Genomic DNA, 144,179 nt, shown 5'->3' on the forward strand with positions numbered 1-144,179 from the left:
AACTGACTAAACAATGGCGAGGTATGCTCCAATGTCAAAATTGCACCCACTGTGGTAACGTAATGATTGGCAACAAATTCAATCACCCTACTAAAGGTTACTCTATAGCTTTACATCACACAAGCACCTGCGACACGACTAATTGCATATATGCCATCAAATGCCCCTGTGGAAAAGTATATGTAGGGCAAACTGAGAGGAAAGTAAAAATCCGCATTTCAGAACACAAGAGTAACATCAGAACGAAGAATTTAAAATCATCTGTGGCATCACATTGGATTGAAGCTGGTCATCAGATCCAATGTTCCCTCTAATTTTTTTCCTCTGTGTGCGGCAGTGTAAGGTCTCTGTGCGCTGCAGCCAAGGTTATGTGCGCCAGGAACCAGACCGCGTGTGTGGGTGCAGCGTCTAAAGAAAGGGGCGCGGCCAACATTAAAGTGAAAGTGCCTATGGGGCACTTTTACACAAAGTGTAATAAAAAGAAAGAAAGAAAGCTTTTGTAGCGCAGCCACTAAAGTGAAAGCGGTTGCACTGTAAATTAAATAAATAAATAAGCTCAGCTGTTCAAGTGAAAGCGGACTGCACCGTAAATTAAATAAATAAGCACGGCCATGGTAGTTAAAGCGGACTGCGCTAGAAATGTAAAAATACATGAGTAAATGACATAATATAAAAGGTGGCGGCGTGATGCAACATCCTGGGTGGAATAGGGAAGATCATTAAAGAAAGCAGTGCTCACCCACTAGATAAAGCAGACCGTGTAACAACACAAGTAAAAAGTCCAGTCGTTATGAGAGGATACAAATACAGACAAGGCAGTACCAAGGAGGGACTACTAAGCCTATTCACAAATGAAAAGCAACGATTTAGAAAGGACAGTAATAAGAGCCAATTAAAAAGATGGGTGGGAAATGGGCAGAGCTTCTATGCCATAACTCAACCATGCCTCGCAGAGCAGTCAAAATTCAGGTAAAAGGTAAGTTTTACAGACACATCAGAGGAGGTTGCGCAATAGCATATAAGTAAGTAAAAAGACAACCACTTAAGTACAAGTGAAAGTAAGTTTATATTAGGTTGAGACAATTGTGCACTGTATGGTTTTTCAGTATGCGCGCAGCTTTACGCAAATGTGCAGGTCTTTTTGTGGTAACAAAACTGCCCCCACCTTTCCAGCTCCTAGAGAAAACGCCTGATGCCCGGTCCGGCCAGTCAGGCCTTGCTACCACCCTCCAATGGCGCCCCTCATCTTCACATAGACCCTCTCTCGTGTGTATTTTTAATTTCTTCTATAGTGCTACTCATCCCAAGTATGTGGGGCAGTGTTGGAGTGCGTTGCAACACACACATATTATATAGAGACAATGACTCATATAAATGTGAAAGTCAATGTATAGGAAATGTTGCTTAAGATAATGGGGCTTACAATGTGTAATCATACTTTCATCCATCATTCAGTCTTTCACCATTCATTCTGTCCTTCCATCTGTGTGCCCATCCATGTCCATATTCAACTATTTACAAACCTATCCATCACGTATCCTTCCATCCATCATTTCACTCATACATCCCTCCATCCACCCTTTTACTCATCCATCCATTATCCATCCATCCATCCATTCATCCATCCACCCTTTCACCCTATCCATCCATACACTCATCCATCCACTCTTCCACCCATCCATTCACCTATCCAGCCATCCTTTCACTTACTCATTCATCCACCCAGTCACTCATCCTTCCACCCATTCACACGTTCAGTCATCCATTTACCCATCCTTCCTTTCTCTCTCAATTCCCCTTTCACTTAGCCATCCATCCTTCCATCCGCCCACCCATCCATCTACTCATCCACTCATGAATCCGTCCATTGAACCTCACTCATCCATGCTTTCACTCATCCATCCTTTCTCTCATCCATCCACCCTTTCACTCATCTATCCATCCTTTTGCCCATCTACAAGCCCTTACATCCACCCTTTCACTCATCCGTCCATCCATTCACCCTTTCACTTATCAATTCATCAATCCACCCTTTCACTTATCAATTCATCGATCAATCTATCATTTCACTCATCAATTCACCCATTCTCTCATACACCATCCATCATTTCACTCATCCATCCAGTCATCCATCCACCCATCCCTTCACTTACTCACTCACCTTTTCACATTAATTATGAGCTGATCCTTTGTCTGCAGAGTTGCAGACAGAAGAGTCCCATCGAACTCCACCCTTACTGTAGTTCCTAAAGCAAGGGGTGGGGTGGAGCAGGGTTCACTATGCCCCTGCACATAGGTAATCCGAAAAAGTGGAAGGCATGAGTCATGCATGATGCACAGTGCCTGGACGTGGGGCGACTGTGGCATGGTGGTATTTCCAGAGCTTTAAGTGGGATGAAAAAAGGAGGGGCGTCTCGCCAAAAGGGTGTTCGATGTAATTAAGGGCGTGGATTAAAACACATAAGCTAAAAGTCTGTGCTTAGTATAATGTGCCGCCCGACTGGTATTTTTTGTTGCTTCTGTCATTGCATCCAGATATATAATACAACAAGTAACGTTACACCTAGAACAAGTAACGTTACACCTACAGCAAGCCAGAACTATTGGCTTTGTCAGTGGTTGTTAGTTGCATAAAATAATACAGCAGCAACCATGGCTTCCTTGAATATAATTTTGAAAATGCGTCAGTTCTAAAACGATGAGACTTTGAGAGAACTATAATCCATTCCTTTGAACTTTTCACCGCCTTCCTTTGGTTAACTGGATTCTCACCTAGCAGCAGCAGGGGCGTTTTTGCACTTCTATGGGACAGAATGCCCTGCCCTGGACTGAGGCTGGCGGAGGCCATCACATGCTGTGCCAGCCCAGACCCATTGTCATGCTGTATGTGGCAATCAGCCGCACACAGAATGACAATGGGCGGGTGGGGCTGCTCTGTCTTGTTCTCAGAGGAGTGCGAAGCGGCCACATCAGGGACGGAGGCCTTTCACAAGGGAACAGCTCTGTTCGCTAAAAGGCCAAAAATTACGGGATCCCAACGGACGTGAGGTCCAATTTACGGACGGTCACCCTAGTCTCTGTGCCACCAAATGAGCGCCACGAACAGCCTTTGGGTTTGCATAGTGGTCCATAGACACAATAGAAGTTGTTCCTCCCATCTCTTTACCACCCCTATCAAATCCGCTAGTAAAAACCTACACTGGGTGTAAATAACTACAAATCACCTCTTCGTTTTTCTTTGATTTTATAGTTTCTTATTGAGTAATTCACATTCGACTTTTCATCAATGCTCTTGCTTCTCCTCCATTTCACTTTCCTTTATGTACGAAATGGTTTTCTCACTTCAGTCCTTCTCCCCTGTAACTTTAACCTTTTTTCTTTACATATACACCAGTTGCTATGTAAATATTAATCATTTATCCCAGGGAAGGGCTCCATCTGGGCCATCTGGTCTCCCCCGAACTTCCCCCCCCCTCCCCTCCCGCCACCTCCCCAGTCGTGTGTGTCAGCCCGGGCTGAGAGAGCTTCCTGGTCACCACACAGACAGTTTTTCAACTGCCAGCCGCACCAGAGTACTTCACAGGTCTTTAAAAGACCATTGACTTGTTACTTTTATTCTATGGTCAGCGGAGATTAGGACTTTTGTGCGGGGCAGTCTCCGTTCTGAAAGGTCGCAATGGTGGATGTGCTACGTTTAGGAGATGGGCAGCTGAGTGGGTGGTCTTTGCGTGGATGACTGACGAACGACGTTAAGCCATCATAATAGGCTGCTTAATTGATTGTCACATCGGTGCTAGTGAATTTGAATGTGCCACGCAGAGAGTGTTACGTTTGTTGACAGCCCAGATCGTTTGTTGACAGCCCCTTCGAGCTGAGTGAGTTAGCCCCCTGCTGCAAGCTGCTCCAGGGGTCGGCTATGTGCGCGCTTCATATATGACAGTGCGCGCTCGGCGTGAAAGAGGTGGGCGCGCGCGCAAGCGCGCAGGTTCGAGGGAACACTGATCAGATCTCTCAATTGCGTTTCACAATACTTGAAAAGATCACACAACGCCGAGACATGGATCCTGCAAAACAAAGACTAAGGACAGAATATTTTTGGATTAAAAAGCTAAATTGTTCCCACCCTATTGGGTTGAATGACCGCATAGAATATGCTTGTTTTCTTTAAGTCTGCTGACCATAGTTACATTGGCTATTAGTGATATCCGGTCCCTCTACTTACTGCCATGACTAATTCATGTTATTGTATGATGACTGTTTATTCATGCTTGTAATTCGTTTTAGTTTTTATTTTTATTTTTTCATTCTAACTTTATTGAGTTTCTTGTCTATTCCTTTGTGTTTTCCCAACTTCTCGTTTTAATTTTTTATTATTTTTTCACTCCAACTTTATTTAGTTTTCTTGTCTATTTCCTTGTGTTTTCCCACCTTCTCGTTTTTACACGGTTTAAACTTGTCTGGCCGCTTTATTGGTCTTGCCGCCAGCGTCCTTACCCATAGATTTTTGTCAGCCCGACTCCCATAGGTTCGCGTACTGTTTTTCATTATGTAATTGCGTAACCGATTGGTTCACACTGTTTGTCCCCTCATCACGTGACTCAGTTCACATATACTGACCAATCACAGGGTGATTCTGATTTGTTACCCAGTTCGACGTTGAACTCTCACGCCGACTGCTGAGCCTTAGACATGAGAAAACCGTTTGGTTTCTAGTAAGTTTATTTTAATTACGTCTCCTCGGGTTTTGAAATAGATTACTATTAGATCTTTTGCCACACTCCTTAACCCGTTTGACGCTCGCACGCTTTATTTATACTGGGTTCCGGTCCTGGGTTACCTTCACCTGTATTTTTCCAAGCACACATTTAGTTTCTGGATGCATCGGTAACTTTCATTTGTTCATTTTTTCAATCACAAACTCTTTTCGCATGCTTTGTTAACTTTTTCTCATTCCTCGTTCTCTTGCTCATTTTTTAACTTGGTCGGTCCCAATAATATTTTGTGTATTGTGCACTATATTTGTTGCGTTCTGTATGCAATAATTTAACTGTTTATATAGGTGTTCATTTATCGAGGACAGTGAACTTAATGGTCCTGTTTCATTTCATTTTTAGACCCCTGAAGAAGGGTCAGATATTGACCCGAAATGCATTGGGTGGATGTCTAATGTGCTCATGAAGAACAATCTTCATTATGTATAATTACATTTGGAAATGATATTTCAACCAGAGACTCAATTGGATAAACTTTTTGAAACTCAATCTATGAAGTTAATAAATTGATGAAGAAACTCAACAGTTTCATTGTTTAATGCGCGCCCTTGTTTTGTGAGAAGGTGATTCTCCTCACTACATACGTATTTCTGGAAAGACGCGGGGGGACTCCGCGTGACACAAGGAGCACCAACACAAATTCTTTGAACTTTGTCTAACCGTCAAGAGTGCACAGGGATAACACAGTGGTTTTCATTCGTTCCTTCTGTAGAGTTGTCATACGCTAAATCCCTTCCAGTTCCAGGAGTCGGATACTTTTCTATTAGCGGCGAGCCGTGTGTGACACTTGAGGAGGAAGGAATAACCAGCACTCTCGGCAGGCAGCTTGCCTTCTCAAAATGCTTGTATTTTTAATAAGACAATAATCTAGTCATTCAATACATATCAATAACACATGCCTTCCTAGCTAGAGCATTATTATATTTTTATATAAAAGTGAGTTTAATTTTGGATAAGATTATTAGCATCAAAAAGATGCCTACTCTTCTTGTGAAGCATAGTGATAATGCTTTCTAATTTATAAATTCGGCTCATCCAACGCAGGTTGACGAGGGCCAGACTACACACCCATTCTGGTTCCCATTTTCATTAACGCATGTAAATAAGATTCAGGTGGACATTGTGTAAACCTGACATGGCTCCACCCTCAAAGGCTTTATTGACCAGGTAGGTTTACATGATAACTCCATGTCATTGAGAATGCGATTCACCAGCGCTGGGTTTTTCTTTTACAATGTCCTTCCTTTGAAGCAATCCCACTGCCCTTTCTCCCCGGAGCATTTTCTTTGTCTCCTTCACCTAAAGCACTCTGCTTGCCTAGCCTTTCCCTCCTCTAGGGCACAAGCCTTTGCCCCCTCTCCTAGGCCCACCAAGGCGCTCTGCATCTATCACCAAGGGTGACCAACTGGCATTGGTGTAAATTTAGGACGATGAGCGTAAAAATTCAGGACACTGCTTTGCTACTTCCTAATGAGTTCACGCAGAGATACATCACTTTTTCCGCAGTTGTATGTGCTCACTATCCCTGTCTCCCTGCAATATGCAAGCTCTCACCAGTCCTCTTCGCTTCCACTGTGTCCATTGCATGCACCCCCAGTCTCTGTGCCTTGACAGGTGTTCATCCTCCTCTTCTTACCTTATGCCTGGTTGATACACCGTGCTCCAATGTGTGTCCACCCCCAAATGTACGCCCTTTGGTTTATGTATCGCTGCCTTCATAACCTGTAATTCCTGTGTCTGCTTCAGCTCACATTGTCTCACTGTAGCCCTGCTCATCGTGTCTCTGCTCATCATGTCTCTGCTCCCCATGCCTATGCATCCAGTGCTCCCCAGTCTGACTCCGTGCTCTTCCTATGATTACAACCTCCGGCTATGTTTCATTGGTCTGTGCACAAACCTACTAGTTACAACCTGGAATTTTCTCTTTATTCTGCTCGTTGTGGGCCCCTAGGGATAATCACATCACATTCATAGCAGCCATCCAACGGGGTGTTAAAAACCAGGTAAAATTAGCACCATCATACTGCTTAACGTTATTAAATACCCACAAATAAAATAATCAGGTGACTCTTATTCTCTTGGGTTCAATATGTCCATACCCAGCATTTACATTTATGTAATAAAGCATTCTTGTTGTGTCCTTAAAAACTGCATAGTATTCATTTGCTAAAACAAATCCAGGATTGGTTGATACTGTATCCCAGTAAGCCCTATACACCAGAAACACAATCGATACGCTTGCTTATAAATTAATTGTAAAACAAACAATTGCCATCACATCCATCCACTACTAAACGCATAAGTAAAAAAAATTATATTTACACTAATCGCTCCAACTCTAACAAATGCGAGACCTATTGCGTTGCAAATGCTTGTTCTTTCTTGATGTTGTGCAGCATTGGGAAAGCCTATATGTCTAAAAGTTGAGACTTCTTGACTTTGCCAATGTGTGTTTATTGTGGTTGTAACCCTCCTTTTTCTTGTGTAGCTCTGGTCTGAGCCTCTGATCTCTGGAGTTACACTATGTGAAAGCTGCTCAGATTATTGTCTGGGTCCTATCACGGGCTCTCTGATAGTATAAAGGACTCCCTTGCAGCAATTGATTATATTTCCCGCCATTATTGTGATGCTCTTTGTTGTGTGGTCCCTTCACTGGAAAAGGCTCTTAGACCTGACAGCCTTAGGGTGGTCTTTCCCCAACTTTTTACCTGCCTCCCTCCATTTTCTGTGCTTGTTTTTGCTGGCTTTAGGACTCTGCAACCGTTACCACTGCTAATCAGTGCTAAAGTGTTTGTGCTCTCTCCCCTGAACATAGTAACATGGGCTCATAGCGCTCCTACTCAGTTGGCATATTTAGTTTGCTTTAAGTCCCTAGTAAAGTGCACTACATGTGCCCAGGGCCTGCAAATTATTTGCTACTAGTGGGCTGCAGCACTGACCGTGCCATCCACTTATGCAGCCTGAAACTATGTCTCAGGCCTGCCACTGCAGTGCCTCTGGGTGAAGTTTACTGCCACATCAAGTTGGCATTTAAAGCTACTTGCCAAGCCTAAAACTTCCCTTTTATTACATATAAGTCACCCCTAAGGAAGACCCTTGGTAACCCAAAGGGAAGGACGCTATGGGAGTAAAAGGCAGAACATATACTTTTATGTTTTACATGTCCTGGTAGTGACAAACAGTTCAAATGCTTTTTTACTGCTGTAAGGCCTACTCCTCTCGTTGGTTAGAACCGGGAAATCCGTAGAATACCTTTAAGCTGTAATTCCTGATTGGAAAGGAGTGGCCTTTTCATGTTTCATACCTTTGCAATGGGAATGATAAATCCTCTTTACTGGTAAAGTCGGATTTAACATTACTATTTTTGAAAAACTGCTTTTAGAAAGTGGACTTTTCTCTGCTTGTACTGCTCTTTGTGCCTTACAGCCTGTCTCCAATACACGTCTGGGCTAGGTGACCGACCCCTTTGTGTATTCCTTCTAGAGAGCTACAGACACTACAAGGGTTGGGTGTGATTTAGCACTTATCTGCATCCCGATGGGTCTTTCAGGGCAGATGGGAGGAAGGGGCCCACTCTTACCCCTCACATGGTAGTAGACTGACCCCATTCAAAGCAATGTTAACTCCCTTTGGTAGTCTGGAGTGAGTGCTGGGATTGGAAGAGATACTGGTGCCCTTCAAAACATTTGGAACTAAATGCTGAGTATCTGGCCCCATCAAATCCGACACTTATAGATCTTCACAGAGCCGCTGTCAAAAAACTGTGGTGCTGCTGCACAAAAGACTCAACTGTAGTCTTGGTTACTCCTTGAGTCCACACTCCGCGATTAGGAGGGCATCAAGAAGGATCGTATGCCCTTGATCTGCCTATTGCATCTTTACATTGAAAGTGTAATCTAGAATTTCTTCAGCGCACTTGTCTATGTGGTCAATTAAATGTCTCATTAAATGCCAATAGATTTTTGTGAAGGACCCACCATTTAAGCTTATCCCGTGTTTTTTTAATTTTTTTTCCAACAGGTGCAATAAAAGCAGTAATGAACAAAAAAGATGAATGCATTAATCACTTGTGTAGAAAGTGATGTAAAAACAATGCACCTCAATTTCTTCCCTTGAAGGCTAATGCCTCGCCAAAGTCTTTTTCTACAGCAGAAATCCCAAACTGCCCAATGTGGTCTGAACTTGGCTCTTAGTGATCACCTGATATACATTGATGAAATAACACACTGACTTACGGAAGCAAGTCTGATAAGGTTCTCATTACAAAGGAAGAGCTAACTTGGATCAGAAAGAACACACAGAAGAGAAACCGTATGAATATCTAGAAAGTGACAACACATTTATTAGGGAGAGAAAGGGAGCAAGTGCAACATCAGAAAATCATACTGGAGAAGAACCATATTGATTTACTGACTGTGGAAAAGTTTTCTTTGCAATGAAAGACCTAATGCAGCATCACAGTGTCTACGTAGAGGAGAAACCATATAAATGTACAGAATGTAATTCTGCATTAGCATTAGCAGCAACCTCCTGAGGCGGAAAGCCGGGAGTTTTATCTAGAATCATTTTAAAAATTGTTTGTTTGTTTCGAGCTTGCCTGAACCTCTCTCCCCCTCTGGGCCTACCTGCAGTTCCCGCACAGCGTCTCCATCGCTGCCTCGGGTCTGCATTCGCTCCTGACATCACTTCCTGGAACTCCCCGGGAACTCCCCAGGACACACCCACGAGCGCTGGGCACGCCCTCTCCCTTCCTCCTTCTGCCTATAAACAATGTGCCTCCAGCGGACGCGCAGCGGACGAGCGCAGCGGGCGCGCCGATGGCGCGCCAAAGGCGCGCCTAAGGCAAGCCCGTCTGCGCCCGTCCGCGTCCGACTGGGGCTCGGGGCTAGTCACTCTGCCCTTCCTATCCTTGCAACTCAATATTCCTCTGCGGATATTCTCAAACTGCACGCCGCCTGGCCGCTGGCCCCCGCTACATGTTCACAGCTCAACCTCTTGGGGTTAGCTTGTACTCGTCGCTCCTTTCCCGAGTTAGCTGCTCGTTCACACGCCATCGTCCCTTCTATCTCTCCTCACCCTCCCTCCCGGCGTCCGCTTCGTAATCTGGAACTCAAAGTATGTTACCTCAATACTCGCTCATTAGCAAAGCATCAGATTGAAATTTTCCACCTTCTCGACACCGACAGCCCCGACATTTTATTTCTCACCGAAACCTGGTTGCATGACGGCTCCTCCCCTGACGTTCTGGCCGCCATCCCTCTTGGCTACTATATCATTCAAAGCAATCGGGCCTCCGGCAAACCTGGAGGTGGCGTAGCTGCCATCACTAAACATCCTCTCAGGTTTTCTGTCATTACCACCTCTTGCATCCCCCAGGTTGACTGTCTTGTCGTTAGACTAGATTCTTCTGCACCCCCCCTCATTTGCGTCTTAGTTTACCGTCCCCCACAACCTATGCCAGACTTTCCATCCCTGTTTGGAGATCTTCTCTCCCAGATAACTATTAATAACTCCAAAATTCTTGTCCTCGGGGACTTCAACTATTGGCCCCTGGACGAGAAGGAAAGCGCCTGTTCGGCAGCCTTCTCTGAGCTATTGCACAGCCTTAATTGCTGCCAACATGTTAATGCTGCCACTCATACCAGTGGACATATCCTTGACCAGGTCTGGTCCTCCAATCTTGTGATATCGGCCCTTCTCATCTCGCCATGTGCCTGGTCCGACCATTTCTCTATTGTTTTTTCCCTCAAAATCCTTTCTCCCCCTAGTAATTCCCTTGATTCTAACCACTCAGCCCGTAACTGGAACAAAGCGGACATCGACCACTTCTTTCATTTACTTAGGACCTCCATCCCCTTGGAATCCGACTCTGTGGACACCCATGCTCAGAACCTAAACCTCTGGCTCGAGTCGGCCAGTGACGTGGTCGCTCCCCTCAAACGGATCAAACTTAGACGTCTCCACGACGCACAAAAATGGTTCTCTGAGGACCTAAAAGCCCTAAAACTCGGCCTTAGGCAAGCCGAGCGCCAGTGGCGTAAAAATTACTCCCCCGTAGCAAGGGCAGAGTTCTTGTCCCTTCTTAAAGGCTATAAAGCCGCCATTGCGTCCGCAAAAACTTCACACTTCTCCAATAAAATCATGGAGTCAGCCAATAAAGCTAAAAACATCTTTGCGATCGTCGAGGAACTATCCCATCCTGACAGAGTGTCCATTAAACCCTTCCCTTCCCAGACGCTCTGCGATTCCCTCAACCACTTCTTCATTGAGAAGGTTGCAAAAATTAAAAACGGTATCCAGGCACCGCCCATCCCGTTCCCCTGCCTGTCTCCAGCTCCCCCCTGTGTAGACCCCTCTCTTTCTCCGCACCTTTCACGGATCCCTGTCATCACGGAATTGGAGTTTCCTGCCCTCCTCAGCAAAGTCTCCTCTGGATCCCCCACTGACTGCTGCCCCCCCAAGATCTTATGCAAGGCCTTCTTGGCCTGCCCCGCTCCCCCTTTGGCTCTCCTGAATTCCTCCCTCACCTCTGGCCAAGTTCCCTGCATCTTCAAGACAGCAGAAGTGGTACCTATTTTGAAAAAACCGACTGCGGACCCAACAGTTATGAGTAATTTTCGCCCCATCTCCCTCCTCCCCTATCTTGGAAAGGTTCTCGAGACCCACGTCACTAACATTCTGAGCTCCCATGTCGAGCGTTCCCATTTTCTTGACCCCCAACAAGCCGGATTTAGGCCTGCTCACTCCACCGAGATGGTCATACTCTCCGTTATGGAAGAACTACGAAGAGGAGCCGACTCTAACATCTGCCAGGCCCTGGTTCTCCTGGACTTGTCGGCCGCCTTTGACACGGTCGACCATGCGATCTTGGTCGACCGTGTCAGACAGGCCGGGATCGAGGGTACTGCCCTTGATTGGGTTCGCTCGTTTCTCTCCCGCCGCCAACAAGCGGTTCGTCTGTCACAGTTCTCCGCAGACAAGGTCGATTTGACCTGTGGTGTGCCTCAGGGATCCTCCTTGTCCCCTCTACTTTTCAATCTTTACCTCACTCCCCTGATCAGCTCTCTCCGAGACAAAAATGTATCTGCATTTAATTATGCAGACGACATTCAATTAGTTTTCAATATCGACTCCTCGGACCAGTCAATTACCGATTTTCAAACCACCCTCTGTCACATCAGAAACTGGATGGGGGCTAACCATTTGAAACTGAATCCCGACAAGACCGAACTGGTTCTTGTCGGAGGCCCTTCCAATCCTTGGAACTCTAACTTCTGGCCCATCAGTCTGGGTTCGCCTCCCCGTCCTTCCACCTCGGCAAAAAGTCTGGGAGTCATCATCAGTAATGACCTCTCAATGAAACCTCAGATTAACGCCACTGTCTCTGCCTGTTTTTTTCAGCTGCGTAAAATCCGCAAAATTGCTCGCTTTCTTACTACGGAAGCCCTCACTCTGGCCCTCTTAGCTCTAGTGATTTCCAGAATCGACTACGCCAATTCCCTATATGTAGGCATCCCTGACTATCAGCAAAAGCGCTTGCAACTCGTCCAGAATCAGGCAGCCCGCCTCATTTTCCATCAACCTAGGCACTGTCACACTCGCCCTTTGTTAAAATCCTTGCATTGGCTCCCTGTCTCAGAACGTTGCAAATTCAAGCTGGGGTGCCTCATCTTCAAATCCTTGGCTGGTCTCAGCCCTGTGTTTATTTCTTCTCTCATCCACCCCTATGTTCCTACTCGCAATCTGCGCTCGGCCCATCTGGCCCTCCTCAAAGTTCCCAGAATTAAGCGCAAGAAATGGGGCGGTCTTAGATTTTCGTTTCTCGCCCCGTCTTTTTGGAACATTCTCCCCTTGGATATAAGATTGGCCCCATCTTATCCCCACTTTAGATCTCTTCTCAAGACTCACTTCTTCCGTTTCGCTTATAACTAACTTCTCCCCCTTCTTTTTCTCCCACCCCTTCCTCCCCAGGTAGCTGCTTACCCTAGCGCCAAGAAACCGCATGGTGAACGTCGCGCTTTACAAGTTTCTTTTACATTACAATGTAATAAAGTGTTCCATAGGAAGAAGAATCTAAAGCAGCATCAACAAACCGATACCAGGAAGAAGCTGTATCAATGTACAGAATGTGACAAAGCATTTGTAGCAAATGGACAGCTAAAACTACATCACAAAATTCACACTGGGAAGAAACCATATAAATGTACAGAATGTGACCAAGCATTTGAAAGAAATGGAGCGCTAAAGCGACATCAAAATATCCACTCTGGGGAGAAACCATACCAATGTACAGAATGTGAAAAAGCATGTATAACAAATGTAGACCTAAAGCTACACTATAAAATCCACACTGGGGAGAAACCATATAAATGTACAGAATGTGATAAAACATTTATAAGAAATGGAGCGCTAAAGCGACATCATAAAATCCACACTGGGGAGAAACCATACCAATGTACAGAATGTGACAAGGCATTCATTAGAAAGTCCCATCTAATGCAACATCAGAAAGTCCACACCGGGGAGAAACCCTATGAATGCACTGAATGTGATAAGGCATTTAATAGTAAGTCACATCTAATGCTACATCAAAAAGTCCACACCGGGGAGAGACCATATGAATGCAGTGAATGTGATAAGGCATTTATTAGAAAGTCACATCTAATGCAACATCAGAAAGTACACACCGGGGAGAGACCCTATGAATGCACAGAATGTGACAAAGCATTTATAACAAATAGACGGCTAAAGCAACATCAGAAAGTCCACACTGGGGCGAGACCCTATGAATGCACTGAATGTGATAAAGCATATATAAGAAATGGAGACCTGAAGCTACATCACAAAATCCACACTGGGGAGAAACCATATAAATGTACAGAATGTGACAAAGCGTTTATAAGAAAAGGAAAGTTAAAACAACATCACAAAATCCACACTGGGGAGAAACCATATAAATGTACAGAATGTGATAAGGCATTTATAACACTTGGAGAGCTAAAGCAACACCAGAAAACCCACACTGAGGAGAGATCATATCAATGTACAGAATGTGACCAATCATTTAAAACAAATGGAGACCTAAAGCTACATCATAAATTCCACACTGGGGAGAAACCATATAAATGTACAGAATGTGACAAAGCATTTATAAGAAATGGAGCGCTAAAGCGACATCATAAAATCCACACTGGGGAGAAACCATACCAATGTACAGAATGTGACAAGGCATTCATTAGAAAATCACAGCTAATGGAACATCAGAAAGTCCACACTGGGGAGAAACCATATCAATGTACAGAATGTGACAAAGCATTTATAACAAATGTACAGCTGAAGCGACATCAAAATATCCACTCTGTGGAGAAACCATATCAATGTACAGAATGTGAAAAAGCATTTATAACAAATGGAGAGCTGAAGCAACATCAAAAGGTCCACACTGGGGAGAAACCATATTAATGTACAGAATGTGACAAATCATTTATAACAAATGGAGAGCTAACGCGACATCAGAAAATCCACACTGGGGAGAAATAATATCAATGTACAGAATGTGGCAAAGCATTTATCAAATATAGTCAGCTAAAGGAACATCAGAGTTCACACTGGGGGGGAAACCGTACGAATGCACTGAATGTGACAAAGCATTTATAACCAATGGAGAGCTGAAGCAACATTTAGAAAATCCCCACTGGAGAGAGACCATTCAACTGCACTGAATGTGAGAAGTCATTTATTAGAAAGTCGCATCTTATGTAACATCAGATAGTCCACGTAAGAGAGAAACCCTATGAATGTACATAATGCAACAAGACATTTATTACTAGGCGAAGATAAATACTACATCAGAAATTCCACACTGGTGAGAAACTATATGGCTGTACTGAATGTGTCTTAGCAGTTATTACAAAGCAAAGTTTAAAAATACATCAGAATGTTCACACATGAAAGAAACCATATAATTGTACAAAATGTGACAACACCTTTATTCCAAATGGCGGTTGACCATTCAACTGCACCGCATAACAAGGTATTTATTATAAAGGGAGTGGTAAAGCAATATCAGTGTCTACACTGGGGAGAAACCACATGAATGTATAGAATGTGACCAGGGATTTATTACAAAGCAAAATGTAATACAAGATTAGGAAGTTCACGCAGGGGAGAAAATATATGTATGTACTGAATACCACAAAGCATTCATAATAAATGGAAAACTGAAGCGACGTCCGAAAATCTACATGGCAAGAAATCCAATGTATGTACAGAGTTTAATGAAGTCTTACACAGGAAGAATAAGCTAATGCCGTATAAACAAATCTACACTAGGGAGAAACCCTATTAATTAATGAATAGAATGTGACAAGGGATCGATAACAAAATATATATCCGAATGTTCCCACAGGAGAGAAACTCTATAAATGTATTGAATGTGGCCATGCATTCGTTAATGGAGAGCTAACTCGACATCAAAAGTCAACCCTGAAGACCGCACTGAATTTAGCAAGGCTTTTATTGGCAAGGGAGAGTTAAAACCGCATCATCAATGTCCCCTCTGAGAAAAATCTATATGAATGTACAGAATCAATCAATGGGTATTAAGCGTGGCAAATCATCAGTGAGGTTCTCAAGGCGCTGGGTGAGGAGTTGTTGTCCAGAAGGGCCGATCAGTTGAACAGGGGCACCTGTTTTAGGATCTCTAGGATATTCCTGAGTAGGCCAACCTATTGTAATTTTACATTCTGCCCATAGATCTGCTGGCACAACTATGTCAAATAGACTGTTCAAATCAATCCACAGCACTTTTGATAATTTGAAAAACCTACCTATACCATTCCACTGGCTTCTCGCGAAGACGGGGGAAGTCATTTATAAATGATAAAATGTCCTGTCTGGTCCAGGGAACATGCACGTAGCCTCCTCCTGGGATCTCTCTCATGGGACACTCAGTTACCACTTTCTCTTACTGGGAAAGCTGCAAACGTTTTGTCTGTTGCATCGTCTCGTTTCCGAAACCACCTGCTCTTCCATTTATATACATCGCCCCATTTTCTTAGTAAAACAATTAGCTCTTTCATTTTAGTTAATCTTCCTGCGGTATTCAAATTCTCAATGTCCTTTTCAGCAAAGTCTACTCTGTATGGTTTCTGTAATGACTTTATTTTCTCAAAATCAATACCCATTTCACTTGCCACTTCTTCCAATTCTTCATGCAAATTTCTTGCTCTCCATGTTATACTTTAACATAGAAACATAAGTTCTCCATCCTGATATGCTTTTAACTTTTCTGTTGGGATAGTTCCTACTATTAATTCTTCCAAAGTTATTTTTAATTTTGCCACATCTAAAGGTCTAGGTTTGGTATCTTTTTGCTGTAAACTTCTTAACCATTCGCTTAGTTCATCAGAAGTGGGACCTACAGGAATTGTTTAATTCCTCACTCATTCTAGACTCTTTGGTGATCCTGTTACTGATTCTGTCGTCATTAGTGTTTTATTCTTTGGACTCTGATTTACTGTCAAATTTTTCGGAGTACTTAATCCAGAAGTTCCTACCAATTGTCCCCATGGATTTTCTCCTGAATTCCTTTTTCCTGCTTCAGCTTGTTTATTATTGTTATAAGGGATCGTTAGACAATGCTCACTATCCTTTTGCTTATCAAAAACAAGCATCACTGGTCCTATTGTTACAGGAACAGTTACAGCTTCCATGTTTTTGGTCAATTCCCTAATCTTTTCAGTTAACTCCAGGGTAGTTCTGGCTAATTCATCTGAGTTTTCATTTGTCATTCTACCGGGCTGTGTATTTTCTGATTCTCCAAAGGGATTATTTTTCCCTACCTCAGGTGGCGTTGGCTCAAATTTTATGTTTTGTGGTGCCTCTTTTACTGGCGCATTTGGTGTCAACAGCGTAGAATTTTGTTGGTACGGGGGGGGATTTTTATAAAACATGTCCTCGAGTACATCATCCTCCGACTCATTCACACCATACTTGTAGCCTTCTGATCCTGTATTGGTTCTTTTTTCTGTTCACTTTCTACTACTAGTCTCCTCAGCATTTCTCATAGGGAACATCCCATCAGCCACATTCGTACTCCGCCATCTCCTCATTCTGTCATCATGATTTTCCTGTCCACACGGTCTACCAAACATGTATTTATACCTTCCGCCACTCCGCTGTCGCTCTCTTTCATACATCTCATCTTCCCATTCTATCAATGCGTCAAACTGAGAAGGTCTAGGTCTTGGTTCTAATCTCATCAGTTCTTTAATACCGCTAAATTAAATGAACCATGTTCTGGAAACACTAAAACTCCATCATCTTTTGCCCAATTATCTAGCCAAATACATGCATGATACCCATATTTCGCAACCATGAAGGATGCGGATGATTTCGGTGGAGGAAGCAACTGACCCTCTCTAGTCACAATCGGCTTATCCTTTTTAAATAAATTCTTAATCTTCCCAAACCAGGACTTTTTCTCGTTCTCTGGTGGATCGTAATACATCATTTTCTTTATTTTGTATCGTTAGATTTCCTCTATGACTATTCTGTGGTCTTATCCAATCGTAGCGCGACTCACACTAATGCACCAATCAGGGGTGTTTGTCACTTTTGCAACTCTCCAATCTCAGCGCGATAAATACTAACGCACCAATCCGGAGCATCTACGTCACTCTGTAACTCTCCAATCCCAGCGCAGTCTTTCTGACGTCAGCTTGTCTCGCTACTCCTGCTGACCCCTCCTTTACAACATTTATCGGAAACATTTCTCTTACGTTCTCTTTCACTCAAAATCTGTTAGTAACAACATAAAAACACCAGCATTGTCCGCTTGGCTAACCATCCATTCGCCGATAAAGTAGCACTTCCCTCTACCTTACCCTTCTAACAAGCATTAGCTAACTGTTTCTCTGGAAAGAAGACATGTGGAGACTACACTGCTCCTGAGAATTAAGGCCAGAGTTTTACGATAAAACCGAATGCTATTTCACTTACACACATTCATACGGAAAAAATGTAGTTCTGTATTTCTCGAGAGCAGCTCTTATCTCTGCCCTTCCACAGAATTATTTTGTTTGTTGATAAAGTAGCACTTCCCTCTACTTTACCCTTCTTGCAAGATAAGGGGAGACCTATTACCTTTCCACTGATAAGCGTAATCAGAGCTCACAATTGACTCCTGTTCTTAAGACTGAAATTTCACAGGTGGCCTTCGCTACCCATACACCACTTTCACACAGAAATGTCCCTAACGATAACACACGACGATGTTACTAATTCGAATCCAGACAATGCGTCGTGCGACTCCAATCGTCGCACGTTTTCCCCGTGTACCTACCAGGGATGATGGGTGGGGGTTGGGGTTTGTTTGTTTGTATCACAGGGCAGGGAAATATTTATTGTGGTGTTAATATGGTTGTGCTCTCGGGGAGGGGGAGATTTTGTGATGGGGGGATGGGGGGTAGGGGGCTGAGACTCCTTTCATGGAATGTGAATGGACTGGGGGAATAGGATAAAGCGGGGCGTGGTACTGCAGTTCTTGAAACGTATCTCGCCGGACATTGTGTTTCTGCAGGAGACGCACCTAATAGGAAACTCTTTCCATGCCATGAACAGGCGTGGATATCGCCTTCTGGCCCATTCTGGTTTCACCTCTGGTTCGAGAGGGGTGGGCATTTTGGTTAGGACCTCTCTTCCGTTCGCGGTGGAGGAGGTGCTTCACGACGACAGAGGGCGCTACACTGCGCTGGTGGGGAGATGGGAGGGTAAGCTGATTTTGCTAGTCACTGTCTATGTGCCTCCGGGATTGCAGACGACCACCTTTGCTGATTTGGGGCGCCTGATCCTTGGGCTTCCGGGGGGGGTTTTGGTGTTGGGGGGGGGGGATTTTAACGCAGTGGTTTCCGGAGTTGAAGATCGACACCCCCCTAGGGACCTCCCTCGGGCCCAGAACTGGCTGGGGGGGGTTTCTGGATGCCCTGGGATTGATAGATTGTTGGCGGCTGAAACACCCTGGACAGGCACAATATACCTTCCACTCCAGGGCCCATGGTAGTCTTTCGAGGCTTGACTACATGTTAGTGCCTGCGGCTCAAGCTGGGATGATTGGGGAGGTGCGGCATTTGGCCCGCGGTATATCTGATCACTCCCCTCTCTTGCTCCACTTAGATATCGCCTTGGGTGCGGAGGGGAGGGTGGCGCCGATCAACCCCTGGTATCTACGGAACCCCACGATCCGTGCAGATCTGGTTAAGTCCCTTGAACACTACTTTAACGATAACGTGGGGTCGGTGACGTCTGCTGTCTCCCTTTGGGAGGCTTTTAAGACGGTGCTCCGGGGCCAGGCCCTGTCTCTCATCTCCCATACCAAAAAATGCGAGGCGAAAGAGGTTGTTCGACTCAAAAATGAGATCATCGATTTAGAGAGGGATTTGGAGCGAGGTGTTACTGATGACAGACTGCACTTGCTTGGGCTTAAACAGGCCGACTACAAGGCACTGGTTACGGAATCGGCCAGGAGTATGAACAGGGAGCAACAGGGGCGACTGTATGATATGGGTGATAAGGCGGGGAAGTTGATTGCCTGGTTGGATAAGAAGGAGAGAGCGAGTCGAGTTGTGCCGGTGCTTGAGAGGGGTGATGGTGTGTGTGTGACTGACCCCGGTGACATCGTTGATTGCTTTGCGGAGTATTTCCATAAGGTTTACTCTCTGGTCTCTGCGCGCTCGGAGGAAGACTCTCGCTTGATGCTTAGAGACATTGCTTTGCCGTCTCTATCTGACGAAGATAACTTATTGATGGACGCGCCCCCATCGCCGGACGAGATTGCGTTGGCCATTCGCTCTATCGCTTCTGGTAAGGCCATGGGTCCTAATGGCCTTCCCATCGAATTATATAAGTTGCGCCCAGACAAGATTGCACCGTATCTTCGAGATATGTTCCTCGAGGCACAGGCGGTGGGCTCCCTCCCCCCTGACCAACGTCTTGCTACTATTGTTGTTATCCATAAGGAAGGGAAGCCGCAGGACCGGTGTACTTCTTACAGGCCTATCTCTTTGTTGAACGCGGAGCCCAAAATCCTTGCCAAGGTACTGGCCAATCGCCTGGTCCGGGTCGTGGGCGACCTGATCCATCAGGATCAATCCGGTTTTATACCCCATCGCAATACCGCTCTTAACCTGAGGCGACTGCATGGCGTACTCGCTAGAGCGCCGTTCATACGTGAGCCGGCCAGGTGATGCCTGCTTGGGCAGAGTCAGCACTTTTTGTTCTCTGGAGTGGCAAAGAGATCTATGGGCGGAGTGCCCCAGAGACTGAAAATCTCCTCCAGAGTGTCGTGGTCTAATTCCCACTTGTGGCTCACTGATTTCAGGTGACTGAGCATGTCCGCTGTTTTGTTAAGGGCACCTGGAAGGTGTTCCGCTGAGAGCGATATCTCGTGCTGTATTGCCCATTCCCAAATTTCCTGAGCCTCTTTGGATAGTCGACGAGACCTTGTACCTTCCTGCTCGTTTACGTAATGCATGGCTGTCACGTTGTCCGTACGGACCAGGACAGAGGATCGTTGAATCCGCAGAAGGAAGGCCTGTAAGGCTAGATGAATCGCCCTGAGCTCCAACAGGTTCATGTGGAGTAGGCGATGCTGGGGCAGCCAGCGGCTGCTTACCTGAAGGTCTTGTAAGACTGCTCCCCAGCCTTCTAGTGAGGCATCCGTTGTTATTTAGGAGACAATAGGAAGCGCCTCATCCACCTCACGGACCTCATCCAGCGATCGCAGAGAGAACCCATTCTCTTCTCCTTCGAGGCTGAAAAGGCGGTCAACAGGGTCCATTGGCCGTATCTGTGTCCTACGCTCTGTCCGTTTCAGTTTGGGGATAGGTTAATCTCCTGGATGCTCTGCATCTACAGCCCTCCCAGGGTGACAGCTAGGGTCTGCGTCTTTCCCCATAGCATGTGGGACTCACCAGGGCTGCCCCCTTTACCTGCTCCTCTTCCCGCTTTAAATAGAGCCCATGACGCAAAAGGTACGGGACAACCTGTTTGTCTCAGGGATACAGCTTGGAGCAGACACGCACACAATTAGCATGTATGCAGACACTGTTGTTCTGTCCCTGACAAACCCAATGACCTCCCTTTCATCTCTCATGGAGGAATTTGTGAAATTCAGTGTCATCTCCGGGTTCAAGGTGACCCTCCCCAAATCTCAGATCATGAACGTCTCAGTTACTCCAGCCCTAATTGCTGCACTGCGATCAGAGTTCCCCTTTAAGTGGGCAACAGATACGATCCCATATCTGGATATCCTTTTGGCCTCCACGCCAGCGAGGACAATGGTGGCTCTACTATAGCCCCCTCTTAGATCAGACCACCAAGACGCTAGCTACCTGGAAACGCGCCAGCCTGTCATGGGCTGGCCGTATCGCAGCCATCAAAATTATGGTTCTGCCGCGTAGCCTCTACATTTTTCAGACCATACCTCTGACATTGCTTCCATCGATCCTACGTAACATACAACTTGCCATTAATCGGTTCGTCTGAAGCGGCAAACAACCGCACCTTAGTCAACAGCTCATCACTTAACCTAAAGCGGAGGGTGGTATGGGGCTACCCCTGATCTCAAGGTATTTTCAGGGCACGCACTTATGCTTTATTGTGGAATTAAACCACCCGTTATCAGAAAAGCATTGGTCCTTTATAGATCACACTATTGTGGGAATCAATGTCTGGCGGAAGATATGGCTACTTTGCAAGCATAGGGGGTAGGAGCTCTACTCCTCACAGGTGACTGCCAGGACTCTGAAGATCTAGGATGCTGTAGCTCTTCGGCACAACTTCACAACACTTCCCTCGCCGATGACACCAATAGTTGACAATCTGGACTTCCCCTTGGGGTGTAGATCAGAGGTCTTTCAACGCTGGCGTGAAATAGGCTGCATACGGGTGGGCTCGCTATTCGACCCCAAAGGGATCATTCCCTTCGATCAGCTGCGACCATACTACTCGCTACTAGCAACGGACTTGTTCCCATACACGCAGGTGAGACACTGGGTGTCCTCCCCTGGCATTGGACCCGGGACAACTTGCCCAATGATCCATTTTGAAAAATGGGTCATATCCAAGGAGGGGGACAAACGTATTATCTCTGAGCTTTATGCCTTCACATCAGCAGACTCCAAATCCTCCAGGTTCAAGGGTCAGTTTAGGTGGCAGGAGGAACTGGAGTGTTCACTTTCCAGCAAAGAATGGCAGGACGTCCATTTCAGACCCCAACACACAGCACACAATATGGCGGGCGAGGAGTTGGCTTATTAAGTTGCCTTTTATTGGTACCTAATACCTGCTTGAGTCCATAGTTGGAACAGGAATCGCTCAGCACTTTGCTAGCAGGGATGTGGGCAAACGGGCTCACTTCTTCATCTTCTCTGGAAGTGTCCCAAGCTAGTCTGTTATTGGGAGCAGATCCTGAATAATAACGATCAAGCTTTTAACATGGCCATCCCCCTCTTTCCTGCATACACAATCTTGGGTCTCTCCAACCCCCTAACCTTCCCCGTGTGATTAGTTAGGGGCAGACAAATAGCTCTTGCTCTAAACACCTCATGAAGGGTCAGTCCAGCATGCTGGGGCGCAGAGGTGATGCCTGATCATTCCGCATGGTTAAGAAAACTGTGGGTGGTGCTGGCGATGGAGTGCATGTCAATGATGATAGATAATACGACAGATGAATATCCAGAATTATGGGCCCTCTTTATTACGATCTTATCGAAGGAATTCAGAGAAGTGACCTGCCCATAATACCTGCAAATCCTGCGATTGGAGTCACAAAAGGTAAGGGAGTCCACTTAGGCCGCTGTCTGAACGAACAATATCCTTATTTTTGATACAAGCCCATATGTCCCGGCAAACACTGGGATGAAGCCACTGAGGTGCAGAGGAGATTGGGGTGGGTGTTCATCCCTTTGTTGTGACTTTCCACTTACTGACATATTTGGCCTCTCTGTGCCATTGGTTCACTTCCTAGTTGTTATCTCAGATATATAAAACGCATAACTGGGAGACACGCCGCCTGCCCCAGGGTTGTAGGCATAAGACTTTGCACTACTTCACTCATGTCAGACGCTGCCAGACAACGGTTGTAGGCGTGAGCTGTGTCGAAGCTTAACAGATCTAACTAAAGATAATTTTTCCATAAAATGTGTTCCATAGCTGTTTTAATGGTCCCTGGCTGATAAAGTAAACAAATGAAGCAAAGCATTGTTAAAAAAGAATATAGATTATCTTGTATGAACTCCACGTTATCATGTGCGGGTCTTTGAAACATTTTACAACCTAATTTACTTGGAAATGTGGCGAGGTTTCTAGCCTATCCCACTCCACCTTGACCCATTCACAGCACAACTCACCAGGGACAAGTGCTGCCCAATGATTTACTGCCAGGATGGGAGCCAGGGGCTCTTCATTGGGGCGGACAGGGCTGATTGGACAGGCGGTGCTCTGCAGTGATGATTGCAGCGAGCATTACCTACCTTGCTTCGGCCAGTTGGGCGATCCATCGCTGCTGCAGGTTCTGAGGCCTTGGGCTGGCAGCACTTTTAAATGCCTCTTTTCATACAGCCAGCATGGACGTTCAAGGACATTGGTGCAGGAATGGAGAGAGGACAGATGATGGGGCTTTCAAATTGCTCAGCAAGCACACAACATGCAACGTTCTAATCATGCCCAATAAACTGCAGCCCTGCCAGTCAACACCTATGGGTCCGAGAATGCTTACGTTCATGTGGCTGCAGCCTGCACGTAACAGAGTAAGGTGGAAAGGGCCTTTCATGCATATGTAAAGTAAACGTAGCTTGCTACAGACAGCAGCAAAGTGTTATAGACCCTACCATTTCTGAGGCAGTTATTGAGTTGAGAAGCACACCCGGAGAACAGGGTAGGGGGTCTCAAGTTCTGGGCACCAGTATCCAAGCGCATTGTGGCTCAGAAAAGGGCATCTTCTGCACCACTGCAGCTAAGTGCAGAGGGGCGCTGGTTCCTCCTTATCGCAGGAAATTCAGAGAAGCAACACGACAAGCAGCAGCTTCTCTCTTTCAAAGTCAGAGAATACTGGGATACTTGGCCTCAGCTTCTGATCTCAGCAGCCCAATCGACACAGTGACACTCACTCGAGACTCAGCAAGCGCTGCCCGTTGCGTCCGGTCCGCCGGTCTGAGCAGCGACAGCAGTCGCACTCCGACTGCATTCATGGCTGAACCACTGATTCTCCCTTATGGGGGCCGCACAGTGGGACCGATTCACAGAACTAACTTAAGACAAAATCCTAAACTTATTACCATTTTGGTATTCACAGAAGGCACTTACTCATTTTGGTATTCACAGAAGGCACTTACTTACTCATTTTGAGTAACTTACTCATTTTGGTATTCATAGAAGGCACTTACTCATTGATGAGTAAGTACCTTCTGAAAATACCAAAATGAGTAACTTACTCATTTTGGTATTCACAGAAGGCACTTACTCATCAATGAGTCACATGGTGCTGATCTGAGCTGCCGCCGGAGGCAGGATCGAACCGTGAATCCTGTGCTCCGAAGTTAGCTGGCCTTGCCGCTGCACCACACCTCTTAATACCAAAATGAGTAAGTAAGTGCCTTCTGTGAATACCAAAATGAGTAAGTGTCATCTGTGAATACCAAAATGGTAGTAAGTTTAGGATTTTGTCTTAAGTTAGTTCTGTGAATCGGGCCCTGTGAGCTCAGCTCAGTAGCACCTGCAAGCTCCTGGCTTTGCAAACTGAATCTGCGCACGGCTCGGGCCTCGGCTGTTGATTGGCCAAATTAAGTCACAAGACTTGATGTCAAGTCACTGACTTTAGCCGCAGAGTGACTGACGCACATTGTAGCCAACCCTGACTGGACAGAGCGAGTTGCCTGAACCAAACCCCCAAGCCACAAAGCCTGCCGCAGCAATGCGCTGTCAGCTAAAACCAAATTACCAGTCAGTAGTACTTAGGCAGCTCTCTGGCTGGGAATCTGAGTAGGCGCTATCAGGCGTGACAATGCATATCAGTACGGTGATGCGGACCACCACACTGGAATGCATTAGTTTAACGCCTGATGAGTGGAACTTCACAGGCCTGTTGAACAAAACAGTTTTGAGGTAGTTCTGGTAGAGTATAGTGAAGGTTGGGAGTGGAGGTACAGTTTTTCCTGAGGTAGTAGGTAGTCAAGTTCAGATTTATTTAGAGGGTCCGGTGGCTTGGCGGGGGGGGCGAGGTTTAGGAACTTGTTGAGAAGTAAAAGTTTAAGATTCTTCTTGAAGTGTTGGAATGTTTGAATGTCACATAGATCCTGTGGCAGCGAGTTCCATAGTCTTGGAGCGTCTCCGGGAGAAGAAGCCGGTGCAAGATTTTTCTTTGTTCAGTTTGGGTGGAATCAAGAGTAGGCTGCTTGAGCTATGAAGAGGTCTCTTTAGGCCGGCTTTGGAAAGTTTGCTTGTGTGATAGAGCGTTTGTTCCCTGTAGAGAGTTTTGTGTGTTATGCAGACAGTTTTGAGTATACATCTTGACTCTATTGGTAGCCAGTTGAGTTTCTTGAGTGTAAGTGATGTAGTCAAAGCGACTCTCCCCCGAAAGTAGCCTGGCTGCTCAGTTGAGTGTACCTGTCATAGAGGTGAAGTGTGTTTTTGTGGTGCCCGTGACTGTTGCGTTACCGTAGTCCGGCCTGGAGAGGAATAAGGACTGCACCACTGTCTTTAGGTCCTTGATTGGGACGAAGGGTTTGCCTTTTTTAAGGTGTGTCAGCATGTAGAACACACTTTAGCCTGAGGCATTAATATGCTCTTTCATGTTCAAGTTTGTGTCAAGTGTTATCCCCAACGATTTGATTGAGTTAGAGACTGATAGTTTGCAGTTTAATGCAGTGAGGTTGTCGAGCTAAATAGCTGCGGGAAAGGACTTGTCTTTCCATTGGATGAGGAGGAGTTTTGTTTTGTTGGGGTTGAGCTTGAGATGGTACTGGTTAGTCAGGATTGAACCATTGAGAGAGTACAGTTTAAGCAATGGATATCTTTAATTGAGGAGATTGTAATGTAGAGTTGGGCGTCATTTGCATACAGATGATACCCAATTCTGGCTTATTTGAGGACCATAATGAGGGGTTCCATGTAGAGATTGAATAGTGCAGAAGACAGAACTGATCCTTGGGGGAGTTCATGTGAGAGTGGTGTTGTTTGGAGGTGTAACTGTTTAGCTTGATTAGCTGTGAACACTGGTCCAGGAAAGAAGCAAACCACCGAAGGACAGTTCCAGTGATGCCTGCACGCTGAGAGGGTGTTCAGGAGGATACCATGGTTGACAGTATTAAAGGCCACCGTGAGATCCAGGAGGACTAGGAGGCACGCCTGTCCATCATCCAGAGATCTGTGAAGGCCATCTGTGATGTTCAGTATTGCAGTCTCTGTACTTCAACCTCTCCTGAATCTGGATTGGAAAGTTGTATTTTTTCAATGTGGTTGTTTAGTTGTGCAAACCCAAATTTTTCGATGGCTTTGCCAAGCAGAGGGAGGTTAGTTATCTGTCTGTAAATATTAAGGTCTTTCAGGTTGACATCTGGTTTTTTGATGATGGGGTGATTTGTCCAGGTTTAAGGTGAGGCGGACATTGAGAAACTCAATAGGGTGGAGTTGATGATTTTGGTCCATACGGGGGAGATGATGTAGCTAAGACTTTTGACAAGTGCAGTAGGGAGGTGGTTTGAGATGTGCAATGTTAGCTTCATGCAGGAGAGTCGTTTTCTGAATTCTTCTTCAGGGAAACAGTCTAATTCAGTCCAAATTGCATAATTTTTCAGTTGTAAAAGGTTGTGGTTGGCGTTCTGGATTGCTGATACGCAGAGATTGGGGAGACAGCGGATGTTTAGATGTAGGGCCTTAGGTGGATCCTCAGTGTTCTGGGGGGTAATCATGGTGCAGGGCAGGGGGGTCGGTGGCAGAAGAGTGAGTTCAATGTTTGATATTTTTTAAGAGAAGAATGTTGCAGATTGTTCGCAGCACTTGGTAGAATCATTGCATGAGTGTTGACGGAGAGAGGAGACTTGCTGCTTCATGACGTTGAAGAGGTCTTTGGTATTGATGATTTTATTCCTGAAGAGCGGCCTTGTTTCACGTATCGCCTTCTGGGTGATAAAAAGCAGCTTGAATGTGGATCCAACCAATTTAGGGCCCTCAAGGCAGGGGAGTTGTGGGCTTGTGGCTTTACATGCAGGCGGAGTCTAGCAGCAGAGTTCTGAATCCGTTGTAATCTTTTCATCGTTGTTAATAATGATCCGTGTTAGAGGCTATTGGAGTAATCCTGTTTAGACAGTACAAGAGAGATAGTAGCCTGGACCCTGTGTGGAAATCACAACTGGGGAAAGATGTGTTACAGAGTTTTATAGTAATGAAGCTTGATATTGCTAGTTTGTCCACTTGGGTATTCATTGATAACTTGGAGTAAATGGTCATTTTGAGGTTTCTTACTTCCTTAGATACTTAAAGCTGTGTTCCCAAATCGTCAGGCCAGGAGGAGAGTAGGTCATCATATTTTTTATTGCCGCATGTATTTCTGTTTTGGAAGCATTCAATTTGAGATGGTGCCATTTCATGAAATTGATCAATGGCTCTGAAGCAGCTGAAAATTTGTGAGCTTCAATGTCTTGGGCTTTCCAGTTCAAGGAGTATTTGTGTGATATCTGCATAGTTATAGCATGTGAGGTGAAACTCATTGATCAGTGCTGGTTATGACTTCATGTAGATGCTGAAAAGCATGGGTGAGATGATAGAGCCTTGAGGGACCCCTGCTTTTGCGAAGTAAGGCTTGGATGAGAAAGGGGGGGGGGGTGGATGACATTATTTCTGTTTTGTAGGAAGGATGTGATCCTGTCGGGAGCAATCCCCTCTATGCCGGTGATGGAGCAGGTAGGTACCTTCTCTATTTTGCATGAAAATACGAATGACGTAATCAATTTATATATTAATTTGTATTAACTGTGTGCTGTGATATATTAACCAACAACGTGCATTTTTGGTAAACACAAATTACATGCAGGACTCATTGCTATTTGCATAGCAGAATAACTAATTGTGGTAAGCCTATTAATAGTGGTATGTGTGGCGATAGAATATTGCATGATTTATGTTGCTTTAGTGACGTTTGCGTTCCTGTTGATGCCGAATAGTGAGTATTGTTGCTTTAAATGTCGCTATACGCCAGGAAAATACTAATACATAAAGGGATTAGTGTGGGTTTAACATTAGAATATTCATTTCCGCATATTAATTATTCTTTTGTGTTTGTTTTGCTTAAGTTGGCATTCAGGCCTACCAAGCCATGACATTCAAAATGGAGTTCGGAAGTGGCCACCGTCTTGTGAGAGCGATGTCTTCTGCGCAGACTCGGATGGCTCCGAAGACCTCCAGGCATCCTCAATTCAGAGCACAGTGTTCCTGGTCAAGGATAGGAGTATGGAAGACTGCCAGATTTCAGTCAGTGAAATTACCCGGAGAAAACAATAGTCACCTATAATCAATAATCAACAATGTTGCATGAGCAGGACATAGACTGAGGATGTGACCAAGCAAGTTCTCTGAGAACCCAAGACAGTGAGAAACCTGGACCATATAACAATTTTTGCAAAATGGACCAATCACATTTCTTCTTAGTTCAATAAATGTTTCATGTTACCCAGAATTTTATTATAAAAAGGGTAGTAGAATAGGGCGGGGTAGCTTGATGAGGGGAGAGATACAGGTGTGGGGTGCTCATCGTTAGTCGTTTGAAAGGGCCACCTTAGAGAGATTGTGTCCGAAGGAGAGTGTACAGAACTTGCGTGATCAATTCGCTTGCACGATTGCTTGGTCCTTTGGATATCTTTGGGACTGTGCTGTGCTGAGCGAGAGAACTTTTCGGACTTATTGAATCGGGTCCTGCTTTCGATTGGGACGATTGAGCAAAGAATTTGGGTTAGGCAGAGCCAATTGAATTAGAAAAGAACCCCTATAGCAAGAATAGGTAAATATAAAATGTCATGCAATTTGTGTTGATTGAAATTCAAACTTGATTGACCGAAATGCTAATTATATAATTGAGAGCAGGAAATTAGATAAACTAAATATTGATTAACAGAAAATGAGTTTGTGGTTCTTCAAGTAGGTTGCTAAAAGGATTCTGAAGCTTTAATGTGTTTTAAGTGGTTCTAAATCACCATCAACCAGTCGAACTAATTGGTCCATTCGACAAAGTGGTGGAGTGCCTTGATGTTAAAGTTAGGATCCTATAGGTGTTGATGTAAAAATGTATATTCTGTAATAAATTTTCTTTTCCTATATGTAATAAGGTACCTCCCCACATGTCTAGTGGATACATCGTCCTCCTGCGTGCGGATTTAGTGTAAGAAAAGTGCGAGTGTTGGTGTTATGTGCCCCACCAATGAATGCGTGTGCGAATAAGTGCGGTTGACGAATCTGTGACGTAGGGAGGATCAGTAAAATTGCTTGCCCGCCCTTGCCCCTTTCCTCTTGATCAGCTTTTCTGGTAGCAGATTGATGGTTTTATTGTTTGGTGATTATTGCTTATTGATTTTGATTTCTGATTATTGGTTATTGATGGATGTTTGGATGATAATTGATTTATGTTCTAACATTCTATGCTGAGTTGCGTTGCATTCTATGTTGTTTTTGAAGACTTTTGGGCTGTAGGAAGTTGGATGCCCTGTAGGTACACGGGGAAAACGTGCGACGATTGGAGTCGCACGAAGCATTGTCTGGGTTCGAATTAGTAACATCGTCTGTGTTATCGTTAGGGACATTTCTGTGTGAAAGTGGTGTATGGGTAGCGAAGGCCACCTGTGAAATTTCGGTCTTAAGAACAGGAGTCAATTGTGAGCTCTGATTACGCTTATCAGTGAAAAGGTAAAATGTATGTATGTGTCTTGTAAAGCGCACTGCTGCCCTGAGGCGTCGTGGCGCTGTAGACCGCTGGGGAACCCGTCCTGGCTATCCCTGTGAGATGGTCCCTCCTGGGTATCTCCAAGGTGAAACCAGGCATCCCTGGCGAATGTGGGGGGCCGTTGTGGAGATGAGGCAAGCTAATGCCCAGAGTTGCCGAGTGTGTTCCTGGTTAGAGTAGGTACCGAGGCGAGAATTATCGAGTCCGTTTTGACCCTGGTCCACGACCCTGCCGCGTCGGGAATTGAACCCTGGTCCCTGGCCGATTCTCTGCTTGCGGATCTGCCGCCTCTAACCAGTGAGCCACACCTCTCCACCTAAAAGGTAATAGGTCTCCCCTAAGCTTGTAAGAAGGGTAAAGTAGAGGAAGTGCTACTTTATCAACAAACAAAATAATTCTGTGGAAGGGCAGAGATAAGAGCTGCTCTCGAGAAATACAGAACTACATTTTTCCGTATGAATGTGTGTAAGTGAAATAGCATTCGGTTTTATCTTGAAACTCTGGCCTTAATTCTCAGGAGCAGTGTAGTCTCCACATGTGTCTTCTCTCCAGAGAAACGGTTAGCTAATGCTTGTTAGAAGGGTAAGGTAGAGGGAAGTGCTACTTTATCGGCTAATGGAATAATTCCATGGTAGGGCAGAGGTAAGCGCTGTTGTCGAGAAATACGGAATTCTTGTAAAAAAGGTCAAAACTATCTCTTTGGTTAGCCAAGCGGACAATGCTGGTGTTTTTATGTTGTTACTAACAGATTTTGAGTGAAAGAGAACGCAAGAGAAATGTTTCCGATAAATGTTGTAAAGGAGGGGTCAGCAGGAATAGCGAGACAAGCTGACGTCAGAAAGACTGCGCTGGGATTGGAGAATTACAGAGTGACGTAGATGCTCTGGATTGGTGCTTTAGTATAAGTCGCGCTGAGATTGGAGAGTTGCAAAAGTGACAGACACCCCTGATTGGTGCGTTAGTATGAGTCGCGCTACGATTGGATAAGACCACAGAATAGTCGTAGAGGAAATCTAACGATACAAAATAAAGAAAATGACGTATTACGATCCACCAGAGAACGAAAAAAAAGTCCTGGTTTTCTTAATTTAAAAAGGATAAGCCGATTGTGACTAGACAGGGACAGTTGCTTCCTCCACTGAAATCACCTGCATCCTTCATGGTTGCGAAATATGGGTATCATACATGTATTTGGCTAGATAATTGGGCAAAGTATACAAAATATGATGGAGTTTTAGTGTTTCCAGAACATGGTTCATTTAATTTAGCGGTATTAAGGAACTTAAGAGAAAGGATGATGAGAGTAGGACCTAGACCTTCTCAGTTTGACGCATTGATAGAATGGGAAGATGAGATGTATGAAAGAGAGCGACAGCGGAGTGGCGGAAGGTATAAATGCATGTTTGGTAGACCGCGTGGACAGGAAAATCATGATGACAGAATGAGGAGATGGTGGAGTGTGAATGTGGCTGATGGGATGTTCCCTATGAGAAAGGCTGAGGAGACTAGTAGTGGAAAGTGAACAGAAAAAAGAAACAATACAGGATCAGAAGGCTACAAGTATGGTATGAATGAGTCGGAGGATGATGTACTCGAGGACATGTTTTATAAAAATCCTCCCCCGTACCAGCCAAATTCTACGCTGTTGACACCAAATGTGCCAGTAAAAGAGGCACCACAAAACATAAAATTTGAGCCAACACCACCTGAGGTAGGGAAAAATAATCTCTTTGGAGAATCAGAAAATACACAGCCCGGTAGAATGACAAATGAAAACTCAGCTGAATTAGCCAGAACTACCCTGGAGTTAACTGAAAAGATTAGGGAATTGACCAAAAACATGAAAGCTGTAACTGTTCCTGTAACAATAGGACCAGTGATGCCTGTTTTTGATAAGCAAAAGGATAGTGAGCATTGTCTAACGATCCCTTATAACAGTAATAAACAAGCTGAAGCAGGAAAAAGGAATTCAGGAGAAAATCCATGGGGACAATTGGTAGGAACTTCTGGATTAAGTACTCCTAAAAATTTGACAGTAAATCAGAGTCCAAAGAATAAAACACTAATGACGACAGAATCAGTACCAGGATCACCAAAGAGTCTAGAACGAGTGAGGAATGAAACAATTCCTGTAGGTCCCACTTCTGATGAACTAAGCGAATGGTTAAGAAGTTTACAGCAAAAAGATACCAAACCTAGACCTTTAGATGTGACAAAATTAAAAATAACTTTGGAAGAATTAATAGTAGGAACTATTCCAACAGAAAAGTTAAAAGCATATCAGGATAAAGAACTAAATGTTTCTATGTAAAAGTATAACATGGAGAGCAAGAAATTGGCATGAAAAATTGGAAAAAGTGGCAAGTGAAATGGGTATCGATTTTGAGAAAATAAAGTCATTACAGAAACCATACAGAGTAGACTTTGCTGAAAAAGACATTGAGAATTTGAATACCGCAGGAAGATTAACTCAAATTAAAGAGCTAATTGTTTTACTAAGAAAATGGGGCGATGTATATAAATGGAAGAGCAGGTGGTTTCGGAAACGAGACGATGCAACAGACAAAACGTTTGCAGCTTTCCCAGTAAGAGAAAAGGAGAAAGTGGTAACTGAGTGTCCCATGAGAGAGATCCCAGGAGGAGGCTACGTGCATGTTCCCTGGACCAGACAGGACCTTTTATCATTTACAAATGACTTCCCCCGTCTTCGCGAGAAGCCGGTGGAATGGTATAGGCAGGTAGATAGGTTTGTCAAATTATCAAAAGTACTGTGGATTGATTTGAACAGTCTATTTGACATTATTGTGCCAGCAGATCTATGGGCAGAATGTAAAATTACAATAGGTTGGTGTTGGAGCCGGCCTCGTGGCGTGGTCCTGTTCCCCCTCGCTAAGCCGCACGAGGTCCCATGCACCTCGGGGCGCCTCCATGTTGGATTATACGTCACTCCATGTTAGAAAGGTTAGACGGACCGGGAGGGTCGGCCGAGGTCAGGGGGAGAGGTCTCCGGGGAGAGCCGTCTCCAGCGATCGTACAGACAAGTAACTTCCCCCCCACAGACAGATACCACACAAGGATAAGATTCAGCGTTCTTTATAAGCACTTCTTAAGGTACGGTTGAATGGTACAAGGAGGTCTGGACTCAGGGGTCCCCTCGATTCAAGTCTCTCAAAGTAGGGAAGGGGGTAGCGGGACAGTCTGTTTACCAGTCAGGTAGTTCGGATGAGATGAGGATTAGCTCACAATCCTCGAGCTTGGTGGTTTAGCTGGTACGGGCCGCGGCAGCGCCAGCAGGTCCCGGTCGAGATGGTCGGTACACGGTCCGCGGCAGCGCCAGCAGGTCCCGGAAAGATGGTCGGTACACGGTCCGCGGCAGCGCCAGCAGGTCCCGGAAAGATGGTCGGTACACGGTCCGCGGCAGCGCCAGCAGGTCCCGGTGAGGATGGTCGTTACAACGGGCCGCGGCAGCGCCAGCAGGTCCCGACGAGGATAGTTGTTGCAGAAGGCCGCGGCAGCGCCTGCAGGCAGGACGATGGTTCGCAAGATAGGGCTACGGCAGCGCCAGTAGTCCGTCAAGGCTGAGTTCTCTCGGTGTCTCTCGACTCCAGGATACAACTGCCTTCCTGCTCCGGAGTTGCCCCAGTTATAGGGCAGGCGCCCTTTGATGTCCGGACCCTCGCACTTGGAGGTCGGAGGGCCCGGGATGAAGGTGTCCAGACACCCAGCAGGGGGTGGAGCCAGCGCCTGGGGGAGCTGGAGGCGATCGGCACCTGGCGGGGGAAGAGCTCTTGACGCTTCGTTCTCCCATTGACCTGCCAAGTGGTCCGCTCACCTCCTGGGTGGATGGTGGTGCCGGGATGTCGGGGCCGGCCAGGCCCGGGGTTAGGGTCGGGGCGAGGCCACGCGGCCTCGTGGTGCAGGGCCCAAGATGGCGGCTTGACCCGGCCGGGGGAGCCGGTGGGGCTGGGGCCCGTGATGAGTAGAGGTCCGAGGGCAGGAGATCCGTCGGGAGACGGGGTGCAGGTGCTTTTCGTGGGTTATGCCTGGCGGGACGGAGCTCGGGCCCTGTCGTGTGGGGAGGGAGCAAGCCCTTCGTGTGGCCTGTCCAACACTCCACGTGACCACCTACATGACCCTGCTCTACCCGGCCTCGGTCCCAGCGAGGCCCGACATCGAGGCGCCAACCCCTGGCCTGGGGGATACCACGTGAGCCCTTCCCACTCCCGGCGGAGGGCAGTATCGATGGGACCCCCAACCGTCCTTCCACACCTAGGTGCGATCGCCCCACAGCTCCCTGGGGCCTGGCGCCTCTCCTGCTGGGCGTCTGGCCGCGCCCCACCCGGCCTCTCCGCCCTCCTGGGCGCAAGGGTCCGGACATCAAAGGGCTCCAGACCTATATCTGGGGCGACCCGGCAACAAGACGACAGTTGTATCCCGGAGTCAAGAGCCCTGCTGATCGGATCGCGGCTGACCCTACGGAGAAAGACTCTTCCTGGACCGACACTCTGAGCCCTGCTGACGACGTCGCGGCTCCATCGTGCTTACAAGACCTTCACGAACCTTTGGGGCCCTGCTGACGCTGTCGCGGCCCGACCTTGTTGAAACGTACCATCAGAGCCCAGCTGACCTCATCGCGGCTCGACCGAAGCGGACCTACCACCGGAGCCCTGCTGACGCCGTCGCGGCTCTCCCCGACCGAGCCGCTCTGAGACCAGCACCCAAGGTCTGGCGCAGAGCCCTCCCGTACCTGGCTGGTACTAAGACTGTCCCGCTACCCTATCCCTCCAAGAACATTGAGACTCTTCCTGGATCACTCGATCCCACTGTAAATATTGAACGTGCTCCTTTTTATATAAAGAACCAAGATAAGCAACCGATCCAGAGTCCTGTGTGGTGGTGTTACTGAGCCTGGTACGATCATAGGAGAAGGACCTCTCCTAGGAGGCTTCTCAGCGGCGCTCGGCTATAACCTTGCGGTAGGAAGGTGCCCCGGAGCAGTCCCTCCGACTCCCCGGTGGTCCTCCCTCCAACATTTGGTGGCCAGCGACGGGATCCGAGCCAGATGCAATCGTACAGGCAAGTAACGCACCCACTACCTAACCGGACGGAAAAAGAAAAAGGGAACCATGAACGGCCAAGAAGCAACCGTGGCCGCAACCTTCCAGCTGGAAAAACTGGAAGAATACACCCACAAGGAACTAAAACAATTCTGCAAAGACAAAGGGATCCCAACCACAGGATTGGGCACCAAGGAAGAAATGCAGAAAGCCCTGAAAGCCTGGGCAGAAGCCGAGGCCACTCCACCCCGAACCGAAGCGACCTCGGCCCGGGACGAAAACCTGCCAACCACAACCCCGACAGATGGGGGACGAAGTACCCCGGAAGCCGGCCTAGCCCACGAGGAAATGCGAGAACGGGAGAGGGTCCGGACACACGAAATGGACCTCGCACGACTCCGGCTGGACGGCGAGCTCCTACTGGCGGAGAAGAAAATAGCCTTGGAGCAACTACGGCTACAAGAGGAAATCGAAGAAAAAAGACGGCATCGGGAACTTGAAGAGAGACGGCTAACCCTCGAGCACGAGAGGAGCCTCAAAGAACTCGAACTGAAATCCAAAACGGGGGAGACCAGCACCCCCGGGGCCCGGGACGCTCTGCCACTGACCGAGCCAAAGGTTCATATCCCCAAGGATGTCGTCAAAGAATACTACAAAAATGACGGCATCCAGCAGTGGTTCCGAGCCTACGAGGTAGCCATGACCTCCCATCGGGTACCCCGGAAGGATTGGGGTGCCGGCCTATGGGGGAGGTTCCTCAGCGAGGGCCGGGATACCCTGCTGCAACTCCCCGACGCGGTGATGACCTCCTACGACCACATGAAAGAAGCCCTGCTCACCCGCTACGGACTATCAGCCGAGATGTACCGGCAGCGCTTCCGGGACTGTAAGAAGCTCCCTGGTACCACATGGGTCGAGTACGTGGACTTCTTCAGTCGGGCCTTTGAAGGGTGGATAAAAGGGAGCAAGGTCACCTCCTACAATGAACTGTTCGACCTCATTGTCTGGGAGCACCTCGCCAACAACTGCTTCGTGGAACTAAGGCAACACCTCCTGGACAGTAAGCTGACCGAGCCCCGGAAGCTCGCCGCCGAAGCAGACCGATGGGTCAACACCCGGGTCCCCCGGAACCCCGGGGGGGACTACCAACGGAGTACCACGGGACCTCCCCGCCAGCAGGGCGGAGGAGGGGGGTCCCACCGCAGTCGAGAATTCCCGGCTGGGCCGCCCAGGAGCCCGCCACGAGGCCAAGCCGCCAACCACACTTCCCCGACCATGGGCCGAAGGGGAACCCCCATCACCCGGCCTGGACCCCGACCACCAGTGACCTGCTTTGGCTGCCAGCAGACCGGCCACTATGCCAGCGACCCGGCCTGCCCCGTGAACCGACAGAACGGGACTGCTGGGCCCCCTCCCCGACAAATAGCAGCCGCAGCCCTGGGGGAAGGCGAGGACGAGGAGGAAAACCGCGACGACGGATCCCCCGAGTGGGAACCCGCTGCCATGTCGCTCGTATGCCTGGGCTCCCGAGAAATGGTGCCCCGAGCGGCCATCCCCAGCAACACCCAGAAGTACCAGCAGTGGGTCACCATCAATGGCCGACGGGCCGAAGCCCTCCGGGACACTGGGGCCAGCGTGACCGCTGTCCGATGCCACCTGGTGACCCCCGAACAAATCCTGCCACATGTCCTATGCCCTGTCCGGACCGCAGACAACACCGAGAGCATGTGCCGGATGGCCCGGATCCCCTTCGAGTGGGGAGGAGTGTCCAGCACCCTAAAAGTGACTGTCCGCGACGACGCCCCCGTGGACTGCCTCCTGGGGAATGACCTCGAGAGCTCCCCCTGGGCCCAGGTGGAGCGCCGAGAGCATCTGGGGATGCTAGGGCTGCCCGAGTGGGCCTGCGCCACCACCCGGTCCATGACCGCCCAACCAGCCGCTGCCATCGACAAGCCTACGGGCCCAGAACTATCACCATCCTCTGGCACGGAGGAACCCGACGATGAGGCCGGGCCATCCGAAGTTTCTCCCGATGAGGCCGCCTCCCTCAGCGAGATCCCCGAGCTGGCCCAGTGGCGCCACGATGGGGGCCCCACCCGCGAACAATTCCAGCAAGAACAGAAGGCCTGCCCGTCCCTCGAGGGGACCCGACAGCAAGCGGCCACCCAGGCCTCGGGGGACCCCACGGGAACCCACTGGGTCTACTGGGACAATGACTTACTATACAGCGAGCAGAAAATCGCCGAACTAGGAGCCGGCCGGGTGTTGGTGGTTCCCCTCCGGTTCCGGGAGTTCCTCCTGAACCTGGCACATGACGTGCCTCTCGCCGGACACCTCGGGCGGGACAAGAATTACAGCCGCCTAGTGACCCATTTCTATTGGCCCCGAATGCGGAGAGACGTGGACCACCACTGCCGGTCCTGCCCGACCTGCCAAGCTAGCGGAAAGACTGGGGGTCGAGTTAAAGCCCCCCTCCAACCATTTCCAGCCGTCCACACCCCGTTCGAACGAGTGGGGATCGACATCGTGGGGCCCCTCGACCCCCGAACCGCCCTGGGGCACCGCTTCATCCTGGTACTGGTCGACCACGCCACCCGATACCCCGAGGCCATCCCTCTCCGCACTGTGACAGCTCCAGTGGTGGGCCGGGCCCTGATGGGCATCTTCTCTGGGGTGGGGTTCCCCCACGAAGTGGTGAGCGACAGGGGTACAAACTTTATTTCCAAGTACATGAAATCCCTCTGGCAACAATGTGGGGTCACCTATAGATTCACCACCCCCAGGGGAAAGGACTGGTCGAGCGGTTCAACAGAACCCTGAAAGGGATGATCCGGGGCCTGGAAGAGCCCCTGAGGAGGAGGTGGGATGTCCTGCTACCCTGCCTCCTGTTCGCCTATCGGGAGGTACCACAGAAATCCCTGGGCTTCAGCCCCTTCGAACTATTGTATGGGCACCCCGTCCGAAGGCCCCTCAGCCTGGTCAAGGAGGGCTGGGAGGCGAACATCCAAGATGCCCCCCCTCCGACATCTACCGGTACCTCCTGACCCTGCAGAACCAGACTCGGAAGTTCCGGGCCCTGGCAGAAGCCAACCTCGAAGCCAGCCAAGAGGACATGAAGCGCTGGTATGACGCAAATGCCTCGACCATCGAGTTCGAGCCGGGCCAGCAAGTCTGGGTCATGTCACCCGTGGACCCCTGCGCCCTGCACGACAAGTGGACCGGGCCCTTCAAGGTGGTTGAGAAGAAGAGCCCCGTCACCTACCTGGTCGACATGGAGTCCCCGAGGAACCCCCTCCGGGTCCTACACGCCAACCGGCTCAAACCCCACTTTGCCCGAACTGAGCTAAGCCTGCTGCTGGCTACGGACGATGGGGGCGAAAGCGACTCCAAGCCCCTACCAGACCTCCTGGGGTCCTCGGGCCAAGACGGCTCCTTGAAGGGCGTCCACCTCTCCGCCACACTGACCCCGGAACAGCGCCATGACTGCCGAAGGCTTCTGCAACCCTTCGCTGCCCTCTTCTCTCTCACGCCCGGGGTGACCCCCTGGTGTGTCCACGACGTGGATATCGGGGACAGCCCCCCTGTGCGACACCGCGCCTACAGAGTACCTGACCGAGCCTGCATACAGACTGAGGTCGCCAAGATGCTCGCCCTCGGAGTCATCGAGCCCTCCGACAGCCCGTGGGCCAGCCCGGTGGTCTTGGTGCCGAAGACCGCCGCCCCCGGCACCTCTCCGGAACTCAAATTTTGTGTAGACTACCGGGGCCTGAACGCAGTTACCAAGACCGATGCCCACCCCCTGCCACGGGCAGACGAGCTGATCGACCGCTTAGGGGCCGCCCGCTACCTAAGCACCTTTGACCTCACCGCTGGGTACTGGCAGATCAAGCTCACGCCCGGTGCCCAGGAACGATCCGCCTTTTCCACCCCCGATGGGCACTACCACTTTCGGGTGATGCCCTTCGGTATGAAGAACGCCCCAGCGACCTTTCAGAGGCTGGTAAACAAGGTCCTGGCCGGGCTAGAAGCCTTCAGCGCGGCCTACCTCGAGGACATTGCCGTCTTCAGCGACCAGTGGGCCGCGCACCTAGGAGAAGTCCTGGCCGCTCTCCAAAGGGCCGGGCTCACAATTAAGGCCAGCAAGTGCCAGATCGGTCAAGGATCTGTGACCTATCTGGGCCACCAGGCGGGGAGTGGCCAGGTAGCGCCCCTCCAGTTGAAGGTCGATGCCATCCAGGAGTGGGAGCCCCCCGCAACCCAAACCGCTGTCCAGGCCTTCTTAGGCCTCACAGGCTACTACCGGCGCTTTATTAAAGATTATGGCAGCATTGTGGGCCCCCTTACGGAGCTCACTTCCAAACAGCCCAAAGTGGTGCACTGGACGCCCCGCTGTCAGACCGCTTTTGAAGCCCTCAAGGCGGCCATGTGTGCTGCCCCGGTGCTGCAGGCCCCTGACTACAGCAAGGAATTTGTGGTGCAGACCGACGCATCAGAGTACGGGGTCGGGGCGGTCCTCTCCCGGCTGGACACCGAGGGCCTCGACCGACCTGTGGCCTTTATCAGCCGCCGACTGCTGCCCTGAGAACAGAGGTGGAGCACCATCGAGCGGGAGGCTTTCGCGGTGGTATGGGCTCTCAAGAAGCTCCGGCCCTACCTTTTCGGCACCCACTTCAGGGTCCAGACTGACCACCGGCCCTTGCGGTGGCTCATGCAAATGCGGGGCGAGAACCCCAAGTTGTTGCGATGGTCCATCTCGCTGCAAGGGATGGACTTCACCATGGAACACCGGCCCGGCAACGACCACGCCAATGCTGACGGCCTGTCCAGATTCTTCCGCCTCGGCGAGGAGAACCCCCAAGGAGATGGGTGACTCTCCCTGCCTTCAGCTGGGGGGACGCGTGGTGGAGCCGGCCTCGTGGCGTGGTCCAGTTCCCCCTCGCTAAGCCACACGAGGTCCCATGCACCTCGGGGCGCCTCCATGTTGGATTATACGTCACTCCACGTGACCACCTACATGACCCTGCTCTACCCGGCCTCGGTCCCAGCGAGGCCCGACATCGAGGCGCCAACCCCTGGCCTGGGGGATACCATGTGAGCCCTTCCCACTCCCGGCGGAGGGCAGTATCGATGGGACCCCCAACCGTCCTTCCACACCTAGGTGTGATCGCCCCACAGCTCCCTGGGGCCTGGCGCCTCTCCTGCTGGGCATCTGGCCGCGCCCCACCCGGCCTCTCCGCCCTCCTGGGCGCAAGGGTCCGGACATCAAAGGGCTCCAGACCTATATCTGGGGCGACCCGGCAACAAGACGACAGTTGTATCCCGGAGTCAAGAGCCCTGCTGATCGGATCGCGGCTGACCCTACGGAGAAAGACTCTTCCTGGACCGACACTCTGAGCCCTGCTGACGACGTCGCGGCTCCATCGTGCTTACAAGACCTTCACGAACCTTTGGGGCCCTGCTGACGCTGTCGCGGCCCGACCTTGTTGAAACGTACCATCAGAGCCCAGCTGACCTCGTCGCGGCTCGACCGAAGCGGACCTACCACCGGAGCCCTGCTGACTGTGTCGCGGCTCGACCCGAGCGGAACTACCACCTGAGCCCTGCTGACGCCGTCGCGGCTCTCCCCAACCAAGCCGCTCAGAGACCAGCACCCAAGGTCTGGCGCAGAGCCCTCCCGTACCTGGCTGGTACTAAGACTGTCCCGCTACCCTATCCCTCCAAGAACATTGAGACTCTTCCTGGATCACTCGATCCCACTGTAAATATTGAACGTGCTCCTTTTTATATAAAGAACCAAGATAAGCAACCGATCCAGAGTCCTGTGTGGTGGTGTTACTGAGCCTGGTACGATCATAGGAGAAGGACCTCTCCTAGGAGGCTTCTCAGCGGCGCTCGGCTATAACCTTGCGGTAGGAAGGTGCCCCGGAGCAGTCCCTCCGACTCCCCGGTGGTCCTCCCTCCAACAGTTGGCCTACTCAGGAATATCCTAGAGATCCTACAACAGGTGCCCCTATTCAACTGATCAGCCCCTCTGGACAACAACTCCTCACCCAGCGCCTTGAGAACCTCACTGATGATTTGCCACACTTAATACCCATTGATTGATTCTGTACATTCATATAGATTTTTCTCAGTGGGGACTTTCTGATGCGGTTTTAACTCTCCCTTGCCAATAAAAGCCTTGCTAAATTCAGTGCGGCCTCCCGGTTGACTTTTGATGTCGAGTTAGCTCTCCATTTATGAATGCATGGCCACATTCAATACATTTATAGAGTTTCTCTCCTGTGGGAACATTCTAATATATATTTTGTTATCGATCCCTTGTCACATTCTATTCATTAATAGCGTTTCTCCCTAGTGTAGATTTGTTTATACGGCATTAGCTTATTCTTCCTGTGTAAGACTTTATTAAACTCTGTACATACATTGGATTTCTTGCCATGTAGATTTTCGGACGTCGCTTCAGTTTTCCATTTATTATGAATGCTTTGTGGTATTCAGTACATACATATATTTTCTCCCCTGCGTGAACTTCCTGATCTTGTATTACATTTTGCTTTGTAATAAATCCCTGGTCACATTCATGTGGTTTCTCCCCAGTGTAGACACTGATATTGCTTTAACTCTCCCTTTATAATAAATATCTTGTCACATGCGGTGCAGTTGAATGGTCACCCTCCATTTGGAATAAAGGTGTTGTCACATTTTGTACAATTATATGGTTTCTTTCATGTGTGAACATTCTGATGTATTTTTAAACTTTGCTTTGTAATAATTGCTAAGTCACATTCAGTACAGCCATATCGTTTCTCACCAGTGTGGAATTTCTGATGTAGTATTTATCTTTGTCTAGTGATACATGTCTTGTTGCATTATGCACATTCATAGGGTTTTTCTCTTACGTGGACTATCTGATGTTACATAAGATGCGACTTTCTAATAAATGACTTCTCACATTCAGTGCAGTTGAATGGTCTCTCTCCAGTGGGGATTTTCTAAATGTTGCTTCAGCTCTCCATTGGTTATAAATGCTTTGTCACATTCAGTGCATTCGTACGGTTTCCCCCCAGTGTGAACTCTGATGTTCCTTTAGCTGACTATATTTGATAAATGCTTTGCCACATTCTATGCATTGATATGGTTTCTCCCCAGTGTGGATTTTCTGATGTCGCGTTAGCTCTCCATTTGTTATAAATGCTTTATCACATTCTGTACATTGATATGGTTTCTCCCCAGTGTGGACCTTTTGATGTTGCTTCAGCTCTCCATTTGTTATAAATGCTTTTTCACATTCTGTGCATTGATATGGTTTCACCCCAGAGTGGATATTTTGATGTCGCTTCAGCTGTACATTTGTTATAAATGCTTTGTCACATTCTGTACATTGATATGGTTTCTCCCCAGTGTGGACTTTCTGATGTTCCATTAGCTGTGACTTTCTAATGAATGCCTTGTCACATTCTGTACATTGGTATGGTTTCTCCCCAGTGTGGATTTTATGATGTCGCTTTAGCGCTCCATTTCTTATAAATGCTTTGTCACATTCTGTACATTTATATGGTTTCTCCCCAGTGTGGATTTTATGATGTAGCTTTAGGTCTCCATTTGTTTTAAATGATTGGTCACATTCTGTACATTGATATGATCTCTCCCCAGTGTGGGTTTTCTGGTGTCGCTTTAGCTCTTCAAGTGTTATAAATGCCTTATCACATTCTGTACATTTATATGGTTTCTCCCCAGTGTGGATTTTGTGATGTCGTTTTAACTTTCCATTTCTTATAAACGCTTTGTCACATTCTGTACATTTATATGGTTTCTCCCCAGTGTGGATTTTGTGATGTAGCTTCAGGTCTCCATTTGATTTAAATGCTTTATCACATTCTGTACATTTATATGGTTTCTCCCCAGTGTGAATTTTATGATGCAGCTTTAGATCTACATTTGTTATATATGTTTTTTCACATTCTGTACAATGATATGGTTTCTCCCCAGAGTGGATATTTTGATGTCGCTTCAGCTGTCCATTTGTTATAAATGCTTTGTCACAATCTGTACATTGATATGGTTTCTCCCCAGTGTGGACTTTCTGATGTTCCATTAGATGGGATTTTCTAATGAATGCCTTGTCACATTCTGTACATTGGTATGGTTTCTCCCCAGTGTGGATTTTATGATGTCGCTTTAGCGCTCCATTTCTTATAAATGCTTTGTCACATTCTGTACATTTATATGGTTTCTCCCCAGTGTGGATTTTATGATGTAGCTTTAGGTCTCCATTTGTTATAAATGATTGGTCACATTCTGTACATTGATATGATCTCTCTCCAGTGTGGGTTTTCTGGTGTTGCTTTAGCTCTCCAAGTGTTATAAATGCCTTATCACATTCTGTACATTTATATGGTTTCTCCTCTACGTAGACACTCTGATGCTGCATTAGGTCTTTCATTGCAAAGAAAACTTTTCCACAGTCAGTCAATCAATATGGTTCTTCTCCAGTATGATTTTCTGATGTTGCACTTGCTCTCCCTAATAAATGTGTTGTCACTTTCTAGATATTCATAAGGTTTCACTTCTGTGTGTTCTTTCTGATCTAGGTTAGCTCTTCCTTTGTAATGAGAACCTTATCAGACTTGCTTCTGTAAGTCAGTGTGTTATTTCATCATTGTATATCAGGTGATCGCTAAGAGCCAAGTTCAAACCACATTGGGCAGTTTGGGTTTTCTGTTGTAGAAAAAGACTTTGGCGAGGCATTAGCCTTCAAGGGAAGACATTTCGAGGTGTATTGTTTTTACATCACTTTCTACACAAGTAATGCATTCATCTTTTTTGTTCATTACTGCTTTTATTGCACCTGTTGGATAAAAAATAAAAAAACATGGGATAAGCTTAAATGGTGGGTCCTTCACAAAAATCTATTGGCATTTAATTGACCACATAGACGAGTGTGCTGAAGAAATTCTAGATTACACTTTCAATGTAAAGATGCAATAGGCAGAGCAAGGGCATACGATCCTTCTTGGTGCCCTCCTAATCGCGGAGTGTGGACTCAAGGAGTAACCAAGACTACAGTTGAGTCTTTTGTGCAGCAGCACCACAGTTTTTTTGACAGCAGTTCTGTGAAGATCTAGAAGTGTCGGATTTGATGGGGCCAGATACTCAGCATTTTGGTCTAAATGTGCCTTTGATGTGAGGGAAACTTCAAAGAGTGGTTTTGAAGGGCACCAGTATCTCTTCCAATCCCAGCACTCACTCCAGACTACCAAAGGGAGTTATCATTCCTTTGTATGGGGTCAGTCTACTACCCTGTGAGGGGTAAGAGTGGGCCCCTTCCTCCCATCTGCCTTGAAAGACCCATTGGGATGCAGATAAATGCTAAATCACACCCAACCCTTGCAGTATCCGTAGCTCTCTAGAAGGAATACACAAAGGGGTCAGTCACCCAGCCCAGACGTGTATTGGAGACAGGCTGTAAGGCACAAAGAGCAGTACAACCAGAGAAAAGTCCACTTTCTAAAAGCAGCTTTTCAAAAATAGTAATGTTAAATCCGACTTTACCAGTAAAGAGGATTTATCATTACCATTGCAAAGATATGAAACATGAAAAGGCTACTCCTTTCCAATCAGGAATTACAGCTTTAAAGTATTCTACGGATTTCCCGGTTCTAGCCAACGAGAGGAGTAGGCCTTACAGCAGTGAAAAAGTAATTTAACTGTTTGTCACTACCAGGACATGTAAAACATAGAAGTATATGTTCTGCCTTTTACTCACATAGCGTCCTGCCCTATGGGTTACCAAGGGCCTTCCTTAAGGGTGACTTATATGTAATAAAAGGGAAGTTTTAGGCTTGGCAAGTAGCTTTAAATGGCAACTCGATGTGGCAGTAAACTTCACCCACAGACACTGCAGTGGGAGGCCTGAGACATAGTTTCAGGCTGCATAAGTGGGTGGCACGGTCAGTGCTGCAGCCCACTAGTAGCAAATAATTTGCAGGCCGTGGGCACATGTAGTGCACTTTACTAGGGACTTCTAAGCAAACTAAATATGCCAACTGAGTAGGAGCCCTATGAGCCCATGTTATCATGTTCAGGGGAGAGAGCACAAACACTTTAGCACTGATTAGCAGTGGTAACGGTTGCAGAGTCCTAAAGCCAGCAAAAACAAGCACAGAAAATGGAGGGAGGCAGGTAAAATGTTGGGGAAAGACCACCCTAAGGCTGTCAGGTCTAGGAGCCCTTTCCAGTGAATGGACCACACAACAAAGAGCATCACAATAATGGCGGGAAATATAATCAATTGCTGCAAGGGAGTCCTTTATACTATCAGAGAGCCCGTGATAGGACCCAGACAATAATCTGAGCATCTTTCACATAGTGTAACTCCAGAGATCAGAGGCTCAGACCAGAGCTGCACAAGAAAAAGGATGTTCACAACCACAATAAACACACATTGGCAAAGTCAAGAAGTCTCAACTTTTAGACATATAGGCTTTCCCAATGCTGCACAACATCAAGAAAGAACAAGCATTTGCAACGCAATAGGTCTCGCATTTGTTAGAGTTGGAGCTATTAGTGTAAATATAATTTTTTTTACTTATGCGTTTAGTAGTGGATGGATGTGATGGCAATTGTTTGTTTTACAATTAATTTATAAGCAAGCGTATCGATTGTGTTTCTGGTGTATAGGGCTTACTGGGATACAGTATCAACCAATCCTGGATTTGTTTTAGCAAATGAATACTATGCAGTTTTTAAGGACACAACAAGAATGCTTTATTACATAAATGGACATATTGAACCCAAGAGAATAAGAGTCACCTGATTATTTTATTTGTGGGTATTTAATAACGTTAAGCAGTATGATTGTGCTAATTTTACCTGGTTTTTAACACCCCGTTGGATGGATGCTATGGATGTGATTATCCCTAGGGGGCCAACAACGAGCAGAATAAAGAGAAAATTCCAGGTTGTAACTAGTAGGTTTGTGCACAGACTAACGAAACATAGCCAGAGGTTGTACTCATAGCATGAGCATGGAGACAGACTGGGGAAGCACTGGATGCATAGGCATGGGGAGCAGAGACACGATGAGCAGGGCTACAGTAGACAATGTGAGCTGAAGCAGACACAGGAATTACAGGCTATGAAGGCAGCGATACATAAACCAAAGGGGGTGCATTTGGGGGGTGGACACACATTGGAGCACACGATATCAACCAGGAAGTAGGTTAGAAGAGGAGGATGAACACCTGTCAAAGCACAGAGACTGGGGGTGCATGCAATGGACACAGTGGAAGCGAAGAGGACTGGTGAGAGCTAGCATATTGCAGGGAGGCAGGGATACAGTGAGCACATACAACTGCGGAAAAAACAAAGTGATGTATCTCTGCGTGAACCCATTAGGTTGTAGCAAAGAAGTGTCCTGAATTTTTACTCTCATCGTCCTAAATTTACACCAATGCCAGTTGGTCACCCTTGGTGATAGAGATGCATAGAGCGCCTTGGTGGGCCTAGGAGAGAGGGCAAAGGCTAGTGCCCGAAAGGAGGGAAAGGCTAGGCAAGCAGAGTGCTTCAGGTGAAGGAGACTAAGAAAATGCTCCGGGGAGAAGGGGCAGTGGGGATTGCTTCAAAGGAAGGACATTGTAAAAGAAAAACCCAGCCCTGGTGAATCACATTCTCAATGACATGGAGTTATCATGTAAACCTACCTGGTCACTAAAGCCTTTGAGGGTGGAGCCATGTCAGGTTTTCACAATATCCACCTGAATCTTATTTACATGCGCTAATGAAAATGGGAACCAGAATGGGTGTGTAGTCTGGCCCTCGTCAACCTTCGTTGGATGAGCCTAATTTATAAACAATTAGAAAGCATTATCACAATGCTTCCACAAGAAGAACAGGCCTCTTTTTGATGCTAATAATCATATCTAAAATTAAACTCACTTTTATAAAAAAAAAAATGTAAAAAAATGCTCTAACTAGGAAGGCATGTGTTATTGATATGTATTGAATGACTAGATTATTGTCTTATTAAAAATACAAGCATTTTGAGAAGGCAAGCTGCCTGCCAAGAGTGCTGGTTATTTCTTCCTCCTCAAATGTCACACACGGCTCGCCACTAATAGAAAAGTACCCGAAGGGATTTAGCGTATGACAACTCTACAGAAGGTTCATTTTACAAAGTTGAGTTTTTAACAAACCAGTAAGGTATAAGAGCCCACTTCAGAGAACGGAGCACACTTCAGAGGTCAAATGGTTCGAACACCAGTGGGGCCCGCCTAAGACCCTCGTTTCAAAGGTCATGCAAATTTGGCTGCGATAATACTGCTTATATATCAAAGCGGAGGGGGGGGGGGGGGGGGGGGAGTAGAAGCATTCTGGGGGCCAAACTCAGCTTCCAGATATATATCACTAAATCAAAAAGGAGTGGAGCCAAGAGGCCTCGAAGGATCTCGCACAAATATGTAGAATACCGTCAACAGCCATTATCCGCCATTGGTATGTCTGTTGCCATTGGTGCAATCTTGGCTGATAGCATCATCACTGGGTCTTTTGTAGGCCTCCACCAGGAGAAGATCCTCAAAAACCGGTTAGGATCTAGTTTGTGCAGAATAGAAAATTTCAAATTACCTTTTTATCATGTGGTGCAATTTATTCTAAAACATTATAGGGTAAGATTAAAAACGGTGGATGTGAAATATGGGACGTGCAATATGTCCTTCACATCACTTTGCCAACATATTTCAACCTGCATGCGCCCTTGCCGGTTCGATGGCTTTCGTCAGGACCTCATTGAGGAGAAAAACTACTCCCCCCCCCCCCCCCCCCCCCCACCTTTAAATTTCTTACTCACGTCAGGTGGAGTACTATCCCCTGGGCTTGGTGATACAACTGGTTATATTCATTCCGGTATGAACATTCAGTAATGGGAAGACCGCACAGGAAGCTAGCGTCTGCGTCACAAGAGTGCAGCCAATGCCTCTCTCCAACAACCCTAGGGGGAACTCCCAAAAATCTTAAAAGCAGAGGAGAAATGCTTCCTTCGTACAAAAAATGTAAAATCCGCAGGATGCAGTATTTATTGGATGTAATATTACAACACTTGAGTGATATTTGGATGTATGAACGGGATAACTTATAAATAACACACGTTTACCACTATTCTGAATTCCTCAGACTTGCAGCGCGGGCACCGTGTCAATTCAAAGTCTAAAATAGGAATTCAACTGTTTGAGAATAACACTTATTTTACGAAAGAGAATTACATTCTATGCACATTATACAATATATAGATATGTGAGTAAACTCAGCATCTGTTTTGCTTTAGCTAACCATAATTCACATTAGCCAACTCCACATAAGTCTGTGCCGTAAAATAAAGATTTCATGAGAATTTGTATGCTTGTGGGAGAACGTACGTTCATCATATGACTGAGAATTAAAGATGTCATGTTTGTTTTTTATTCTCGGAGGGACAGATTAAGGAATGAGTAAGGGTGTAATCACACAACACGAGGTAATGCAACATTTTTAAAAGCGTAAGAGCATGCGGAAAACGGTCTGTAAATTCAAACACAGATGTTGTGCTGAGGTTTTTTACTGCAATAGAAAAAGCCACATCTGCGCGCGCATCCAAAAGGGGACCATTTTTAGAAAGTCCCCAATGTTTTTCAAATTAAGCACAAAAAACACACGGATTTCGTTTCAATGCCACCCCGCATTTATTTGCGGTTCAATCTTGCCATTTCTCCCGTTCATTTTATGCCGAGGGAAAATAAAAAATTTTGGGAAACAGCGCTTGGTATTTTCACACTTGACTGCCCCAGCCAGTCAGGCTTTTAACAGCCGTTCACGGCCTCCATATAACTGCACGGCTCAGGGGAGGGGGATGCGAGAACATCCCAGACTTTGGTGGGCTTGGAATTGAGAGGGGACCATGTGCCTGGAGCCCTGGCCCCTAAACTGCAGCCAGAAGAGCCCAGTGGTAAGTAAGTGCAGGCAGACAGAGCGCACACAGTATACTCATCTGCTGTTCATCAGTCCTGCAGGAGCAGCTGATATCTAGACGTCTCTTTGACCCGCCACCGGCTCACTGGGGAGTTGTAGCATGGTCCATCCCTGCCGTAGCTCTCTGGCCGAGACTCATTCAAAATTTAGTCACAAGGTTCCTTCCCTGCTATAGCTCTCTGGGCTAGACTCATTCAATGTTTACTCACAAGGTTCCTTCCCTGCTATAGCTCTCTGGGCTAGACTCATTCAATGTTTACTCACAAGGTTCCTTCCCTGCTATAGCTCTCTGGGCGAGGCTCATTCAATGTTTACTCACAAGGTTCTTTCCCTGCTGTAGCTCTCTGGCTGAGACTCATTCAATATTTACTCACGCTCTGCCTTGAAGCTGCATGCATAGCGCTCACTAGGTTTGCACAACTCTGCCGTTATCCCACCTGAAGCGGCGGTGTTGCTCAAATTAAACAAGCATTTGCAATGCAATGGGAAACAGCCTTTACAACAAGGTAAATACATCGCATGCATTTGCCTCACATTTTTTTACCGCGATTATACATTTACATTGCATACCAATAGCACAAATTTAAGGTAAGGTGGGGGGTCTCCCCCCACAAATACATACATTGTTTTTAAATATAAAAACAATGAGTTGTATTGGAATGTGATGAAAATGCATAATCGCGGTCAACAAAATACAACCCAATGCAATAGGCAACGCATTTGCGAGCGTTTAAGCTATTAGCATTGTATAGGGCAGTGCTTTTTATTTATCTGTTTTGATAATTAACACAAATAAAAGGCATTGTCATTTCAAATGCCAATAGCTCAGACTCTTGTAAATGCGAGACCTATTTAATTTCAAAGAAGCGGCCGCCATTATCCCGGGCTGCTTGGAAAGTGAAAGAGCACACGAGGCGCTGAATGTTGCAGGAAAGCATATCGTGCCTGCAGTGTGAGAAACTCATTAAAGAAAGTAGTGATTACAGACTAAATAAGGCATACCATGTAACAACAGAAGTAAAATGGTAAGTCCTCATGGGAGGTTACAAACGAAGACAAGGCGGTACTAAGGAGGGACAAAAAAGCATGTTAACGAATCAGAAGTCAGCACTTACGAGGAACATTGACACAAGCCAATGACAAATATGGGCAGACAGTGGGCAGGGCTTCACGTCTATTCTCGAATACAGCATGTCTCGCAGAGCAGCGCATGCGCTGCCCAAGCTCGACCTAAAAAGGCAGTTTTCCTTTAACTTGTTTAAACTGCACCTGCAATGGTGCTCTTTGACCTGCCTTTCACCCTGGCTGTTGGCTCTGGCAGCAGACACCATGTCACAACTCGACTGTAATAAGTTATTACTGTCGAATTGTGGCCAACTGCAATAAGAAGACAACAGATCTACTCTACTGTAATAATGTATTAGATTCCAGCTGAGACGTCACGGTGCCCCCAGCAACATACTGTAGAGAATATGAAAGGCGGGTCGCTGGACAGAAATGTCGCTGCCGCCTAAATAAAGTGAGACTTGACAAATCCCGCTCTCTTTCTTCAGATCTTTTTCCCGTGGAAATTCTTCTCCAATAGCTGATAAGGATGCACTTATTGAAACACGTTTACTTACTGCACTGCTTGAGTTGCTATACGACAACATGAATATATCAAGGTGTTACCAGACATCATATACACGGTTTTGATACTTAAGCTACATAACATGTTGGCGACAAGTGAAAAACAACTGATTGTTAATACTAAAGATCTCACATTTTACATTAAAAAGGTGCCACAAAAGTTTAAAAGAGCACTGAGGGAAAGAAGATGGAGTGCATGACCAAGAACTATACATATGGGAGGGATAGTTTATTTATGTTAAACAGTATATGGCAAGTCACTGGGAGGTGCATAACTTTATCTTGCAACATCCTTATAAAGTAAAACGGGGGTAGTTTATACCTTATATTATTCACACATTTCTAAATATGTCAGCAAATGTGTTCTGGTATATTCGGTTGCAAATTCCTTTACCACAATAAGTAGTTTCCGCCTTCTGCATGGTACAGTCGTGTACAGCACCCAAATAGATGAATGCCTCATATTAACAAAACCATACCACAGAATGCTTGAATCAAGTGTTGTTTTAAAAAAACACAGGTAGGAATTCCTTTTAATGACAGCTGATTGACTCAGAAAGGAAGCGTCAAATCTTGAGGTAAAGCAAATGGACATTTACCAGGTCAGTTATTAATGTAAGCAGGGGCAATTGCAGATGTGCCAGGAGGTCTATACACACAAGTAAATAAATGAATAAATCTGCAGGTCTTCAAGAATAAGGCTTGTTTTCATAGTTGCTCCTATTTATTTGCAAGTGCAACACTGTTTTCCTGCTAGTGAGAGGCTGATTGCACAAATGTGTTAAGAGGGTGCTGTAATTAGCACACGCACAAATGCAAACGCTATGGGGATCGGTCCTCATAGCACACTAGTCCTCACAGTGGTGCGTGTCTTGTTTTGTCAGTGTTTACCAACACTTGGAGGAGCTACCAGTGTATGTGAAAAAAATAAACCACTCACTAAAAATACTTAGATTTTGAAATGTACTGGTTTATTCAAAGAGGAATCCAAAAATTACCTGAGTGCAGGTTTGTGGTTCTGCGCATGTTTTGAATGTGTCATGTGGAAGGTCAGTGAAGGCCCTCGAGGGAGGGCAACGCTGGAGAAGGATGTCAACAAGCAGCATCTCAGTCTGGCAGGTTGTGTGACGTGCCTTGGAATTCCTGCCACGGAAGCCGGAGTCTCACGACAACGAACAGATGGCCCTCTGACCCACATATGAATGTGAGGGGAGTCTACCAGCAGCGCAACATGAGATAGACGGAGAGCCCATTACTGGAAGCTCTGTTTAAACATAGATCTGAGTGACGCTGCAGGAATGCGTAACAGCAGACGCTCAATCTCCAACAAGATATTCTCACCCCAGTTCTTTTAATACTTGATTTTTAATCAAATATTGCCCAAGGCATCAGATGCGTGCCAGGTTTCACACAACGTACAACAAGCCAAACATAACAGCATTTAGATGGGAAGCAACACAGAGAGTAGCCTGTCCACATGTTGACAGCGTGTACACTATATGTCTCCCTGCTACAATTAGGTTAATAAAAAAAGGAGACAATTGTTGCCTCTGGCCAAGAAATAGCCCAGAGAATAAAAGCCGAAAAATAACTGCAGAGATGAACCCTGGCGATTCCAGGGATACATAGTTAATTATACTCCATTATAGCTATAAACCAAAAAGATAGCACCACGTAGAGGAGTCCATCTTTACACGCCAGGCCGAGGCAGAAGTGACAGCATGCCGCCTCCTCTGAATTCACGCAACTGTCAGGCAAGAGAAACTACACCCACCCACCCTCCCTTCAAGCAAACGCACACAAGAAAAAAAAATGAATCTATAGCAGACAACATTTATTGTATGTGAAAGTGGGACAGTAAATCTTTTGATAAAATTTAACTAAAACACAATCACTGTATTTGTATTCTAATTTATATAGTGCTGGGTCTTGGTGATATGCGCTCCATAACAGATTCGCAATAGTAAATGTAACAAAAAATAGAATACGGATAAGCGTAGCCAATAACCCTGATGGGTTATTACCAATAGTCTTCTCCACTTTCCCTTGCCCCATCAACCCCCTACATGTTGAAACAAGCACCCCAGTCCCTTTGGAGATCTTTAAACTATGGCTCCAGTTTGATCTTTAACACATTTTAACAACCATCTTGCTGCGGACATCACCCTCTGATAAAAACAAAGCCTGGCAAGGAATCAGAGCATTTCCTCTAAGCAGCGAGCACCAGTAACATTACCCAATGACATTCATATTTTTTGAAGCCATGAGGAGATTAATCGGCAGCTCCTGTTAAAGACAAGGAATGTCCTGAGCTGCCAAGTAATCTCCCGTGTGTACAAAAAAATGAAACTGAAATGTGTAACGTAGCTGGTGCTTTTGCAAAGCACTACGGAATGAAACAACAAGCCCAAGAGCGAGCTGCTGCTAATGCGTGGCTTGAGGCGAACAAAGAGACTCCAGCAGGGATCCCCAGAGCGAGAGGACGTGGCTCAGCAGTCAGAGCTGCAGACTTCGGAGCTGGGGATTCGTGTTTGAGCCTCCGCAGTCGGTTCAACATCCTGTGAATGATCCTGGAAATGTTCTCCGCCCTAAAGTGCACTAAAAAAACAACTAAAAAGCATTGATCGATATTGGAGTGGGTGGCGGGGTCCCACACAAGCACTATCGTGGGAGGCGGTGGAGAGCACAGGAATATTAAGTGCAGAGGCGTATGAGAAGTGAGCAGAGGCAGGCAGGAATTTTTTTTGGTTTGTTTTTTTAACAAATCCCACCTTAGAAGGAAGCCCAAACCAAGCTATCCTACCAAAATAAAACCAACTGACGGCGGTCTTCTAAATGTGCCACAATTTAAATAAAGCTAAATAAAATTCAAGCAACAGAGCGGGAAGCACGGCAGGGGAGGCAGCAGTAATGTAATTGTGGCATTGAGATGGGAAAGGACTAACACTGTTATATTCAAATATAAGCAGGTAGGGAGCTGAAGTTCAACCCAGACAAACAATAACAGAGCAGGAATCCAAGCAAAAAAAAATAGTCCCTCAAGAAAAGATAAAGAACCATAGTGGAATGAGACCGTACCATGTCCCTGCTCTGGGAGAGGAACAGAAGAGAGAAAGGAGGGACAAAGAGGCAGGACTGGCCACTAGCAAGCAGGGATTTTTGAAGGACGCTGACAGACAAATGAAAAGCAATGTCAAGAAAGGGGTTGGACTTTATGTCCACAGACCGATTGCAGCAGGTCTCGAAGAGACAGCTGCGCTTTCTAACTCGACCTAAAAAAGCATTGAGAGAGAGAGAGAAGAGCGTTTCCTGCCTGCAACATCAGGCAGAAGAAAACCAATTAAGAAAATAGTGCTCCCAGGCTCCAATTAAAGCATACATGTAACAACCGAAGTAAAAGGGCCAGTTGCCGTGGGAGGTTACAAATTAAGACAAGGCAGGACAAAGGAGGGACTAACAAGCCTATTAACCAATCAGAAGCCATATTTACGAAGGACAATGACAAGCCAATGACAAATATGGGCTGGGCTTCAATTACATACTCCAATACAGCATGCCTCCTGGAGCAGCGCATGCGCTGCCCAGGCTCGACCTAAAAACATTAAACATTTCACTGGAACTCAAGAAATACGGCTTTCATCGCCATGACCATTCCTCATAATTCTGGTGAGATTTCCTGTTCAATCAACATTTCTTAATCTAAACCTTAAAACTCTAGTCTCAATCAGCACAACTTGCGGGAAACAGATTGAAGAATTTCTCCCTTCTAAATATGGGGTGGGTAATTAATGAAGGAAACGTGGTCTAAAATTATTCATTCTGGCAATAACATTTAGTATTGATTCTTCATTATAGATAAACAGGACAGTCTATGATTTCACTTAAAATTTTCAATAAACAAGCTGTCACTGGGGGTGGGGAGGGGAGCCTACTTAAGTAAACAAACTCAAAATAAACTTGACTTAACTAAAAAGGTCACAAAGTGATGCCTCACCAGCAGACTCGACTACGGCAACGCACTCTTCACCGGAATAAACAAAAACCTCACCCGCAAGCTACAAAACATCCAGAACGCCATCGCAAGACTGGTCCTCAACCTGCCAAGACACTGCCACATCTCCCAGCACCTGCGCACACTCCATTGGCTCCCCATAGAGGATAGAGTCACCTTCAAGATGCTCACCCACGCACACAAGGTCCTCCACGACACTGGACCAGCATACCTGAACAGCCAACTCAAATTCCACGCACCCCAAAGCACCCTACGATCAGCCCAGCTCTCCTATGCCGTGGTCCCCCACACCAGAAAGACCAGATCGGGAGGCCGCTCCTTCTCCTTCCTCGTGGCCAGAGCCTGGACGCCCTTCCGCTGCACCTCAGACAGAAAACATCGCTCCCAATCTTCGCAAGAAACCTCAAAACCTGGCTTTTCGACAGACCCCCTCCTTGATGGACCGGAACCTGCACCCAGCCAGCCACCCACCCCCAGCACCCACCCACCCCAAGCACCTTGAGAAGCTTAGGGGTGAGTAGTTGTGCTTAACAGACACCTGATTTATTGATGCCTCCAATATTAAAACACGGGCCTCATCACCATGCCATGGACAGTTGGCAGAACATGGCAATCAGACCATCTCACACCTAAGCATAGAGACAGGTGGTGGAAAATGGAGTGTGTACACAACTAGCCAGGTGATGGACAACTGCCCAACGACAAACAGCAGAGAATGCATGCAAGCCCCGACAAGAACACCCCTGGTCCTCACAGCTAACCTACTGCTACGATTAATGTACACTACTCCAGCAATAAATAGCTTGGGTGGAGGGAACTCCATTTAAAAAGTCTGACATCAAAATATGTGCTCCGAGTGGGAGTTGGGTACACCCAATATGTGCTCCGAGTGGGAGTAGGGTACACCCAATATGTGCTCCGAGTGGGAGTAGGGTACATCCAATATGTGCTCCGAGTGGGAGTAGGGTACATCCAATATGTGCTCCGAGTGGGAGTAGGGTACACCCAATATGTGCTCCGAGTGGGAGTAGGGTACACCCAATATGTGCTCCGAGTGGGAGTAGGGTACACCCAATATGTACTCCGAGTGGGAGTAGGATACATCAATATGTGCTCCGAGTGGCAGTAGGGTACATCCAATATGTGCTCCGAGTGGGAATAGGGTACATCCAATATGTGCTCCGAGTGGGAATAGGGTACATCCAATATGTGCTCCGAGTGGGAGTAGGGTACATCCAATATGTGCTCAGATTGGGAGAAGGGTACATCCCATATGTGCTCCGAGTGGGAGTAGGGTACACCCAATATGTGCACTGAGTGGGAGTAGGGTACATCCAATATGCGCTCCGAGTGGGAGTAGGGTACATCCAATATGTGCTCCGAGTGGGAGTAGGGTACATCCAATATGTGCTCAGAGTGGGAGTAGGGTACATCCAATATGTGCTCCGAGTGGGAGTAGGGTACATCCAATATGTGCTCAGAGTGGGAGTAGGGTACTTCCAATATGTGCTCCGAGTGGGAGTAGGGTACATCCAATATGTGCTCCGAGTTGGAGTAGGGTACATCAAATATGTGCTCAGAGTTGGAGTAGGGTACGCTGAACGGGAGTAGGGTCGCCCATCACCCTCAGGCCTCACATAGCCTACAGTGTTAAGCACTCTGACAGTCACGCGAGTTGCTTGATTATCAAATGAACGCTGCTCTGATGCTTAATGAACCCCAACATTACAGCCATGTTGTTAAACGTTTCATTTACGATTAGCGTCGAACAATCCAATGTACCTTGCTCTTTATTTTTACTGTACATTCACTGCACAGTATTTCTTTAGGTGCTGTGCATTTCTAAGCTAATGTCTATGTAAACACACCAATGTGTTATAATCCAGGGGCACTGCCCCTAACTTCATCACGTGGTATACCAGGGGCCACACTCTTTGGGGGCTCTGGGGGCCACTTTTCCATTTCAACCAGAGTACCCAACAGGAGTGACAGTCTGAGCGTTGATATTTTTCAACTTAAATTGTTTATAGACATATGAGAGAGATTGGGAATGTTACTGTTTAATAATACTCTTGAACTGTTCTCATAGGGCTAGGCGCGCTACTAGCACCGGATTAGAGACAAGGTCCTGACTAGCCAGGTTAAAAACAAAGCAAGTCTTGCCGTAGTACAGACGGTCTGTTTAACTACAATTCTAACAGTCTTTATGTACCCACTGCCCACGTCTATTACTTAAAACATCACACTTCGGCTTGGAACATACAGCTGAAAACTGCATGAAGTACAACCACAGAACTTCCGGGTGAAGATAATTAGAGCGTCTGTGTCTGACACCCCACAACTCACCTGCAGCAGATCACACTGCACGCTCACCTCACAGCACTCCGGGCTGAAAATAACTCACCTGCCGGAGTCTGGCACTCAGGACTTATGTGGTCGCCACGCCATTACCAGTGACGTCAGAAGTGCGTCATCCAAACACCCTCTAGTCACCCCCACCCTACGGATAATTGATGTTAATGGCCGACTGCTATGCCCCTTGGTTTGGCGCCCCTCCCACAAGGGAGGGGGGGGGGGATGTGGCTGGACCGGGCACCTTACTGGACCTCACCCCCCACACCACCCTCCAGCAGAACCAGCCTGGACTGGGCGGGGGTAGGGGGAAGTGAAGGCGGGGGAAGGGACAGGCAGAAGGACACTGGGTTCTGCCTTGTCATAAAGTTAAGCACAGGATTGTGGCTCGGGGGGGGGGAGGAGGGGGTATTTAACCACAGACTGGGGACAGGCCCCCTCCTCTTCTACAGAGGGGAGGGAGTTGGAGGAAAGGCCATGCGGGGTGCGGGAGGTATGAAAAGAGAATCCATGCCCCCCCGCATGGGCAGCGATGCATCAGTGCCTGGGCTGTGCCAGCTCGAGGACTGGTGCTCGCCCACCAGAGAAGGCCTGTGGGTAGGGTGACCAGATCTTGAGAACCAAAAACCAGGACATTTTGCAAAGATAGGACAAACAAACAATTTTACATCAACAATGCTGCGCAGAATGACAACTCTTATCAACAACATTGGAACACAGAAGAAGCACTAAGAAAAAAATAAAATGTAATTTCTAAAACCAGCAGCATACCTGTTAATTAAATTGCTTCCTTTTAACAGCTGCTAACTAGCACAACTTTAGAACACACAATGTCACTTCTCACTAGTTTCAGTCGACCCCCTTTAAAACACGGGACATGAGCAAAAATTGCAAAAATCTGCCAGGACAGCTGGCGAAAACCCGGGACTGTCCGGGCAAATCCAGGATGCCTGGACATCCCACCTGTGAGGCTGCCTCTCCATCCGCGGGCCCCGTGGGAAGGGTCCCCTCCCAGCCCCTGCATCACCTTCTTCTGTCGCCTTAGTGTGTGTGTGTGTGTGCGTGTGTGTGTGCGTGTGTGTGTGTGGATACAGTCTCAATGTAGTGCTAGAAGGTGGGGTTTTGTAGCTCTCAGAGGTTGCAGGCTGCGGCACTGAGCGCTTGGTGGAGTGGGGTTGAGCTGCACGGCCCATGACGGACTCCGACTTCCCCAGAGGTGGGACACGTCGACGCCTTGGTACTGTGGAGTGTTTGCGTCAACTTTTTTGAAAATTATTTTGTAGTTTTTTTAATGCTTTTTTAATAATCTAGCTTGAACTCGACCCGAAGATATCAGGTGTCATAGCGCTTTACATGAGCACCAGTTTCGTTACAGATGGACACATTCATTTGTTTTAGGCACAGGGAGATTAAGTGATTTGCCCAGAATCACAGGATGTTGAGCGTTGTTGCCGAGACTCAAACGTGGTTCCCCAGCTTCGAGGTCGACCGCTCTAGCTGTAAGGTCTCATCCTGACTTGAGCTGAAGGCATTAGAGCGCTTCATAGAATTGGCATAGAATCCATGACGTGAGCTGTATTAGGTGTAGATAAAGACACAGTGACAATACGTAAAGGGCGTGAACAGTAGACAGGAGGTTACGTTGATGACACTTCTTGGAGGTAAGTAAGGTATATATATGTAAATCACTAGACAGAATTAGACCAGCAGCGAAAACAAAGGTTACATGAGGAGTAGACAAGCGTCCATAATAACAATAAATAGAGGAATGTATTCTTCCTTGTAGACGACGAACAGTAGTGTAGATGACCAATGAAAGGTCTGAGGTAACCAAGGTATGGTGTAGTGAAGGTGGGGAGAGCGGGGCTTTGTCCTACTCAAAGGTGGCAATGCTCCGATTTGTTTAGCGGGTGTGGGATGGAGGCAAACAGTTTAGACTGATGCTTTAAGGGGGAGTTTAGGTATTAGTCGAAGAGTAGCAGTTTCAGTTTCTTCTTCACGGGAGGGAATGACGGATTGTCCCGTAAATCTTGAGGTTGTGAGTTACAAATTCTGGGGGCGTTTCCGGAGAAACAACGTGTGCAGGATTTCGCTATTAAATTTTGATGGAATCAGGAGTAGACAGTTAGAGCTTCGGAGGGGTCTCTTTTGGACAGCTTTTGTTAATTTATGTGTGAGGTAGATTGGGTTCAGTGTAGAGAGCTTTCTGGGTTATGCAGACAGTTTTGAATTTAGCTCTTGCCTTAGTTCGTAGCCAGTTACGATTCCTGAGAGCAGGAGTGATGTGGTCGAAGCGACTCTCCCCGGACAGAAGTCTGGCCTATTCGTGGAGTGTGACTTTCAGGGGTGCAAGGTCTGTTTTGGGGGTGCCCATGATCGTTGCGCTGCCGTAGTCTAACTTGTGAGGACGAAGGATTGCACCACAGTCTTTAGGTCTACTGAGGGGATGAAAGGTTTGACTTTTTATAGGGATTTTAGCATCCAAGAGGTACTTTGTGGCGAGGCGTTTATATGCTACTTCATGCTCAGATGACGGTCAAATGTAATCCACCAGGGATTTCATAGAATTGGAGTTCGATAGTTTTCAGTTTAATGCGGTGAAATTGTCAGGCCAGAGATCTACGGGAAAGGAGTTTTATTTGGGTTGGATGAAAAGGAATTCGGTTTTGTTGTGGATGAGTTTAAGGTGGTTGGTTGTCAGCCAGGACTGAACTGTGGTAAGGGTGCTATTTACGTGCTGGATGTCTTTAAATGACCAGATTTTTAGGTAGAGTTGGGTGTCATCTGCATAGAGATAAGCAATGTTGGCTTGTAGCAGGATCATTGTTCTGTATAGAGGTTGCATAGGGCTGGATTGACCCTTGGGGGACTCCTTGTGGGACTGGTGTTTTTCGAAGTTCAGTTGTTAAGTTTGATTATCTGTAAGCGCTGCCTCAAGAAAAGATGTGTAACGCCCTGAACGTCTCAGGATCGTTTAACAGACACGACAATGAGGACGCAACCACTTGTGAAGGGTTAGTTCTTTTAATGAAGGCAAATAAAATACAAAGAACAAACAAAAGTTATAGTCACTGGAATCCTCCAGGCTAAGTACGTTACCAGCCCACAGCACGGATGGTCCTAACCGTCCTCTGCATATACGCCGATCCCGGCGTATGCCAACAGAGGGCAGAAATGAAATGGCCGACAATGCCAATCGGTAGGCTGTGAGGGGCACGAAGAGTGTTGGGGAGAATCGAGGAGTCAGGGAAACACCCAGCCGGGGTCTCTACCTGAAGGGAGCAGCCGCTCAACCTCTTCCTCAGACTGCACCGGGACGCGGAGTCACCTCCTGGTGATGCGTCACCGATACCCCAATCACAAGCAAGAAGACTGAACCGAGAGCAGCCGCTCGATCGATCCTGTGGACTTCCGAGTCTGTAACGCGGCAAACACCTCCTGGTGTGCGTTACAGCTGGCAGTCCCTGTGTCTCTGGTCGGGCTGGGAGTTACGACTCCAACCAGCAAAAGCGCCACTGCGCTTGGACTCAGCCGAGTCAAAAAGCGAAGCTCAATGGTTGACCGGTAGAGCTTCCGGGTCCTTCAGAGGTGACGATGGGGCAAGACACGGCCCAGGGAGTAACGACTCGACCTACCTCCGTTCTTGCCTTACTGGAGCACCACTCCGGAACACTGCTCTTCACGAAGCAGGTATGTCGGTGTAAACACAATATCCGACAGCCTTGTACCTCCCGGTTCCTCCCTTTATAGGGCGTGTTTTCCTTGAGTTATGTAACAGCTCTCCTGTTTACATAAGGGCGTGTTTCCCTTGAGTTATGTAACAGCTCTCCTGTTTACATAAGGGCGTGTTTCCCTTGAGTTATGTAACAGCTCTCCTGTTTACATAAGGGCGTGTTTCCCTTGAGTTATGTAACAGCTCTCCTGTTTACATAAGGGCGTGTTTCCCTTGTATGACAGGAATTCTTGACAAGATGTGAACCATTTAAGGATCTTTTCATTGATGCCTGCACGCTGTGCGAAGATGCTTATGAGGGTGTCATGGCGGACAGTGTCAAAGGCAGCCAATATGTCCAGGAGGACTAGAAGGCAGGCCTGACCATCATTTAGGTATCTGTGTAGGTTGCCTATGATGTTCAGTATCGCAGTCTCGGCACTGCAGCCTTTCCTGACTCCCGATTGGAAGCTGTCGTGCAGATTGTATTTTTCTATGTGGCTGTTGAGTTGTGCAAGTCCACATTTTTCAATGACTTTGGCGAGGAGAGGGAGGTTAGCTATAGGTCTGTAGTTATCAAGGTCAGTCTGGTCCGCGTTTGTTTTTTTTTGATGAGTGGGGGACATGGCGGAGTTTGAGGGGGAAGGACTTAATGATTTTAGTCCGAATAGGAGAGATGATGTAGCTGAGATTTTTAAACCAGCGCCGCAGGGTAGCGGTCAGAGATGTGCGAGGTCGGCTTAATACTAGCGAGTAATTTGGGGGTTTGTTCTTCCGGGATAAGGTTGAATTCGGTCCAGGTTGCATCATTTTCCAATTGCAGGGGATTGGCGTTGGTGGACTGTGCTGCTGAGAGGGGGACAGCTGCACTTTGAATGTAGGGCTTTGGTTAGGCCCTTTGTGTGACGGGGACATCCTTGGTGCAGGGTAAAGGGTTGGGAGGCTCAAGGGAGTGTTCAATGTTAGAGATTTTATTAGAGAAATATTTTAGGAATTCTTTGCAGCGCGTAGAAGTCATTAGTTGAGTGTTGGGACAGAGAGGAGATTTGTTCTTTGATGTTGAAGAGGTCTTTGGGTCTATTTCTAGACCGGTCAAGTTGGTCTCAGAAAAACAAGTCTTCTCTGAAGGTTAGGGATAGGTGGTGAACTCCACTCCACTGACAGAGCGTGCAAAGTTTTTTTACTCTGCGCTCTACTTGAAATGTGGAGTTTAGGGAAAAACTCTGCTTCCTGCGTAGCGGAACGGAGTTTACTGGCGCCAGCCCAAAACATCACACTACGGCCGTTTCCCAGGCATTAAATTTGTTAGAAGTTACAAACATGGTTTGTCACAGTGAGTCATTTGCATATGTCCATGTTTAATTTTGTAATCTACATTAATTTTGTGCAGGGCTGGCCTTGTTTTGGTCTTTTTTCACAGATTGTGCTTGTGGTTTGTGTTTGTTTTGATGGGGCATTGCGCTTTTTTCACCCTGGCCTGCTGAGGGAGGCATCGAGACGAGCTGCCGTTGCAGGGAGACCGGACGGAGCTGGTGGTCGGAGGACCGGCTGCACGAGGCCAGTCCCTCCCTCACTCATTGCTGCACTGCGAGGGACAGCTGACCTCCGAGGAACAGGCTATGGTAGGGAAAGAACAGCAAGGGCCGTCCAGGGCCTGCCACAGCGGGAGCAGATCACACACCTGGAGCAGCAAGAGGGACAAAGTAAAGGCAGAAAAACAGAGGCATGAAAGCCTTCTTTAATTCATGTAGCAGGGCCTCTGTAAGACCTACGTGGAGCAGAATTCCAAGGAGTTTTTATTCAACTCCGCAGAATTCCGCATAGTGTATCTCCGCCACCCCTACTGAAGATGTATTTTTTGTTATTTTAGGCATTCTGCCCGTAGGATCAAAGTGATTGTTTAGCGAGGGCTGCAGTCTCCAATTTCTTTTGACTAATTGGAGTTGTCGTCTCTCCTTGTTACGGTCTGTATTGAACCAAGATCTGGAGGGGATGCTTCTTGGTTTCTTGACTTTTAGGGGGGGGGGCGAATGCCTCGACAAGTTTCTATATTGTTGTAGTCGTCGGTAAGGTCTTCGGCAGAACAGAAGATGGGTGAAGGTGTGATCTGGGGACGGACCAATTTTTCTAATTCAGTATGTGGAGTTCGACGCATGTTCCTCACCCAGTGCTTGGGACGTCTAGATTGGGGGGCCTTTGGTTGGTTGGTATGGAGATTGAATAGAATTAGATGATGATCAGTCCAGTAGGATGGTTGGATAGAGGGGAGGGCTAGAGTGTTGTGTTTAGAGATGACGGCGTCAAGTTTCGAGCCCTTATTGTGCGTTTGTTTGTTGTAGTGTTGGATAAGATTGTTCGCTTCCAGGTGGGTGAATAGGGCTTGAATTGTAGGGTCTTTAGGTGCAGGTTTAGGCCTCCTTGTATAATGTCAGATTAATCTGACTACCCACAGTCCTTTGCAACATCACCCTCATTTAGTTGGCGGCAAATGGAGCAGCCGCCTTTCAACACACAAACATGCAAAGAGCTTTCAACCTAGAAAGGTCAAGTGGTGTTTTAGCAGTTTTCACTCTTTAAAATTGTTTTTCCTGTCTGCCCGCGCTGGTTTATGCTCTTCACTTAGATAAATAACCCTACATATGTTTCCAGCCCACAGGCAAAGCAGACAATTTGAAACACTCGCTTCATGTATAACAAATACCATGTTCTAGTTTTCTCTCTCTCTATTTTTCTCTCCCTCTCTTTCTTTCTCCTCTCTAGCACCCAGCCACTCACAGATAACGTGTCTTGTCCCAAGACACCAGCACAGGATATAATTTCTGAACCACTTCTGGAAATTTTTGTTTAACAAAGTATGCCGCTTGGTAATGCTTCCGATAAACTCCTCTAGGTAAGTGCACTGCATCCTGTGCTTGGTGATTGTATGCTGTGAGCTTTACATGTTGACTTGCTGCAAAAAATCAAATGCCATCCATTTAGTTTGGGAGCAAATTCATCTGTGCAGATGGCACTCAATAATATTATTATTGTGTTAACTTGTTTTTTTATTATCCATGGCTCAAGATTATTCAGATGCGCATTTCCTGCACTAAATCTGATAGTCATTGGGGCATGTTTAGAAAAAGCTATTTTCAAGGAATAGTAGTTCCTTATATATTCTTTTGATGTAGATCTCCAATTGGGAAATATAGAAATAAAAATATATAAGTTTTTGGGGAGGGAGGATCAGTGGTAGAATTTACTAAAGCTTGAGCTCCAAGCAGTTCAGCCCAGTGTGAGGTTTGTAAGGCCTTAAAAAAAACACAGTGGGATCCACACGTCACACCAACCTGAACTCCCCAGGGTATCTACGTTTCTTGAATGTCTGCGTTTGATGTTTTTCCCTGGGTGGCATCTGAACTAGGGCCCAAATTCCACAGCTACACACCACAAAAAAAGCGTGGATTTTAAAAGGCAAAAAGTGATTTCTTCAGATTGCTTTTTGGGGCATTTTTAGTTGCGGGTGCTAGCTCCATCCAAGCAAGTGGGGTACTGTTTTTATCGGGAGATGTGTGGGAACAATAAGTGGTAGGAAGTTTGTGGGTCCCCGCAGCTCCCGGTAATGTCTCTCACAGACATCTGAGGAGAATGGGTGTTTGCAGCCAATGTTTGAGGTTTGCAGGGCCTTTGTGGTACAAAAGCATCATGGAATCAATGCAAATCACACCTCCCTGAACTCCCCAGGGTGTCTACATTCCGAAATGTCTGGGTTTGGTAAGTTAGTGGGTGGGTGCCAGGTGAGCAAGGCCCCAAATTTTGCAGGTACACACTTTGCAAAAAGAAAAAAAGCTCAGTTTTGATTTGTGAAATGGAATATCGTTACTTGTCGTTTTGGGATATTGTATCTCTAGTGTACTAGGCCCAGTCACACAAGTGTTTGATTCAGGAGTTGTGTGCGAACATAGAGTAGTGGAAGTTTTGTTATCACCAATTGGAGAACACATTTTGCTCCTGAACCACATGATAATTTTGCTACCCCAAAATCAATGGTCTGTTAATAACCACTATTCGTAAACTCAACAACTTGAGCACATTTCAGAAAAAACAAGCTTTCCTTCTAACCCATTTTTCTTTGATTAGATGTTGCCATATGAATTGCTGCATTGTTGGTACACAATGAAAAATCATTATAAGCTGCAGCTGTGTTGTTGGCTCTGCGTATCTTGTGTTTTTGGAAAACCTAGAACCCCTATATATCCCTGCAAAAAGTAGGGTCTGACAGATTTGATATTATATTGCTTTTGTAAATCGGCCGTTGTGCTGAAAAAATAACAGATGAAAACATGGTCATCAATTGTTTGTATTTTTTTTTAACTTATTTTCAATAGGTTTTTAATTTAACAACTAGTTTCTTTGGGAAAGTTTTGAGGAATCTACACAATGACCCCTTTCTGAATTAAGAATTTTGTCTACCTGGGGGCGAGGCCACGACCGCTACCAAGATGGCCACAACTTGTGAGGCTCCGGCTCGGGCATTTACCTACTTGCTGTTTGCTGCTGCAGAAGCCGTTACATATCAGCATGCACAACTAGCTAGGAAGCCAGGGACCAGAAGACCGTGGAAATTGTGCCGGGTCAAAGGACTGCATTTGAAGGAGAGGGGAAAGGCAGGCCACGCACGGCTGACACAGCGTCGGAAGCTCCGCGGCAACAGGTCTGAGGCAGACGTCACCCAACCTCATAAGTCGCTGGAACCCTCCCTCCTTAGTCTCTACATTGAGCTGCGCGACCAGGCAGCCCCTCTCTCGGGGCACAAGAACTGCCCTCTCGAGGCCCACGAGGTGGGAGACAGCTGCAGCCTACCAGGGAGATGGAGCCGGATGCGACCGGGCCCTATGTGGCAGTGGCGGGCTGCCCAATACCGGCCAGAATTTGAAGCCAAGACGCACTCTCTGCAGACGCAGCAGGCCCCAGAGAGACAGCTGTGTGGACAGAGCAACACCTACAAAATTGGGGTGAGTGTGGCAGGGATGAGATTGTGGCGGACCGCCACTACCCGCTGAGGCCCGCCCGGTGCTATAAGGCCCTCATGGCCTCGGCTACCGTGCTGCAGCACTGGATGAAAGTGAACTTCCTACTGCCCCCTGCTGTCTCAAACATACGACCAAGTGCAATACACGCTGCATCTACCTACTGCCCACTCTACATTAACACCGCCCCAACTGGGGGTACAAGACAGTTGAACCCCCGGGCAGGATAGCTGCTCATCAGAGGTGCACTCCTTTGAACGTCGGGGGCTAGGCTCACAGCCTGGTCCCCCAATCCTTTTCTTTGCATAGGGAGGGCAGGAGAGGAGAGTAAAACCTACCACTACTCATGTGCCATTGCCTGTACTGTGAGGGCGTTGCTTCATTGGGACCCCAGAATTGGCTGCTCAGACCCTACTCAGACAAGGCTCACTTTCGACCACGCGGGCACTGTCGGAACCCTGTGTTGCCAGTCGGATTCTGAAGAGGCTTATAGCCGTGACACTGCAGAGGCCCCCGTGTGACATATCCGCAGCAATGACTGAACTTAGGGCTGGCTTTGGTGTCATTGAAGCATGATTTGACACACTGGCGGGCCGCATGGACAAGATGGGTGAGCGGATGGACAGATAGGGGGCCCATATCGATGGTACAGAGGAAAGAGTCTCCAGCCTGGAAGATAACACCACAATGCTACAGAAACGCCTAGATAAAATGGAGCGGATCCTGAAACAGGTAGCAATCAGAAAATATTTGGAGGGCCGCTCCAGATGAAACAATATTCACATGTCTGGTATATCGGAAACTACCAACATGGGACGACGGAGGACTTTGTGGAGCGACTCCTAACTACCCTCTTCAAGCGCTCTAGCTTCTCTGCAACCTTTGCGGTAGTGCGGATGCATCGCTCCTTGGGGCAGCGCCCCCTGAAGGAGCACCTCCTAGAGATCTTATAGCCCACCTCCTTAATTATAGACACAGAGATATCGCACTCTGGATGGCCCGGGAAAAGGGGCCCTTGCAGTAGCAGGGCTCAAACATCTCTAGGTTTCCTGATTTCACCCCAACTGTACAAGAAGCTAGGAGGAAATACAACAATGTGAAAAATTCACTTTGCAAGCAAGGGGTTCGTTATTCCATGCTCTAACAGGCTCGCTTAAGGGTGGGACACGAGGGGCCTGTTAAGATCCTTGATGCCCCAGCTGCTGCTGAGTCTGTCTATACATCTATTCGTGCTAGATACCCTGTGACCTGTGGCTGTGACGAACCCGGGAGATGTGAGAGCCCTCCATCGACCTCTTGAGATTAAGCTACGTGAAACGGCCTGTCTATATTGAGAAACTGGGAATGTTGAAGATATAGACATGTGTGCCAGACACGGTGGCTCACGATATTGCACCCAGCCAAAGTTAACGTACCCTACAACGGCGACTACACTATACTAGTGTACATAACTGTTCTTTTTGGGACTGTCGATGTCCGTGTTGTCACCACGCCTTCATGGTGTTTACCAACTCTTACTACTCGGGGGGTTATGTTTTCTTATTTAACCGGTTAAATGGGATTCATTGGATGTTCTTAAATCCGCTGTGGGTGGGGGGGGGGGGGGCTGTTAGAGGGTAACTTCATTGGGGTTGAAAGGTTAACCGACTATGCACATCACGTTTTTATACACAATGCCCTCATCGCCACATACTGCTCGGGCTTAAGGCCTGAGATACATATCTATAAATCTGCTTTATAGTATGGCTAAAACAATTGACTTATCAGTAGGCTGTCCGGATTTCGGTTAAAACCGACTCTACACGAGATTACCCTACCGATTGCAAATCAGCTGACCCGGTTTAAACCGAGTATCGCTGAATTTTTCACATTGGATTAATCACTTGGCCATTTGCACCTTTTGGCCACTTGAGGGAGCCAAAGCAGTACAATCCAGCATCCGAGCTAGGCATCGGTAATTCCGATGAAACACTTGGACCAGATTACCAGATCACTGTAAATGATGGAGTTTATGCAAGCACAATTACTTCTAGAACAATTTCAAATAAGTGGTAACATTTTCCAGAAAACAAAATTCAGTAATGGCGAATAAAAAGAAACATGTTATCGTATTTCCGCAGAGTCTAGTAAAGGAATAAGGGTTTAGGAAGAGGACAGACGCAGAAGAAACGTTGAGAAGCTTTCAATGACAACGCTCTCTTGATTCTTTTAATGATTTGGAAGAGACGGTCCTAAACCTAAAACAAAATTGTATTTGCATTGCACAAGTAGACTTACAGAAAAGTATTTTCTCTACTGTTGTATCTGGATCCTTCATTCACTGCTGCTGTGTGGGCCAGAGAGTGCTACTGTTCAGAGTGAAAGAAGTGTTGTGCTGCATTGTGTTCAGCAATACTTGTGTGTGACGCAGATTCCTCGGGTATCCTCTCCCCGACTTCTTTTTGATGTTCTCTCCTACTAGTCTGTGTGTGTTCCCACCTTTGGATTTGTGGAGATGCGGATGGGGCCACTCCCGCCATTTTGCTGCTCCGGTTCAGTTTGCCTCAGCCTCCTGCTGTAACAACTCATCTTCACAACTTCCGAAATCATTTCCCGAAAAAGCAGGGGGCCCGTGCGCCTCTTCCGGGACGGGGGTGACTTCTCGGCGCCGGGACGTCACTCCACACTAGTGTCTTGTGAGCTGCGTTCCTGGCAGCGGATTCAGCAGGAAGACCCCAGCACACCTTCAGCTTCTTGTGGGTTTCTGTTGTATAAATACTATGGCAGGTGCTTTCTTCTTCCTCACTTTCTTTGCAGAATTTCTAATTCCTAAGCACTACTTTTGCAACTATGGAAACAGCTTCTCACTTTATTTTTTCCGGTCGCTTACAATCTCTTCGGTCCTAGCGCACACAGTGTTCACAGCACGTGACTGACAGGGCCGCGCCTTAGTGTAAGGTTACCCGATGTACTCATGGCACCGGGGACATGGTTCTCCTCTCTTGGATGTAGTTCAGCAACCTAATGCATTCTGGGACGTGTAGTCCTCATTCACGTCCGTGGAACTAACGTACCAGAACGCAGAACGCAGAAAAAGGGCCCAGGCCTGGGGCACAGCATTTTTGGTGACCTGGGTCCTTGTGCATAACGCGAGACAACTCCTGAGGTCCTTTGTAATGGACCAGACTCCAGGGTGTGGAGGAGAGGAGACAGAAGCCTTCTGCTCCAGGGTTGCCTGGTGACCCTGGGGTTCCAGATGCTCCTGGTCTGTCAGTTACCTTAGGGAGAAGGGGTATTCTGTGGGCCCTGCCTGTGACCGTGGGGGGAGAGGAGCTTTTGTTGTCTGCTGTCTGTTTTACTGAGGCCGGCCGCACCTGAGTACTTCACAGGTCTTTGAAAAGACCATTTACTTAACAAGGATTTGTTGTTTTTCATAAAGGAGTGGGCGCGGGGGGGGGGGAACTGGAGAAAGAGGCGGCATGCTCTAGTTTCTTTCTTGTTTTTTAAATGGGCTGTATATTTGCTATTATCTCCAAATTATGAGCGTCCATGACCTATTCTGCCTATAAATAATGGAGACTGGAGAAGGAGTGTAGCAGTTGTAAAACATCCTTCAGAACAGTAGCCTCATTACCATGGAGTTAGAATACTATTTAAAGAGACACCGAATGTACAATGCTCGGATTCGGACTTCCACCCCCCCCCCCCCTCACCCGCCACCCGCCACCCACACAACAGGATTGGCTGCTTCATCTCTGGCCTCGCTGAGAAACTACCAAGTGAAATGTCTAAAAAAAAAAAAAAACCTTGGCAAGACTATCTGAAATGTTGACAAGTGCGAAAAAGTGCAAACTGACTTTTAATGCATCAGTTTTTCAAGCAACACATTCCTCGCAGTTATGTAATTACACCGTTTTTTTCCTCAGTCCAATTAATTTCTCTTCTCCTAATGACAGGCTGACCTCGAGTCATAAAACCGTTTGCTTGCGCCCTCTTGCCCGTGTTTGTGTAAATGATGTGACAATACCTGGGCTGTTTATCTTGGCGAGTTTAAAAAAACACAGCTATCTGATCACCCTGCACTGTACATTCCCGGCATACACATTTACTCAACCCCCTGAAAAAATACAGATGTCTCACGAGCCACACTCGAACTCTGTGTAAACAGTGACCTGTGGGCAGGGGGGTGTGGCTTGTACCGTGCACAGAAAGCACAAGGCGAGGGGAGCACAGCCGGACTAGGTCGTAGCGCCTTTCCTTCAAAACGAATGGCTTTACGAATAGCTTTACTATTGATACCAGCAGAGGACCAACAGGTACATTCTTGAGCAGCTCAGCAAATTGAGAGCCGCTTCCAGAAAAACGTGGTGACAAAGAGGTGTGAATTGCTGCAGGGCCAACCTAACTATTGCGTCGAGTAATGTTATTTATAAAAGGCAAGAAGACAATTCAGTGTGTTTTTTGCGCACACATATAGTTCTTTTCTGTTAATATTGTTATAGCAGAATGCTTATGAAAAGCAGCTTCTTTGGAGGAAATTGGTTTTACCTTTGACCGTTTTTATGGTTTATGGTCTTGGATAAGTGTTATTTTCTTTGTGTAGTGGTTGTGCAGCTTTTAAGAGTCTGCGGTGCATCATTTCTGTGGGAATTACACTTCTACTATGCTGAACCATAGAAAATACTTCGCAACTCCCACCCTCTTTTGGAGGGAATCCCACTTCTTGGATTAATCTTCACCGTCCAAAACGAGTAAAATGCCGCCCATCAATTTCATTGACCTCACCTGACCTGGTAACCTTCTGCACATTACATAAATGAGTCCATCCTCCATGATTTCAGTGTGCTCACCCTCTAAAACGAGTCTTTCGAGTCTAAGGGCGAAGAGGTGTTCAGAGGTAGACAAAAGAGATAGAGTGGTGAGGGTGTACAAATGAGCAGCAGGTGCCAAAGCTAATTCCACGAGAATTGTGCAAATCCAGCTGCTTTCATTTTATTGCTGTAGAATTAACGATCTATGAGGAATTATACACAGTTCAAAAGTCTCTTTATAATCCTACAAACATCTACATGTTCTCCATGCATCTCTGCATTAAGTGTTAACAAATATGGTAATACACTGCCTCTTCCTCCCAAGCATACTGATCCCTTCCAAAACATAAATAAAAGGCTTTGTCATTTAGAATGCCAATAGCTTAAACTCGCATAAATGTGAGACCTATTGCATTGCAAATGCTTGTTAAATCTGAGCTACTGAATCAAAGGACAATGGAAATTTTTTAATGACTGTATTAAGCTTCTGACATGTAGAGCAGTATACAATTTCCGAAGAAAAATTGAAAAATCAATCATAAAAGCAAAGCATTCCATAAACACCGGCAAAACACTGTTTCATTTGTTTCTTATGGCGCGAAAATGAGTAAACACTGAAAAGCACTGTTTTTTTGAGGTATGAAAATCACTGGAAAACACTGAAAAAACACCACCAGAATTTACCAAAAATAGAAACTGAAAACAGGAAAGCCTACTTATCAGTCATCTCATGGAACACACGTGGCATCAATAACCAGCGAAAAGGGAAGCAAGTTCTGTCTTATCTTAATAGACACTCCATTAAAAGTGACTTTCTCCAGGAGACACATCTTCTCCAGCTCTGAGCACACCTTCGCCAAGGATTGGGGCACACACAGCTATTTTTCATGTTATAGCTCATACTCCTGAGGTACCTGTATTCCAATCCACAGAACAATACCATTCCTCTGTCATTCCCACTACTCAGATCCAGGAGGCAGATATTTGTTATTGCATGGAACACTCTGGGACTAAAACATTTTGTTTGTAAACATTTATGCTCCAAACACTGATGACCCCGATTTTTTTCAGAGACCTCTATACCCGACTGGATGGTTTCGAAGTGAACCATCTAATAATAGACCGGACCTTAATATGCCACACCACCTGCGAACTGACTCCATTAGCACACAACCAACAGATAAACCTCGGGCTAGGGAGGTATTTAGGCATAGCTTTGATACTTATGCACTATATGACATATGGTGGACCCATCACCCTACTACCCCCAGCTTCACATTTTACTGGGCGCCCCGCCCGGTTTGGTTACTGTTAGATTAGTGGTTCCTGTCGGCCACTTCCCACATGTGGGTGTCGGAGATCATCGTGCTCCCACAGACACCTTCAGACCACAACCCTGTCCTTTTGAAACTCCGGATACCACACGGCTGTTGCCTTGAATATAGCTGGCGATTCCATGGCGATGCGCTCTGGGACCAGGTGTTCCTTAGCGAACTGCAAAGCTCCAACCTTGAATACTTTGAGATTAACGCTGGAACTGCATCCACACAGGCCACCATGTGGGAGGCCTTCAGGTCATATGTCCGGGGGAGGGAGACTTATGTATTTCCAAGCATGTGGGTATCCTAAGGGCTATCCGCACACAACTCAGCTGAGTTCAGGGGGAAATACGGGACCTGGAGCTTGAGGCAATAGCCGACGGGGATCACCAGTTGCATAAATGGGTGGTGCTCCCGGCCAAATACTGGGACTTAGAGAGAAATAGCATACATGGGCAAACTCGCTCAAGTGCGTCGATATCGAGGAGAGAGACCAGGTTGCACCGCGGCACGTATACTGCACCCCAATTGGTCACTTAACTATGTGGTGGAGCTCCGAACTAAGGACAGGGAGACTGTCACGGGTGGGGAGCGCATTATGGTAGATTCTGGTCATATTACCAGGAATTTTACGCTTCTCGTACCTCTTATCACCCGATGCAACATCTTCATATCTCGCAGACATCGCAGTGGGATGGCATCCAGACAGCTAGAAGCAATTCATGTGTGAACCTCTAACTTTGGAAGAAGTAATACAAGCAATTGATGCTTTAGATGGGTCAAATGTATCTGAAACAAGGGTTACCCTTCTCACAAGGATCCAGGGTATCAGTATTGTAAAACTGAACAACAGATCCTGTGGCCTATGCGTCTGGATACTTCATAGGTACGAAGCCCAATGGCAAATATTTGTGCGGGCAGTGAATGTCAGAAGGAGAATCAGGGTCACGCACCAGATGCTGTTATCAAAACAGACAATTTTACTGAGTGATAATATTTTTCACAAAACATTTACACATATAAGTGCGCGGTTTCCCAAGTGAAATAGAACCTTATAAAGGGAAAGGGGTGTGACCGAGTGGTAAGAAGGTTTCTATGTACAACAAACAAGCACAATACAATATATTCAGATCATCAATCAGTCCTTTAGACCAAAGCTAAGGGTCTGTGAAGGTGGGACGTTTGTAGATTGTTGACGTTTCGACCCCACGAGCAATGAGGGGGTCTCATCAGGACCTTATGATATGGAACACCTGGAGTAATGTGATAAAGGAAAATGACTTGAACTGCCAAAACAGTATCGGGGGGGGGTGGTGAATAGCTCAGTTAGCGCTTATTTGAAAAATACCCGAGTCGTGCCATCGGACTGCCAATGTGCTCAGTGGAAAACACCAGCGGATTGAAGTGGCTCAAGACTGGAGTGAGAAAAAGAAGAAAAATGAGTACTCACAGTGGGGCACAGCCGGGCACTGTTAGTAAGAGAGAGAAAAGCAACAGTTGAGTATAGGAATTACATTGGATGACGCATGCAGATATATATTATTATGCGAGGTACTCACCCATGGTGAGGGGGGAGTAGCAGTCATGTTCGGTATTTGCGCAAGTTCCCTCCTATCGTGGTATGGGGTTGGTTACCTCCCAACCAGGAAAGTCCCACCTTGGTCATAGATACGAAGGGTCAGCACTGCACAGGCAGTAGTCACCTGATTCAGACCTATGTGAAAGGCGATATAGGGAGTGACCATCTCTACCACAATTGTGGTTGATAAGCTGTGTGATGGAGGTGAGGAGAAACAACCACAGCCATCTCTCATGGGTAGGGGGGCCGTTAGCAGCTTAATAAACACAAACACCGTCGCTGCAAGAAGTCATACTAATGATGTATAGAGGTATACAGTGAAAATGGCTCTAAAAGTGTACAGTATCCATGAGCAGCGCAGCCGTTGAAGAGTACAGATCAAGGGATCTATATAGGCCCAGTAATTGTATTTATTATGATTAGCCTGCCCGTTGTCCACTTGAGGGCGCTATGTGGCTGGTAAAACCATCGGTGGTGAGACAATTATTAAAAAGGGGAATGGAGGTCCGAGATCGCAAACCTCTATGTGTGCCTTTAAGCTAAAGAAATAAAACCAATCACAACCCGGGGCATTGCTCCCAACCCGTTGTTACATCCATGTTAAAAACGCTCCCTCCATGTAACCAGGCGACCAGCGTGTAGATGTCAGCCTCGCTGGATGCCTGAGTGCAAAGAATATAGAACATGGCGAATCCCCCTGATATACAAGATACCCCCCCCCCACCACAAGCAGGAATGAGAGGCGTGTAGATGCCATTTAGAAATCTGAACTAAAGAGTCTTACCTGATTAAGCAGATATGCCATGTCAGGGGTGGCAGCAGATGTCAGCCGGTCGTGAGGGAGGAGGGCGGTGATGCATCTTTCTCCCCCACAGAAGATGCTGCAATGAGTCAATTGCCAGAGCACGCGCGATTCTCACCAATTAGGAAGCTGCGCCAAAAGGCCCCTGTGGAGTGACGCGTCACTGTCCATTGCGATGTGGGAATGGGATAAATTCTATATGGAACCCAGAATGAAGGAAGCATAGAAAAAGGAGTAGAGTTTATAGTAAAAAAGTCTTGACCCATAAGACAATATTTGTATAAAAGAGTTTCGTCTGGATAGACGGAGCTGTGGTAGAATAGTAGGGGGAGGCGTGGGGCCAATAGGTCTTATAAAATCAAAAGAAACACTAGGTTTAGTTGTAGATTACAAAACATATACATGTTTAAAAGATCATAGTTTTCATATGATGATGACAGCCAGTGTGCTTGCTTAATCACAATTTTCCAGATTTCAAATACTTGGGCATGTTTGTTTATAAGCAGGTTGTATACAGTTAGTATTTGCTATGCTTCTCAAACTGTGAATCTTCCGCTACAATATTGTGTTCACAGCCTGTGACCAGAGAAGGCTTATGTTGCTGTTGTCATAATTTACATATTGCGTATCAGAGTACAGCTACTTTTAGGCAGGTTGTGAACACCACGTATGAGCCATACTTATCAGATCGTAAATCTTCTGCCACATCGTTGGATCCATATCAGGGAAGAGGGGAAGAAAAAGGGCAAAAAAGGGAGCGAGAGAGAAGGGGAGGTACATGATGATTTGGAATTGTCCATCTGGTAAATGTATCTAATTGCTCAGAGTGGTCACAAAACCACACAATTCTTCAACTGTATTGAGTCCATGGGTAATAGAATCCACCCGTCTATCCAGCGGCATTCTAGTCTTCGGAGAATCTCTCTAATATTATCACCTCGTTCCAGTATAGCGGCCACGTCGATCACCTGCCATTTGAGCTCATCAGCAGTGTGGCCCATTGTCCGAATGTGTGTTACCAAGGGTGAGTTCAGTACTCTGCATCTTATTCTGCTGCGATGTTGACTGACCCGTACCTTAATTGGTAGCAAAGTCTGACCAATATACATCAAATGACAAGGACAATTGTCCAGACCTAACCTCTTGACTTTCAATAAAGAAAATGGTACATCATTCTATGGAAAGATCGGACTTTATTTCTTCCATCACATGAGGGAAAACCTCACACATCCCCAAAAATTAAAAAAACGTTTGGGAGCAGAAGCTATCTCGTCTCGCATGCAAGCCTGGAAGGTTTGAATATTAAAACCATCCAGTAGAGACAAGCACTGGCAAGTATAAATAGCGACGCATGAAACAGCAATTGAATCATCTGGACAGACCGTGGCCCCTGGGGCCCGCCGCTGCCACCATGAACACAGTCAGGCGTTTTACAAGGAGCATGGCAAAATAAGATCCGCCGTCCTGGGAATCTTTTATTGAACCAATAGAAGCAGCACAGAGCTATGGCTGCAGCCTCCGTATTCAGAGTGATGTCAGATGACGTCAGCTCTGGAGATCACATAGGCGGCCTGCTTCTGGCCTATGAATATTTTACAGCCTGCTTAAAGCCTCCTGTAGGATGCCAGAGAATGGCACGGGGTTAAGCCACCAAAAGGCTGAAAAAATTGAGCTGGCGATTGTGAGAAGACGACAGCGGGGTAACCAGGGGGTTTGGAGGGGAAATGGAGGCAGTTGTCAGGCCATGGGTAGAACATTGTGATGAAAAGCGAAGGGCCAGTTAGGAAAAATAATTTTGGTTTGGAGGTCTGGTGGGTGGTTTTCTATAACATGGGGAAAAGGGGTAAGGAGGACTAATGTATGTGGGGGGCATAGAGGTACTAGGCAAACTGGGGCGGGCACTATTGCAGGTAGAGAGTCAGAGTGGGAAGTCAAGCTTGGGGAAAGCAGAAGCCTTTAACAAAGTGGGATGTGGGGTGAGGAGTAGTAGTAGAAAGTTTTTTGCAAAATCAAATCCTACCACTGTACATTGGTTAGGTGCACGTTGCCCTGTGGTGAGACGTAGGCAAAAGAAACAAGCATTTACAGTGCTATAGGTGTCACAATTGGGAGTTTGCAACCTATGGCATTGTAAACAAGAGTAAACAAATAGAAAAAACAAGTGGCCTGGCATTTTTTTCTATTTGTTTACTTTTACTACAATCGTGGCACCCACACTTTAACCATGTTAAAGTAAAGCGCGGGTGCCTCGACTGTAGCAAAAGTAAATAAATAGAAAAACATCTATTTGTTCACTTTTCCAACAATCGCGGCACCCGCGCTTTAGCTTAACATGGCCAAAGTGAAAAGAAAGTAAATAAATTAATAATAAAAAGCATTACACAATAAAAAAAAATAATAAAAAAAAGTGCTATGTTATAGCGCGGTACATGGTGGCCCGTGAACCGCGGAATGAACACAAACAGAGTGCTTACCCACATGTGAAAGATCCAGTCCGGGTGGATGGGGCCAAAAGGAGACAGGGCGGTAATAAGGAGGGACTAAAAAGCCTCACAATCGAAAGCCAGCGTTTAGCATGAACTATGACGCAAGTCAATGAAAGGGGCGGAGCCTACACTCCACTTCTGAAATCAGCTCGATTACAAAAAGCCTTGCAGAGCGAGCAGCGCATGCGCGCTGCAACGCAGGTCTGCGAGACCTAAAAATTATTGTCCTGGCCCTTTCTTATACCTCTTCACGAACATCCCTGTGTACCCCGGTTACAACTCTTCTTCCATACATTCTGCAGAATCCTAATACGACTGATCTGGGCAGGAGCTCGCCCCTGTATTTGGTGGGATACACTCACACTTCCCCTGGAATGAGGAGGCCTTGGAGTCCTGGATTTACACCGTTACTACTTAGCAGCCCAACGCCACCACACATCGCTGGTACCACTCAGATGCCCTGATACCTTCCCAACGCCACCACACATCGCTGGTACCACTCAGATGCCCTGATACCTTACCTGCGCCCAGAGCGGGCGCTGCTGGAGGGAATATTACACTCAGATCTTACCCAAGGCATACCACTAGACACTGAAGACATACAGACGGTATCACTCACGTGCTGGGCATGGCTGTGCCTGCGATGTATGCTGGGGGGCGGCCCTCTCTATTCCACTGCTATTCCAATACATGACAATCCTTGGCTCCCGCTCACCCGGGAGAAACTAGTACAATGTACACTACACCGGCATAACTAATACACCAGGGGGGATCTGTTCCCATATAGGCATATTGCGCCCTTGGTGGAGGGCCCATGGGAGAGGGACATGTCGTACATGGACTGTTTTATTTTTAGAGGCCTTCGTAACACTCTGAGATCGCTGGTACCCACCTATCCACAACCCACTAAAGACTTCTCTCCGTGAACACTGACCATGGTAGACACTGAGGGAGACCATATGACCTCAAGAATATATCGAGTATGTATTGCATTGAGGCCTGACACTACAGGGTGGGTGCAAGGGATATGGGCAGCGGAACTAGGGGTGACGATAACTGATAAAATATGGACATACTGTTGCACACAAACACGGAGCACATCAATGTCAGAGACAAATCTTACACTTTAAATTTCTGCACCGTTACTGCCTATCGCCGGCTGCTATTACAACATTCAACTACACTAGACCTGATAACTGCATGAAGTGCAAGGGGGAGGGAGCTGACCTTACTTCGACATGTCCGGTTGTACGTGCCTATTGGGTAGCAGTGTTCGAACACAACTCTGCCATGACTGACATTGAACTCGTTTATTTTGGTTCTTATGCTCACTGAATATCTCAAAGCAGAAGTCATTCCCCTTGGCCTACAAGTGCGCAATATTCCCGGGATCTTCACTGACAACCCAAATTACATAACAAACTTCAGTTACATAGGAACCACATGCTCACGTCATTGGTTAGTTTTAGGTATAGATATTGCTACAGAAACATTGAAAGCCTTAGATACAGAAATCTCAGACCTCTACAAACAAATTCAAGATTCCAATCCTACCGCAGAGGCTAAAAAACTATTAGAACAGATTGATAAAACCGTTTCAGATTTTCATAGAATAGAGCAAAATAAGAAGTCAAACAAAATCAAAAAAGATCTTAAATCATATAGTACAGAAGCTAACTATCCTTATTTACAGAAAGACTTCTATACCAACAGATCTTACGGTACCTACCAAAACAATCGCCCTTGGGGCAGATACAACAGACGTCAGAATCTGGTAGGTTTTTCAGATACATCAGCGGAATCATCAGATAACTCCGACCCAGGTGAGGGCACCAGCACCACAAGACGTGGAGGCGCCCAACAACCGCCTTTTTTAGCCAGAGGTCCCCAGGAGCCCCCTCAACGAGGCAGGGGCAAGAGAAACCAAAGATGGTACAACCCCCCGGGAGAACGCAGGACACGCAACAACTTCTACCAATGGTAGATAATGATCATTCTCCCACACAATACATCGACACCATTCCCATCTGTAACTTATCGAGCCATTCACTGGCCACAGATGAACTTTCTCTCCTTAGAAAAGGTTTATCATTTGTACCAACCGTGCCACCCAACTTTATGGAACTCCACACTGAAATTCTGAGATTTTTCAGACGTATTCGTCTCCAAGCCTTTTTTCAACTGCATCCCACTCCTGAACAAATCAAAAACACTCCTTTTCGACCACCATCTAACTTCTCACCTTCAGCGGGCATGATCCCATCTGAAATAATTACCTTTGAGAAAATGGTTCTTAAAGATCTTGCCATTATCCAGAACAACAAACACTTTATTCCTTTCAATCTTACATTGAAAGAAAAATTGGCAATTGGTCAGCTCAAAGAGAAAGATTCTCTAATCATCAAAAGCGCAGATAAGGGTGGCGGCATAGTCCTACAAGAAAAGGCATCCTACGTAGCTGAAATTCAACGACAGTTGGATAATAAAGATCATTACTTAATACTGGCAACAAATCCTACAAAAGAAATTCAGGAGTTAATCCATAAAGTAACAACAGATGGCCTCAAAAGTGGGTTTCTCTCAAAGAAAGAATTCATTTATCTGAATGTGAAAACCCCACGAACCCCAGTCATATACACACTACCTAAAATCCATAAAAACACTACCCACCCGCCAGGCCGTCCCATTGTTTCAGCCTGTGGCTCTATCCTCAAACCATTAGGACCATATGTAGACTTTTATTAAAGAATTTGTTCCTAAAACACAATGCTATGTGAGGGATTCCATGGCAATGATCAATCTTGTTGAACATCATCCATATAACCCAGCATATGAAACATTATGCACGATGGATGTTGAATCACTTTATACCAACATACCACAGACAACTGCCTTAATGGCAATCGAAAAGATTCTCGACACAAGACCACGACCCCATGCGGTTCCTACCACGTTTATTTTGCAACTCTTAGAAATCTGTCTCACACGGAACTTTTTCCTTTTTGACAACACCTATTATCAACAGATCAAAGGAACCTCAATGGGCGCAATTTTTGCCCCAAATCTGGCAGTTCTGTTTATGGATCAACTTGAATCCAATGTCATCCTTACTGATTCCAACCCCTTCTTCCCAGGCATTTGCCTCTGGCGCAGGTATATAGATGACATTTTTATAATCTGGCAGGAGAATATAGAATCCATAACATCTCTCGTACACTGGATGAATAATAACTGTTCAGGCTTATCATTCACTGTCACGACTGACGAAGAATCCATTGCTTTTTTAGACCTTACAATATTCCACTGCGAAGGGGAACTACTAACACGATTGTACCGGAAACCAACTGAGCGTAATACTCTATTGAATTACAAAAGCAACCATCCTAGGGCCCTCAGAGATTCATTACCCTATTCTCAGTTTCTGAGAATAAGAAGAAATTGTTCTTGCAAGACAGATTATTTTAGAGAAGCCAACTATCTCTCCTCAAAATTGAAAGCAAGAGGATACCCAAAGGGAATCATCAAAAATGCTTCTAAACGTGCTTGGTACTGCCCGAGGGAAATTCTGCTTACACCAAAACCAAAAAAACAAACTGACCGACTAGCCTGTGTAACCACTTTCTCGCCAGTCTCAAACAAATTGAGAAAAATGATACTCCTCCATTGGCCCATCCTAAATGCAGGAACATTGACATTAGACAAACCACTTTTTGCCTTAAAAAAAAACAAGAATCTAAAGGATCATCTGATCCGTGCAGCTCTACCCTCCTCTGTCAACACCTCTACTCTCGAGGGTGCATGGGGCCTCCCGCCCATCCTAGGGCATTTCAAATGTAAAAGTTGTAATGTTTGTGCATTTTCAATGGAAGGTAAAAGTTTCACCTTTAACAATATCTCAGCAATCAATACTTCCTTCTCTAACTGCAACACTGCAAATGTAATTTACCTCATCATGTGTCCATGCCAAAAGATCTACATAGGCCAAACGACGCAGAAAATAAAAACTAGAATCTGCCAGCACAGAAGCCTAATCAGGTGTAAGACTCCGAATGCGCCACTTGTTGATCACTTCGGAGAGGCTAATCATAATGAGGATGAAATCCGTTGGACAGTGCTGAAAGTGCTCAAACTACCACCACGTGGAGGCAACATGGCCCAACTACTAAACAAAGACGAACTGAAAGCAATTATTACATATGACTCAATCCGAAAAGGCCTAAACAGGTCTGAAGATTGGACAACACTCCTCTAAATATGTTATCCAAAAGACTCTTTCCATGAATAACAGAATTTATGTTACCTATAAGTCTAGATGATAATTTATATGCAAATGTATTGTATTAATTTTGCATTCTATTCTGCATTTTAATCTGTTGTCACGACCTGTTTCACTCACAAAGCACCGGGATTTTAATAACTTTATTGTTCCACTCACGACTCTCGCCCAACTCAAAATGGCCCCCGTCATTCGTTAGTACAGCCCTTCCTCTATTTCTACCGTTCTCAAATGCTTAAACCAATCCTCTCCCACCTTAGACTAGTCAGCATCGTCGACTGTCTTGGACTCCCCATTGCGGCAGCAAGACAAGAATAAGGTAAGCGCTAGCGGAGCACACACCGCGGTTCGCCTTCCTTCCATTCCGTTTAACAGCACGCGGACAGCCATTGCAGCTGCCGACCGGAGGAAGTCGCATCATCGCAGTCCTCCGTTTTCATAAATTGCGCCGCATTGATCTGCCTGTTCACGGTAAGCCCCTTTCCAACACGGAAGCGTCCCAATCAGAATACCAATTGCCGTTAAGTTAATTTATCTTCCTTCTCTCCCGCCTCCAGCGGTTCAAATCCAACGCACACCATAATCAGCTGATATTCGGCTTCGAGACCGTGGCACGCCCCCTGATTCCACAGCGTGCCTTCCATTTATTTCTCCCCTTTTGTCACTGGTAAGCAGACTGTTCTTATCAGGTATAGAGACATTTCAGCGCCCTTAAAGCTCTCCCTTGCTCGTTTGGACACCAATACCCTTTCCTCTTTATTTCCCGCCACCAGCGGCACTCTCACCACAGACAGCACAACCAGCTGTCACCCTACATCGAGACCCAGACGCGCTTCCCTGACTCCATAGCGGGCAATCCCATTCCAACGGTAAGCAGGTTTATTCTCCTAATCCCTTGTGGCCACTCTACCCATTTCCTGTTCTAACCCTTGTGTGTTTTTAGATATCGCAACTTGACTGCCCAGACCAAGCCGCATTCACCTGGAGCAGGAAGGACATCACTTCCTTGTGATCCATTTCCTTCCCCTCCCCTTTCCCACCGAGGTAACTACTCCTCCAGTTCTACCTTGATGTAATGCACGGTCACCATTGCCCTTTACACAGTCGTCTTGCATGACAAGCCAGGCACACCAATTATCGTTTTTTCGCATGCATCATCAACTCACAAGCCATACTCTTCACTTGTCACCTTGTCAAGCATCGATTCTTAATACGAATGCGTCGTCGAATAGTTTCTTCTTCACTCGAGTATTCCCATCACCAATATCGCATGCGGCTCCACTCCTGAGCACACAAATGACAGTTTACCTGTTGTCTTTCTGAGTACGCAAATGCTGATTTTTTGTATATATTTTTTCCCTTTTTTCCCCTTTATTCATTATTCATAGGCGTTTTAATTCTACCAGGCATTACTCTGTTGACATATCCTTAGTCCTGATGATGATCCCTGTATAATAGGAGCTTGGGATCGAAACGTTACGTCGACTTGTTTTAATAGTTCCACATTATGGCAATTGTTTAAATGTACTGTGGATACTATTGGTTAGAGCTTATCTGAAGTCACTCATTGTACTGTAAGCCCCCATGACCGCTCCAAAATGTGTTTGCCTGTTACCAATTTTTAATTGCCTCTAACTTCTTGGCCTTTCTCTTTCTTCTCTTTGTTGGAAACTCGGTACAGGACTGTGCCCTTGTTTCATCAGCTCTTTCAATTTTTGTTTATATTTTCTCAAATATTCAAGATTAAATGCTCCTCTGTCCGGCTGGACACAGGAGGAAATCACATAGGTCTCATTGCAGTCTATGTAGAATTTTTACTTCCTAACTCAAAATAAGCTAGGGACTATTGTTAACAAAATAAGCTTGTACCCGTGGTCCTTAGTTACTTATATCGGGTTCCCTTGTTACTTATACCATGACATTGAACTCGTGCCCAATCCCCTGGTGGCACTGCTGGGCTACACCCTCAATATATCATGTTCTAATCGCCGACTGGTCTCCCTGGCATAACTGCTGGGTAAGTGGGAGATACCACTGCACTGGGGAAGCGCTTGCACGCCGGTTGTTTTGGATTGGCTTGGGAGCATGAGCCGATGTGAGAGAGTGGGCGACGATTATGCACACTTCCAGTCTCCCGCCGCGTGCCCTGGGGATATTTGGTCACCTTTCTATGTCTACCTACGGTCCATAGAGCCAGAAACTACTGAATAAGGCCCCTCTCGATGACCGTACTAGACTGACTAATGTCCTATGTGAGATGTACCTGCTTGCTTCCAGATTACTACTACTACGACCTAGCAACACAGATATACCTGTGATGTTTAACTGACTATTGAATATTTAACCATTTAAGTTGTTGGTGATATAATTATGTCTCTTTTACCTCTCCCTTCTGAATGATGTGCAAACATCTTGGTTGTTAATTTTTAAAAATGAATAAAGGAATAAAAAATAACAAAAATCTAAATTCTTCTTTTCAGAAATATATAGCTTTCCAAGATTACCCATGTTTTTAAATCTGTTTCCATCCCAAAATGCAAGTTTTTAAACCACAAAGATTAGGGAAATTGATTAGCTCTTTGAAAAATACAAAAGCTGTGGTAAAAAGGTTTGATACAACACTGCCTCTTCCTGGAAGTTGAAATATGAAATATTTAATTGATGCCATTTTTAGACAAAACAGTTTTTTCTTATCCAACACATTTCCCCAATTCCCCTGCTCCCCAAGAAACCAAAAAGCATCTTTATTTTGGCTATTTTCACAGTGGACTTGAGAGGAATGCTTAAACCTGGAGTATCTTTATGATCCAGAGGATGTTGGAAAAAAAGGATGCATATTTGGCATGGATACTTTAGGTGGAAAAAAGAGTTATGAAGGGGTAAGCGCAAATTACCCCAAATATAAAAAAGAGCCAATCACTGGCGCAGAAAAGCCTCAGCAGCTAAGAGGTTGAAATGCCTCTATGCCATAACAGTGGTGGAGTGCGCAACAGGAAAGGTGTTGGGAAACCCCCCAAAAAACACGTGGGTGGAGCATCACTAACGTATATACAGATATCTCTCGCTCGATCCTAAACAGACCTGGGTTTGTAAAGATACAGTTTGCCAGAGATGGGGGGCAGAATGCAGCTCACTACCAAAGACCGGCAGACCTTTAAGTTAAACCAACCATATGCAGATTTGAAAGGGGTCTTCAAAGGTTAGTGCCGGGTATAGGGTGCTTTCTGATGCGTGTAAGTAGTTGTTTCTTGTTTTACATCCAGGAATGACCCATGCACGCTTCCCCTCCTTGTATACATCCTCCAAGCACATGTAGCTGCATTCATAAGTTATTTAAGAGGGAAAGATTTTTTTTAATGCAAAAATGCAGTGGCAGCTGCCACCGAAAAGTATGGGTGGGGCGGGGGTAGAAAAATCAACAACAACACATATCTGGCTGCCGGCCGCCACCTCAGTCGAGCTCCGTCCTCTTCTGATCCTCCCGGAAGCAGGAAGCACACACAGGGTCCCCTAAGCCAATCACAACGCTTCTGTCACCAAAGACCGCCGGCCACATCATCATGCGCACTTGAATGCCCCAATCACTCCTCCACTGCTGGCTATGACTACAGTCCCACCTCGCCCAGTAAACCTCCCTCAGTGAGGAAAAATAAAATCATAATGCACAGAGGTGGCAAAATGCAGGGGTGGGTAATTCATATCGCCCGAGACATTAAGATCTATTGCAAGGGCAAGAAGTTTTAATTACTGTTTTGTCCGAAGGACAAGTAGGCAGTAAATTATGCTCAACTGAGACCTCTTCAAATTGTCAGTGTGTGTCGTCCACAGTGTAATCATGTAACCCACGCACACATGACACAATTTACAGTAGGATGCAAGGAGCCCGTTTTCGATTATGGAGCCCGCCTGGGCTATCGAGCGAAGCCAGGTGAAATGAGTGATAAAGGTCTCTGCTCACCACAGGTACCGGCTGTAGTAAATTGTGAGGTGTGATGCAGGCGGGGATTCTTTACCGCTTATAGTACATTGGACACAGCTTTTGGGTCTAATACTCAGGAAATCACAGTGACGAGTGTGCACATGGAGTTTAAGAATTCGAGCTCCGTCTCTTGTGCGTGCGGGGTAAACCACGTAACTACACAAAAGATCTTGAGACCTTTTTCAATTAAGTGCAGTGTGTTCACAATGTAAAAGCACAGCTTGAAGTTTGAGCTGCTCGGAATTTTCTAAACCAGCACATTCAAGAGCGAATGGTCTGTAGTATTTCCTTAGATCACGGGGCGGACATGGAGCTTTGAACACTCCCAGCAGTGGCAAGTAGGAGACTGGCTTCTCTCCTTCTTGCTTTTACCAGACTTTAACTTTATTCACCCTTCTGATCCTGCCCTCCACCCTTGGGCCTCTCGTGCTGAACCCAGGTCGCTCTCCCCCCCCCCCCCCCAACCCCACGCTTGCAGTAAAGTACTCGGATTTCTTGTCATGCAATTCTTGGGCCCCTCCCTTCACACACTGCTTGCCGTCTGTGCTTGATGGCTCCGTCTCTACTGTCTCAACCAAGTCTACATCAAAGCCCTTACTTTCCCTGCGGGGCTGTCGTGCATCCCACAGACCCACCCCTATTGCTTTAATTTTCACGCGCCTCTAATTTCTAAACCAGTGCCTGCACTACGCTCTTTTCTCCCCCCGATGGCTCTGCATTTATTCCTTCACAAGCACCCAGGAATCGAAGGCCAGAAAAAGAAAACAGAAGGGGCGAGGCAGAGTTTGCTAGAAGGCAGGATTGCAGGGATATATTTACCACAAACTAAAAACCTAAGCCTTACTGTCTGCGATACGGTATCACCAAAATCTTGCACTTGAAACTATGAGAGGCTTTATATACTGTTCTGTGCAGCGCCAAGCATGAATTAAAAGCAGCACTGGGCGCTAGACTGAGGGTGTTTCTTTAAGTCAGGACAAAAGCCATCCATTAACATCTGCTACGTGATGAGACCTCACGCCGTCACAGAGACTATAGCCAGGGCCACTGGAATTATGGGATTGAACGTCTGCGGGGATTTTCACATAATTATATATTTGCCGCATCTGCCACATAATCCATCATCTGCTGCAGAATACCTAGATCTTGACAAAAACAACATTTGTTTCTAGCTCAAATGGTTAAAAAAGGTACTAAAAATGCGACGATGCGTTTTGCTGCGCAGCGGAAGCCTCTTTGCAAAGCTGGACTGGTCACCTTTCTGTTGCTTATTGCTGTATTTGGATGCTCAACCTATACTAATGAGTTGCAACCAATGCACACAGGGTGTCACCAAGCTTAAAAATGATGAAATAATGAATACAATTACAAAATGTGCGGCATTATGTTACATAAATTTGCTTTTTCTTGCTGCATAATTTACTCAACCTTGCCACATAATTTTGTCCTCTCTTGCCACAATTCCAGTGGCCCTGGCTATAGCTCTGGTGTGACTGACAACAGGCGTGCCTGCAGCCGTTTCAATATCCCATATTTTACAACAATAACACGGAAGTCTCTGAAAGCTTTTCTTGTCCCTACTACCCCCTGCAAAAACTATTAAAGTTAGGGTTAATAACAGTGCTCCTGTGCTGTTTTGCAACTTACTGTTGTTTTAGGTAGCTCTTATTAAAATGAGTTAACCTTTAAGCACTACTAATCTTGCAACATTAGGAAATGGAGGACCAGAAAAATAAAACACTTGCCAGGATCACATAATGTGGCTAAGTGGTGGTGAGTCTGGGTTAGAGGCTCAGTGCCCTCATTTGAAGCTGATAAGCCACATTCCTACAAGAGCCTGGTGCACTGCACACTAAGATAAGGCAGGTTTGAGGAATGGTTACCTCAAATGTACCGGGAGGGGTAAATAAAGGTGCAGGTATGGCTGGAGAGTGTGTTTATGCGGTGCATTGTAATGGGCTTTTTAAAAGTGCACAGAGTAAAGCGAACATAGTAATGTAAATGTATCCAAATAAATCCTGCTTAGAGTAGATAGGTTGGTGAGGCCCTCTGTTGCTTCACAACAGCATGACTTGTGGCTGTCAGGCTGTAAACTCCTCTCTGGGCCTTGAAGTCTGTCCTTTGTGTTGTGCTGGTCTTCTCTACCCTATGCCCTGGATTCTATATTACAGCTACATCTTGCAAGAGAGCGGTGCTTGAAATGGCACCACAGAGATCTGGTCTGTGCCCCGAGGCATTGAGGAAGGATTGGGTTTTTTTGCAGTTGGAAAGTAATCACATGTAAAGCAAGTGAATACACTAAATGTAGAAAGTCCTATAGAAGCTAAGAAACTCAGAAAGAGCTAATGTTACAAACCTCTCCGGAGATGCAGCAGAACAAGTGAAATTGTTCTTATGCTGTGAGCTTTATATCAGAAATCACAAAATGCCAACTACAGGGTGTTCCTTTCAAGCTGTTGCAGACTATTTCTGTAGGATGTTTAGATAGAAGTCTCTGGTGCAGGAAGGATTCTGGATGATTGAGTTTTCCACAGGCTACAAAGGGCACTTCATTCCCTAATAATGCTTCTAGGACTGCCTGTGTAATGTTGGCAAGACTTCTACAGAATAGATCTAAGTGTGACCCCCCCGCCCCCACCCACCCCAATCTTGCCGTTATGTATCACAATGTCACAGATGGAGTCATCCAAATGAAAACCTTACACACTTTCAGAGATGATGTTTTGATCTAAGTAGGACTGAAATCTGAAGACCCGTCCCTTAGTAAACTAGCATTGGCATAGCCAATAGGTCTCGCCTTTGGGACCTTATAATTGTTTAGTTATGCACAGTTGATGTTGTTGCACCAAGGATATTGTGCTGGATAACTAAACACTTATAAGGTCCCAAAGGCGAGACCTATTGGCTATGCCATTGCTTGTTAACATTGTTGACTCCCACTTGCCTTCCCAGTGGCCACTTCTATCTGACTGGCATGCTGTGGCGGGGGCGCGCATTCCAGGCGGGGGAGCGGACCCTTTGAAGTATGATGCCAAGGGCGCCAGTGGGCTGAAGCGCTTCCCCAAACGGATTGCATGGCGGCACGATGCACGTGATTGTGCGCGTGCTCGCCATGCAATCCACTTTTGGGAGCACTTTGAAATGCCCCTCTTACTAGAGTCTCGCATTGCGACTGCTAACGCAATAGCTAGGCGAGACCTAAAAAGGAATTGTCTCCTACCCTTCCCAGGACAGCTAGAAAAGTCATGCTTTCCTGAGCAGGACACTCTAATCGAGACATAATCACAGATCGCCATCATATCCACCCCTGACTATTGCCTGAATCTCAAATGCTTTTCGGGAAGCAGCTTGGTTCTAGCCGATATGTGGCTGCAGGAAGTGCACGGCCCAACCAGTCAAAGGAGCTGCAGGAACAGTCCCGGAGCTTTGCCAACAGGGGCACCCCCAGTGACCCCATCACCAGTGCGGGCCCTGTGGGGCTGACCCCTCCGTACAAGTCGGTGCCTCTCCCTTCCTTTACACGCCACTGGCTGATGCTGGCGTTTAAAGGGAGAGGCACCGCATGCGCAGGGAGTTATGACGGGGTGTGCAGGGAGGGATGCCAGTTCATGCTGAGGTGGCTGTGGCACTGGCAGGGTGGTGCCACAGTTTGTATGGGCAGGGAGAGGGGTAGAGGTGCGCTTAGGTAGTTAGAAGTCTAGATGGTAGGTATGTGCAGTGAGCGGACCGGGAGTAGACGCTGTGTGCAGTGAGGGACTTGGGGAGTAAAACAGGTATGCAGTGAGGCCTGGAGGAAGGAGTAGCAGCAGGTGGATACAGTGGGAGGCTCGGGACTCGGTAGACGGTGTGTGCAGTGAAAGGCTTCAGATCAGCCAGTGCACGTGTTCTGCGAGAGGCTCCGGATTATGTGTCCAGTGAGAGGATCCGCAGTAGACTGTGTGCAGTGAGGTTCTCGGGATTAAATGATGACGATGTGTGCAGTGAGAGCTGCAGGAGTACAGTGTGCGGCTTAGAAGCAGGCAGTGCGTGCACTCCGTGCAGTGAGAGAGTGCGTCATAGCACAGGGAGGGGCTCCGATTCTGGAGCAGATCATGTGTGCAGTGAGGGGCCCCTGAATAGATTGTGTGCAGTGAGGGGCTCCTGAACAGATCATGTGCAGTGAGGGGCTCTCGTGTGCAGTGAGGGGCTCCTGAATAGATCGTGTGCAGTGAGGGGCTCCTGAACCGATCGTGTGCAGTGAGGGGCTCCTGAACAGATCGTGTGCAGTGAGGGGCTCCTTGGTAGATCGTGTGCAGTGAGGGGCTCTCTTGTGCAGTGAGGGGCTCCTGGGTAGATCGTGTGCAGTGAGGGGCTTTCGTGTGCAGTGAGGGGCTCCTGGGTAGATAGTGTGCAGTGAGGGGCTCTCGTGTGCAGTGAGGGGCTCCTGAACAGATCGTGTGCAGTGAGGGGCTCTCGTGTGCAGTGAGGGTCTCGCGTGTGCAGTGATGGGCTCCTGAACAGATCGTGTGCAGCGAGGGGCTCCTGGGTAGATCGTGTGCATCGAGGGGCTCCTGGGTAGATCGTGTGCAGTGAGGGGTGTCTGGGTAGATCGTGTGCAGTGAGGGGTGCCTGGGTAGATCGTGTGCAGTGAGGGGCGCCGGACTCAGGGTCCGACCTTTAACACCAGGTCTGCCGAGTCCTGGGGTTCAGATAAGGGAAAAGGCTCCCCTGCACCTGCGTCGTGTCCTTGGAAACCGGGGCTGCGGGCGCCTTCTTCCGGCAACAAACCCACCCCTGCCGGAAAGAGGAGCTGCGGCCAAACACACTAAAGGGAGAGGCACTCCCGGGCACAAAAATGAGGAGGAGTGCGGCGAGTGTTACAGCCCCCTGCACTCTCAACCCTGCCCTGCCCATAGCTCGGAATGCCGCTCCACTCACCGCGCCCTGGGACAATTCATTATCGCCCCCTTTGAAACCCATTAGTTTTCTCCGTAGGTGAGGCAACGCCCCCTCCGCCCCTTAATACCAGCCGCCACGTGCACCAGTTACATAACACAAGGGTACATTCATTTTTGTTAGGGGATGGTAAGCGATTTGCCCAGAATCACAGGAGATGGAACAGACGCCGAAACTCCAACCTGGACTCCCAGCTCCAGAGTCAGCTACTCAGGCCCTTACGCCACAATTACATCGCAGACAGAAGGGGGGAAACAAAACCCCTCTCACTCTGTGCCTTCCTCGGCCTCCAACACTCCCACACCGACAACTCACCTGCAGCAGATCACACGGCGCGCTCTCTTCACACGGCACCACAACTCACCTGCAGCAGATCACACGGCGCGCTCTCTTCACACGGCACCACAACTCACCTGCAGCAGATCACACGGCGCGCTCTCTTCACGCAGCACTTCGGGATGAAAGTAACTCCCTGGCTGGCATCCAGGGCTTATGTGGTCGCCCCACCCCTGCCATTACTAGTGACGTCAGAGTGTGGCATGGGGAGGGGTCAGACGGGGGCAGTCTTAGCACACCTTCCAATCCACCCCAACCCAAAACGGTGGTAACAGGTTTCAGGACGAGGGATAAGGGGCGGAGCTTACAAAAAAGTTTGTCTTTATTAAAAATCAATTCAGGAATTAGCGTTTAGATGTCATTATGTATACATTAAGGCAGATCTTCAAACACGCCCCCAGCCCCCCGCACTCTCTGATTGACAGGAGTGAGTGAGCCCGGGTCATTTCTAAAAGAGAAACAGAGATATGTTCGGCGGCTGCTCGGGGGGAACAGAGACAAGAAAAGCTGAAAACAGACCCCAGAGAGCGCTTCCGATGCGGATATTTTACCCTCTCACAGCTGCAGCCCTGCCACGGACAGTCCAATGCTCCTGGCTGTGAGACGAGGATACAAACAAGCATTGGCGCTGTGATTACAGTCTGTAAAGCATACCTGCCAAGGGTTCAGATTTGCTGTGTGACATTTTCATAATTTCAGTGCAATTGTGAGTGACATTTCAATGACTACGAGTGACACTTTCTTGCGAGAAAAACCGAGCAATGAAGACGATTGAGACATATAAATATTAGAAATTAGACCCATCTGAGCAGCAAGAAACTCTAAAAAGATCGTAAAACTGCTGCTATACTCCGGAAATGGAAGGACGCAAACCAACCTGACACATGGACCCCAGACAGGCCACTTATTACTGGTCGGAAGTCTTAGCTTCTGCTCCAGCGGGAAAGCGTAAATTTACATATCCTCCCTGCGTCACGGACCCGTCATCACACTAACTCATTCACGCACACATCCATTGGTGGGGCCCATAACACCAACACTCATACGTCTCACTCGAATCTGGACACATTAACTCATTCACGCACGCATCCATTGGTGGGGCCCATAACACCAACACTCATACGTCTCACTCGAATCTGGACACACTAACTCATTCACGCACGCATCCATTGGTGGGGCCCATAACACCAACACTCATACGTCTCACTCGAATCTGGACACATTAACTCATTCACGCACGCATCCATTGGTGGGGCCCATAACACCAACACTCATACGTCTCACTCGAATCTGGACACACTAACTCATTCACGCACGCATCCATTGGTGGGGCCCATAACACCAACACTCATACGTCTCACTCGATTCTGGACACAGGAGGAAGAGAAGCGCTGGACATGTGGGGGGTACCTTATTACCTATAGAAAGCAATATTTACAGTATTTACATATTATACATCTGCACTTATAGAATCCTAACCTTAGCATCAAGGCACTCCACCGCTCGGTCGATGGACCAATAATTGGACTGGTTGATGGTGATTTAGAACCATCTAAAACACATTTAAAGTCTCAGAATCCTTAATTAATACCCTTTAAAGAATCACAAACTCGTTCTCTATTAATAAATGTTTCGTTTATCTAATCAATTCACCTTCATTGGCATGATCGTCATTATAATCAATCAAAATCTTAATAACATTGGCATAAATCAGTATGACAATTATATTTACCTAATCTCTGATTTTGGCGACCATTCTCCCACAACCTATTAGCCCTGCAAAAATCAAATCTCTTCCGATGTAACCCTCCAATCGAATGCAGGCTACAACCCCAATCAGTCCAGGAAAAAGTTATTTCGATCAGCACGACGCAGTCCCAAAGATCTCCGGGGACCCAGCACTCGTGCAAGCAAATCGGTCACCGGGATTCGGATCACACTCCTGGAACGCAACCACCCACCCCTTCTAGTAACCCCCTTTTATAATGAATTTTGGGTAACATGCTACATTTGCTACATTGGAAATGGCTCTGATTGGTCAAGCCATCAAAATTTGCAATTTCAGACCGTATTCACAAAGTTCCTTGTTTCTCATGCTCTACTGAAGATGTCATCCCATGGTTGGGACAGTTCTCTTGTGAAAGGGTCCGAAGTATCAATATTTCGGCTGTTAGGGACAGGTGTCCTTTGTCTTCTCTGTCAGTCACACTAGTCGGGCTTTGGCAGTCCTCCACGTTCCTATCCTTGACGAGGAACACTGTGACTCGGTCAAAGGACGCCTGGAGATCTTCAGTGCCATCCGAGTCTGCGCAGTAGACATCGCGCTCACACGACGGTGGCCACTTCCGAACTCCATTTTGGATGTTGCGGCCTAGTAGGCCCGAATGCCAACTTAAGCGAAACAAACATAAAGAATAATTAATATACGGAAATGAAGATTCTAATGTTTAAACCCACACTAATCCCATTATATATTAGTATTTTCCTAGCATTTAAAGCAATAATACATACCATTTCGTCCAAGCAGGAACGCAAAACATCACAAAAGCAATATAAACCATGCAATTTTCTATATCAACACAATCTACCGTTAATATGCGTACCACAGATATTCATTAGGATAATTTGCCATGCAATTTGCATTTAGTCGCGCGTGAAAATCGTGTTTATTAAGGTGGAGGTTGATTAATTAGACCACGGCAAACAATTAATACACGTTAATAGTTAGAAAGTTACGTAATTAGTATTTTATCATGCAAAATAGAGAAGGTATACAACATTTTGTTTTACCTGCTCCACCAATCCCCCCTTTGGTGATTTTTAATATCACCACAAATCCCCCTAAATTTCAATTACAATTTTTATGGAAATGATGTCTCAGTTCCCTTACAACATGTTACGTTACATCACTGTTTCCCCCATCTCATCCTCCTTTGCCTTCCTATACATACTTTCTATCCATTCTTCCAGTTTTAAATCTCCCATTTGTCTTTCATTTCTTTCTTTCTCTGTTTTTCTGGTTACTTCTCTTTTTATTTTATTTTGTAAGTATGCTACCATGGTAGATCCAGAATGAGCTGACTAGGTTTCTGACCAAGTTTCCGATCTCTATCAGCTGCTATAATGGCAGTCCAATCTCCTCCCAAATCAACAGCATGATCCTGTTTCCAGGTAAGTCGCCACATATCTGGTGGCAGGATCATACCCAAAAAAACATATTGATATCCGCTAAAGTCATGATACAGGAATCAATGGCTGCCTATACATGATCATAAAATCCCCTAGGATTTTTCCTTATGTCTGGTAAGGAGACTTTTAAAGTAAGTACATCCATCCCTTTCCAGGGCGTATATATCCAACTGTATAAAATATGGGCTCTAGCATTGGGACCATTAGGGTCATCATTATCTGCGTTCCCTCTTTCAGGAATGAACTGTGGCGCAGCTTCCCTCATAGGTCTTTATTCAAGGAGCGGAAGAGAGTTCATTACATTATCCAATTATAATTGCAATAGCATTATTAATGCTATCTACAAGGAAGGCCCCCATCTGACACTGTCTGTTAATTGCTCTAACATCATCCGGGCCATTTCGCCCTGTAGTCATCTCCCATTGAACCATAAGTTGATGAGAGAGCTTATTTATAAGACAAAGAAGCTCGCCTTCAGAAAAATCCTGAATCTGGTTTATCATGTCTTCTACTTCTATTTCTAAATCACTTCACCAATTTAATTGCATCAATCTTATTGCATCCTGATGAAACTGAGGTACAGTAGAGTGAAGAACTCGAAGGGTTAGAACAGATGCAGAAAGTACAGAATCATTGGACATTTGAAGTGCAGTGGCCTGAGGTGGAGGCGCAGAGGCTTGCGGTGGGGGTGCAGTGGCTTGGTTTGGGGGTGCAGTGGCCTGAGTTGGAAAGGGTGAAGAGTGTACCGGTACTGGTTGAAAAATAAGGGGCTTTACAACCGCAGGCAAAGGAGGTGGAACCGGGGGTACAAGGGGGACAACATTCAATGGTGCAGGGGGAAGAGGTGTTAAAGGTACATATGGGGGTGGGGGTCGTTCTATCAACAACCCATCAATATCTGAATCCACATCTTCTTGGTAGACCTGAACTGCAACAGTTGGTCTAACTATATATTCCTTAGATATTAATAATATATGCTCACTATCTAAACATTACTTTTTCTCCTGAACTTCCTTATCCTTCAATTCTTTATACTTCTGATACTCTGTTTTCCTTTCCTGTTTTGTGGTACTTCAAAATTTGGGACCGCGTAGGAGGCAGGGCCCTACCCTGCCTATTCCGGTATCAGCGAACCGCGAATGGCCAATGTGGCATGTACAAGTGTTTTTACATTAACGTTTCATCGATAAATGCACTATGTATACGATATTACATATTGACTTCGTGGGTTCCATCTTGGAGCGGTGGCCATCTTATGGTTGCCCTCACATAGGCTACACATTAAGGACAAGTACAGGCCTTCAGAACACATGCGCCTTCCATTGACTTCTCTATGACCTATGCGATTTGGCTCCACCGCCCCAGGTCAGTCCGGTCCCACGAGCTCCCCGTCCTACGGCCACCTGTGATTAGCATCAGGGTTTGACACACCATAAAGCCTTTTAATCCCACACAAGCCTCGGGCTAATCTCTTTCACACCTGACTCTTCCTGCTTTATGGCTTGTTTTACAAACAGGAGGTGCCCGTGTTTATTGGGGTCTGCTGGTATCTGATGTGGGATCTGAGCCTCACTGGGTAAATAATTGTGAGCTGGCTGAACAAGAATGTGGGATGGTCATCATGACTCTGCCTTTTCGTTTGTAATGGATACACATGAATGACCATATCGTAAAACGAGGAATGTGTGCCTGAAGCATGATATTTTGAATAAAGGAGAAGGCCGTTCCTGTAAGAAGGGGCAGTCTCCTGAGAACATACATTGTGTTGTACTTCTCGGATACCTGTAATTGGTCTGCAGCCAATAAATCGATCTTTGACTTCACCAAGAAGACTCTGTGTTTCTTTGGGTCTGAAACAGGAAGAACCCGAAGTCTTAGGGTGTGTTCCCCTGCACCGCTGGGTTTTAAAATCCTAGTACTTCAGTTGGCGCCCAACTCGGGGCGATTTCAGCGGTACCGGTCCAAGCCAGAGGTTCGTGAGGAGTTTTGTGTGGAAATTCCGGAGGAAGGCCGCCACTTCATCGACCCCTGCATGTCGACGTGGTCCGAAAGTCTTTTCTGCGAGGTTCTCCGCGTCCCGACGGCTACGAAGGACTGCTGCCCTGATTAATCGCCCTGTTTTGGACCCTTGACGAATTTGGTAGAGCGAAACAATTGAGAGAGTCTTCTGGTGACGCCATCGATCATCGATATTCAGTTAAGTATAAGTGGAGCGCCTCCCAGTTTGTTTGGTATCCTTCGGGATTTTGGTATCCTTCGGGATCATTTTGATTTGGGGCTTGCAAGTGCCAAAGCCAGAGGACTCGTGTATTCACAAGATTATCGTATTCGATAATCCTTTGAAGTTTGAAACTAGACTAGCGAGCGAAGATGCCTGGTTCTAGTGTATTTGGAAGTTTGTTTTGTTTGGGTTGTAGAAGGGATTCCAAATTAGAGGATTCATGTCCGGTTCCTCCAATTGGAACTCCAACTTATGAGCTTTATGTAAAACATGGTGTGGGCCCCATTGCATATAATGAAGTATGGATCCGATACACCAGAAAGGACGGTGTTTTAAAATGGCCCCAAAATGGTAGTTTCGACACAGATATCTCAGATAATTTGGAGGTTAAATTATTTAAAAAGAAAGCCCGGCCGGCGATGTCTGATTCTTTCCGCCTATGGCGAAAGGAAGCCAAACAGAAGGAAAATAAGCTAGCGAAAAGACATAAGAGAGAAAAAGGTATGTCAATGATGCAAGCAGCTGTGCAATTCAAAGATAATGAGGAAGAACAAATGAATGAGCAGTTACATAGACAGCGCAAACTAGGGATCGATAAATGTTACCCAGTTTTGTCACCCCTTCCACAAGATGACACGAAAGAGAAAGAAAAAGATTCCCTAATGTCCCATTTGCTAAGTTCGCCGCCCCCGTATGCGCAAAATGCCACCGCGCCTCCACAGCTCGTAAATGTGCAGCCTCCAGTCAATGTACCGCAAGCCTTCCCACAGCCGCCAGCTCCCCCTCAGCTGGCTCCTATCCCTACAGCACAGCCCTCTCAAGGGCCGCCAATTTCGTTACCTGTCTCCCCTGCGCTTCCCGCGGCTTTGCCTAGTACATCAGCTGCCTCCCTCGGCGCTCTTCCTAACACTGTCCCTGTACCTGCATCTGCACCCGTTTTTCTTCCCCCAGTCTTTCCCCCCGTTCTCGCCTCAACTTCTCCTTCTGCACGACAACGAATAGCTAATGTAGTTACTAGTTTAATGTCGCCTCTCTTTGGGCCATCTAGTATGACCCCTGGTTTACAACGTAAGCAGTTGCGTAGTCAGCTGCCTGATCCTGAAAAGAAAGAGGTATTAGATCATATGGCGCGTAGGTGGATTATTTTTTCTTCACTCTATGATGTGGAGTCAGTTGTTAACGTTTTTCACCAATGGGACGCCCCAAAACAGAGGTATGTGTTTGAAAAAATGTGTGAATTCCTCTGTGAGGAATTGGAGGATCATGGTTCAAACCCAAACCCGCAGGAGTTGTGTCGAGTGCGATTTGATTTTGGAACAGGTACGGTTGTGGGTCCCGCCGTAGATAAAGCAGTTGCGACTTTACTGTCCTTCAGAAATGATGATTGCCAACGATCGTTGTTCGAACAGGAATTCTCTGTGGGGAAAAAGGTAAAAGCACGCCAATATCCAATGCGTGAGGTTCCTCCAGTCTGGAGGCCCGGTGATGCTAATGCTGTTCCACCCGTTTTAGCACATTTTCAGCGTGTTTGGGTACATGTCCCATGGAAGCGTTCTGAAGTGTTAGCGCTAAAACAGACATTGCCTGACCCCCGTAAAAACCCTGCAGGATACTATAAGGAGTTATCACAAACTGCGGAATCATGTGTCATGAATCTAGCTGATATAGATATGTTGTTCGGGAATGTTGTTCCACAGCCTTTATGGGGATCCATTCGTAATGTAGATCACGCTGCAGAATTGGGTAACACATGGGCTAATATCGTTGCCGCAGACACTAGACAAGTTGGTGGTGCAAAACCTGAGCCCCTCGTAGCAGAACTCCCTGGTAGAATTATTACATACATGAAAACTTTAATGCCCGCGATGCGCGTGACTTGGGATAAATTATCCGCATGCAAGCAGAAGAAAGATGAAACAGTGTCCGATTTCTTTACAAGGTTTGAAGAAACGTTTATCGAACACAGTGGTCAAGACATGAGTACTGAAGGTGGCCAACGGTTATTTGTTGATAAATTTGTGCAGAATCTACTTCCCGAGTTGTGTAAGAAGTTAAAAGATTCAGAGAGTTCTTGGGCTGTTTCCTCTTCAGCGCAAATACTGGCTACTGCACAGTATTACGAAAATAGGGATAAAGACGAGAAGGACAGAACAGACAAGAAAACGAAAGAATTGAAAACGAAGGTCCTTTTACAGCAGGCTTATCCGCCACGTGGAGGTCAGAATAATTATAGGCAAACCCAAGGAATCTATCAGCAACCCCAACAGTTTCAGAATACCCAGCAAATAAATGGGTATTACCAACCACGTATCCCTATAGGTCCCAATCAATGTTCATATGGTAGAGAGGAAGGTCATTTTAAGTATAGTTGTCCTAAATTGTTGCAGCGTACTAATAATGCGTATGGCGCAAGAGGTAGAGGTGGTCCACAAGCTCCTAGAGGTAGAGGGCGTGGAAATGTTCCCCAGAACGCGCATCCTCTTCCGCCTCAAAATACGATAAATAGCTTTGATCAGCAAGCCAATGCAGCTGGTAATACAGCTCAGTACTATAATAATGACTATTATGCAGAAGACGACAATGTGGAAGGTAATGATTACTAGGACAGCCATAGACAGAGAGAGGGAGTTGTTTCAGTGCCAGTGGATCAGAGTGGACCGTATGTTAAGGTGACTACAGCGGGTGTAACAGAGCCCTTTCTGCTGGACACTGGTGCTGCAAAGAGTTCAATTATGCATTCAAAACTCCCTGGCGCGCCTTTGTCTTGCAAAATGAATGTTGCAGTAGGTTTTTCTGGCGCCCCAGTTAGGAACCCGATTTCTAGTCCTATGCCACTTTCTGTTGGACCTTGTGAGCTAACAGCACCCCTCATCCTAACGACAGGTTGTGGTGAAAATCTGTTAGGGTTGGATTTGTTAAAAAGATTGCATGCAACGCTATATTGTTCTCCCTCAGGAGTACAACTTACATTGGGTAAGAAAGTGATTTCCCCGATGTATTTGTCAAATGATAAATTGCCACCTGAATTGTCATCCCTTCCGGATGTCCTTTGGGCTACTGGTCCCAATGATGTGGGTCTTGGAAATACCGCCATACCTAGTCACTTTAAAGGCCAATGTCAGATTGCCATGCATTCCCCAGTACAAGATCTCCAACGAAGGTCAGAAAGCGTTGTTAGCAATTATCGGTGATTTGATTAAAAAGGGTGTAATTGAGGAGACAAGAGGCAACGTTTGCAATAGTCCTGTTTTACCTGTTTTAAAGCATACGGACCCTTCACAGCCACCTGTTTACAGATTTGTGATTGATCTTAGAGAGGTCAATAAGATTGTTGTGCCACAGTTCCCAGTTGTCCCTGATATAACTGCCTTGTTAACTATGATTCCAGCCTCCGCTGCATGGTTCTCAGTGATCGATTTGAAGAATGCTTTCTTTAGCATCCCAATCGCAGTGGAAAGCAGGGACATTTTTGGCTTCAGTTTAGGAGGTCGTAGCTTCCGTTTTAAACGCGCTCCTCAGGGCTACTGTGAAAGCCCATCAATATACAGTCAGGCTTGAAAAGCGCAGCTTGATGCACTTGTTTTACCTAGTGGCGCTATTCTTATTCAGTATGTTGACGATTTACTAATCGCCGCGGATACTGCAGAGATTTGTAGAGAAGCTACATTGTCATTGTTGCGCCATTTGTCTGCCTTCCATCACAAAGTGTCTCTCTCAAAACTACAATATTGTCGACAAGAAGTGACCTACTTAGGTCATCTCTTATCGAAGGAGGGAAGGAAACTGACCCCAGAAAGAATTCAAGCCATTGCACTATTGGGCGTGCCAAGAACACAGAGAGAAGTGCGTGCCTTCTTGGGCATTACTTCATACTGTAGGCACTGGATACCAAATTTTTCTTTGCTGGCAAAACCCTTGTTAGCATTAACATGTAAAAACACACCGAATCCTGTCCCATGGTCTGAAGAGTGTCAGAAAAGTTTTTTGGAATTGCGTAATGCATTATGTTCAGCTCCTGTGTTGGGTACCCCCGACTACAGTAAGCCTTTTACATTGTATGTTCATGAAAAGGAAGGTTGCGCATTATCAGTGTTAACACAGCCTTTTGGAGACAGACCGCGACCATGCGCGTATTTTTCGTCAACTTTGGACCTGGTAGCGAGGGCATTACCAAGTTGTTTGAGAGCTACAGCCGCAGCAGCTATGTCTATTCGACAGTCTGCTGGATTGGTAATGGATAACACATTGATTGTAATTGTTCCACATGCTGTGGACACATTGTTAAACAGGACCAAGACACAGCATTTAACTAGTGCTCGACTGTCAGGGTATGAATTGACACTATTAGCAAACCATGTGCACATAAAGAGATGCAATACGTTGAATCCAGCTACATTATTGCCGATTCCAGCAGACACGGATGAGATTGAGCAGCATGATTGTCTGTTCAGAACAGAAGAAGAGACAAAAGGGAGAGTGGATCTTAAAGATACTCCCCTGACTGAGTGTGATGGTACCCTATGGGTGGATGGTTCGTGCTTCAAGCTTCCAAATGGTGATACGACTGCTGCATATGCTATCACGACTTTGCACACGATTGTTGAAACTGCACGTGTGCCACATAATTCGGCTCAAGCAGCAGAATTAATTGCCCTTACAAGAGCATGCGTGTTGTCGGAAGGAATGAGAGTGAACATATATACTGACAGTCAGTATGCCTTTGGTGTGGCCCATAGTTTTGGGCGATTATGGAAAGAACGTGGGTTCCTGACTTCGCATGGAGCTAAAATTCAGAATGGCAAGTTGGTGAATGATCTCCTTGAGTCACTGACCCTACCGTTACAAGTTGCGATTATGAAATGCAGTGCACACAAGAAGGTCACTGATGATGTTGGTCGCGGTAATGCATTTGCTGACGAAATTGCGAAAGAAACAGCGAAAGATGTGAAGACTAGAATGTATGTTGCAGGCCCTGCAAGATGGGTTGGTGATGTTGGAATGTGTGAAGACACGATAGAGAGTGTGAAGTCCCTTCAAGCTGAAGCCACAGAGAAAGAGTTGAGCAAGTGGAAAGAAAGTAAGGGTAAATTGGATGAGAATGGTTGTTGGGTTGACTTGTCAGAACATCGGCGATGGTTGCTTCCTGATGCATATGTGCTTCCAGTGGTTACTATGGCACATGGAATGGCACATATCAGTGTGAAAGGAATCCGTAAGTTGTTGGCCCCAGTATGGCAGAACGCTGGAATTCCCAAGTGTGCAGAGAATGTGGTCAAGAATTGTATGGTATGTTTGAAGTACAACCCTGGTAGGGTAACCCCAACTCCAGCTGGTCATTTTGCGCCTCCATCATACCCATTTGAGGTTTTGCAGCTAGATTTTATCCACATGGAAAGGTGCAACAACTTGAAATATGTGCTGGTTGTTGTTTGCGCTTTTTCTAAATGGATAGAAGCATATCCCCTAAAAGACAACACTGCTTTATCCACAGCCAAAGCCCTTGTGAAAGAATTTTTCCCTAGGTTTGGAATGCCAAGAATGGTGTGGAGTGATAATGGGAGTGAGTTTGTGGGTCGAGTGATGAAGAATGTGTGTGAGGGATTGGGCATTAAGCAGAAGTTCCACGCTGCAAATCACCCTCAATCAGCTGGATTAGTAGAGTGCTACAATGGCACTCTCAAACTTAAGTTGGCCAAAATTCAGGCGAGCTCCGGTCTTAAATGGCCTGACGCTCTGCCTTTAGCACTCCTATCAACAAGAATGACTGTGCATTCGCGAGTGGGACTCAGTCCCTATGAAATTGTTTTTGGCCGCCCGGCCAATGCATGGGGTGTGCCAAGACCTACAAAGTTCAGCGAAATCGAACATCCAGTACTGCTTGATTATCTGTATGAATTGACGGCTAAATTGCGTGTTTTACACCAACAGGTGCACGATACTCTGCCCCAGGCCTCTGAAGCTCCAGGACACCCTATCGACCCTGGCTCGTGGGTGCTTGTGAAGAACTTTCAGCGAAAAAACAATGATGAGCCCCGTTGGATCGGCCCTCACCTCGTACTTCTATCGACAAGATCAGCGGTTAGAGTGAAAGGGAAAAAGAATTGGATACACGGCACCCACTGCAAACGGATCCCTTTGCCCCTACCCTATGACCGGTGGGTCCAGGAGGGTGTCCCTGATTCTGAAACAGACACTGTACCTCGTTTTGTACCATTTAGTGATGCACGCATAAGAGGCACAACTTCAGAACAAGAAAGTAACGATATTTTGCAGGAAACTGTGCCACCGTCAATTCGATTGGACACCACAGAGCCTGAACTCTTGTTTCAAGACCAGACAGTACCTGGTAGACACTGCTATAACTTGAGACCAAGGCCTATGGACAAATAAAAATTCCCTTCCCTTACTATTTTTGATATTACAGCTCTCCCATCTGAAGGACTTTTCTTTTTTGATTTTTATTTTTCGAACCACCATCCGGGTTCAGCCGCAGGGTCGCGGTGCCAAGACTTCGGGGTACAGGCCGAAGACGTTAGGTCAACGGTTCTGGTTGGTCTGGGGCGTTCCCTGGACTGACAGGCGTACTCCTTAGCAGAAGATACTCACCCGCCACGAGCGGCACGGTTAGAGGATGGAGTTTTTCAAGATGGAGAGATCCGCTGAGGAAATGAACTTTAAAACGAAAATGTGTAAAATAATGAAGAGCAAACGTTTTTTATTATTATGTCTGTTTATACTATGTAGTATGATGGTGTTTACTGTAGGTTATGTATTCCTCTCCTCTCAGGTACCATTTGCACCCACTGAACAGCCTATACCTCCTCCTACTGTCTCCTTACACTCTTTCCACCCTTTGCCTGAACATGAACAAGCTAGAGGATCCGAATTCGTAAACAACTCGTTTATTCAACTCCTACACCAGCACCAGCTAGTTATGAATACAACCAATTGCTGGGTGTGTGGTTTAATGCCACATACCATTAATAAGGGTATCCCATATCTAGTGCTGCCGTTTAGCTATAATGGATCGTCATGGGCATTCCAGACCATGTTTCTTTTTGCATTAGATGCCTACTCCCCGCGACAACCGCGTTCCATCAGACCGACCACAAATAATAAAGCCTTAATGAAAGGAGTTGCCGATATGAGCAGAGATATCGACGCATACTCATCTATTCCCAAGGATGAATTGCGAGCTTATGTAGGTTGGAACGCGACAGGGTATAACATTAGTCTGGGTGAAAGGCAGCAAAAAATCTCATCCCCAATTTGGGTCGTACCCCACATAGGTCGGTTCTGTTTACAAGGTAATGGTCAGAATCCGAGAGCTCAACTGGGGAGAAGTGACTGTACTGAAACGTACACTTTTCCATCACAGTTTTCCCCAGCGTTTTTGGCTGCCAAGGGTACATATTTTGTTTGCAATGACCGAGCATATGCATGGTTGCCCCCTGATTTCTCGGGCACATGTTATATTGCAAATTTGCTACCGCCAACATTTACTGCTGCCTCTGATTATCACAAGACCAGAGTTGTGAGAGGCGTTGTTAGTCAGGAGGATACTGCCGGTCAGGAAGCGGGAGACTTCTTTTTGGGTTTCCTGCCGTTTTGGGGACCGATGGTCAATAGTAGGAACCTGAGACAACTGACTCGTGTGGTTGAATCCACTGTTAATGTAACGGCTGGTGCCCTTGGTAATTTAACAGCTGAGCTCCAAGCGGATTGCCTCATTACTTTGCAGAACCGTATGGTTCTAGACGTCATACTTGCAGACCGTGGTGGGGTATGTAAGGTCATCCAATCTAGCTGTTGCATTTTCATACCAGATAACGCTCCAACAGTTTATCAAGCCATCTCCAAACTGCATAAAATATCTGAATCTATTCACGAGGATAAAGGAGATTGGTCACTGATGGGGTGGTTCTGGGAACTGATATCTGCCTGGGGTTGGAAGATTCTGATGGTCATTGGTATGGTCTTAGCCATCCTTTTCCTGTTCTGTCTGTGTATACAGTGTGCTCCTGCGATATGTGGCCTCTGTGCTACATCATGTGTAAGGAAACCTGTATCGAGGGACGAGCTAAGTAATAGGATGATGCTACAGCAACATCTCCATGACTTTATGAATATAGACCTGGACTTGGATTAATATGAGTATAGTTATTGCCTATGTAAGGGCAAAAGGAGGGTCTGTGGTACTTCAAAATTTGGGACCGCGTAGGAGGCAGGGCCCTACCCTGCCTATTCCGGTATCAGCGAACCGCGAATGGCCAATGCGGCATGTACAAGTGTTTTTACATTAACGTTTCATCGATAAATGCACTGTGTATACGATATTACATATTGACTTTGTGGGTTCCATCTTGGAGCGGTGGCCATCTTATGGTTGCCCTCACATAGGCTACACATTAAGGACAAGTACAGGCCTTCAGAACACATGTGCCTTCCATTGACTTCTCTATGACCTATGCGATTTGGCTCCACCGCCCCAGGTCAGTCCGGTCCCACGAGCTCCCCGTCCTACGGCCACCTGTGATTAGCATCAGGGTTTGACACACCATAAAGCCTTTTCATCCCACACAAGCCTCGGGCTAATCTCTTTCACACCTAACTCTTCCTGCTTTATGGCTTGTTTTACAAACAGGAGGTGCCCGTGTTTATTGGGGTCTGCTGGTATCTGATGTGGGATCTGAGCCTCGCTGGGTAAATAATTGTGAGCTGGCTGAACAAGAATGTGGGATGGTCATCATGACTCTGCCTTTTCGTTTGTAATGGATACACATGAATGACCATATCGTAAAACGAGGAATGTGTGCCTGAAGCATGATAATTTGTATAAAGGAGAAGGCCGTTCCTGTAAGAAGGGGCAGTCTCCTGAGAACATACATTGTGTTGTACTTCTCGGATACCTGTAATTGGTCTGCAGCCAATAAATCGATCTTTGACTTCACCAAGAAGACTCTGTGTTTCTGTGGGTCTGAAACAGGAAGAACCCGAAGTCTTAGGGTGTGTTCCCCTGCACCGCTGGGTTTTAAAATCCCAGTACTTCAGTTTCCTTTGTACCTTCTCTGCCTTGAGCTGCCGCTCCCTCACTTCTTTCCTCCACATACGCAAACTGTCAAACATAGCTGGCCTAACTTTCTTTAAAAACAATTGATTCTCTAATTACTCGAGTTTGTGAAGTCCCATGGATCCCTCTAATGGCCATTCTAACTGGGGATCCCCTTTTGTATATTTGTTCTGTGAGAAGTTGGCCTGATATGTAGTGCTCACTATTCTATTGATCACTGTGTATCATTCCAAACGACCCTTATTGATGATTGGTTGTAAGTCAACCTTGTAGACCAGCTATCCTAGTAGAGTGGACAAGAGCAGACTTCAGGCTAAACTCTAGAGGGCGTGTTAAGCCAGCTGTTTACCATCACATATACCCCTTGAACACCAAGTGAAAGGACACCACACAAGTTGTTATGAAAATAAAGGATATTTATTTATAACAAGACTACCCTGGCTCTTTATGAGTCAGGGAGCTAAGCACAATACAAAACTCTTAAGAAAATACTTCTAGTTGCACAATTTACACAAATGCCCGAAGGGCACGAAACCATTTACACTACGAGTGGAATGGGTGATGTTAGAGAGTCTAAAGTTACTGATTCCGGAGGAATCCGATCAGTGGGACTAAACGGAAAAGGAGCTGGACACTTGTAGAGTGAACCTACGATGGAGCACCGAAATGCTCGAGTTACCTAGCCCAGAGGCTGCGGCTGTGTGGGGTTCAGCAAGATGTCGGGAGTCCTCGTGGTAGTCTCAGGAGCCTGAAAGAAGAAGTTGCTGGCAGGCGACCAGTGTCGATGTTCAGAGAGATCCAAGCCTGGATCGGTGAAGAAGGAAACCTGAAAGCAGAGGGGACCCAGTTCTCAACCACTAGCCAGTGATTGTGTGGGCACCAGGATGGTACCGGATGAAGTCACCTCGACCAGGTGAGTGGATGACGTCGGACTCGGCTGTTCCTCGGACCAGGAGGCGCGGGCGGCGACCAGGATGGAGGGCGAGCTGTCCCATGAAGGTGTCTGCTGTCGATGATGCTGGGCCCAGGAGTGGGGCAGCAGGTCTTGGCAGAGGCAGCCCACACGGTGGAGTCAAGATGGCGTCTGGAGTGGACCAGGAGGGTCCGGGGTACTCCTCTGTTGAAGGGGAGCAAGGGCCAGTCTGGAGCAACCAGACCAGCGATGAAAAACTGTTGTGGTGCGTCGTGAAGGGGGCCACTAGCCGACGGCAAGTGGCCGGACAACGTGGTGAGCAGCAAGGAGCAGAAGGGCCCCCACGCAGATCTTGTGGATGCTGGGGAGGCAGACTTCGGTGCTGGAGCCGCTCAGGGTTAGGGCTTCTCAAACCCTAGGTGCACTCACTCGAGGGTCCCTCGGTGGTCGTGCTAGATAAGCGTCGTGCAGGTTCTGAAGATGGCCGGTCCCGCAGGTCTCGTCACACCCACGAATCTCAGCTGGGCTGATGATGTAGGTAGATGTCAGAGATGGCAGGGAATCCGGGTCTCGTCGAGCTGGGCAGTCTTGTTCCGTAGGAGAGACGTACAGCAAACCACAAGCGCTTAGGTGGTGCCTGCTGGTGCAGGGTGGCTACTCCTTAGCCACAAGGGAGAGTCTTCAGAAAAAGTCAAGAGTTCCTTTCGTGGAAAGTAGTTCAAGATTCAGAATTATCCAATTTGGGAAGGGGACCCGCTCCTACCTTTATTCTAAGAAAAGGGGCTGGCCCGTGACTAGGTCCTGCCTATGGGTGGGACCAGGAGGAGGGTGGTTACACCCCTATCCTTTGTCCGGCTTCGCCCCAGCTCAGGGGCTGGGGTGCCCCCGAAACTGGTTTGAGCCGGGCTATGCACAGTGAGCACCGGGGTGCCACTTGCAATCACCTTCCTTTCAGCCCTGCCTACCTGGGATACACAAACCCTGTCTGGGATGGTGCTAACACCGCCCCCGACAGGAAACCCTTTGTCCAAGCTCCCCTCGCTGGAAGGTCTCCCAGCAGCAGGAGGTCAGACTTGTGTCTGGTGGCGGCATCCATTTTGTGATGCTGAGGCTTGAGTCACCTTTAACCGGGGTTCAAGGTTACTTCCATGTCGTGTCCCTCTAGAAGGGTGGAATGCTAACCCCGTCGCCAGAATTGGTGAGGGGTTCGTATTCCAATTCGTATGACACCTTACTCGACATGGTTGGGTGATGCGATGCCAAAGTTAGCAAATAACCGCGAGGATTATAATGCCCTTTAAGGTATATGTCACGCGTCACCATGGAACAGCTATTAGGACTTGGTTCCGCAAGCCGTCGACGGGCTCAGCTCGCGCCAGAGCACCATCACACATAATTCCCAGCACTCTGCCTTCAGGATCGATAAGGCCTGCCATAGGAGTGACTGATAGGAATACATGTGTCCATTTTAGGGTTAGGTATAGGAATACTACACCTATAGCAATGGGTGATTACACCACCTTGCCCCAGCTGTCGTGCAGCCAGTTGTGTCAGATTTGGGTGGCCATCCAGGGGTGGCATAATACATGCTGCAGCCCCTGGTAGGCCCTGGGTACACTGATGCCCTGGATACCTGTGGTATACTGATACAGGGACTGATAAGGCGGCCCAGTTCCAATTAGTGGATGCACCTAATGTACATGTGTGTTAATTTCGAGAGAGAACAGCTAGGCTGTGGGTCTGATTGGCAGGCCCACAGCCAGGGAAAGTCGTAAACCAATGAAGCAAAAGCAAACAAATCCGGGTGATCATAGGATTGCAGACCCTACTCTCCTACATGACCCCCCCCCCCCCCAACTTTGGGACAATAAGCTAACCTTGCCCAGGTGAGTCTTCTTGCTCTAAGTGGAAATACCTGGAGAGCCCATCTGCATTGCCATGATCAGTGCCAGGTCTATGCTCCACTGTGAAGTCCATCCCCTGTAGGGAAATGGACCACCTAAGTAGTTTGGGGTTGTCACCCTTCATTTGATTTAGCCACAAGAGGGGCTTATGGTCGGTCTGAATCTTGAAGTGAGTGCCAAACAAGTATGGCCTCAACTTCTTCAGGGCCCAAACCACAGCAAAGGCCTCCCTCTCAATAGCTGACCAATTCTTCTCTCTGGGGGTCAGCCTCCTGCTAATAAAAGCTATGGGCTGGTCATGACCATCAAAATTCAGCTGAGATAGAACAGCTCCCACACCCAACTCCGAAGCGTCTGTTTGGACAATGAAGGTTTTGGAGTAGTCTGGACTCTTTAGGATAGGTGCTGTGCACATGGCCTGCTTTAGGTCATCGAATGCCTTTTGACAGCTCGCTGTCCACTGAACTTTTTTTGGCATCTTTTTACTTGTCAGATCGTTTAGCGGGGTCACAATGGATCCATAATTTCTGACAAATTTCCGGTAATAACCAGTCAGGCCCAAGAAAGCTCGAACCTGAGTCTGGGTGGTTGGAGGAGCCCAGTCCTGGATGGCCTGTATCTTGCTCTCCAATGGCTGAACCTGGCCTCCACCTACAAGGTGGCCCAGGTATACAACCTGTGTCTGCCCTATCTGGCACTTAGAGGCCTTGATAGTGAGGCCTGCCTTTTGCAGAGCCTCTAACACTTTCCTCAGGTGGACCAGGTGATCCTCCCAGGTGGAGCTAAAGACAGCGATATCGTCCAGATACGCCGCACAGAAGTCGTCCAACCCAGTGAGAACTTGATTCACCAGCCTTTGGAAGGTGGCAGGTGCATTTTTCAAACCAAAGGGCATTACCACGAACTGATAATGCCCACCCGGGGTAGAAAATGCGGTTTTGGGCTTGGCTTCCTCAGCTAACCTGATTTGCCAATACCCAGCTGTCAGGTCAAATGTACTTAAGTAGTTGGCCGAAGCCAACCGGTCTATAAGTTCATCTGCTCTCGGTATTGGGTGGGCGTCAGTCTTAGTGACTGCATTGAGGCCTCTGTAGTCTACGCAAAACCTCATTTCTTTCTTACCGCCCTGGGTGTGAGGTTTTGGCACGAGAACTACTGGACTAGCCCAGGGGCTGTCCGAGGGCTCAATGACTCCCAGCTCCAACATTTTCTGCACCTCTGTCTTGATGCAGTCTCTGACATGATCAGGCTGTCGATAGATTTTACTCTTTACGGGCAGACTGTCCCCAGTGTCGACCTCATGGGTACACCAATTGGGCTGACTGGGTGTCAGAGAGAACATATGTCGGAAGGATTGAAGAACCTGTTTACAATCCTTTTGTTGATGTCCAGAGAGGCTGCCACAAAAGACAACACCATCTACTGACCCATCGTCAGGGTTCTGAGAGAGCAGGTCCGGGAGAGGGTCACTTTCCTCCTCCTGTCCCTCATCTGTGGCCATGAGCAAGCCCATGCCCTCCCTGTCGACATATGCCTTGAGCCTGTTTACATGGAGCACCCTGTGGGGGCTCTGGGGAGTTCCCAGGTCTACCAAGTAGGTGACCTCTCCCTTTTGCTCAATGATCGTGTGGGGCCCAGACCATTTGTCTTTGAGTGCTGCTGGGGCCACTGGCTCCAGCACCCACACCTTCTGTCCAGGCTGATACACAGTCAGGACAGCCTTTTGGTCGTTCCAAGCTTTCTGTAATTCTTGGCTCGCCTCAAGGTTTTTAGATGCCTTTTCCATGTACTCAGCCATCCGCGAGCGGAGACCGAGCACATAGTCCACAATGTTTGATGCCGGCTTTCTGAGAGGTCTCTCCCATCCTTCCTTTACCAAACAAAGGGGTCCCCTTACAGGATGTCCGAACAGAAGTTCAAAAGGGCTGTAGCCAACCCCCTTCTGCGGGACCTCTCTGTATGCGAACAAGAGGCAGGGTATCAGGACATCCCATCTCCGCCGAAGCTTTTCAGGTAGTCCATGAATCATCCCTTTCAGGGTCCTGTTGAATCTCTCAACAAGCCCATTGCATTGTGGGTGATAGGGTGTGGTGAACTTGTAGTTGACACCACACTCCTTCCACATTGCAGTCAGATATCCCGACATGAAGTTTGCACCTCTGTCAGAGACAACCTCCTTAGGGAAGCCCACTCTGGAGAACACTCCAACTAGGGCTCGTGCCACAACAGGTGCTGTAGTGGTCCTAAAGGAATAGCTTCAGGATACCTGGTGGCGTGGTCCACCACCACCAGTATAAACTTGTGCCCTGATGCTGTCTGGGGTTCCATTGGTCTGACAATGTTGATCCCCACTCGTTCAAAGGGTACCCCCACCACCGGCAGTGGTATGAGGGGGGCCTTTGTCGTGCCACCTGACTTACCACTGGCTTGGCAGGTGACACAGGAGCGACAAAACTCCTTCGTATCTTCGAACATGTGGGGCCAGTGAAAGTGTGGAACAATTCTGTCCCAAGTCTTATTCTGGCCTAAGTGACCTGCAAGGGGAATCTCGTGGGCCAAGGTAAGAAGGAAACCTCTCAGAGACAAGGGGACGACCAGCCTCCTGGTCGCGCCAGGCTTGGGGTCTCTTGCCTCGGAGTACAGGAGTCCATCGTCCCAGTACACTTTGTGGGTAGCTGTGGCGTTCCCTGCAGCCTCAGCAGCAGCTTGCTGTCTGAGGGGTTCAAGTGAGGGGCAGTCTAACTGTGCCTTCCCCAGGTCTTCCCTAGAGGGTCCCCCTGAGCCCAGAAACTCAACCTGACCAGGTTCAAGCTCTTTTGGCTCAGTTTCCCTCAGTTCTTTAAGGTCAGCCTCCTCAGAGACTTGATCCATGACCTGGGGCAAGGGGGAAGGCGAGGCCTTACCCTTACTGCTCCTTTTCTTGGATGGTGTCTGGTCCGTTCTTCCAGGATCCAGCACCTGTTCAGTGGGGCATCTTTTGGCCTGTGACCTGGTCACAGCAAGGACATGTGCTGGCAAGCCTAACATTTCCATGTGAGTCCTCTGCTCCACTTCTGACCATTGTGACGTTTCCAAATCATTGCCCAACAGACATTCTACGGGGAGGTCTGAACTAACCACAACTTTCTTTGGGCCACTTACCCCTCCCCAGGAGAAATCAACAACTGCCATACTGTGATTGGTAGTGACATTGCTAGCATTGGTCACTAGGTAGTCGGTACCTAGCATGATCTGTCCAGGGTAAACAAAGTTAGGTGTCACCATTGTGACACTGGCACCAGTGTCCCTGTAGGCCTGAGCCACTTTTCCATTGATCAAAGGCGTCTGCCTGTATTTGCCCAAAGTATTGGGACTGGCATCAGGGGACATATCCATATCCCCTGTACAGACAAGGACGGCCTGAGTGAGCGTGCCAACTAAGTCGTCACACCCCTCAGTTCCCAAGGTTAACCCAACTAACGCCTTGGGAGGCGCGCTACCACTGCTGACTGTACTAGGGGGTGCAGGTGCCTTAGGGGCTGCAGTGGCAGGAGTTTGCCCTCCTTTCTTGGTGCACTCACTAAACCAGTGAGTCTTACTTTTACAGTATTGGTACCACCTTTTTGACTGGCCTTCTTGAGTCTTCTTCTTCTGTGAAGCCTGACCCCCACCCTCTTTGGTTTGTTGGGGACCTGTCGAAGACTTCTGGTCATTTTGTTTGTTCTTGTTACTACCCTTTTGGTCTGCTTTCTTGCTGACCACCGTGGTTCTGAGTCTGGTTCTGCTTGACCCTTGTTCTGACCCATCTGTCTGCCTTCTTTCCCAATTCTTGGGGAGAGGTCAGATCCGAGTCGACAAGGTGCTGATGCAACAATTGGTTCTGACAGTTGTTTAAAATCTGTTCTCTCATGATAAGATTGTACAATCCTGTGTAATCAGTAACCTTGCTACCCAGCAACCAGCCTTCCAAAGCCTTAGTGGCACAATCGACAAAGTCAGTCCAATCCTGAGACTGAATTTTCTGGGTGTCTCTGAACAGCAACCTGTACTGCTCAGTGGTTAAGCCGAACCCGTCAATCAGTGTATTCTTCAGGACTTGGTAGTTGTTAGCATCCTCAGCTCTAGTAGTGAGGAGCTTGTCTCAACCTTTACCTTCAAAGGAGAGCCACAGTATAGCTGCCCACTGACTTGGGGGGACGCACTGGACAGTGCAGGCCCTCTCCAAAGCAGTTATCCACTTGTGGATGTCGTCCCCTTGTTTAAAGGGGGGCACTATTTTACTCAGGTGTCTAGTGTCTATACTCCTGTCTTTCTCTCTAATGAGAATGCTGCCACCAGTGGGGTCTGACCCACTCAATTTCTGCTCTCGGGCAAAGGCAAGTCTTTCTTTGGCGAGGGCAAGTTCTTCCCGCTCGATCCTCAGATTGACTTCCCTCATCTTCGCTTCATGCTCCCTTCTCTGAGGGGACGTCATTCCTCTCTGAGAAGATGCCTGAGAGACATGTGTTCGAACAGATCTGTTAGAGCCTCTCGAGAGAGACCTAGCTCGTCCGTTCCCAAGGTTAAGCCTGCTTGAGCGTGGGCCCGGGGCTCCCCCAGTTCCATTCTCATGCCTGCTTAAGTTGGTCCTCGTGAGCCTGCCGACTACTACTGGACCTTTGTCTGCCTCGTCTCCTGATAATTCCTCCTCCTCTTCCTCCTCTGTATGGAGGCCAAGGTCTGGGTCACCAAGGGTTCCCTCTAAGGGGGGCATGTTTCCATCTGGGTTAGAGGGGCCTACGCTAAGAGCCCTTCTAGCATCATAAGTCTCTAAGAGACCTATCAGGAATGGGACTGTAGGGTTAGAACCCTGTTTTAACTTCCTGGAGGCACACAGTTGTCTCATCTCCGTGAAGCTAAGAGCTGCATATCGTGACATGACCTGTGGAGGGTCAATGACCACTAAGGGAGTCTCTGCAGACTCTCCGCGGACCGACATGCTTTCTAGTGAGGTGTAAGTGATGCACCTACCTACACTATGTGTTTCCCTACTGATCCCTTGCTAAGAGTTATAGTCAGGGAGTGCTAGGCCCTGTTTCACTATAACAGCTGGTTCAGTAGAACTCAGAGTATTCTAAGTTAAGTTATATGTACCTGGGTACTTATGTGATCTTTCAACTTGATATTCTTAGGATACGTGTGTGGTAAAACAACAGCAAGCTCAAATCCCAACCGCTGCTCACCAATGTGAGAAGTTGGCCTGATATGTAGTGCTCACTATTCTAGTGATCAATGTGTATCATTCCAAACGACCCTTATTGATGATTGGTTGTAAGTCAACCTTGTAGCCCAGCTATCCTAGTAGCGTGGACAAGAGCAGTCTTCAGGCTAAACTCTAGAGGGCGTGTTAAGCCAGCTGTTTACCATCACATATACCCCTTGAACACCAAGTGAAAGAACACCACACAAGTTGTTATGAAAATAAAGGATATTTATTTATAACAAGACTACCCTGGCTCTTTATGAGTCAGGGAGCTAAGCACAATACAAAACTCTTAAGAAAAAACTTCTAGTTGCACAATTTACACAAATGCCCGAAGGGCACGAAACCATTTACACTACGAGTGGAATGGGTGATGTTAGAGAGTCTAAAGTTACTGATTCCGGAGGAATCCGATCAGTGGGACTAAACGGAAAAGGAGCTGGACACTTGTAGAGTGAACCTACGATGGAGCACCGAAATGCTCGAGTTACCTAGCTCAGAGGCTGCGGCTGTGTGGGGTTCAGCAAGATGTCGGGAGTCCTCGTGGTAGTCTCAGGAGCCTGAAAGAAGAAGTTGCTGGCAGGTGACCAGTGTCGATGTTCAGAGAGATCCAAGCCTGGATCGGTGAAGAAGGAAACCTGAAAGCAGAGGGGACCCAGTTCTCAACCACTAGCCAGTGATAGTGTGGGCACCAGGATGGTACCGGATGAAGTCACCTCGACCAGGTGAGTGGATGACGTCGGACTCGGCTGTTCCTCGGACCAGGAGGCGCGGGCGGCGACCAGGATGGAGGGCGAGCTGTCCCACGAAGGTGTCTGCTGTCGATGATGCTGGGCCCAGGAGTGGGGCAGCAGGTCTTGGCAGAGGCAGCCCACGCGGTGGAGTCAAGATGGCGTCTGGAGTGGACCAGGAGGGTCCGGGGTACTCCTCTGTTGAAGGGGAGCAAGGGCCAGTCTGGAGCAACCAGACCAGCGATGAAAAACTGTCGTGGTGCGTCGTGAAGGGGGCCACTAGCCGACGGCAAGTGGCCGGACAACGCGGTGAGCAGCAAGGAGCAGAAGGGCCCCCACGCAGATCTCGTGGATGCTGGGGAGGCGGACTTCGGTGCTGGAGCCGCTCAGGGTTAGGGCTTCTCAAACCCTAGGTGCACTCACTCGAGGGTCCCTCGGTGGTAGTGCTAGATAAGCGTCGTGCAGGTTCTGAAGATGGCCGGTCCCGCAGGTCTCGTCACACCCACGAATCTCAGCTGGGCTGATGATGTAGGTAGAGGTCAGAGATGGCGGGGAATCCGGGTCTCGTCGAGCTGGGCAGTCTTGTTCCGTAGGAGAGACATACAGCAAACCGCAAGCGCTTAGGTGGTGCCTGCTGGTGCAGGGTGGCTACTCCTTAGCCACAAGGGAGAGTCTTCAGAAAAAGTCAAGAGTTCCTTTCGTGGAAAGTAGTTCAAGATTCAGAATTATCCAATTTGGGAAGGGGACCCGCTCCTACCTTTATTCTAAGAAAAGGGGCTGGCCCGTGACTAGGTCCTGCCTATGGGTGGGACCAGGAGGGGGGTGGTTACACCCCTATCCTTTGTCCGGCTTCGCCCCAGCTCAGGGGCTGGGGTGCCCCCGAAACTGGTTTGAGCCGGGCTATGCACAGTGAGCACCGGGGTGCCACTTGCAATCACCTTCCTTTCAGCCCTGCCTACCTGGGATACACAAACCCTGTCTGGGATGGTGCTAACACCGCCCCCGACAGGAAACCCTTTGTCCAAGCTCCCCTCGCTGGAAGGTCTCCCAGCAGCAGGAGGTCAGACTTGTGTCTGGTGGCGGCATCCATTTTGTGATGCTGAGGCTTGAGTCAACTTTAACCGGGGTTCAAGGTTACTTCCATGTCGTGTCACTCTAGAAGGGTGGAATGCTAACCCCGTCGCCAGAATTGGTGAGGGGTTCGTATTCCAATTCGTATGACACCTTACTCGACATGGTTGGGTGATGCGAAGCCAAAGTTAGCAAATAACCGCGAGGATTATAATGCCCTTTAAGGTATATGGCACGCGTCACCATGGAACAGCTATTAGGACTTGGTTCCACAAGCCGTCGATGGGCTCAGCTCACGCCAGAGCACCATCACACATAATTCCCAGCACTCTGCCTTCAGGATCGATAAGGCCTGCCATAGGAGTGACTGATAGGAATACATGTGTCCATTTTAGGGTTAGGTATAGGAATACTACACCTATAGCAACGGGTGATTACACCACCTTGCCCCAGCTGTCGTGCAGCCAGTTGTGTCAGATTTGGGTGGCCATCCAGGGGTGGCATAATACATGCTGCAGCCCCTGGTAGGCCCTGGGTACACCGATGCCCTGGATACCTGTGGTATACTGATACAGGGACTGATAAGGCGGCCCAGTTCCAATTAGTGGATGCACCTAATGTACATGTGTGTTAATTTTGAGAGAGAACAGCTAGGCTGTGGGTCTGATTGGCAGGCCCACAGCCAGGGAAAGTCGTAAACCAATGAAGCAAAAGCAAACAAATCTGGGCGATCATAGGATTGCAGACCCTACTCTCCTACATGTTCCACAATGCATTTATACATAATGGAACAAATACCATATTTGATGTACTTCTCAAAATTTGGCATACCTTCTGGTGGTGCCGGCTAACTTGCTTCCAAAATGCACTGCTCATCGCAGCAGCAACAACAAAACTTCCAAAGAGTGCTAATCACAGGCATGTTATATAAGATTTAAAAAAACTAATAAACAGAGAGAAATAAAAAATATTCTCACATTACCTGTAAGAATTGTTTTTAGCAAAAACAGATAGCAAGTTCCAAAACAGAGTCTAAGTTTCAAAATACCAAACAGATCCTAGGTTTCAAAATTCCAAACAGATTCCGAATGGAGTACCAATTCCGAACGGATTACCAAACAAATACCAAGTCAAGACGAATATCAAGTCAAGAAAATACAAAACAAATCCTAACCAAATGAACAAATGAACCAGTTCAATACAGACTTACCTCATGCGTAGTCTTCGCCTCCCACCTGTCGATCCTCCCTGATCCAAAGAAAATCACCAACCGAAGGCCGCAGTCAAGGCTAGCAGCCGCCAGGAAGAATAGAGTTGGAGAGCAGAAAAATCACCTTGGACCACGAGCAACACTAATCTCATCAGGTGGGGTGCTTCCTCAGCGAAGTTCGTCTTACCGACCTGATCTGCCCTGGTCCGACTGCAAGCGCTTGATGGGGACCCACGTTTGAGCGCCAATTTGTGGAGCAGATTAATTAATAACCTGCTGGTGCAGGGATCACCACTTCACCACGGGTTCTTATCAAGTAAGGAGGAATCAACAGTGGAGCGAAGTACAAACCATAGGTAATTTATTAAGCATTCAGAATGGGTCTCCATCCAACGAGCACCATGGAGTTACTCAAGGAAAGGAGCACACTTGAAAAATGTCTACATGGGTTTTTATAGCGAAGATCACAAACAAGGAACGCCCAGAGGTAAATAGAACTTTGGAAAGAACACACAAATGAGCTAAGGCAAGAATCTGACAGCCTCGGTGTCTTGTGCAATTTCTAAGTTTTAAGGCTGAACAACAAAATGTGCTATTCTGAGTAGACTTTACTTAAGGATTAACTATTGCCTGAAAACCTTCGAGCAAACGGACTCTGCATGTTTACGCAGACTACAATGTCTCAACTTTAGCTTCGTGACCTAATGTTTATGCAGGTGGTGTCAGGGACAGAATCAGGCTGAAAACAGGTCAAAGGTGAGTATGGATGAGGCATAGCTGAATCAGAAAACGAGAGATTCAGATTTTAAGGTTTCACAGGGTCACCACATCAGCAGCCAAGGGGTAAACCACATAAGCAGCCATGGGATAAACCACATCAGCAGTCATGGGGTAACCACATCAGCAGCCATGGGATAAACCAGCACTCATGGGGTAACTACATCAGCAGTCATGAGGTAAACCACATGAGCAGTCATGGGGTAAACCACATCAGCAGTCATGGGGTAAACCACATCTGCAGCCATGGGTAACCACATCAGCAGCCATGGGGTAAACCACATCAGCAGCCAAGCGGTAACCACGTCAGCAGCCATGGGGTAAACCACGTCAGCAGCCATGGGGTAAACCACATCAGCAGCCATGGGGTAAACCACATCAGCAGCTATGGGGTAAACCACATCAGCAGCCATGGGGTAAACCACATCAGCAGCCATGGGGATAACCACATCAGCAGCCATGGGGTAAACCACATCAGCAGCCATGGTGTAACCACGTCAACAGCCATGGGGTAACTACGTCAAAAGCCATGGGGTCACCACATCAGCAGCACACAGTAACATCTTTCAGACAGAGGCAATGTCAGCAGAGGGTTATTATCCGAGCTGCCTGTCATTATACACTGGTAATTTGGGGCTTTTATCCAGCGGACAGTCCTGATAGGATATTCATGCTGTGCTACTTGTATAGCTTGATTACTCTTCAAATCCCACATTTCTGCAGAATACTTTGGTCCATCATCAGTACTGGACCTGACTGCATCTGCTGAACCTTTGCAATGGTTTGTCCATTGTCTACACCATCCTACACTGCAATCCATTAGCCAGGACCCATGTAATGGGGGTGGACTGAAAGAAAGGCAGATTAAACTGTTATCTGGTGGAGATGTAACTTCAATATCCATCATTGGATTGTGGTTATCGATACTTGATCCAAACAAGCTCGTACTAGCTTGCATACAGCTCCCCGGCAGACAGCAAGCACTCCCTCACACCGCCTACGCTTTCGTCTCCCTGGTTACACAATAAATCTGCCCCCTTGTCATCTGTGGTGCAGACTCCTATAGGAATGTGTGAAGTACCTTCCTGCACTGAACATCCCTCCAACACCTCGTGTTGGCACCCCCTGTCCTGGCTTCACACCTTGGACTACGGTAGAACATTTCCCATGTAACTATTCCCTTCTCCTGCCAAGCCTCTTTGCTGTCCCCCCCCCCCCTGCAGATTGTTCCTCCCTTCTACAAATTCCTGCCATATGGGGCTGTTAACCTATTCTGACGGCCCCTATTCATGCCCCTCATCCCCCTGCAGACTCACACTGCCGCCCCCAAATGCTTGAGGTAGGGGCTGTTAGTTATCATTCTCCAGCCCCCAGGGGCTCCTCTCTTCATATACATTGCTTCACAGCGCTCTGTTGTGGGAGGAGCCATTTATAGGGTCTTGGGAGAGGGTGGGAGGCAACAGCCCTCACTGAGGCCTGTCTACCTGTGCCTGAGTCGGGTCTCTTAGAACAATCCCTGGCTCTGTTGCTGCTATTTATAAACAGATACACAAATGGTATATGAAACTACAAGTCCCAGAATGCAACTTTAAATGTAAACAGTGCATTACAAATCATACAATGTTGTACATGTATTTTTGAAGACCTACAGGCCATTTTCCGTTTCTGTCTCTATTTAGCCTGTACCCCGTCTCCTTTGTCAAAGACTGTTCCTAGGGCGCCTGGTCGCTGATCTGCATACGTTTTCATTTTGCTTCTGACTATCGTCAGTGTTAGAAACTTTACCAGCATCTACTGATAGACTCAACGTCCATTGGAGTAGATGTTTTCTGATGGCTCGCCCAATTAGCAAGGTGGCTGACTCTCATCAGTCTGGGAGCGAGTAGTTGATTGATAGGCCGGGACGGCCTGACATGAAGCTTGGTTCAAATTAATTCCTTTAATCGACGCTCATTGAATCACACTCTTAAGGGTGATATAACTCATTCAACTACACTATTGGCTTGGGACCAGAGGGGCATACTCCTCTGGTGTTTGGCATTGAATCTAACAAGAATTATTTGAACTCTTTGCTATTAAAAGGGGGGGGGGGCTATTATCAGATATGAGGGTTCCAGAAGCCCTTGTATGACTTTGTCATGGGTTGTCGACAATAGGTCTTCCACCATAGGAAAACGATAATCTTCGTCAATGATTACCAAGAGATGATGGCAAAGACAACAAGATGATGGACGGAGCGCTGAAACTTTTCAACCACTCATACCCAGTCACAGATCTGGGTTTAATCCATTGTCCTTTTTCTCACTTTGCTACCCCAGTTTTGACCCAGCTGTATGCAAATCAGTCTTGACCCTGCTCCTCATGGGAACAGTCCAGCTCAAACTGTCAGGCCAGGTCCTCCCTGGACCGATAACAAGCATCCTGGGAACCGTTTCGGGGTTTCGTCCCTCATCAGCCAGGCTAGTTTGAATCCAGTGGCACAACGAGCAAGGGACCCCCATCTGGGCATACCGTTGGCCACTTAGGGCGAACATAGCAAACACAACAAGATGGTCAACGGAGTGTGTTTGCTACCATGAGATGATGCCCATTTCCTAGAGGCCCAAAGAAATCAATGGCAACTCTCCCAGACAAGTGCAGGAAGGTCAAACATTGTCACTGGGTGCTGCTTCGCCTTGGGGGATAAGCAATGGCAAATGCGCCATGTTTTTAACACCTTCTCGACTTGCTCGTCTAGTCAAGGGAACCACACTCGATCTCTTAAGGCTCTCTTGGTGGCTACAATACCACGGTGTCCTTCATGGGAAAGCTCGATGATCTGCTGTCTTAGACTCTCAATTATGGCGATTCTCGAGCCTCTTAATATTATTCCTTCTTGGTTGTCTGATAGCACATCCTGTACATTATTGAACTTTTGGAATTTGAGATCATCGGCAAGTTGCCGGGTACCTTTTCTTTTGATGATAGTCATGTCTTTGTCCATATTGGTGGAATCAATGATTTGTTCCACAGACAGAGCCGCTGGTGTGCTGGACCTCAATAAAATTGAGATATTCTTCAGCCTCCTTGGATGTCGAACTGTGATGATGATGAAAACAAATCTGCTGGATTTTGAGCTTTCCCCATTTTGTGTACAATGTCATATTTGTATGACATGGTATCCGTTGGTTTACGAGGGGCGGACTTCAAGCCCCAGAGCATCCCGTGGCAGCCACTGCTTTCTCATAGCTGTTCCTGTGCCCGGAGGCACTTAAAGGACCTTCACGCTCCCGCTGCGCGGGACCTGGTATCTGGTGGTTGAGAGCGGCGGACTTCTAAATCCAGAGCATCCCGCGGCAGCTGCTGCTTTCTCACAGCTGTTCCTGCACCCGGAGGCGCTTAAAGGACCTCCAGTGGTTGAGAGGGGCGGACTTCATGCCCCAGAGCATCCTGCGGCAGCCACTGCTTTCTCACAGCTGTTCCTGCACTCGGAGGCGATTATGGGACCTTCAGGCTCCCACTGTGCGGGAACGCACTCGTGCGCTGCCTGGGCGTAGACCGGGCAAAGACAGGCCCGTCTTAGCCCATCATAGACCGAAAGAGCCTGGGCCATCCCCCTTTCTACTGGCTTTTTGGATAGTGGCGTACTCTGCAGGCAGTGAGTGACTACGTGTAATACTGTCTCCCAGCATTGTTTGCTATCTCTTTGGTCTGTTCATTCATAGTTTAGTGCCTATGTACTCTGAATATGGGGAAAACAAAAGGTGTAAACAACTAATGGGGGTGACAAACGTTCAAGAGCTAGCACGTCAATCTTTGAACCAGGCTGTGGGAGTATTATCTGAAGAGATTACTAGTACTGAAATAGAGCTGGCTGGGAACCATCAAGCTACATCGACAGAGAACCAATTGGCAGACATTTGAACGGGGGATCAGTTGAACAAAATAACTTTTTAACCAGGCTACCTCGTGCTCCCCCCCCCCATTGCCCTTGACAACTCAGCTAGCTCCTCCAAAGCACTGGATCAGCTGCCCACACCATGGCACCCTACGTTGAAATGTCCCGCCAAAACGCAGAAACTGGGAACCAGATGCAAAAATTCCACCCCGGGGTTGCCCATATCTACCAAGTCGAGCAGGAAGATTATTCCTGAGCGTGTGAATGCTCCATCTACTTCCGTAGTGGACTGTCCGGGAGCCACAGGGAAGGATACTCCAGCTGATAGTTTTTTAGCATCCTGTAAAGACTTTGAAATGAAGATAATCTCAGCCCTAAATGCGTTTGATACTCGGATTTCCACACTTGAGCAAATAGTTGGATCATTGAAGGGGTTAGTGGACACTATATATTCAAGCATAAGCAGCCGGCTTCCCGATTTTCAGCACACTTTTCTAAATGCAGGTCCAAGCTCTATCCCCTGTGAACCCATTGCCAGCACAAGTGTGGGAGCAACACCCCAGGCTCAAGCTCAGGTGCAGGTCCTACCGGCAGCCCCATCGCTAACCGTCTTTGCGCACCTATACTCCCAATTTAACCGACGTGCCTAGGATAATGGTGGCTAACTCTGGGTGGCAAGTGCCTAGTATGGCTCATCCAATCCAGCAGGGAAGCCTGAGTTACACAGATTTGTCCGTCCCTGCCACATCTAAAAAAATCACAGTCGGCATATTGCCCTTTCAATACCACTATTCAGCTGCCCCTGGCAGCCACACCTTACGTCATTGTTCTGGTAGATGGGCCCCCTCTGAGGATGGGGGCAGAGGAAAACTTCGATCAACTCAAAAACAAGACTGTTCACTGGCTGGCAACAAGGACAAATGCTTCTTATCCCCCCAACACAGATGCAGGCAGAGAAAATTATACTGGTCAATAGGGTGGGTTGGATAGGCCAAACCCGGAAAACGGTGTTGGGAGATTGCATAATAGCGGATTTTATTAATCCTCTGGAGGTGGGTTGAATTTTTCACGCCTTAGGTCGGATGGGTGCATATTCAGACCGTATAACAGCTCTCCCACTGGGCTTATTCTATCCCCCCAATAATCTCAACGGTGGTGACACGACACATTTGCCTCTGCCACTGAGAAAGCTACGACGTGGGCCTGCAAATTTCCAAGCTTCATTTAACACCACTTCCCAATCTTTGAGCAACCGTTGACTCCCTTTGAGTGAGCTTGATGATCCAGATTGACAGGACCCTACTCCCATCACAGACTCTGAGACTTATGTCATCCCAACCAGGGATCCCGTGATTATGACTCAAGACTCTATCAAGGTCATCTGTAGGAATATAGCTGGGGTCCAGTGCAGACTGTCTGATGGCGATTGGCTGGGGATGCTTAACAACTTTGGTGTTATCTGCTTACAGGAAACATGGGATACCAAGGGTTCCTTGTATCTTGATGGTTATTCATCCCATTCAGTTTTAGCTCCCCGCTCCTCTAGTGGGCGGGCTAGTGGTGGCCTCACGACTAATTAAATTAGAGTATAATGGTAAAGTTCAGGTGATACATTCTAAATGTAAAACAATCTTGGGCCCCCTTGTAATATTCCCTAAGTAACGTAGACTGATCCTTGCTAATTTGTATAATGCAGTTTCATTGAAAGGTGAAAAGGAAGCTATGGTCCGTCTTGAATGTTTTATGGATGATTTAATTCTGTCCGAACCCCCTTTTACTCTAATCATGCTGGTGGGAGATTTTAACCTGCACCCGTGTCGCTCCTGTTTTAACAATAAGGAACCAGATTTTGAGGGACCATTTGTAACCCAGGCACATTTTAAACACACACACCAAGGGGAAGCGGCAAACAGCCTTATATCTGAGTTTAATCTGGTGAATTTATTGGTGAGCAACTATGATCCAGTGGAGGCTTTGTGAGAAGTTGGCCTGGCATATGCTGGTCACTAGTTATAGTGGCCACCTTGCATCAGTACAATTCGACTCTTATGGTAGTAGGTTTAAGACAACCTTTTAAAGAAAGCTTTCCTAGTGGTAGCTGTGGAGAGCAGCCTTCAGGCTAAGCCTTTAGAGGAATGTAAAGCAGCTTGTTTTACCTTATAATATCTTGAATCACTAAATGAAAGGACACCACACAGGAATATATATAAAATATATATGTACTTATTACTAGACACACTCTACTAATCTCTTTATGAGATTAGAACTCAAGGACATATGCACAAATCAACATTTCACAACAAGTTAAGCATTTATATGGCTGGGGCCCCTAGGGGCGTACCAGACCATATACTAAAAAAGAGGTAGAAGAAGAACGACTTGAGAAGGGAGAAGGCCTAAGGTCTTCAGAAGCACTGGGGCCTCACTAATCCACCCAAGGCAGTTAAGTAAAGGACCCACGGGAGACGCATGCAGTGTGAGAACACACCCGCGGATCCCAATAGACTTCAATGGAGCAAGTCGCGGTTGGAATTTTAAAGTTTTAGGATACTTCGGGAGAGTCTACAAGCAAGTCAGTTACAGGGTAAGTAGTTCTAGAGCCAACACACACAGGAGCACCGGAGTACTCGAGTTACCTCACCCAGGGAAGCCGGGTGCATAGGTGTCTTTTGGTGTCGGGTCGTGGCGTCGTTTTCAATTGGAGCCAAAGAAGACTTGCTGCTTGTGAAGACAGGAGAAGTGTCTGGTGGAATCCAAGGCTGGATTCTGAAGAAAGAAGACCTGAAAGCAGAGGAGACAGTGTTCAAAGTCACTTGCCAGTGACCCGGGGCCAGGAACCTGGATGCCCACAGTAGTCGGGTGATTTCAGGTGATCACAGGTTTCTTAACTTTACAGCCACGAGGTCCACGAGGTGTCGATGATGACCAGGAGCTGGATTCGGAGTGTCCCACAAAGTCTACAGCGTACTGATGTGTCGGAAACCGGATTGGAGCCAACAAGCCTTGGTAACAGCAAGTCTCGTGGAAAGTGAAGAAAGTCAGCGGTGCAGACCAGCAAGGTCTGAGGGACTCACCCACCAAGGGTAAGTCAGGGCAGGCATGGAGCAACCAGAGGAGCCCTTTGGTTCTATAGAAAAGTCTTCAGGGGACCCACAAGCTAACTGGCAAGGAATCGCAAAGACGCCTTGGGAGGATTCACTCACCAGGAGCCCACGGTCACTCGGGATGAGGTAGGCCTCTGATTTTCGGAGGAAATCTTGGTGGAGGCTTGGGCCACACGTGGTCCAAAGCACAAGTTCATAGAATGCCGAGAAGGGGTTGCACTTGACAATAGTGCTTGGTACCTGGGTATTGCTGTTCCTCGTCACTCATGGGGTCTACTCTCCTCAGCTCTGCTGGGGACTCACGATGGCCATTGAGAAGCCAGGAAATCCACTTCCGGGGCTGCAGGGACTCCGGCGGGAGCGGGAAAGTTTGTGACTGTTGATGCAAAGTTTTGGTGCCTGCCAAGCAGGGGAGTCACTCCTTGACTCCAAGGGAGATTCTTCAGTCTTCCAAAGGTAGTGGAACATCGAAGGTCCAGGATTCTTCTTCAGACCATCGTCCAGGGATATCTAGTTTGCAATGGCAAGGGTTCCCTAACTTATACTAAAAGGAAGGGAGGGACTAGCTCTATGACCACTCCTATGGGAGGGTCAGGGGAGTGGGTGGCTACACCCACTTCCCTTTGTCCAGTTTCGCACCAGAGCAGGGGCTGGTAGCCCCTGAACCGGTTTGAGCTGGCATATGCACAGAGGAGCCTACTGCTCCCCCAGTGCAGGACTTCAAAGCACTCTAGGAGTGCACCTACCCAGCCCCAATACACTAAATCCTGTCTGGAAGGTGGTTACACCTCCCTGTGACAGGATGCCTATTGTTGGGCCTCCTCCACTGCGAGTTTCGGTCAGCAGCAGGAGGGCAGCCCAGTGTCTGTGCTGGTGGCATCCATTTTGTGATGCCAGGGCTCTTCAGGATTGCACAGTGTTTCCACAGTAGGTACATGTCTATCCCTTTAGAAGGGAGGGATCATACTCCCACACCAGTTACTGGTGTGGGGGTATGATTCCAAAGCGTTTGACACCAAACACAACATGTTTTGATGCAGCCATCCCAAAGTTAGCATTTACCGCTAGGTTATAATGCACTTAAGAGTATATGGTTTAACCGCATCCACAAACAGCTACAGAGAATGGACTCTGAGAGCTGCAGAGGGGCCCTGCTCAGGCAGAGGCTCCCCCTCACATAGAAACCAAGCACCCTGCCCTCAGGATTGATAGGGCCTGCCTTAGGGGTGACTGATAGGTTTATATGTGTGTGTAAGGTGAGATATAGGGAACCTATACCTCAGTGAGGAGTGCTAACACTACCTCACCCAGGCTGCAGTAGCAGACCAGTGGTGTCAGATTTAGTCTGCTTCCCAGGGGTGGCATAATACATGCTTCAGCCCCTGGTAGGCCTGTGAAGTACCTATGCCCTTGGTACCTAAGGTACCATATACCAGGGGCTCATAAGGTACCACAGTATCCAGTCACTAGTGCATCTAATATGCGCTCCAAGTTGTTTAGAGAGAACAGAGAGGCTGAGGCCCTGATTAGCAGGGGCCCTGATTAGCAGGGACCCAGCCAGACTATAGATAGAAACCAGTGTAAACATTAGAAAAAAAGTGGGGACAACATAAGTGCAGATCCTACTCTACTACACAACCCCCCCCCCCCAAACGCAGAGACACTAAACTAACCTTGACCAGTTGAGTCTTCGTGTTCTAAGTGGAAATACCTTGTGCGTCCATCTGCATTGGCATGTTGGGTCCCAGGTCTATGTTCCACTGTATAGTCCATCCCCTGTAGGGAAATGGACCACCTTAAAAGTTTTGGGTTATCACCTTTCATCTGTTTGAGCCATAGGAGGGGCTTGTGGTCAGTCTGAACTATGAAGTGAGTGCCAAACAAGTATGGCCTCAGCTTCTTCAGGGCCCACACCACAGCAAAGGCCTTCCTCTCTATAGCTGACCAACGTTTCTCCCTAGGGGTCAGCCTTCTGCTTATAAAAGCTACTGGCTGGTCTTGACCTTCATCATTCAGTTGAGACAGAACAGCTCCCACACCCAGCTCAGAAGCATCTGTTTGGACAATGAACTTTTTGGTGTAGTCTGGACTCTGTAAGATGGGGGCAGTGCACATGGCTTGCTTTAGGTCTTAAAATGCTTCTGACAGCTAGCTGCCCACTGAACCATTTTTGGTATTTTCTTTGAGGTAAGATCATTTATGGGGGTCACTATAGAACTATAGATCCATATCCCTCAACAAACCTCCTATAGTACCCAGTCAGGCCTAAGAAGGCTCTCACCTGTGTCTGGGTGGTTGGAGCAACCCATTCCATGATGGTTTGGATTTTGCTCTGTAAAGGCTGAACCCGGCCTCCACCTACAAGGTGACCCAGGGACACAACCTGACTCTGCCCTATCTGGCACTTAGTGGCCTTGATAGTGAGGCCTGCTTTTTGCAGAGCCTCCAAAACATTTCTGAGGTGGACCAGGTGATCCTGCCAGGTGGAACTAAAGACAGCAATATCATCTAGATAAGCTGAGCAATAAGTTTCCATACCTGACAGAACTTTGTTCACCAACCTCTGAAAAGGGGCAGGTGCATTTTCCAAACCAAAGTGCATTACCACAAACTGGTAGTGCCCACCAGGGGTTGAGAAGGCAGTTTTGGCCTTGGCATCCTCAGTTAACTTGATCTGCCAGTAGCCAGCTGTTGGGTCAAATGTACTCAGATACTTGGCTGAGGCCAAAGTATCAATCAGTTCATCTGCCCTTGGAATTGGATAGGCTTCAGGCCTGGTGACTGCATTGAGGCCTCTGTAGTCTACACAAAACCTAATTTCTTTCTTACCACCCTGGGTATGAGGTTTGGGCACTAGGACTACTGGACTAGCCCAAGGGCTATCTGAAGGCTCAATCACACCTAGTTCCAACATTTTCTGGACTTCAGTCCTGATACAGTCTCTGACATGGTCAGGTTGCCTGTAGATTTTACTCTTGACAGGCAGACTGTCTCCAGTGTCCACCTCATGGGTGCACCAGGAAGTATGACTAGGGGTCAGGCTAAACATACGTCTAAACTGTTGCAACACTTGTCTGCATTCAGTTTGCTGATGATCAGTGAGGCTGCTTGCCAAAACAACACCATCTACTGACCCATCATCAGGGTTATGTGAGAGCAGGTCAGGGAGAGAGTCACTCTCCTCTTCCTGTTCCTCATCAGTTGCCATTAGCAAGCCCATGTCAGCCCTGTCAACATATGGTTTCATTCTGTTGACATGGAGCACACTAAGGGGGCTCCTGGGAGTTCCAAGATTCACCAGATAGGTGACTTCTCCCTTTTGATCAACAATTGTATGGTGGCCACTCCACTTGTCTTGGATAGCTGCTGGGGCCACAGGCTCCAACACCCACACCTTCTGTCCTGGCTGGTATACAGTCAGCACAGCCTTTTGGTCATGCCAAGTTTTTTGTAGTTCTTGGCTGGCCTCCAGGTTTTTAGTTGCCTTCTTCATGTATTCGGCCATCCTGGAGCGGAGACCAAGTACATAGTCCATCCCATCCTGTTTGGGAGGTTTGAGAAGTAACTCCCAGCCCTCCTTCACCAAACATAATGGACCTCTTGCAGGATGCCCAAACAGAAGTTCAAAAGGGCTGTAGCCAACCCTGTTCTGTGGGACCTCTCTGTATGCAAACAGAAGGCAGGGAAGTAAAAGGTCCCATTTTCACCTAAGCTTTTCTGGGAGGCCTTTAATCATTCCCTTTAGGGTTTTGTTGAAGCGTTCAACCAACCCATTGCATTGTGGGTGATTGGGAGTAGTACATTTATAATTTACACCACACTCCTTCCACATTGCTTTTAGATATCCTAACATGAAGTTTGTTACTCTGTCAGATATGACCTCCTTTGGGAAACCCACTCTGGAGAAAACTCCAATGAGGGCTCGTGCCACCACAGGGGCTGTGGTGGTCCTCAGGGGAATTGCTTCTGGGGACCTGGTGGCATGATCCACTACCACCAGGATAAACATGTGCCCAGATGCTTTTGGAGGGTCAAGGGGACCAACAATGTCAACCCCTGCCCATTCAAAGGGTATCCCCACCACAGGTAGTGGTATCAGGGGGGCCTTTGTTGTGCCACCTGACTTGCCACTGGCTTGGCAAGTGACACAGGAGTGACAAAACTCCTTGGTGTCCTCTGACATATGTGGCCAATGAAAATGGGGAACAAGCCTGTCCCAGGTCTTGTTTTGGCCCAAGTGACATGCTACAGGGATGTCATGTGCTAGGGTTAAGAGGAACCCCCTACACGTCTGAGGTATTACCAACCTCCTGGTGGCTCCAGGGGTAGGATCTCTAGCCTCAGAATATAGGAGTCCCTCATCCCAATAAACTTTATGGGACCCACTAGCACTCCCAGCAGCCTCAGCAGCAGCCTGCTGTCTGAGGGGTTCAAGAGAGGGGCAGCACTGTTGCTCTTTGCCTTTGCTCAGATCTTCTCTAGAAGGGCCCCCTGCCCCCAAGAAATCAACCTGATCAGGCTCAAGTCCCTCTGGGGCAGTTCCTTCTTCAGGATCTGCTTCTCCTCCCTCAGGAGGGGAATCTGTACTCTGAGACAGAGGGAAAGGCACTGCCTTAACCCTATTTTCCTCCTCTTGGGTAGCATCTGGTCCATAGTTTCAGGATCCAGAGCTGGTTCAGCTTTATGCATTTTAGCCTGTGACCTGGTCACAGCAAATACCTCTGCAGGTATGCCCAACATCTCAGCATGAGTCCATAACTTTACTTCAGATCAGGCTGAAGTCTTTAGATCATTGCCCAATAGACATTTGACATGGAGGTCTGCTCTGACTACAACCTTCTTAAGGCCAGTTACCCCTCCCCAGCAGAAATTCACAACTGCCAGACTATGGTTGGTCCTGACATTGCTTACATTGGTAACCTGGTACATTTCACCCAGGATGGTCTGCCCAGGGTCCACAAGATCCTCTGCCATCATGGTGACACTGGCACCTGTGTCCCTGAATGCCAAAGCCTGTTTGCTATTTATTACAGGCTGCTGTTTGTATTTGCCCAGATTAATGGGGCTCACTAGGAAAGACATATCACTGTCTCCATCACAAATCAGAAATGCCTGAGTGGGTACTCTGACTAGGCCAGAGTCCACTTCAGAACCCAGGGTCAACCCTACTATACCCTTATTCTCATTACCACCTCCAGCAGTAGCTGTACTAGGGGGAACAGTTGCCTTAGGTGAAGGAGTGGTGGTGGTTTGGTTTTTGGACTTGTTACAGTCAGACGTCCAGTGCCCTTTCTGTTTACAGAATTTGCACCAGGGCTTCTTTTTGCCTTTCCCTTTGTTAGACTGTGAATCCCCACCAGATGTAGATTGTTGGGGCCCTTGTGAAGACTTCTGGTCTTTTGACTTATCCCCACCTTTCTCAGAGCCTTTAGGATCTTGCTTCTTAGTGTCACCCCCTTGATTCTGGGTTTTCTGCCTCACCCTGGTTCTGACCCATTTGTCTGCCTTCTTTCCCAATTCTTGGGGAGAGGTCAGATCAGAGTCCACCAAGTATTGATGCAACAACTGGTTTTGGCAATTATTAAGGATCTGTTCTCTCATTTTAAGATTATACAATCCCTTAAAATCAGTAACTGTACTACAAACCAGCCAACCCTCCAGAGACTTGGTTGCACAATCTACAAAGTCAGTCCAGTCCTGAGTCTGTGCTTTCTTAGTGTCCCTGTCAAGAATTCCTGTCATGCGAGGGGAGGAAAACGGTAACCAGCGTAAACGGACTACATCTCCCAGGATGCTTAGCGGTTGAGAGGTTATGTAAACAGGAGAGCTGTTACATAACTCAAGGAAAACACGCCCTTATGTAAACAGGAGAGCTGTTACATAACTCAAGGGAAAACACGCCCTTATGTAAACAGGAGAGCTGTTACATAACTCAAGGGAAAACACGCCCTTATGTAAACAGGAGAGCTGTTACATAACTCAAGGAAAACACGCCCTATAAAGGGAGGAACCGGGAGGTACAATGCTGTCGGATATTGTGTTTACACCGACGTACCTGCTTCGTGAAGAGCAGTGTTCCGGAGAGGTGCTCCAGTAAGGCAAGAACGGAGGTAGGTCGAGTCGTTACTCCCTAGGCCGTGTCTTGCCCCATCGTCACCTGTGAAGGACCCGGAAGCTCTACCGGTCAACCATTGAGCTTCGCTTTTTGACTCGGCTGAGTCAAAGCGCAGTGGCGCTTTTGCTGGTTGGAGTCGTAACTCCCAGCCCGACCAGAGATACAGGGACTGCCAGCTGTAACGCACACCAGGAGGTGTTTGCCGCGTTACAGAATCAGAAGTCCACAGGATCGATCGAGCGGCTGCTCTCGGTTCAGTCTTCTTGCTTTTGATTGGGGTATCGGTGACGCATCACCAGGAGGTGACTCCGCGTCCCGGTGCAGTCTGAGGAAGAGGTTGAGCGGCTGCTCCCTTCAGGTAGAGACCCCGGCTGGGTGTTTCCCTGACTCCTCGATTCTCCCCAACACTCTTCGTGCCCCTCACAGCCTACCGATTGGCATTGTCGGCCATTTCATTTCTGCCCTCTGTTGGCATACGCCGGGATCGGCGTATATGCAGAGGACGGTTAGGACCATCCGTGCTGTGGGCTGGTAACGTACTTAGCCTGGAGGATTCCAGTGACTATAACTTTTGTTTATTCGTTGTATTGTTTTTGCCTTCATTAAAATAACTAACCCTTCACAAGTGGTTGCGTCCTCATGATCGTGTCTGTTAAACGATCCTGAGACGTTCAGGGCGTTACAAAATATCCGACCGTAATAACACTAACTGTCTCCCGGTCGATAACAGACATGGCAACACTTGATGATGTGCTGGCTGCTTTAGCGACCGTGCAAGTTGAAGTGGCTGCCTCTAGGCAAGAAACAGCCGATGTAAAAGCCAGACTGGATGCTATCCAATTGGACCCGCTCACGCCCAGCACCTCCCTCACGAACCAGACCCCTGCGGTAGTAGTGGAAATGCCGGTAGCCATCCCCTTGGCAACACCAGAGAGGTACAGTGGGGATCCTAACACAGTGCAGGTATTCCTCACACAAGTGGCGCTACATTTATCGTGCAAACCAAAGGCGTACCCCACGAGTCAGGCTCGTGTGGCTTTCCTTATTTCCTATTTGGCTGGAAACGCGGCACAATGGGCCGTACCTCTGGTGAGCAGGGACGACCCCATCTTATGTGATTGGGGTGCTTTTCGCGAGGAATTCCTGAAGGTATTCAACAGAAGGGCTGACTCGTACACGGCGGACCGTGAAATGCTTGAGTTGAGACAGGGATCCAATGACCTGGTGCAGTATCTCAACGCGTTCCGAAGGCTGGTTGCGGAAACCAAGTGGCCTGTTGCTAAACAGACGGCGCTCTTCCATCACGGGCTGTGCGATGAGCTCAAGGACGCCGTGGCTCATATTGACCCTCAACCCAAGACATGTGAGGGCCTTATCAACCTGGTATTACGGCTGGAACATAGGCTAAGTGAAAGAAAGGGGGTTCATGGGAGAAAAGGAAAATCCCTTCCATACTATGTGACGGTGGGAAGTCCTGAAACTTCCACCACATCCAAGGGAGAACCCATGGACATCGGCGCAATACGAGCGAGCCTCACAGCCACGGAGAAAGAGTCACGCCGTAAACAAGGATTGTGCCTATATTGTGGCAAAAAAGGCCACTACGTACGTGAATGCCCTGCCAAACCGAAGACGTCACGTTATCGGGCCAACCGGTCGGTAACAGCCGTGGTGGACATACCGGCGGAAAACTAGAGGACTTCCAGACCAAAGAAGGGGCATCTCGGAGTCACTCATCCATCCCTTCACTTTCCAACTCGGTCACTAAGGGACAACGACACCTGTTTCTCACGGTGCACGTGGGAGTGCATGACCAGTGGATACCCGTTGTGGCCATGGTGGATTCAGGGGCCACTGGCATGTTTATGGACCACAACGAGGCATGCAGGCTAGGGCTAGTGCTTCTTCCCAAAGCTGTACCCGAAGACGTCTATGCTGTAGACGGAAGGCGATTGGTGACGGGGCCCATCGGGCAGCACACGGGGGTCCTTCCGATGAGATATGGGAGGGACCATTTGGAACAAATCGATTTTAACATCATCCGAGCGCCATATTGGGATTGCCGTGGCTACAGAAACACAACCCCTCTGTGGATTGGCCAACACATCGCATCGAAATGACGTCACCGTATTGCATCCTGCATTGTGGAATAAGAACGGAATCCCTTGACGCAGATGAGAGCGGGAGTCAGACGGTGGCTACAGCGGCAGAAAAAGATGTGGCTCTCCCCCAGGCTTATCACAGTTTTGAGGATGTATTTGATGAGGTGAAGGCGGAAGTGCTACCACCACATAGACAGTTTGACTGCCAGATCGACCTGGTGCCAGGGGCCAGCGTTCCCAGCGGCAGGCTGTATGCCCTGACGGAGCCTGAAAACGTGCATCTCCGGGGGTACCTGGATAAACTCCTCAAGCTAGGATTCATCCGCCCGTCCAAGTCTCCGGCCGCCTCGCCACTCTTCTTCATCCCGAAGGCTAATGGGGAGCTGAGAGCCTGTGTGGACTTTAGAGCATTGAATGGGAAAACCATAAAAAATCGGTACCCCTTGCCTCTCATCAGTGTACTTCTGGAACAGGTCAAGAAAGCTCGTATCTACACCAAGTTGGATTTGAAAGGGGCATACCATCTGGTGCGCATGAGGGACGGAGAGGAGTGGAAGACCGCCTTTAAGACCAGGTTCGGCCTTTTTTAGTACCTCGTCATGCCGTTCGGTCTGTGCAACGCCCCGGCAGCCTTTCAGTACTTTTTGAATGAGGTATTCAGAGAGGAGTTGGATATCTACGTGGTCGTATATATCGACGACATCCTCATCTATTCGTCCAGTGTGGAGGAGCACGTACACCACGTCAAAGCTGTGCTCCAAAAGCTGAGGGAAAACATGCTGTTTTGTAAACTCAGCAAGTGTGACTTCCACGTCACATCCGTGGAATTCCTCGGAGTGATGCTGAGTCCAGAGGGACAGGAGATGGCAGAACGAAAGATCAAGGCGGTGAAAGAATGGCCGGTGCCCCAAAGCGTGAAGGACGTCCAAAGTTTCATTGGCTTCGCCAACTTTTACAGGCGGTTTATAGATGGATTTTCAGGATTGGTGGCCCCAATCACACAGCTACTGAGGAAGTCCAAGGAGTTTGTCTGGTCCCCTGAAGCGAACAAAGCCTTTGAGGCCCTGAAAAGCGCCTTTGGTAAGGCGCCGGTGTTGGCTCACCCCGATCCGGATCTCCCCTACGTGGTGGAAGCGGACGCATCGGATGTGGCGCTGGGGGCTATCTTGTCCCAACGCAACCACGACACAGGGGTGCTTCATCCCGTTGCGTACATGTCCCGCAAACTCAACGACGCCGAACGCAACTACCATATTGCGGAGAAGGAGCTTCTCGCAATCAAGGACGCCTTCACCGAATGGAGGCATTGGTTGATGGGGGCAAGACATGTGGTATCGGTGTACACGGACCATCGGAACCTACAGTTCATGACGGCCACAAGACACCTTTCTCCCAGGCAGCTGCGGTGGATGATCTTCTTTGCGGGGTTCAACTTCCGCATCACATATCGGCCGGGGACGGAAAACCGGAAGGCGGACGCCCTGTCCCGTCAATCTGCAGTTAAGGAACCATTGCCTGCGACCGAGCGTTCCATCATTTCCCCGAGGATGGTATTGGGGGTTATCCAACCGGATACTTTCCTGAGGGGAATAAAGAGAGGGATCAGGTCATTCGCATGGCGGAGGTGGCTCCTCAGTCACAGAGAATGGCAGCTGAAGGACGGGATACCCCTGAAGGGCAGGTGCCTGTTGATACCCACGCCTAGGCTAAGGAAACAAGCATTCATCTGGTGCCATGACTCTCCATGCGCAGGTCATTTGGGCTTTGAAAAAACGGTGGCTAGCATGGGACGGCATTTCTGGTGGCCAACCATGAGAGTGGATGTCAGGAGGTGGGGACAGGAGTGTCCTACGTGTGCTACCATGAAGGCCGACCATGGCCGAACCCAAGGGCTCTTACATCCACTTCCGACCCCGGATAGACCATGGGATAGCATATCACTGGACTTCGTGGTGGGCCTAAGGGTAGACCAGGGGATGACGGCAATACTGGTGGTGGTGGATTACTTGACGAAAATGGGGCACTTCATCCCCTGCAAGAGAGTCCCTACGGCCGGGGAATTGGCGTCACTACTCCTAAAGAATGTGGTACGACTGCATGGATTACCTGGGGTGATCGTGTCGGACCGGGGGTCGCAGTTTACTGCGCAATTCTGGAAGACTTGGTGCACTGCGCTGCATGTTAAGACCGCCCTGTCCACCAGCTACCACCCTCAAACGGACGGCCAAACCGAGCGCCTGAACCAAACGCTCAAACAGTATCTGCGATGTTTTGTGGACCAGGGCAGGGAAGAATGGGTCGACTTGCTATGGGTTGCAGAGATAGCCTATAACAACACCACTCACAGCTCCACACAGTCATCTCCGTTCTATAGCAACTATGGCCAACATCCCAGGTTCTTGCCATTTCTACATCCGTTCAGAGAGGACAGGATTCCCGCCACAGCGGACAGGGTGGCACACATAAAAGACACGTTGATGCGCTCAAGGGCTGTCCTAATAGAGGCCAAGAGACGATACAAGGCTGCGGCCGACAGGAAGAGAAGGCCCGGGCCACTGTACCGCACTGGAGACTACGTCTGGATATTGACAAGAAACATGAGGTTTCGAAAGAACAGTGTGTTCCATCCCAAGTACATGGGCCCCTATCGCATTACCAAGTGTATGGGTCCCGTGAACGTGAAGGTGTGCTTGCCCCAGTCATTGCGGATACACCCTGTCTTTCATGTATCGTTGCTCAAACCAGCACCCTCCAAGCCGTCTGGGACACCTAGGCCGGTATGCGTGGAGTCGGAGGTGGAGTATGAAGTGTCGGGCATACGGGCGTCCAAATGGCGCAGGGGGAAGCTGTGGTACCTGGTTGCGTGGAAAGGCTATGGCCCGGAGGAGCAATCATGGGAACCGGCTGAAGGGGTTCATGCTCCGCGCTTGGTCTCCTTGTTCCATCGGCGTTTTCCTGCCAGCGCTGGACCCGTGGGGAGCCGCTGAGAGGGAGGATGTACTGTCAAGAATTCCTGTCATGCGAGGGGAGGAAAACGGTAACCAGCGTAAACGGACTACATCTCCCAGGATGCTTAGCGGTTGAGAGGTTATGTAAACAGGAGAGCTGTTACATAACTCAAGGAAAACACGCCCTTATGTAAACAGGAGAGCTGTTACATAACTCAAGGGAAAACACGCCCTTATGTAAACAGGAGAGCTGTTACATAACTCAAGGGAAAACACGCCCTTATGTAAACAGGAGAGCTGTTACATAACTCAAGGAAAACACGCCCTATAAAGGGAGGAACCGGGAGGTACAACGCTGTCGGATATTGTGTTTACACCGACGTACCTGCTTCGTGAAGAGCAGTGTTCCGGAGAGGTGCTCCAGTAAGGCAAGAACGGAGGTAGGTCGAGTCGTTACTCCCTGGGCCGTGTCTTGCCCCATCGTCACCTGTGAAGGACCCGGAAGCTCTACCGGTCAACCATTGAGCTTCGCTTTTTGACTCGGCTGAGTCAAAGCGCAGTGGCGCTTTTGCTGGTTGGAGTCGTAACTCCCAGCCCGACCAGATATACAGGGACTGCCAGCTGTAACGCACACCAGGAGGTGTTTGCCGCGTTACAGACTCGGAAGTCCACAGGATCGATCGAGCGGCTGCTCTCGGTTCAGTCTTCTTGCTTTTGATTGGGGTATCGGTGACGCATCACCAGGAGGTGACTCCGCGTCCCGGTGCAGTCTGAGGAAGAGGTTGAGCGGCTGCTCCCTTCAGGTAGAGACCCCGGCTGGGTGTTTCCCTGACTCCTCGATTCTCCCCAACACTCTTCGTGCCCCTCACAGCCTACCGATTGGCATTGTCGGCCATTTCATTTCTGCCCTCTGTTGGCATACGCCGGGATCGGCGTATATGCAGAGGACGGTTAGGACCATCCGTGCTGTGGGCTGGTAACGTACTTAGCCTGGAGGATTCCAGTAACTATAACTTTTGTTTATTCGTTGTATTGTTTTTGCCTTCATTAAAATAACTAACCCTTCACAAGTGGTTGCGTCCTCATGATCGTGTCTGTTAAACGATCCTGAGACGTTCAGGGCGTTACAGTCCCTGAACTTCAACCTGTAATGTTCTGTGGTTAAGCCAAACCCATCTATTAATGCACTCTTCAGGACTTCATAATCATCAGCATCCTAAATTGTGGAAAACTGTGTCTGTCCTGCCGCTCTTAAAAAAACCTAGCCTAGATAGTAAAGACCCAAGCAGCTTTCGCCCCATTTCACGCCTACCTTTGCCATCTAAATTGGTGGAAAAATATATGAACACTACTTTGAGTTCTTACCTATGGGAAGCTAAGGTTCTGGATCCCACCCAGATTGGGTTTAGAGAGGGTCACAGTACCGAAACCGCCCTCCTTAAATCCACGGAAGAGATTAGGAAAACGCTGGACCAGGGAGGAATGGCGGTGCTGATCTTGCTTGATCTCTCCGCTGCCTTTGACACGGTCCATCATGGGGTTTTGATGGATCGTCTATGGAGTTGCGGAGTGAGAGATAAAGCCTGGTCTCTCCTTAAATCCTTCCTTTCAGACAGATGCCAGAATGTCTCATTAGGTGAGTTTGTTTCCAAACCTTTCTCTCTTCCTTGTGGGGTGCCTCAGGGGTCTTCCCTGAGCCCTACGCTTTTTAATATATACATCTCCTCCTTGGCCCCCTTGATTCAATCCTTCGGCTTTGGCTTAACATCATACGCCGATGACACTCAAATTGTCATCTCTCTGCAACCAGGTCAGGAGGAGGCAACGGGTGGGAGGCTTCATGATTGTATGGGGGCAGTGGGAGACTGGATGTTGAATAACTGTCTAAAATTGAATGCTGGCAAAACAGAGGTGATTCGGTTTGTGAACAATGTTAATCTCTGGACCCCTGGTTGGTGGCCTGAGGCCATGGGGACTTTTCCAGGACCCTCCAGGAAAGTTAAGAACCTGGGGGTGGTGCTGGATGAGCACCTTGACATGCGTGATCAAGTAAATGCCGTGGTCTCTGCTACCTCCTACACTCTCAGGACCATGAGGAAAGTTCTGCCCCTTCTGCCAGCTGACTGCAAGCGGACAGTGGTCTCGGCCTTGATTATGTCAAGACTTGACTATTGCAATAGCCTCTACTTAAATATTTATGAGCGCAGCTTACAAAAACTTCAGATGCTCCAGAATGCAGCTGCCAGGTTGCTTACGGGGACTCCGAAATTTGCTTCCATCTCGAGTTCAATAAAAAACCTCCACTGGCTGCCAGTAAAAAAACGAACACTTTTTAAATCACTCTGCTTGGTTTTTCGAGCTCTCCACGATATAGGCCCATTCTATCTGAAGCAACAATTTCAGTGGTATGTGCCTGGAAGATCTCTACGCTCATCAGGAGCTAAACTCACTGTAGTGCCCACCTCTAAGAGAGTTAGATGAGGAGGCAGAAGCTTTTCCGTTGGGGCAGCCAAGGCCTGGAATAAACTTCCTGTTGGCTTAAGAAACTGCAATGATTTATTTGCTTTCAGGAAGGCGCTTAAAACATGGTTGTTTTAATTTTCTCTGGCCAAACCTTAGGAGGACTGTAGCAAGCGCCGGGACACCTTCGGGTAGCTGTGCGCTATATAAGATTTTCTAACATAACATTTCTAACATAACATCCTCTTCTCTAACAGTGAGGAGCTTGTCTCTACCTTTATCAGAAAAGGAGAGCCACAAGATTGCTGCCCACTGTTTCTGGGGGACTTGTTGTACTCTACGGGCCCTCTCCATAGCAGTTATCCATTTGTGGATATCATCCCCACTCTGGTAGGGAGGAACAACCTTGGACAGGTTCCTATGGTCTGGAATGTAATCTCTGATTCTAGGGACACTGTTGCTGCCACCAGGGGGTTATAACCCCTCTCTTTTAGAAGCTCCCTGGAGCTCAAATGCTTCTTTGTCTAATGCCAACTGCTTGGCCTTGAGGGCAACTTTTGCTTCCTCATACTGCAGCACTTTGCACATTCTTTCAGAGGAGGTCTCTCTTCTAGTAAAGTATGAGTTCCTCTGCTGGACAGATTCTCTGCCAGAGTGATAGGAGTGGTCAGATTCCCTTGAGGGGGACCTAGGCCTCTCTTCCACTCTGTCAGCTCTATTAGGGATTATTCCTCTGTCCTTTTCAGATCCCTGTGGATCTGGCCCTTCAACCACAGAGTCCAGGTCATCTTGATTTTCATCATCTGACCCAGAGACTATAGCTGACCCACTCCCTGATTCAGACCCCTTAGCTCCTAGAGCTAATCTAAGATCATATGCTGTCAGCAGATCTATCAGGTGTAGTGTGGAGGGACTCTGTCTATCCTCAGGTACCTTGCAGCACACATGGCTTTCAGGCCAAAGAAAGTCATGTCCTTATACTGAGGCTGGGTGGACCCACTGGTTCCATCCCTTAAGGACATTCTAGTGTTGTGCAGTGTTGTACTACCTACACTAGTTTGTGGCCTACTGATCCTAGCTTGAGCTGTAGCAAGGGTGTGCTATCCCTTCACCCACAGCTCTAAGTTCAGTAGAACTTATTGATACTAAGCTTGACTTTATATGTACCTTGAGTACCTTTAGTGGTTTTCAGTTAGTAATTCAAATAGAGATTTTCTGGTAAAACAATGGCAAGCTGTAATCCCACACGCTGCCCACCAATGTGAGAAGTTGGCCTGGTATATGCTGGTCACTAGTTAAAGTGGCCACCTTGCACCAGTACAATTCGAGTCTTATGGTAGATAGGTTTAAGACAACCTTTTAAAGAAAGCTATCCTAGTGGTAGCTGTGAAGAGCAGCCTTCAGGCTAAGTCTTTAGAGGAATGTAAAGCAGCTTGGTTTACCTTATAATCTCTTGAATCACTAAATGAAAGGACACCACACAGGTATATATATAAAATATATATGTATTTCTTACTAGACACACTCTATTAATCTCTTTATGAGATTAGAAGTTAAGGACATATGCACAAATCAACATTTCACAACAAGTTAAGCATTTATATAGCTGGGGCCCTAGGGGCGTACCAGACCATTTACTAAAAAAGAGGTATAATAAGAACGACTTGAGAAGGGAGAAGGCCTAAGGTCTTCAGAAGCGCTGGGGCCTAACTAATCCACCCAAGGCAGGTAAGTAAAGGACCCACGGGAGACGCATGCAGTGTGAGAACACAGCCGCGGATCCCAATAGACTTCAATGCAGCAAGTCGCGGTTGGAATTTTAAAGTTTTAGGATACTTCGTGAGAGTCTACAAGCAAGTCACTTACAGGGTAAGTAGCTCTAGAGCTAACACACACAGGAGCACCGGAGTACTCGAGTTACCTCACCCAGGGAAGCCTAGTGCATAGGTGTCTTTTGGTGTCGGGTCGCTGCGTCGTTTTCAATGGGAGCCAAAGAAGACTTGCTTCTTGTGAAGACAGAAGAAGTGTCCGGTGGAATCCAAGGCTGGATTCTGAAGAAAGAAAACCTGAAAGCAGAGGAGACAGTGTTCAAAGTCACTTACCAGTGACCCGGGGCCAGGAAGCTGGATGCCCACAGTAGTAGGGTGATTTCAGGTGATCACGGGTGTCTTGACTCTTCAGCCACGAGGTCCAGGAGGTGTCGACGACAACCAGGTGTCATGGTTCCCGGCAGTGCGCGGCGCGTTACCTCTTTGCGCATGCGGGATCGGACCTTTTCCTTCCTGTTACGTAGCGGGCGGTTGGCGGTCTAGTTTCCAGACCGGAACCGCTGCTACGTGATCCGAGTGCTTCCGGGGGACGCTGCTTAAACCGCAGCAGACTCCGCCGGCTCAGCGCTTCGGATTAACGCTGACGTCGTTCCTGTATTGCAGTCCCGGATCACACGGAAGGTGGGTGCAGGCTGGAAGGCATCTTCTGGACAACGCACCCTGCGCTCTTTAGCAGGTATTCCAGAAGTCCGCGCAGGAGCGCATTTTGAGCAAGAGAGCATTTGTGGGGGCATTGCTAGTCCGCGCTGGAGCGCATTTGAACACAAGAGCATTTGGGGCTTTGGCAGAGACCGCGCAGGAGCGCATCTAGAGTCTTTGCTGGACACCGCGTATGAACACGCACTGAAGGCAATTAGCAGACAGCGCATGAACGCTTTTGTTTTTTCTTGGCACAGCGCAGGAGCGCTTGGGTTTTCTTTACATAGCGCAGGAGCGCTTGGGTTCCTCTTTACACCGCGCAGGAGCGCTTATGATTGTTTCTACCTTGTGGCGCAAGAACGCTGATTAACGTTGTCCCTCCTTACAAGTAAGAAGGGTGCAGATCGCGCTGAGCGCTTATCGTTTTGGTTCCAGCCATTCTCCTCCATGCTGTCCTTCACCAGGTAATTGTCCGAGCCCCAGGCGCACAAGAGGTAACTTAGATAGGGGGTGGTTAGTTCCTAGTCTAATTGGTCTCACTTGACTTCCTTCTCTAGGCAGAGTCGAATGCTGTCACATCCCAGGGAGGTTCCCGGTTATCTGTTGTCCATCCACATCCTCATCCCTACCTTGTTTGGCTGCCTTCCCCGTTCCATCTCCACCCCCGCTGGTGTACGATCCCTGCTGAGGTGAGGTGGGGACGGGGACGATAGCTCATGTCGTCTCTGTGAGAACGCTCCGCAAGCCACAGGTGAGCATTGTGGGGTATTTGACAGAATCCGAAGCCCACGTTGTTTTTCTCGCCCAGGCGACATGAGCGAAACAGAGATCTCCTTGCAAGACATAGCAGCCATGCTCTCTAGCATGCAGGCAGAAAACCTCAGCCTACGTCAGGATATCACGGCCTTACAAGGCCACGTGGCAGCTGGGGTACCGGGTCTTTGGGGTCCCGCTCCTACCTCCAGGGTTAGGCAGGATGGGATAATACGACCTCCTTTGTTTACCTATGGGGGTTCTTCTTCCACTTCCGCTTCGGACCATGCCATTCAGGTTATGACACCCCATCCTGTGCAATTAGCCCCCCCGGAATGCTTTTATGGCGATAGTGCAAAATACAGCGTGTTCCTACATCAGTGCCAACTGCACTTCATGGCCAGGTCGTCCGCTTTCCCAGATGACGCATCCAAGATCGCCTTTATTCTGTCGTATATGGGCGGAGACGCCGCCCAGTGGTCCATATCCTTGGTGGAAAACGATGATCCCATGTTGTACAACCTTCCTGTTTTCAAGGAGACAATGCGGCGGATGTTCGCCCGCCACACATTCGTGCAAGCCGCCGACAATGAGCTACTGAACCTAAAACAAGGTACTAATGACCTGCTGCATTACATCACCAAGTTCAGTAGGCTGGTCATTGAGGCACATTGGCCCGAATCCAAGAAGGTATCCGTCTTTTACAGGTGTTTACGAGACAAGCTAAAAGACCTGATCTCGCAAACACCCGACCCCCCAGAAGACATCGGACAATTCATCGATCTTGTAGTGAAACTGAATTTCAGGGTACAGGAGCGGAAAACCGAAAAGAACAGAGGGGGCGACAACCGGTTCCTGTCCTTGAAGGAAAAAGTGAAAGAGGAACCAGCTCCAACGAACGACCCACCAGAGCCCATGCAAATAGGCGGTATCCGGGGTCCGCTCACCAGCGAAGGAAGAGAGAAACGAAGGAAACAGAACCAGTTTTTGTACTGCGGTAAAAATGGTCATTTCATGAGAGAATGCCCAGTCAAGCCCATGCGGACAAAAGGAAGGAGGCCCTTCGTGCTGCCTGTATCCAAAGGAGAACGGCCGGGAAACGAAGAAACCCAGTAGTCAGAGGGGTCCGGCTACTGGGTTCATCGTCAGGTAGGACAGCGATCCCTGCCTCTTTCGGCGACAATCGCCATCTAGGCGTTGAAGTAATGCTGCAAGCCCAGTCAGGCCAGGTATGGCAGGTGACGGCACTTCTTGACTCAGGGGCCACAGGCAATTTTATAGACACCCAGTACTCGAAGACATTAGGCATTCACAGAATACCCAAACCCAAACCAGAAATCGTAAAGGCAGTGGATGGTACGGATCTCACCTCCGGTCTCATCAGGTATCAAACTGAGGACCTAACGATGACATTCTTGAACAACCATTCAGAACACGTAGGGTTCGATGTTATCGACGCGCCACAGTTCAAGGTCATTCTGGGCCTCCCATGGCTAGTGACGCACAACCCTCGGATAAATTGGACGTCCAAAACCATAGATCTGGATTCGGAATATTGCACCACGTCCTGTTATCACCAACCCACCTCCGTTGAGGATACAACCATCCAAGGATGCTCTCTTCCGTTGATAGGAATGGGTGCGGTACTTCGAGACGATGTTCCGGAAGCATATCTGCATCTGGCTGCGGTTTTCGATAAAAAAGGGGCAAACACTCTACCCCCGCACCGCTCATTCGACTGCAGGATAGACCTCCTGCCAGGTTCCACGCTCCCTTGTAGCCGGATCTACTCCCTCACGGAAAAAGAAACCGAGCATCTGCGCTCCTATTTGGATGAGTACCTGCGCAATGGGTTTATACGCCATTCCCGATCTCCGGTGTCCTCTCCTCTCTTTTTTGTGGCCAAGAAGGAAGGAGACTTGAGGACATGCATAGACTTCAGGGCGATAAACGCCATCATGATAAAGAACAGGTACCCACTGCCGTTAATATCCAATCTACTGGACCAGGTGAAAAAGGCCTCCATCTTCACCAAGCTGGATCTGCGGGGGGCATACCATCTCGTCCGAGTCCGAAGGGGTGACGAATGGAAGACGGCTTTCCGGACCAAGTTCGGCCTCTTCGAATACCAAGTCATGCCCTTCGGGCTTTGCAACGCACCCACAGCGTTCCAATATTTCATCGACGAGGTGCTTAGAGACTACATTGATGTCTTCTGTATCGTCTATATAGACCACATCCTTATCTATTCGGGCTCCATCACAGAACACGTGCAGCACGTCCGCACCATCCTACAGCAATTGGAGCGTCATCGTCTCTATGTTAAGTTGGAAAAAAGCGTGTTCCACACCACGGCAGTTGAGTTCCTGGGGCACGTTATTACGCCCGCAGGGATCCAAATGGATACCAAAAAGGTGGAAGCCATCCTACGATGGCCCGCTCCAACCAACATGAAGGGAGCTCAGAGGTTCTTGGGATTTTCCAACTACTACCGTCGCTTCATCACGGGTTTTTCCAGGATCGTTACTCCCATCACCAGGTTACTACGCAAGGGGGTCCTTTACGTATGGGACTCTGACGCAGAACGCGCCTTTCAAGAACTGAAGAGGCGATTTACCACGGCACCAGTCCTGCGACACCCTGACTCTGAACGGCCGTTCGTCGTGGAAGCCGACGCCTCACAAGAAGCACTGGGGGGGGTGTTATCACAAAGAGACACTGAGACGGGTCTCCTGCATCCAATGGCATTCTATTCCCAGAAGCTACAACCGGCCGAGCGCAATTGCAATTACACTGTTTCCGACAGGGAACTCCTGGCTATCAAAACCGCGTTCGGCGAATGGCGACACTATCTGAAGGACGCCAAACACCCTGTACTCATCTACACGGACCATAAGAATTTACAATTCCTTCGCTCAGCCCGGGCTCTCACTTCCAGACAGCTGCGTTGGACGCTATTCTTCAACGAATACGATTTTACTATCACTTATCGGCCCGGAAAGGAGAACGCCAAGGCCGACGCCTTCTCCCGTCTGGAAGAAACAAACGAAAACCCGTCCGCCCTTGAACCCGTGGCCGTTATCCCAGAACACCATTTCCAGGGGGCACTTCTAACTTCCGACTTCCTGAACCAAGTACAAAAAGACATCAACCAGACCGATGTCACCACCCTAGCGAATGGGGAAGGGAAGGTGGTTGTTCGAAATGGATTCTGGTGTAAGGACGACAAGTATTTCCTACCGTTGGAAAGTCACCAACAGCAGGCCCTGTACATGTGCCATGATCAACTTCTATCCAATCACCCCGGATGCCACAATACCATGGAGCTGTTGCAACGGCATTTCTGGTGGCCAACCCTGGAGAACGACACTAGGGCCTTTATAGCTCGTTGTGCGGTGTGCGCACAAGGTAAGAGCACATCAATACCCTCAACCGGGCTACTGAATCCCATTCCGGTTCTGCCGTATCCGTGGCACACCATCTCCATGGATTTCGTGGTAGAGTTACCGGCCACGGCCTCGGGCTATACCACTGTTCTTAACATCGTGGATCACCTCTCCAAAATGGCCCATTTCGTACCACTGAAAAAAGTCCCTTCGGCCGCCGAGTTGGCTTTGGTGTTCCTGCACAACGTAGTACGGCTCCATGGCATACCGTCGGTGGTCATCACGGACCGAGGATCTCAGGGCCCGATTCACAGAACAAACTTAAGACTAAATCCTAAGCTTAGTACCAATCTGGTATTCACAGAATGCACCTAGTACTTCTGGTATTCACAGAATGAACTTACTACTTTTGCTATTCACAAAATGAACTTAGGACCTTTGCTATTCACAGAATCCATTTACGACCACTAAACTTACGTCCGCACTCGGGCCGGAATTTCCGCACCCGGAGCGGAAAGTCCGCACGCGGGCCGGAAAGTCCGCCCCGGATGCGGAATTTCCACTCCCGGGCCGGAAACTCCGCGCTCGGGCCGGAAATCCCGCTCCCGGGCCGGAATATCAG

At 47.6% G+C, this 144,179-nt stretch overlaps 1 protein-coding gene and 1 pseudogene across 2 annotated transcripts; one reads left to right on the forward strand and one right to left on the reverse strand.

The window, feature by feature from the left end:
• Nucleotides 1-9,207: 9,207 nt before the first annotated feature.
• On the forward strand, nt 9,208-14,234 carry LOC146822398 (uncharacterized). The gene is made up of 2 exons (XM_085613489.1): nt 9,208-9,271; nt 12,799-14,234. Exons 1-2 carry the CDS (start codon nt 9,208-9,210, stop codon nt 14,232-14,234), a joined length of 1,500 nt encoding a protein of 499 aa, XP_085469615.1.
• Nucleotides 14,235-41,211: 26,977 nt separating this feature from the next.
• Nucleotides 41,212-90,048, reverse strand: LOC146822399 (uncharacterized; annotated as a pseudogene). Its single transcript, XR_014963289.1, has 2 exons — nt 90,017-90,048; nt 41,212-43,668 (listed from the first exon to the last, which is right to left on the reverse strand). The product of XR_014963289.1 is annotated as an uncharacterized LOC146822399 (transcript).
• Between the last annotated feature and the right edge of the window lie 54,131 nt (nt 90,049-144,179).

The sequence above is a fragment of the Triturus cristatus genome, chromosome 6 (assembly GCF_964204655.1).
Source record: "Triturus cristatus chromosome 6, aTriCri1.1, whole genome shotgun sequence".
Classification (NCBI taxonomy): Eukaryota; Metazoa; Chordata; class Amphibia; order Caudata; family Salamandridae; genus Triturus; species Triturus cristatus.

What these genes read in the sequence shown, in the direction of transcription:
- LOC146822398 (XM_085613489.1), top strand. Translation starts at nt 9,208, where the DNA reads ATGAAAGACCTAATGCAGCATCACAGTGTCTACGTAGAGGAGAAACCA. An exon ending in ACCATATAAATGTACAGAAT is followed by an intron (nt 9,272 to 12,798) that starts GTAATTCTGCAT and finishes GCGCTTTACAAG; the next exon opens with TTTCTTTTACATTACAATGT.